Raw genomic sequence first — 129,400 nt, 5'->3', positions numbered from 1 at the left:
ATGAAATGTATCTGAATCTCTTAATTAGTTTATAATCTGGAATAAAATTCCACACGAGTAAAGTAATTATGTGTAGGAATAGGCCATTGAGCACTTGAAAATTGTCTACTAATCAATAGAATCAAAGCTGACCTGCTCATAACCTCAGTCTGGTCCTGATGAAAGATCTCGACTCAAAATGTTCACCTAGAGATGCAGCCTGACCTGGGAGTTCCTCCAGCGCTTTGTCTGTTAGTTCAGATTCCAGTGTCTGTAGTCTCTTGTGACTCAACTCGACATTGCTCCCTACCCCTTGCTTAGTGAGAACTTATCAAGAATCTATATACCATTGTCTTAATGTTCAAAAATTCTGCTTTACTGCTTTTGAAAAGATTCAAGATCGTTTATTATTCTTCAGTACACAAGTGTAAAGGAGAACAAAATGATTGTATCTCTGAATCTGATGCAGCACTTAAAAGGCACAATAAGCATGAAGAACACAATTAAAAAAAAATAAAATCTCAATAAATATAAATATAAAAGCAGTCCTATAAAACAATGCATAAGTAACCGAGTGTGGCCGTATATACATAAGATTAGCTTAGCCTCACAGACTTAATTATATGTACATGAAGTGATACAAGGTGCAGGAGTATCTGAACATAAGGTGACTGACAGGAAATGACAAAGTGACTTGGCAAGAGAAACTTCTAGGTAGCAGCAGGGCATGTGAAGACACAGTAGGACAGTGACTGTCAATGTAGGTATGAGGTGTGGAGTGTATGTGTAAAATGGCTGTGCATGGAAGGATGAAGTGTGCTGAAAGACTTACAACCTCTGAAAGAAAAATATTTCAACTGTCTTTCATGGATGAACACTAATTTTAAACATTAGCCTCCAGTTCTAGATTCTCCCACAAGAGGAAATACAGTATATACATTTTTTTAATTGTTCCTGTCTGAAAGCACAATTTCACATTTTTCCAAACACTAGGGATGCTGGGAACCTTGACAAACACACACAACATGCTGGAGGAACTCAGTAAATCAGGCAGCATCATTGGAGGGGCAGCCTGACTTACTGAGTTCGTCCAGCGTTTTCTATCTGTGGCATCACATTTTCCCATTGGCCAGATCTCTGTTCACATACTTAATCTATTTATAATCACTCTTTATATGTGTCTGTATGTAGAACAAGTCTATGTTCTCTTTTCATGTATGTTCTGTGTCTTTTGTGGCCTTGTTATGTCCTCTTCATGGCTTGCTTTCCTTCCTATCTTCCTACCTCAGTAAATTTAACACCACTCCTTTGACACATTCATGTCATGTATTGAAATTATAAGAAAATGAGATCCCACCACCAATATTTATGACAGACTACACGCTGGAGGAACTCAGCAGGTTGGGCAGCATCCGTGGAAACGATGATTCGGGCCAGAACCCTTCGTCAGGACTTCGCCTGGCCTGCTGAGTTCCTTCAGCATTTTGTGTCTGTTGCTCAGATTTCCAGTATCTGCATATTTTCTCTCGTTTATGCTCTGTATTTTCTGCTTTCTGTCTCCCTCCCTTTATAAGACCATAAGACATAGGAGCAGGATTAGGCCATTCAGCCCATCAAGTCTGCTCCACCATTCCATCACGGCTGATCCCAGATCCCACTGAACCCCATACACCTGCCTTCTTGCCATACCCCTTGATGCCCTGACTGATCAGGAAATGATCAACTTTTGCCTTAAATATACCCAAGGACTTGGCTTCCACTGCAGTCTGTGGCAGAGCATTCCACAGATTCACTACTCTCTGGCTAAAAAAAAAACTCCCCCTTACCTCAGTTTTGAGGCTGTGCCCTCTAATTCTGCATACCCCCACCATAGGAAACATCCTCTCCACACCTACTCTATCTAGTTCTTTCAACATTTGGTAGGTTTCAATGAGATCCCCCTGCATTCTTCTAAATTCCAGTGAATACAGGCCCAAAGCTGCCAAACACTTTTCATATGTTAACCCCTTCATTGCTGGAATCATCCTCGTGAACCTCCTCTGGACTCTGTCCAATGAGAACACATCCTTTCTGAAATGAGGGGCCCAAAACTGCTGACAATATTCCAAGTGCGGCCTGACTAGTGTCATATAAAGGCTCAGCATTATCTCCTTGCTTTTATATTCTATTCCCCTTGAAATAAATGCCAACATTGCATTGCTTTCTTTACCACAGACTCAATCTGTAAATTAATCTTCTGGGAGTCTTGCATGAGGAGTCCCAAGTCCCTCTGCATTCTTGATGTTTGAACCTTCTCCCCATTTAGATAATAATCCGCACTATTGTCCCTTTTACCAAAATGCATTATCATACACTTCCCAACACTGTATTCCATCTGCCACTCTTTTGCCCTTTTTTCCTGCTGCAATCACATTGCTTCCTCAGCACTACCACCGCTCCATCTATCTTCGTATCATCCGCAAACTTTGCCACAAAGCTATCAATTCCATTATCTAAATCAATTGACAAACAATGTGAAAAGCAGCAGTCCCAAAATACTGACCCCTGAGGAACACCACTAGTCACCGGCAGCCAACCAGAAAAGGTCCCTTTTATTCCCACACACTGCCTCATGCTTGTCAGCCATTCTGCTATGCATACCAGTATCTTTTCTGTAATGTCCTAGGATTTTATCTTGTTAAGCAGCCTCGTGCAGTACCTCATCAAATGCCTTCTGAAAATCCAAGTAAATAACATCCACTGCCTCTCCTTTGTCCATCCTGCTTGTTACTTCCTCGATGAACTCTAACAGATTTGTCAGGCAAGGCCTCTTTTACAGAAACTATGCTGACTTTGACTTATTTTATCATTAGTCCCCAAGTACCTGAAACCTCATCCTTAATAATAGACTCCAACACTTTCCCAACCACTGAGGTTAGGCTAACTGGCCTATAATTACCTTTCTTTTGCCTTCCTCCCTTCTTAAAGAGTAGAGAGACATTTGCAATCTTCCCGTCCTCCAGGACCATGCCAAAATCAAGTGATTCTACAAAGACCACGAAGCAATGAGTTACATTTGCCTTTTTTCAATGTAAAAGAACCTGCCCTAAATGTAGAATTGTGGAAAATTAAAACCAACCCTTCACATATTTCTTTTAAGAGCTGAGGATGAAGTCAATCAGGAACCAGAATCAACAATGTGCAGCTCTAACAGTTTGCTGGTATAACTTCTCTGGCGATCGTAATTTTTCTGAGTCCTCTCTCTCTCTGTCAATTTCTGATTTACACTATTTCCAGGATATTTCTAGATATCCTACTACAGCAGGTGCCCCCAATTTTTTTTTATGCCGCAGACCCCAATCATTAGCCGAAAGGTCCATGGATCCCAAGTTGAGAGCCCCTGCAGGAGAGTGAAAACTCACCCTTGTTATCCATTATTAATTCCCGTTAACACTTTCTAAAGGACCATCGCTCACTTAGATCATTCTTCTTATCTTTAAATATCTACAGACTCGTAGCATCTCTTTTCAGATTCTCAGCCAAATCTGTCTCACTCTAATTCATTTTAGTCATTCTTTGCTGTTTTCATATTCCAATTTTCTGATTCATTACTCACTCTCCATTATTCCTTACACAAATCACCACCATCTGTCAATAAGAATCCAGCTTATCGCAAGGAAACATTATACTCTATAGAACTTATCTAATATCTTTGATTGAGTTCCAGCCAGTAAGTCTCTATGGGCCATTTATAATGTATAAACCCAATCTGAACTGGATTAGATTGCTCTTCCTACCCATGCATGCATACACATCCGCCCATTATTCTGCAAGCATAGATCATCCAAGCCCCTAGATTATACACCAATTTGCACACTGATAGCTTGCAATCTCAGTGTCACAATGGTGGGGGCTTTGGGAGCAATGGTGGACCCAAATGCAAGACACATCTTGTGAGGTTACTTAGACTTAGTTTATTGCTTGATACCAGGAGAGCAAGGCAGGAGCAGGAGATAGCGAACTGGACAAGAACTAAGGACCACAACTAGGCTGGGACCAAGGTTCTGGGCTAGGACTCGGAATCGGCTCCCAGAACTAGAGGAGACATGAAGATGCTAGGGTATGGACTCTGAGCCCGAGACCGGGCAAGGACCCAGTACCTGGATCTTGCCTCGGGCTCAGACCCCAGAATCAGGCATGGATGTGACATGGGCTAGGGAGAGGAGGAACATGGAAAACAGAGCCTCAGTCTCGGGAAAGCGGGTACATGGAACCATGGACACATACTCCGAACACGGAGTCAGGAGCACTCCTTGGGTACAGGACATAGGGCCGAGACTCACACACAGAACAGAGAGCCGGGACCCCTCCTTGGGTACAGGACATAGGGCCGGGACTCATGACTCCCCGCGGGGCAATGGCAAGACGGCCAGACTTACCCCACGGAGGCGAGGACAGGACAAGACAAGACATGATTCCCCGCAGGGCAATGGCAAGACGGCCTGACCTACCCCACGGAGGCGAGAACAAGACAAGACAAGACCAACACGAATGAACACCAGACAGCACCTATCTAGCTCCGGCGATGGAACTAGACCGAAGTGCAGGCTGGGGCTGCATACGAGGGCTAGAGGCGAGAGGGGCAGAGAAGGGATTCAGACAAGGGAGTAGGACAGGAGTCACTGACTACCAGGGCCAGGACTAGACTCAGAACTGGAAGCCGCCAGGGCCAGGACTTGACATGGTACTTGAACGCCGCCAGGGCCAGGACGTGGACGTGGTACTTGGATGCTGCCGGGTAGTGGCGAGCTCTCGACTCGGCCCGGGAACAGTAGACAGTGGTTCTTGATTCCCTCCGGCGGGTTAACTGACGGACCCACCTTGATGAGGAAACTTTGCAGGCTCGCTTTGGCGAGGTAACTGGACAGGGTAGCTCCAGTGAGGAAAGGCGAATTACCGGCACTCACTTTGGGCGGAGACTAGGCTTGCTCCAGCCAGATGACATTGGCATGCCGTACCTTGGTGACTTTAAAAACGCTCTCGCGCCGAACGGCTGAAAGCCGGAGTCTATAAACTACCAGTTCAGCCGAGTGTTAATTGCCTCTAATCACCAAAGTCGAGGGACACGGGAAAACAGGGAATCAACAGTCCGGAACGTAACATAAACAAGCTAAATTTAAAGGGACCCCGATCTGGACGATGACACTCAGATATGACAGCATTATATAATTAGTATTAAAAGGGGAGTTTTATAGCATTTTATGCAAAAAAAGGTTTATTACTGACAATGCTGATGTGTTGGTAGCCTGGTGTGCACCTGTTAGTACACAGTGTTGTGCCTGGAACTTTGTCTTCTCCCATCACTGAGTCACCCCACTGCGCAGAGTGAACGTACCTACTGACCCCAGTTATTGAGTTACACAGCACAGAAAGTTCAGTCCAACTTGTCCATACCGACCTGAGGTTGTCCAATTTCTTTGCATTTGGCCCATATCCCTCTGAACCTTTCCTATCGACATGCCTGCCTGTCCAAATGGCTTTTAAACTGTGTAATTGTACCCACCTCTACCTCTTCTTCTGGCAACTCATTCCGTATACCCGCTACCCTCTATGTGCAAAAAAACTGCCCCTGAGCTCTCCATTAACCTTTTCCTCTCTCATTCTAAACCTATGCCTCCTAGTTTTAAACTCCCTTATGGAGTTCCCAACCTGGAGCCCGGCCATTACTCCAGGGTGCATGGACCTCAGGTTGGGAACTGCCATGCCCCTCGTGATCTTATAAACTTCTATAAGATCACCCTTACCCTCCAGGAAAGAAAGCTCTAACCCATCCAGTTTCGAACTCAAGCCTTCTAGTCCCAGCAATATCCATATGAATCTTTCCTGCACTCTTTACAGCTTAATGACATCCTTTCCACAGCCAGGCAATCTAAACTACGCTCAATACTCCAAGTGTGGTCTCACCAATGTCTTGTACTTTGGTAACATGATATCCTAGCTCTCAACCGGGCAACCTGAAATCCACTCGATATTCCACGTGCGGTCTCACCAATATCTTGTAACATGGTATCCCAGCTCTCGTTCTAAATGCACAGTCTGATAAAGGCAAACGTGCTAACTGGTTCACTCCAAATTATCTACTGGTGTCGCTGCTTTCAGGGAACTACAGTATTGTGCAAAAGTCTCAAGGCACTCTAGATTTTTGTATATGGTTTCAGAAAGTATGACCCTGAGGTATACAAGATGTTAGGAGTGGATAGCCAGTGACCTTTTCTGGAGTGGTGGAAGGGTGGGACACCCTGCTGGGGTGGTGGGAGGGGCAGGTACATTAGGGACATTGAAGAGCCTCTTTGATAGGCATCTAGATGATAGAAAAATGGAAGGCTATGCAGGGGGGAATGGTTATGTTTACTGTAGTGTAAATTAAAAGGTTGGTATGACATCCTGGGCTGAAGGGCCTGTGCTGTGCTGTTATGTTCTAAAGAGTAAATAGTTAAAGTTTTTTAGTTTTAAAGTTTTATATTTAAGTTTTTTAACTATTTAAGTTTTCTTATTGGTACATGAACTGAAGTACATTCATGTGTAAAGCATACAGACCAATGCATTACAACAGCACATTGAGGGAGTACGAGGCCCAATGCAGGCAATGGGACCGGCATTGTTGGGAATAATCCTCGGCATGGAGCAGAGAGTCGTTCCCCGCTGTTTAGGCTCTCTGGTGGCCCCTGGCTATTGACCTGCAGCTTGCATCCCGTCCAGTCAGAGGTGAAGGCCCTCAGCCCCACACCACAGGGCAAAGTGGTCACGCTGCTGCCCTTCTCGGGCAGTCTCAGAACGTCCAGGTGGCAGCAGAGGGCAGGGAGGTTTTAAAAAATTATTTATTTAGAGATACAGGACGGTAACAGGCCTTTCTGACCCAGGTTTGTGTGCTGCCCAAATACGCCCCGTGTGACTAAATCACCAACTAACCCCTATGTCTTTGGCATGTGGGAGGAAACCGGAGCACCCGGAGGAAACCCTCATGGTCATGGGGAGGACGTACAAACTCCTTGCAGACAGCGGAGGATTTGAACGCGGGTTGCGGGTGCTGTAATGGCGTTACACCAACTGCTACGCTACCATTTGTACCATGTTCCTGGCACAGCAGCACACAACCCGTTTAGTGCAAGGGAGAATACCTAAAGAGTTCATGACCCAGAACCAAGGACAAATCAACACTGGGTGCAGTACTAAGCAGGTACCGTACTATGTAAATACCCTCTGGGACTTCCTCAGTAGGTCACTCAGCTTGACCCCTTTGATCAGACTGTAGCCCTCTCCAAGGTGATTACTGTTCCACGTCTAATCCTCACTTGATAGCCTGGTTTGAATAGGAGTGATGATGGTGTTACCAGGGCTGATAACCAGAGAGCTGCACTAAACAAACACCAGAACTCAGTTCCTATCCTATAATGATCGCTGTTGAAATCAAATTCATTTTAATAAATGAGGTTAACAAATACATTTCCTTCCCTGCCCCTGCTCCCGCTCCCCCCACAGATACTGCTGGAGTCGCCCAGTTCCTCCAGCAGATTGTCTGATGGTCTGGATTCTGGCGTCTCCTCTTGTTTGTAGTGGCAGTGACCAGGAGGGCTGGGGCTCCATTAAATGCTCATCTGGGGCCCTCAGAAAAAAAAGTCAATCTGCCGTCCTGACCCGGTTGGGCATACACGTTGACTCCGGACCCCGCCGACTCTGATAACCCCAGTTGCCATGGGCGAAAAATGCAGGGTTGGATAGTGGTGATCACATGCTGCAGAAGCATATTAATTATATCCGAGCTTGCAGTGCATTAAAGGATATCTATTATTCAATATATAATCAATTTTGAACCATTTTAATAAGATTCCAGTCTATTACTCACGCTAGCTGTCCATTATTCTATAAATAAACCGTCTGAATCCTTCGATGAGATGCCAGCCCTTAACTCACTCCCATTATAACATTTGGACCTTTGATCTGGATCCAGTCTGTAATAAGGTCCTAGGTACGCTTCAGTCACGTTCTCTAGAGGCAATCAGCGTGCACCCTGGGCCCCTCCTTGACTGAGGTGAATCCCCGTGCCCGCCTGAGTTGGCTCTCTGAAGATTGTGGCTGCAGCGAAGGAGGATCCTGCAGCCCCGAGTCTGAGGAGCTTCAGGCTTTAACATGGATTGACTTCTTCCTACAGGGCGAGACTCCTCCTCGCTTCCTGGCCCGGGATCCATAGAGAAAGGCAATGGGAGGTCCCTCTTTCTCCTCCTCCTCCTCCTTCTCCTCCTCCTCCTCCTCCTGCCCAGTGTTAGGTCGCTGGCAACGCAGATGTGCCGGGTAGACGAGCTGCCGAAAGGAGTGATGAAGGTTTTTTCCGCTCCGGGCTAGGAGTCACGCCGCGGTCGGAGAACAGAACGGCTTCGGACTCACATCCAGCCAACCGGCTTTCCCCGTCCCCGACCGAAGCCGGGCTGAAGTAGCTGGATGATTGTGGTATCGTGCCTGATCATCGCCTCCCTGCTCCGCCTCACCTGGGGTAAGCCCGGCAGAATGGAGGGGAGTGCAAGGGGGGGGGGAGGTGCGGTTGTATGGGGGAGAAAGTTCGGAGCGAGAGGTGCGAAGTTTTCCAAACTCTTAACTTGGGACGGTGACTGGTCAGTGTTTTAATGTCTGTACTTCCCTGTTTCCAACGTAATTTCGTGCTTGTGCGTTTGCTGGTATCTTGTTGGCTAGAAGTTCCTGAGCACCCCCACCTCACCCCTCCCCGCAGTCACTGCCGCTCAGGACAGAGGGAAACCGGCAGAGCTGCGGGCAAGAAGGAACGGTCCCGGGTATTGGCGTTAGGCAACGGAGAGACGGAGGTCAAAGCCAGTCGTAGAGAGAGGTGGAATTTACAAAGTGCCTTCGAAAGACGTTTAAGAATTTTTTGCATGAAATTGTGTGTAAGTAATCTTGCCATCTTGCTAAGGTACAGTGACATCACACCCAGAATGTCACATTTCAATGGGATTACATTTAAAGTGACATCACGGTGCAGTGAATTCACAGTGATATGCCACCACACTATTATGTCACAGTGACATCACATTGTGCAATATCAGGCCACAGTGACAAGTGACCACACCACCACAGGCGTTGTGTAACATGACGTCACTGCACAGCAACTTAACACCACAGTGACATCATGTCACTGCACTGTGACATCACGCCTACTGACAATGCATTATGACAGACCTTGTGCCCCAGTGCCATCACACATTGTGTGAAATTGTGCCACAGTTACAACACTCAGCAATGACATCACAACACAGTGATGTCATGTTGCTATCACATCACAGTGATGTTACAGTCACACATGGGGACCCTTTGCTAGCTCTTTGCATCACACCGCATCCTACATCACACTCCATGGGTCTTGGGAACAGGTGACCGGGCAAACTGCCTGGGGGTAGTTTAGGGGGTATGCTTGTGCCTGGGTAAATATTGAGAAGGAACACGCGCCGCCCACAGCGACCATAGAGGCGTTCCGGGAACGATGGGCTCTGTGGGTGGTTAGTGCCATCATTGACAGAGATGGAAACATTTTAGTTTAATGTCGTTTGTCTATTAGTAGACTGGTTTGTATATATTGTAGCACTGAATTTGTAATATTTTGTAAAAAAAAGTGACATCACATTGCACAGATGACACTATAATGCATCACGGAAGAACGACCACAGACCTCGTGGGAATAAGGTGAAGTTTTTTTTGTGATTCTAAAGAGGAGAAAAACACTTCTCCTCACTTCAGCACAATTCTTGTCTCTGAGGCACTATGTACCTGCCTCAGGGTCTTGTGAAAATGTATGAAGTTGACTTTTGGACATAGAGCAGCACAGCATGAGAGTAGACTCTTCCGCCGAAGCTGTCTGTGCCATCATGATGCCTGCACACTGTCCACACGTGCGTGGATATATGTTAAACGTGTAAACGTAGGAACCCTGTGCCTCCCCTCCCCCCGCCATACTAGCAACGTTCCCCAGATGTGCACATTCTACTGTCCCTCGTCAGGTTTGCAAAGGTTCTCAACCCTGCCTCAGTAACAGAGCTTCTTCGAGCACCTCTGCTACTTCCGCTGACTCGTGCAGACGTTGCCTCGGGAAGAAGAATCCGTCACGTAGAATCCACACCGTGTCCTCGTCCTGCTGCTGCCGCCCGGCAGGAGGGACAGAAACCTCAGCCTAACACCAGCAGGTTGAGTCACACCCACTCTCCTGCCAGCAGCAGGTTCTGGAAGTGATCTGCACCACCCTAACCCTGCCTCAGCAATGCAACGTTCTAGCTGCCTCTTGCACCACCACGCACTTGCCTTTGAGTGTGCCTTTGCACCAAGATCTTGTTCAGTCACTATGGTACTGTATGTATAGTTTATATATAATTCATGTTCTGTGTGTTCCGGTAGAGCTGCTGAAAGCGTGTTTCAATGTACCACATCACTGTGCACTTGACAACAAAGTCGACTCTGACCCACTTCTCCCTCCATCTTGAAACCAGTTCTCCCCCCCCCCCCCACTTCACTTTGATGGATTTCTGCCCTGGTACACTTGCTATCCAACCCCATTCTGATCCCCAGTCATAGCCCCCTCCTTCCCCACAGCAACACCCTGGCTCTGCACTTAATCCATTCTCTGGCTCTGATCCACTCCCCATCCTTTTCATACTCTGTCTTAATTTGCTCCGTTTCCCTTCCTGCCTGTCCCACGTCCGGCCCACTGCCTCCCAGTTTATCAAGCTGCCCTCTGCAGACTACGCTCTGTAACGTGCAGCTGATTGTTAATGCAGTGTCGATGCGCCTTTCTGGTGACGATAGTGCTTGCTGCAGGTTGCACTCTGACAAGCTGCTGTCGGAACGTTAAACAAGCTAGTTCTCAGCCAGTGTCTCTCGCAACTACACGGCAAGGTGTGCAGACTCTTATTTTAAGTTCAGATTCAGATTTATTTATCAGATTTACGTGTTAACGTATTGTGAAATGTGCCGTTTGTGTTAACAACCAGCACACCCGAGGATGTGCTGGGGGCAGCCGGTAAGTGTCGCCACGCATTCCAGTGCCAACATAGCTTGCTCACAATGCTTGGCAAAACAACAGAGAACGCAACAAGCAACAGCAGGACAAGTCCCTTTCCTCCCTCCCACCCACTCCCATACACAGTTCGACCTCCCACTCCCAGACAGACCTCCAGAGCTCTAGTCTCCAGGCTTCACACATCAGGCTCTGACTTCCGATCAGCCTGGCAACCCAGATCTCCTGACGTCTGCTCATCGAATCAGTCTTACAACATAGAAACAGGTCATTCAGCCCACTGGGTCCATCCTGACCATCAAACACTAATCCTACATGAACTCTATTTTGTTCATCTTATCATCTTGCCCAAGCTTCTACTGCTCACCTACGTACGGGAGCTAGTTTACAGTGGCTGACTAATCAGCTGACCTATGCCTCTTTGGCATGTGGGAGGACAATGGAGCACCAAGAGGAAGCCCGTGTGGTTGAGGGAACGTGCAACCTCCAGGTTTTAAATAAAGTGCCAAACCTGATGCAGATCAATGGAGTTGTAGACAATTTAATTACTGCAAAATCACTTTCACCTTTAGCCAGCAACTGAGTGCTTGTGCATCATGTTAGCTAATCAGGTCCAGAGAGTTTTTCAGCTCTTAATTTTAAGTAGGACCTCAATTTGGAAATCATACAGTGATCTGCCGTTAGTCTTTCTCTGGATTAAGAAATTGACCCGTAGACACTTATTTCAGAATGCTGCTTCTGGATCTCATTTTGGCATTTGGCACTATTGTCCCACAGACCTTGGTGAACGAACTCCTGCTCCTCGGTCTAAACACACCATTGTGCAACTGGGTGTTGAACTTCCTAACGAACAGATCTCAGATTGTCAGGATGCAAAACTGCACTTCCCTCCCCATCATCCTCAACACAGGTGTCTCCCATTGCTGTGTACACTCTACTCGCACACGCCTGCACGGCCAACACCTGGGCAACCACACCGTCAACTTCTCCGATGACACGACTGTGACGGGGCTCGTCATCGGCTATGATGAGACAGCCTACAGAGCGGAGGTGGAAGAGCTCAAGGCCTGGTGCAGGCAAACAACCGCTTCCTTAATGTCAACATGACAAATGAGATGGTAATCAAGATCAGGAGAACTCGCACCACTCACATCCCCCTTTACATTGGTGGCACTGCTTGCAGTTTCAGACTCCTGGGAGTGCACATCTCACACAACCTCTCATGGTCCCAGAACACATCCTCCACAGTTACGGAAGCTCGCCAGTGCCTCTACTTTCTGAGGAGGCTGAAGAGAGCTGGACTTTGCACATCCACCTCACGTCATTTTACAGCTGCACCACTGTTTGGTGCAGAAACTGTACTGTGGCGGACAGGAAGCTACAACAGGTAGTCAAATCTACCCAATGAATCATTGATGCCAGTCTACCCACCATCAACAACATATGTACAGAAAGGTGCCTGAAAAGGGCCAGTAACATCATGAAGGATCCCACACACCCTGCTCATGGACTGTCTGTCCCACTCCCATCAGGGAGGAGGCTACGTAGCATCCACCCCAGGAACACCAGGCTCAAAAACAGTTACTCTTCTCAAGCAGTAAGGCTGATCTACATCTCCACCACTACTTTATTATTTCCTGACAGACACCTAACGTCACTTTATGGACATACAATCAATCGATGTACATCAGCTATCTTATGCATGTGTATTTTCTAATATTATTACTGTGCTTTTTTTTTAATCTTCTGTGGTGTTTTTTGTGCTGCATTGGATCCAGAGTAACAATTAGTTTGTTCTTCTTTACACTTGTGTACTGGAAATGAGGTTAAACAATCTTGAATCTTTCTGACTTTTCCATTCCTTCATCCAAACAGGAAGAGCGAGTTATGGGATGGGTGTGTTGCAAACAATTATGTTGCTGGAAGCAGCAGGCGGTTCCCTGTTGCACCCAATCAGTATTTTCTATCTGGTGAATCATGGAACTAGGTGCCGGGGCAGACCCAGCACTTCCTTAACCCAGGGGAAGACTGGACTGGCAAGCGCTGTTTCATTTCCAAACTAAGCTCGTGCTTGAAGTTAGAAGTGTCCTATGTGCTGCGTTGCATAGGATAACATTCAGGTTTGATTGCCAAGTCTGCTTGGTGCTGTCCAGGAGGTTTTATCGCGTGGGTTTGCTTGCCAGCCTGTTCCATCTCCACTCTCCCACACTAGTTGCCCAAGACATCAAACTCATTGCGAAGTATCGTTCTTCACCAGATGGGAAGCAGGCCGATTTCCCTTAGTTCACTGGAGTACGCTCCACAAGTTCCAATGTCACGGTGTTTGTTTCTTTGACACCATGGGTTGAATTGCAGTGTGAAATCAATTGTGACTTCCACTGGTAGCTCTTATGTTACCTTTCACCCCCGAAAAGGATTCCACAGCTGGAGAACCGGTGTTAACATTTTAAATCAAGTCGGGTTTGTTATGTGCACAGGTACTATGAAGGACAAGGTAGAATGAACAACTTGCTCGCAGCAGCATCACAGACACTGAAGGCCAGGCAACAACAGAATATAAATTACATATAAATTATGCACTAATTATACAAGGTGGTGAAGAGGGGAAAAAGAAGATTGCGCAAGGCAAGATATTAGTGCAAAAGTAAAACCAGAATGTGAGACAAACATTTTTTAGTGCAAGAGGTGGTCGGTAGTGTTCCATTGCTGAGGTGGATTAGGGTTGTTCGGGTCAGTTCAGGAACTTGATGGCTGGAGGAAGGCAGCTGTTTGTGTGGGACCTCAGGTTTCTGTAAATCCTACCCAATGGCAGCAGCAAAAATAAGGCATGACCCGGATGGTGGGGTTCTTTCAATCATCTCTCATCCGCATCATCAACCTGAACTGTTATCTCTTTCTCTATCCACTGATGCTGTTTGACTTGCTGGGTATCTTAGCGCTTTCCATTTTTGCTCCAGATAGCCAGGATTTGTAGCATTTTGCTCCTCAAAGGCTAGCTTGCATTATCCTGTGTGCATTATACCCACACATGCTCAAAGCAAGTGAGGCTGATGCCAGCCCACATTTGACAACTCTTCCATCTGGTTGATTCACCTAAGTGCCATTAACAGGCAGCGTGGGCCAGACACAGGAGATCAGGTCTGAGCACCGGGATCTCGCCAGCATCTGCACTGCATAGAGTGATCATCAATTATGGTATATGCAGACCTCCATCGACATTAAAATTAGAAACTGAATTGATTCCAATACCAATCCCTGGTGCACCCCACTCAGTACTTTCCCCTCCTACTCTGATGGAATTCCACAAATAAATAGCAATCATTGCCTGCTCTTTGTAGAATAAAACAACGGAGAAGGAGGCACTGGCCCATCGTTCTTATGCCCACTCTATCAAAGATGTCAATTACTTTGCAAATTACCTTAAATCACTTGGTTACAACCCTTCTTGGAAATAGTTTCTCCTTACTTGATATTAAAACTTTTCAGGACTTTGAATAGATCCCTTCATATCTCCCCTTTACCTTCTCTGTTCTAAAGGAAACAATCCTAGATTCTTCTACAATAACACATGCAAAATGTTGGAGGAACTCAGCAGATCAGGCAGCATTTATGGAAATGGATAAACAGTCAAAATTTCAGGCCGAGACCCTTCTTCATGACTGAAGAGGAAGGGGTGGGGGAGATGTCAGATAAACAAGGAAGAGGGAGAAGGGGGATTGCTAGAAAGTGATAGGTGAAGCAAGGTGAGTGGGAAAGATAGAGGGCTGGAGAAGAAGGAATGTGATAGGAAAGGAGAGTGGACCATGGGAGAAAGGGAAGGAGGAAGGAACCCAGGGGTAGGTGATATGCAGCTGAGAAGACATAAGGGGCCAGAGTGGGGAATACAAGAAGAGGGGAGGGGGGGATTTTTTTTAACAGGAAGGAAAAATCAATATTCATGCCATCAGACTGGAAGCTACCCAGATGGAATATAAGGTGTTGTTCCTCCACCCTGAGTGTGGCCTCATCGTGGCACAAGAGGAGGCCACCTTATCTCTCTTCCATTACTGGTGGCACTATAGTTAAGTGAGGTGGCCGGAAATGGATGGAATATCCAGGTGTAATTGCTTTTGAACTGACCATCCTGGTTGCTTTTTGCTGGCCTTAAGAATCTGGATTACGTACATAAATCCATGAATCTCTGTAAATGCACCCTATCGTAAACCAGATCATTTGTCATTTTTTTTTTCTCTTCTTATTCCACTGTTTCACAGGTTTTGTGTTAGATTTCATCCATCGTGTGTATTTCCAATGTATGCTCTGTGGGCACTTTATTAAATACTTCTTGTCTCCTTCCTGTTAGTTTCGACCAATCTGGCCGTTCTCCTTTGACCTCTCGAATTAGCAACGTCCACAGACCTGCTGCTCACTAGATTTTTTTTTGTTTTTTAGACCATTCTCGATAAACTCTAGAGAGTCGTGTGCGTGAAAATCCCAGGAGGTCAGCCGTTTCTGAGATACTCAAATCACCCCGTCTGTCACCAACAATCATTCCACCGTCAAAATCACTTCGATCACATTTCTTCCCCACTCTGATGTTTTGTCTGAACAACAACAGAACTTCTTGACCATGTCTGCATGCTTTAATGCATTGTGTTGCTGTCACATGATTGGCTGATTAGATATTTGTATTAATGAGCAGGTGTACGGGTGTAGCTAATAAAGTGGCCACTGAATATATGGTCACAGAAGTATATTATTCTGAAGTTATGATTGGTGTACCTTTTCCAAGTTTCATTATATGTGTTAACCTCAAAGATGGAAACTATATCCCCAAATCCAGATTATGAATATATATCGAAAGATGCAATAATCTCAAAATTAGTCCCTAGGAAATGCCACTATTAATTGTCCTCTTGTCTGAAAAACATTCATACACTGCTATTCTCTGCTTTCCACATTTCTGTCCAGATGGTCACCACACACCTTTACTTTCATGGGCTTCAGTTTTGCTAAGGTGTCTGCGATGGATAGTTTTCCCAAACATCTTTTGAAAATTCGTATACATAACATCAACCACACCATCCTCATCCATCCCCCTCTGCTATTAACAATTTCATGACCTTTCCTTGACTAGCCTACGTATCTCTGGTTTCCTCATCACTGCTAACAGATAGTTTTCACACTAGAGGAATGATCACAATTGAACACTTGGGGACCAAACGTAGAATCTGCTTTATCGAGTTGTTTAAGAGGTTCTTTGATAGGCACAGAATGGGGGAGGTATGGACCAAGTGCAGACAGAAGAGATTAGTTTAATTAGCCGTCATAAACTTAATTAGTTCAGCACGACATCGTGTTCCCCATACTGTAATTTGTTTTAATGTGCTATATTCCATGCTGTAAATATTTAGCAGTTCAGGCCTCGTGAGCTTCTCCACAGACACCATTTGACCTGCTGACCACTTCCCATTTTTAATTCAGGTTTTCAGTAGCTTTTTGCTATTGTGATTATTCTGGATTTGCTAATCTGTTTGATATATATTGTTGGGCTTATCCCTCTTCCCATTTTAAACAGTATTTTAGTTTCAGTGAAGGCTCTGAAATATGCGGCCATGACATCTGCTTTGTTCATCCTAGTTTCTGAAAGAATCACCCTCTGTGTGGCTGATTGTTGTCTGGCAGAATCAACATCACTTGATAGATATTGTTTTGGAACTACTAGTTATCCCTATGGAGGTGGAGTTCTCTACTCTTAACTGTTTGAAATGTGTTGATATGCTCTAATCTTAATGGAATATACTTTGTGAGCCCATTCTTATTCCTCCTTTTTACTTTCAGGCTTGGACTTTGTGGTTGACCCTGCCAACCTCACCATCTCAGTGGGTCTGAATGCCCAGATGCGATGTCAGTTGAAGGGCGTCTCCAGATGGCCCAGCATCCATTGGCTAAAAGATGGCGAGGAGCTGTACAACGCTGATTTCACCAGCGTGCCGCTCGGTGAGGATGAGGTGCTGAGTGTCATCAGGTAATCCTGTGGACTGGGAATCCCGTAGCTGTTTGAATCTCACTCCAGAGATGTGAGCCTAAATCTCAGGCTAATGCTCCAATAAAGTGCCCTGACAAGAGGCATGACTTTGAGATAAAATGCTTAAACTCGGGTGGTTTCTGCCCTCTCGCATGAACATGAAAGGTCCCATGGTATTATTGTGAAAAGAGATCATGTAATTCTCACTAGCTTTCTGGTTATCCTTCCATGAATAGCACTGAAATAGTTGTTACTTGCATTGCTGTTGGTTGGATTTTGTTGTTTGGGGTGTTTCCTCTCTAGAAACACTGATGACGCTCTTCTGATAATGCTGAGGCTGTGAAACATTATGTAAATCTTATTACATTGCAAGTCAGATTGAGGTTGCTTGTCTTGTAACCACAGTGAGGGATATTATAGTGGGAAGACATTGTACACAGCTGAGCTGAGTGCTCCTGAGCTTATTATGATATTGCTACCTCTGAGTGCACGGATGAAATGACTGAAGCCGTACTACAGTGTCAGATGATTGAAATGATGTGCGAACTTTCGACTTTAATCCATAGTGAATTCTCAATCAGTTAGGCTGTTGAGATGTGTGCTAAATAGAGGTGTCATGCTGATTCCAGGGGAAATAATGTTTCCTGAGTTGTTTCCAGCATCTGATGAAGGAGGATAACTTGTTTCCGCCTTTTTCCCTTACTCGACTGAAGGCAGTAAATGATGGTGCTACTCAGTAGAAGTAATCCTCGATCTTACTGTTGTGTCAAAGACCAGTTAATAGCTGTACCTGAATCTCAACATTCTGGATTGAGTCCCACCTCAGGGGTTAAAGTATGGGCCCTGTAAGCCCCACAAAATTGGAATATGTAGTCTGGTCCCTCTAACCAAGGGTCAGAACAGCAGTCAGCATTAAGGAGTCCGCCACGTGGCTGAGAGGAAGAGGTTTGAAAATCACTGAAATTCTCCATCTCATGAAGTTCCAGAGTTTATTGAAGGCTGGAAGTGATGGACTTGGCTCCCTAAGAGAACAGGGCACCTGCAGTGGCCTGGAATGTGATTGGGTTCCCAAGCCCAGCCCCCTCCCCAGGAGTAGGTCTCAGCGGAAGAGGCTATGGGACAAAGTGGTGAAAATGATTAGATTATGAGAACACTCAGTCCTCTTTTATTGTCATTTAGAAATGCATACATGCATTAAGAAATGATACAATGTTTCTCCATAGTGATATCACAGAAAACAGGACAAACCAAAGACTAACACTGACAGAACCACATAATTATAACATATAGTTACAGCAGTGCAAAGCAACACCATAATTTGATAAAGAACAGACCATGGGCACAGTAAAAAAAAGTCTCAAGTCCCGATTGACTCCCAAGTCCCCGGTAGCAGGCAGCAAAATGGAGAAACTCCCTGCCATAAACTTCCAAGGCACTGACAACTGCTGATGCCTTGGAAGCAGCCGACCACAGCCGACACCGAGTCCATCCATCCGAAAACTTTGAGCCTCCGACCAGCCCCTGCGATACAGCCTCCCGAGCGCCATCCTCTGCCAAGCGCCTTCAACCTCGCCCCGGCCGCCGAAACAATCAAAGCCGAGGATTCGGGGCTTTCTGCTCCAGAGATTCAGGTTACCACACAGTAGCAGTGGCAGCAAAGAGAGCATTTCAGAAGTTTCTCCAGATGTTCCTCCGTACTCTCACGTCTGTCTCCATCAAATCAGAATTGTGCACGGTCCCCTACTTGACAGATTACAGATATCATTCACTGGAGAGGACACACATGCTGCGTCGCGCCTCCATCTTCTCCTCCTCCTCCTCCTGTATAGTAAAAATAGTAAAAGCTCTGATAGTAAGAATAATGGGAAGAGAGAGCAAGGTAACAGACGGACACTATCAACCCCTCTTTGTCGAAGGACAAAGCCAATACAGGAGACAGATGGCACAGGCAGACGGTGCATCAAAATGGATGTGACAGGAGGAGGGGAGTATACAGAGATAGACTGACAAGGAAAGAAACGAGTTCCTGGAGATTGGAAGCAGTCCAACATGCTCCAGCTCTAGGAGCTAGAGGGTACAAAACAGTTAGACTTAGGGTTCCAGGGTCAAGTGAAGCCAAAGGAGCAGGTGGTGGATGGTTGTATGAGCAGTTGGTGCATATCACAAGTCCTGGTTATGTGACCATTGATACCAGGCAGTCTCTAAAGAGTATTGATAATTGTCGCAGGGGATGGGAACCAGGGTGTCAGAACAGATAGTGGAGAGGTTGTAGAGACAGATGTTGTTAAGACCTTAGACAAAGTCAGGAATTAAAAGTTGAGCATGGTATAACTAGTGTCCAGCGCTGCGAATATTTCAAAGCATTGTAAGAATCATAAGAAAGTATCGTAAGAAAGATGGGTGAGCTCAGGCCATGGATCAACACATGGAATTATGATGTTGTAGCTTCATTTGTGAGACTTAGTTGCAAGAGGGCAGGACTGGCAGTTCGATATTCTGGGGTTCCACTGTTTTAGATGCAGTAGAGTGGTAGATATTAAAGGGAGAGGGGGTGGTGTTACTAGTCAGGGAAAATCTCACAGCATTGCTCAGTCAGGATGGACTGGAGAACTTGTCCAGTGAGGCATTACAGGTAGATCTGAGGAATATGAAATATATGCCCACGTTAACAGGGCTATATTACAGACCACCCAACAGTCCGATGGAGTTAGAGGAATAAATTTGTAGAGGGATCACAAACTGTTGCAAGAAACATGATGTTGTTATAGTAGGTGCTTTTAACTTTCCACATATTGACTGGAAATCCCATACCATAAAAGGACTAGGTTGGATGAGTTTGTCAAATGTGTTCCGGAAAGTTTCGTTAATCGGTACGTAGAAGTCCCAATGACAGATTGTGCAATACTGGATCTGCTATCAACGAATGAGACAGGGCAGGTGACAGAAGTTTGTGCAGGGGAACACTTTGCATCTGGTGATCACAATGCCATTAGTTTCAAGGTAAATATGGAAAATGATGGGTCTGGTCCATGGGTTGAAATTCTAAATTGGAGAAAGGTAATTTTGATGGTATCAGAAAGAATCTGGCAAGTGTCGACTGAGGCAGGCTGTTTTCTGGCAAAGGTGTACTTGGTAAGTCGGAGGCCTTCAAAAGTAAAATTTTGAGATGTACAAAGCTTGTATGTACCTTTCAGAATAAAAGGTAAAGATAAGAGATTTAGGGAACCTTGCTTTTCAAGAGATATTGAGGCCCTGGTTAAGAAAAAAAAGGAGGTAGCAGGGATATGTAGGTAGGAACAAATGAGGTGCTTGAGGAGTGTAAGAAATGCAGGAGAACACCAAACAAAGAAATCAGGAGGGCGAAAAGAAGGCATGAAGTTGCTCTAGCAAGCAAGGTGAAGGAGAATCCCAAGGGATTCCACAACTACGTTAAGAACAAAAGGATTACAAGAGACAAAATTGGTCCTCTGAAAGACCGGAATGGTAATCCTTGCATGGAGCCAAGAGAGTTGGGGGAGATCTTAAATGAATTTTTGCATCTGTATTAACATAGGAGACAGACACGTAGTCTATAGAAGTGAGGCAAAGCTGCAGCAAGATCATGGGCCCTATACAGATTACAGAGGAGGAGGAGTAGGTGATTTGTCTGAGGCAAATCTGGGTGGACAAATCCTCAGGGCCTGACGATGTGGTCCCTCAAACCCTGTGTGGGAGGAAAATGCAGAGATATTTAAATCATCCTTTCCCATGTGTGAGGTGCCAGAGGATTGTACGATGGCTAATATTGTTCCGCTGTTTAAGAAAAGCTCTAAAAATAAACCAGGAAATTATAGGCCAATGACCCTGACATCAGTAGTGGGAAAGTTATTGGAAGGTGTTCTAAGGGACCGGATATATGAGGATTTAGATAGACATGACTAATTAGGGATAGTCAGCATGGCTTCATGTGTGATAGGTCATGTTCAACCAATCTATTCCCATTTTTCAAGGAGTTCACCAGGGATGACACAAAGGTTGAGGGTGTTGTGGATAGTGTGGAGGGCTGTCAGAGGTTACAGTGCGACATCGATAGGATGCAAGACTGGGCTGAGAAGTGGCAGATGGAGTTCAACCCGGATAAGTGTGAAGTGGTTCATTTTGTTAGGTCAAATATGATGGCAGAATATCGTATTAATGATAAGACTCTTGGCAGTGTAGAGGATTAGAGGGTTCTTGGGGTCCGAGTCCATAGGACAGTAAAAGCTGCTGTGCAGGTTGACTCTGTGGTTAAGAAGGCATACGGTGCATTGGCCTTCATCAATCGTGGGATTGAGTTTAAGAGCCGAGAGGTAATGTTGCAGCTATATAGGACCCTGGTCAGACCCCACTTGGAGTACTGTGCTCAGTTCTGGTCGCCTCACTACAGGAAGGATGTGAAAACCATAGAAAGGGTGCAGAGGAGATTTATAAGGATGTTACCTGGATTGGAGACCGTGCCTTATGAGAATAGGTTGAGTGAACTCGGCCTTTTCTCCTTGGAGCGGCGGAGGATGAGGGGTGACCTGATAGAGGTGTATAAGATGATGAGAGGCATTGATCATGTGGATAGTCAGAGGCTTTTTCCCAGGGCTGAAATGGCTAACATGAGAGGGCACAGTTTTAAGGGGCTTATAAGCAGGTACAGAGGAGATATCAGGGGTAAGTTTTTCACGCAGAGAGTGGTGAGTGTGTGGAATGAGCTGCCGGCGACGGTGGTGGAGGTGGATATGATAGGGTCTTTTAGGAGATTCCTGAATAGGTACGTGGAGCTTAGAAAAATAGAGGGCTATGGGTAACCCTAGGTAATTTCTAATGTTTGGCACAGCTTTGTGGGCTGAAGGGCCTGTATAGTGCTGTAGGTTTTCTATGTTTCTATGGAAGTTGATGAAGGCAAGGCAGTGGAATTTGTCTATATGGATTTTAGCAAGGCATTTGACAAGGTCTCGCATGGGAGGTAGGTGCAGAAGGCTCAGTCACCCGGCATTCAACATGATGTAATAATTTGGATAAGACGTTTGCGGGAGAAGCCAGGGAGTGGTAGTAGGAGCTGCCTCTCTGACTGTAGGTCTGTGACTAGTGGAGCGTCACAGGGATAGGTGCTGTGTCCGCTGTGTTCGTCATCTACACCAATGATTTGGATGATAATGTGGTTAACTGGATCAGCAAATTTGCAGATGACACCAAGATGGGGGGTACAGTGGACCATGAGGAAAACTATCAGAGCTTGCAGTGGGATCTGGACCAGCTGAAAAAATGGGCTGATAAATGGCAGATGAAATTTAATGTAGACAATACCAGGTGCTGCACTTTGGTAGGACCAACCAGGGTAGATCTTACGCAGTGCACTGTAGGGCCCTGAGGAGTTTCATAGAACAAAGGGATCTGGGAAAACATGTCCATAATACTTTGAAAGTGGTATCACAGGTCATAAAGAAAGCTGTTGGCCAACTAGCCTTCGTAAATCAACGTTTTGAGAACAGGAGATGGGATGTTATGTTGATGTTGTATAAGATATTGGTGAAACCCAATTGCAGTCGTGGTCACTTACCTACAGGAATGATGTAAGTAAAGTTGAAAGACTCCAGAAAAAATTTACAAGGATGTTGCTGGGACTGGAGGACCAGTGTTATAAGGAAAGATTGAATATGTTAGGAGCTTATTCCTTAGAACATAGAAGATTGAGAGGAGATTTGATAGAGATATTTAAAATTATGAGGGGTATAGAAAAAGTAAATGCAAGCAGGCTTTTGCTTCTAAGGTTGGGTGAGACTACAACTAGAGGTTGTGGGTCAAGGGTCAAAGGTGAAAAGTTTAAGGGGATATGAGGGGATCTTCTTCACTCAGATGACAGGGAGAGTGTGGAATGAGCTGCCAGTGCAAGGGGTGCATGCAAGCTCGATTTCACTGTTTAAGAGAAGTTTGGATAGGTCCATGGATGGCATGGGTATGGAAGGCTATGGTCCCAGTGCACATCGATGGGAGTAGGCTGTTTTAAATGGTTCAGCACAAACTAGATGGACTGATGGGCCTGATTCTGTGCTGTATTTTTCTATGACTGTATGACTGTAGTGGCTGGGGATCTCCCCCCCTTGAAAAGACACTGGACAGAAGAAGACAATGGTAGCCACTTCTGTAGAATTTGCCAAGGACAGTCATGGTCAGAAGACCACAATTAGCATGTCATATAACACAGCACATAACGATGATGATGACTCTAGTATGTATTTTGTTTTATTATGAATAAAGTCTATATTTGAAATATAAAAATAATATGAAGCCTCAGAAGGGGTTTTGCATAAACGTTCTTCCTTGATACAGCAATCATGAAATTCCATGTGATTCCTGGTTCTAAAGCAGACCATAAGGGAGGGAGGGAACATCGACTCAGACCATGAGAGGCCATAAGACCATAAGAGAACTTGCTAACACCCTCCCAACAACCTCGCTCCTCACTTTTGTCCTTGCCCTGTTTCAAGGGAGTTCACCTTGCAAGCTGCTTATTTTGCTAACATTGTAGAACTTTACTTTCAGTATTATTTTTCTTATCCTTGGACTTTATTGCCCTTTTTCCAAAGGCAGGTTGAGAAGCCTCTCCACCTTCATGTAAAGTGTAGATGCTTCTCACAGCATGTTAGCAATCTCTGTCAAGCAGAAAGATCCCACAATTTGCCGGTGCCACTTTGTGACGAAAACAGAAAATGCTGGACACACTCAGCAGGTCAAGCAGTATCGATGGAAAGAAGCTCGAAATGTTAACTCTGTTTCCTGCATTTTATTTCCGATTTCACTTTTGTTTTTGATTTTCACTTTGAGGCCAACCGTATTGCCCTCAGTGCCCTGGCTGAGATTCACTTAGAAGGATCTCTGTAATACGTTAACCCTTGTTCTGTCCTCCTATGACCTGCAGTCCCAATATGCTGCTTTTACATCATCTTACACCAGATTAAACTTTGACCTGTGCATGTGGCCCAGGCCTAGATCACATGATCCATTCGACTGCAGCCTCATTGGGATAACTGAAAATTTCAGGTATTGGCTGCCTGCACTCTCTCTCTGAGTTAAATGAGTGGCTTTACTTTAACACCAGTGCAAAGGTCACTCGGTTACCTCGAGTTCCCTGTGTTTTACCGGAGCCTCTGTGTTGCTACTTCTGTTGCAGGCTGAGTGGAGTACAGCAGACGGACATGGGCTGGTACTGGTGCACGGTCAACGTGAAAGGAGCTAACGTCAATTCAAAGAAGGCCTTTTTAACAGTGGAAGGTAGGAGGGCCAACCTTCAGGTTACCCTGAGCAAGGAAGGCTTGGTGTTTAGGCCTTACTGAAGTGAACGAAGTGAGAAGACAAGACAACATCAGTGGTTTAATGTCATAGATGCTGAGCTGTTGTTCAGGATAATAGGGATTAAACCATGTTCCTGGCACAAGGTTAACGTTCACTGAAAATGCAGGATCCTTAAATGGGAAGATTGATACTACTTCGGATAACAATTATGGTAGTGTCTTTATCAGAGATATTAAGCTATTGGGTAGCAGCTGTACCTGTATTAAGGGCTATTGTATAGAGCAAAATTGGAGATTATTTTGAGAACTTTTCATGGGATTTAAGATAATAGTGCGAAAATGGGACTCACTCGGGAGGGAATCTTGTTCGGATGGGACCAGTTGGGTCGAAGGGCATGCTTCTATGCTTTACGACCCTGTCACTCAAACAGAAGATGCAGGGTTTTTATATTTGGGATTTAGGATATCATGCGTTTCATAGATTATGAAGGAATTCTAATTGTGTGGGTTTAGGGTGAGTTTTAGTTTGTAGGTTGCAGGGTCAGTGTTGATCAATGATAAAAGTTTGGTAGAACTAACCTGCTAACATCATTTGACTGGTAACTACTCTGGGTGACAAGCTAACTCAACGTAGAGGCAAATGATGGGACTTACACAGGTGGGGGAAGAGGATATGTTTGGGATTTGAGTATACGACATGGCTTTGTAACAACATGTATATTTTCTTGACTAGGCTTGCCATATTTCACAATCCAGCCACAGGATATATACGTACTTAAAGATGCACCCTTTAATTTAACGTGTGCTGCGAATGGTCGGCCAGAGCCAATGGGGATTTTATGGAAGAACGTTGGGGTCTTAGTTGAAGAAAGATGGAACGCATCCTTTTCAATACTCACTGTTAAAGGTAAAGCCTATGTAAAATCGAGTTGGATTATTTCTTAATACTTAATCATCTTGGTATCATCAATGGGTGTTAAAAGGTCAGGCAAATCATCTGCTGATATTGGGCAATGAGTTCAAACACTAATCATCTTATAGCATCTAACCTTGGACCCTGATTACACTGGAGTGAGTGCAGACGAGATTCACCACCTTGGTGTCTGAGGTTGAATGTTGAGGTGAGATGTATTTGCTCTTCTTGGAGGGGAGGAAGCTGAAGAGGTGGTCAGTACATAAATTTTTGAAGGGCTTACACAGAGTGGACGATAGTATATACAATTATGAAGGGTTTATATAGAGTGTACAATATTATATACAATTATGAAGGGTTTTCACCGAGTGGACAATAGTATATACAATTATGAAGGGTTTATATAGAGTGTACAATACTATATACAATTATGAAGGGTTTTCACCGAGTGGACAATAGTATATACAATTATGAAGGGTTTATATAGAGTGTACAATACTATATACAATTATGAAGGGTTTTCACCGAATGGACAATAGTATATACAATTATGAAGGATTCACATAGAGTGGACAATAGTATATACAATTATGGAGGCTTTACACGGAGTGAGTGGACAATGGTATATACAATTATGAAGGGTTTACACAGAGTGGACAATGGTATATACAATTATGGAGGGTTTACACAGAGTGGACGATGGTATATACAATTATGAAGGGTTCATATAGAGTGGACAATAGTATATAAAATTATGAAGGGTTCATATAGAGTGTACAATACTATATACAATTATGAAGGGTTTATATAGAGTGTACAATACTATATACAATTATGGAGGCTTTACACAGAGTGAGTGGACAATGGTATATATAATTATGAAGGGTTTACACAGAGTGGACAATGGTATATACAATTATGGAGGGCTTACACAGAGTGGACAATGGTATATACAATTATGAAGAAATACAATTATTAAGAAATGCGGTTGACTCGTAACTGCTCTCTGAGGTGGCCTAGCAAGGCATTCCGTTGTAATAAACCACTATGTGCTGGTAAATGGGAATGCCATGGTCAGCATGGACATGATGGGCTGAAGGGCCTGTTTCTATGCTGTGTGACTCTACAATTAATAGTAATGGCTCTTATGGGAAAGCCATGTTCTCTTGCTCCAGTTATTCAGCCATCTGAATCAGTTTCATTATAGTGCTGAAGGTACCTGTGAAATCCATCTGTGAAGCATTCTGTAGTACTGCATGGCCAGGTTGGCTGTCATGTTCCTGAAATGGGATCCATTCCTAAGAGGCTGGAGGTCTCATTTGTTCGCATTCATTAATCTGTTACTTCCTGAAAGCACATCAGTGCCTCATCTTGTTATCCTGGACAAGCATAGCGTTAGGTCTCTGGTCTATTCTGGGGTTGGCCAGCAGGGGCAGACATTGCTCCTGAAGGGTTTTATCCCAGAACTGCTTGGAGTCTTGTCACTGGTCATTGACTGCACATATTCCCAATTAACATCTGTGTATTTAAACCCTGCTTCCTATACCTTAATTTGCTCAGTCTTAAAGTGTGATCTTGTAAGTGGTGTCTCAGGTATTTTTGTTCTGGATTTTTTGGTGTGTTTTTGACGTCTGTTTACTGCCTGCCATTTCTGGAGCTGATTTATGCATGAAGATCTTGGATGACTGTACTTTTGTTTGGATTACAACATTTTTGAGTTGGACTGGTTGCCTGTTTCTTGCCCATCTTGGGCAAAAGAAAGTAAAACTTGCTTTTGAATCTGCACATCAACTCCTGTCTGCATTGTGCTTTCTGCAGTTGGGTTCACTCTCAGTGCAGTGCTCAGCAGTACGGTGCCGGACTTCCACCCTGAGTTCATTTCCCGATCGGGCCATTTCCCTTGCGTGTAGAGTGTAAAGAAGGTGTAAAGCACGCTTGTCATTGGCTGAGGCAATGAGAATTAGAGTGAAGAAGTTATGTCGCAGCTTAGGACTCATGGGGAATATTGTGTACAATTCTGGTCACCCCATTGCAGGAGGATGTGGAGGCTTTGGAGAGGGTGCAGAAGAGGTTTATCAGGATGCTGCCTAGATTAGAGTGTGTGAGCTACATTTATGGAGAGGATGGGCAGACCTGGGTTGTTTTCTCTGGAGCGTTGGAGGCCGAGGGGAGACCTTTAGCAGTATAATTGTTATGAGATGTTTAGTTTGGGTAGACGGTCAGAATCTTTTTCCCTGCAAAGAAATGCTAAATAGTAGAGGACGAGCATTTAACGTAAGAAAGGGTAAGTTTAAAGAAGATGTGCATGCAAGTTTCTTTACACAGTGGTGGGTGTCTGGAACTGACTGTCAGGGTGGAAGCAGCTATGATAGAGACATTTAAGAAGCTTTTAGATAAATACATGAATATGTGGGGAATAGTGGGATATGGGAACATGCAGGCAGGAGAGATTTCATTTAATTTGGCATCCAGTACAGCACAGGCACTCCGGGCCAAAGTGCCTGTTCCAGTCTGATATTAATCTGTGCTTTGTCGTACTCCTTTTGACTTGCAGCTGCCTTGCTGGTTGTGTTGTCACTGAGTAATGCCCAGTGTTATTGCCAGTGCCCAGTCAGAGTGACAACAGGCCGTGGCAGCACCAGCTTGCTTGGAGAGGCACTGCTGTGTCTCAGGGCACCAGCCTCTTCTGAACCGTCAGTTCCACCCAGGTGACACATTTTACATTCTGTTGCTGTTTCCGATGGTAACAGGGAGTCTTGTTCTTGTAACTGCTTCAGTCGGAACATATCAGCGAAACATCCTCACTCAGCTCTCTGTAGAAGACTTCCACGCTAGTGGGATGAGGTATGCCTCGCTGATGGAACACAAATGGGTTTCTGAATCAATTTGTCCATCAGCTTTTCATTGGGAGAGCAATGACTGTCAATTTCCTTGTTCTCTCCCCCTCCCTGGTGTCGAGGCAGATGGATGAGTGTGCTTTGAGCTTCTCTGCAATCTGACAGCACACCCACCACCCTGCGCCCCCCCAGGTTTGTTGGGGATTTTGGTAGTGACCTGCTCTCCATCCATCAGTCGCGTAAGCCCACGTGCCAGGACACCCGTTCCTGCACTGAGCTGAGCTTGTCAGCAGCATGCTGCATGGACAGACAGGCACTACACACCACCGTGGTGCATCCCTGTTGAGTCGTACAGCACAGAAACGGGGCCTTTGGCCCAACTCCTCCATGCCAGCCAGAGCACCCACCTAAGCTGGTTCCATTGGTCTGTGTTTGACCCAGATTCCTCTAAATCTTTCCTATTCATATACCTATCCGAATGTCCGTAATGTTCCTGTCTCATCTGCTTCCCCAGCAGCTCATTCCACATACTGTATGTACCACCCTCAGTATGAAGGAGTTGCTCCTCAGGTCCATTGAAAATCTTTCCTCTTTCACCTTTAACCTATGCCTTCCAGTTTGCTTCACCTTCCCTAAGGGGAAAAAAGGCAGGGTACATTCACTCTATCTCTGTCCCTCGTGATTTTATGCACCCCTGTGTTTAATTAAAGCATTTCACCCATTGAAATAGAGAGTTGGACACAGGCTGACATCTCATCTAAGGCAGTGGACAATTTAAACTTAGAAAGATGGGTATCTGGGAATGATCTGCAACATAAAAGTAACTGAGAAGTAGGTATGGTTTCATAGAAGAGATTTCTAACTACTTTTGTACTGCTTTACATCAGGACTTCCAGTTTATCTGTCCCAACCCCATTCTCCACTTTTATTTGTAAACTTTGAATAAAATCCTTGTAATATAGCTTTCCCTTCTAGCTCAAAAGGGGAAGCTGGTGGGGAGATTGATTGGAGACAGCTCCACTGCTAGGGACCCCAGGCTTCACAAACTTCTCGGTTCTAGGAGTTACAGACTGACACCAAGCTGGTGTGTCCCTGTTGAATCATAGAATAATACAGTGTTGAAACAGGCCCTTTGGCCCATCTTGTCTGAGGTGCCCTCTTAAACCTGTCCCATTTGGCTGTGTTTGGCAAGTATTCCTCTAAATCTTGTATACTGTACTTATTTATAAACTTATCCAAATGCCTTTTAAATGTCATCAGTGTACCTGCCTCATCTACTTTCTCTGTGATCTAACTGAGGGGTTCAGATGGTAAGAACAGAATAATGATTTTCCATGAATAGATTACAGGCTGAAATCTAATTGAGGGATTTGTAAGAGTCACAAGGAAAATGTGTAGGAGCTAGAGGAGACCACCATTCCAAGCCTTCCCTGGCTATGCTCCCCAACTCTTCCTGCACTACGTTGGTGCTGAGCTCATCTATTTCACCAACTTCGTCCCCAACTTCCACCCTGACCTTAAATTCACTTGATCCATCTCTGAACCTCCCTCCCGTTTCTAAATCTCTCTGTCTTCATCCCTGAAGACAAACTGTCTACTGACATCTTTTATTAACCTACTGATTCCTATGGCTATCTTGACTATACCTCTTCCTGCCCTGTCTCCTGTTAAAATGCCATTTACCTCTTCTCAGTTCCTTTATCTCTGCTGCATCTGTATCAGGATGAAGCTTTCCCTTCCAGGACATCAGAGGTGTCCTCCTTCAAAGAAAGGGATTTCCTTTCCTTCCCTATTGATGCTGCCCTCTCTTGCATCTCCTCCATTTCCTGGACATCTGCACTCACCCCCTCTTCCCATCGCCTTCACAAGGATAGAGCTCCTCTTCTCACCTACCACCCCATGAGCCTCCATGTTCAACACATCATTCACCACAATGTCCACCATCTTCAACAGGACCCTACCGCCAACCATATCTTTACTCCCCCCCCAATTCCCTTTGTGATTCCCTTGTCCATTTGACTCTCTCCACTAATCTCCCTCCTAACACATATCCCTCCAAACGACAGAAATGCTACACTTGCCCGTTCATGTCCTCCTTCGCCTCTGTTCAGGGCCCCAAGCAGTCCTTCCAGGTGAGGCAACACATCACCTTCAAATCCACTGGGGTCATCCCTTGTATCCAGTGCTCCTAATGTGGCCTCCTCTACATTGGTAAGACCTGACACGAATTGCGGAACTGCTTTGTTGAGCATTTCTGCTCTATCCACCAAAAGCGGAATTTCCCAGTGGCTATCGATATTAATTCCTATCGCCATTCCTGTTAAAACATGTCGTTCTTTGGCTTCCTCTTCTGCCACAATGAGGCCAATCTCAGGGTGGAAGAGCAACACCTCATATTCTGTTTGGGTAGCCTCTGACCTGATGGCATGAATATCGATTACTCCTTCTGGTAATTAAAAATTTCCCTCCCCCTCCCCTCTTGTTCTATTCCCCACTCTGACCTCTAACCTCTTCTTATCTGCCTATCACCTTCCCCGGTGCCTCCCCTTCACATTCTACCATGGCCCACTCTCCTCTCCTATCAGATTCCTTCTCCTCCAGCACTTTACCTTTCCTTGCTTGTCGTCCTCCTCCTCCCCTCCACCTTTTTATTCTGGCGTTTTCCCCCTCCCTTTCCAGTCCTGATGAAGGGCCTCAGCCTGAAAAGTCGACTGTTTATTCATTTCCATAGTTGCTGCTGAGTTCCTTGAGGAATAACAAAGTAGTGTTTGTGGACTGTTCAGAAATCTAATGGTGGAGAGGAAGAAGCTATTCCTAGAATGTTGAGAGTAGATGTTCATCCTTGATGCTGGTGGTGAGGGTCTGAGTGATGGACGCCGCTGCCTTGAGCCTCAGCCTTTTGAAGATGTCCTCGATTGTGGAGACAGTTGTTCCCGTGAAGGGACTGGCTGAGTCTGCAGCCTCTTGTTATTCTGTACGTTCATCATCATCGTTATGTGCTGCTTCATATAACGTGGCCGATAATAATCTTTCCACGACCATGACTGTTCGTGCCAAATTTTCCGACAGAAGTGATTTGCCATTGTCTTCTTCTGGGCGGTGTCTTTACCAGGCAGGTGACCCAGACATTATCAAATTTTCTAGTCTTTGATGAGACATCTATTTCTTTAATTCTTAAGAAAGATAAAGACCCTATGGATTGCGCTTCATATCGACCTATATTAAATGTAGATGCTAAAATTCTTTCAAAAATAATGACTTATCGGTTGGAGAATACATCAGCTAAAATTATTTCTCAGGACCAAACAGGTTTTATAAAAGGCTGTTATTCTTTTTCTAATACTCGGAGACTGTTAAATGTTAAATACTCACCCCTCTCGAAAACTCCCCAATGTGTTGTTCTCTTGATGCCAAAAAGGTATTCGATAGAGTTGAATGGAAATATTTATTTAACGTTTTAGAGAAATTTAGCTTTGGTACTAATTTTAATAAGTGGATTAGAATAATATATAAAAGCCCTATTGCCACTGTGATTACTAATAACTGTAGATCCCCCTTTTTCAACTTTTGCAGGGTACGAGACAAGGATGTCCACTAAGTCCTTTGTTATTTAATTTGTTGCTGGAACTTTTGGCTATTGCACTTCGTGAAGCTAAGGATATTCAAGGAATTTCTATAAATGGGACTATTCATAAGATTTCTCTTTATGCTGATGATCTCTTAGTTTATGTTTCGAATCCGGAAGAATTTATTCCTAGTTTATTGAAATTATTATATGAATTTGGAAAGTTGTCAGGATATAAATTAAACCTGCATAAGAATGAATTAATTTCCTTTAAATGATTCTGCTTTTATATATGATGATATTCCTTTTAAAGTTACAGATTCTTTTAAATATTTAGGTATTATCATCACTAAAAAATATGGAGACCTTTATAGAGCTAATTTAGTTCCCTTAGTGGATTTTATGAAGCAATTATTTTCTAGATGGAATCCTCTTACACTTTCGTTAGTTGGTCGAATTCATGCAGTTAAAATGATGATTTTACCAACATTTTTATATATATTTCAAAATATTCCTATTATTTTTAACCAAGAAGTTTTTTGATCAGGTTGACTCTGTTATTTCATCTTTTGTTTGGAATAATAAAAGACCAAGAATTGGAAAATGTCATTTACAAAAATTAAAAAAGGATGGATGTCTTGCTTTGCCTAATTTAAGAATGTATTATTGGGTGGTTAATATATGCTATGTGTGTTCTTGGTTATATTGGACTGATAAAAATGAACGACCACCTTGGGTTGATTTGGAATTGAAAGCTGTGAAGCAATTTTACTTAAGTTCGCTATTAGGAGCTTCTTTACCGGTACAACTAGCCAAAATTTCTATTTTAAATATAAATCCTATGATTAAGCAGTCATTACGAATTTGGTATCGGTTCCATAAGTTTTTTAATCTTAAAAAATTTAACCTTCTTAGTTTAATTTATCAAAACTATTCATTTAAACCTTCACTTGGTGATCCTACCTTTTCTCTTTGGAGGAATAAAGGAATTTATTCCTTTATGGATCTGTTTCAAGAAGGCTGATTGATGTCCTTTGAGAAATTAGCAACTAAATACTCTCTTTCACACTCACACATTTTGAAATATCTTCAGGTCAGACACTTTTTACAAGAATATTTAAGTAATTTTCCATATATACAAGATTCTGACCTGTTAGATATTATTTTAAAAATGAACCCTTTAGTGAAAGGTTTTATTGGGAATATAATTTACTATTACAACAGGATAATTATCCTCTATTTAAAATTAAGCAAGATTGGGAAAGAGAACTTAACATGACTCTGATAACAGAAGATTGGTCACGAATTTTGAAGTTGGTTAACTCTTCTTCGATTTGCGCCAGTCATTCCATAATTGAATTTAAAATTGTACATTGTTATTATTTGACAAAGGAGAGACTGTTGGAAATATTTCCTAATGTTGATAGTCAGTGTGATAGATGTAAAACTGAGATAGCTGCATTGACACATATGTTTTGGTCATGTTCTGTATTGAAACAGTTTTGGAAATCTATTTTTTCCACAATTTTCAAAGCTCTAAAAATTAATTTACAACCTAATAAACTGACAGTTTTGTTCGGTATTATTCCTCAATATATTCATGGTATTTCTATATCAGACCAACATGTAATTGTGTTTGTTACATTGTTGGCTAGAAGGGCTATTTTATTAAAATGGAAAGAGTGGTTCTCTCAGGTGATTCTATGTCTTAGTTTGGAAAAAATCAGAAGTCAAACTTTTGATCCTCGATTTCACTTTGAGAAAAGGTGGGGCTCTTTTGCCCGCTACTATCATTTGATTTGAGTTCATTAAGATGGTTCCCTTCTGATTCTTGGGTAAATGGATTTGGTTGGTGGATTGATGTCTTTTTTTAAATGGAAGCTTGTATAGTGTATAGCTCCGGGTTTGTGCTCCAAATGTTTTTTTTTGTTAGCAGGGTTTTTTTTTGTTTTAATTAGTAGGGGTTCTTTTTTCCTTCTTTCTTTTTTCGAAAAAAAAATAGCTTTAACATTTTGTCTTTCTTCTTCTTCTTCTTCTTATTATTGATATACTGTTTAGCTTGGTTAATAGTTTGACTCTTATTCTACATATTGATATACTGAGTTGATTATTTTAATGTATTTTTTGTTGTCGATTTTCAATAATAACTAATAAAAAGATTTAAAAATGAAATGAAAGGTCTGATGACATTTCACATCTCAAATTCCCGACCTCGGGTGCTGTTCTGTGTGGAGTTTGCCCATTGTCTATGTGACATGTGGGTTTTCCACGTGTGCTCCAGTTTCCTCCCATGTCCCAAAGACATTGATTTGTAAGTTAATTGGTTCCTGTAAATTGCCCTGATTTGGGTGTTTATATACTGGGGACCCAATCCAGGCCCCTTATTCACATTTGCACTGGGGTGGGAGGGACCCTTAATCATGCTGGCTTCTTTCCTAGGACAGCAAGAAGTGAAGAGTCCATGTAGGCTGGTTTTCATGCTGGGCTAAGCTGTGTCCACAACCCTACTGTTTCTTGCAGTCTTTGTCACTATGTGCGCTGGCAATATTGGAACCCATGTGCAGAGGAAGGACAGACTGCATGTACAGATGGCGATGAGAGTTTATTCACAATAATTCCAAAAAGAAACATCAATGGCTCGGCTGAGCAACACAGCGAAAAGTAGCATCCTCAAAACTAAGACCCCACAATCAGAACTAATCAGGCTTCCACTTAAATAATACAGGTAACACAGAATCCCTGAGCCTATCAAAATAAACTTAACAAACTTAAACAGAGGACACCAGGAGATCGAATTACAAACAGTGAGTTGCTCGAGAAAAACACAAGAAACTCTGAATGATTAACCAGTTCAGCACATCTAGAAAGCTTGGAGCCTGACACTGTCCAGCACCCAGCACAGGTCCGAAGAACTCATTGCAATTTTGGGCAGAGCAATTGCGATACCAAGCTGTGAGGCATCCAGATAGGGTGCTTTCTGTATGGCATCTATAAAAGCTAGTGAGAGTCAACAGAGATATGTCAAATTTCCTTGGCCTTCTGAGGAAGTAGAAGTGCTGATGTGCTCTCTTGGCCATGGCTTGTACATGTTTAGACCAGGACAAACTACTGGTGCTACTTACTTGATAAGCAAGCAGACGAAAGGTAACTCTCGTAGATGGGAATGACGGGCAAGGAAGGTTTGATTGTCTGCTCCTAACTTTGATGTGCTACTCTCAGGTTTCATAAGCCTCTCTGCTTCTTTACTTTCAGCTGTGTGAATGGGATGGGGAGCTGGCTACTTTGAGATGGTGGAGGGTAACACATTGTCTCTCTGTGTTCACTGTTGTCAGGAATTAAAAGCCAGACCACTTTCACTTGTGAAGCGCATAATGCAAAGGGAGTTGCCGTCTCCAGGACAGCAAGCGCCTATGTCAAAGGTAAGTTTAGAGTCACACTTAATCCACTGCAGTTCAGCCCCACTACTCAACCCATAATTCTGTTCTTCACTTGACCACTCCAATGTTCTCCTAGTCTGACTTCCGTAAACCAGCCTTCCCTCCATGGACTGTCCACACTTCTCACTGCCAACAACTGACATGATGTGCAGTGACAGATGACTGCAACAACATCCAGAGGAACGACAGACTCCCATGTTGAGATAGAAGCAAGAGTTTATTCATAGGAATTCCAACACTACATCGGTGGCTTGACCGAGTGACATAGCCAGCCAGATCATTCTCAAACACACAGGCAATCTGCACCAACTGGGAGTCCACTGGGAATAAGTGCAGTACACTGAAAACCCGTGCCAGTCAAAATAAACTTGACAAGATTAAACAAAAGGCAGAAGTACTTAACGACTCCAGATAAGACAACAATGAACAAATGCAGATGCAAAGTGGGGCTCATGACAGTACCTCCTTCTCTAAAGCCAGCACCTGGGGAACACGAGACAGGGCTGGGAAATTCTGGGGATGCCTACTGTGTTCATGGTGCTGAATGAATGAAAGATGTTCCTCATATTTTGATCCTCTGGGTGATTTCCAACATTCTCTTTAATTTTACATTTAAGCGCTTCCTCTGCTAGATCACCTTTCAATACTCGATCTCCTGTTAGGGAATGAGACAGAGCGGTTGACAGATGTTGGTGTAACGAACACTTTGCACCTCGTGATCATAATGCCATTAACTTCAAGATAATTGTGGAGAAGGATAGGTCTGGTCCTTGGGTTGAGATTCAAAATTGGAGAAAGGCCAATTTTGATGGTAACGGAAAGGATCTGGCAAGTGTGGATTGGGACAGCTGTTTTCTGGCAAAGGTGTTCTTGGTAAGTGGGAGGCCTTCAAAAGTGAAATTTTGAGAGTACAGAGTTTGTATGTTCCGGTCAGAATAAAGGGCAAGCATAACAGGTTTAGGGCACCTTGGTTTTTGAGAAGTATTGAGGCCCTGGTTAAGAAAAAGGAGGTGCATTGCAGCAAGGAGCAAATGAGGTTCTTGAGGAGTATAGGAAATGCAAGAGGACACTTAAGAAGGAAATTGCGAGGGTTAAAACAAGGCATGAGGTTGCTCTAGCAGACAAGTTGACAGAGGGCAATTAAGAACAAGAGACAAAATTAATCTTGAATATCAGAGTGATCACCTGTGCATGGAGCCGAAAGAAATAGGAGAGATCTTGAATGGATTTTTTGTATCTGTTTACTCGTGAGATGGACACAGAAATAAAGTGAGGCAAAATAGCAGGGAGGTCTTGGACCGTACAGGTATTACAGAGGAGGAGGTGTTTACTGTCTTGAGAAAAAATTAGGGTGGGTAAATCCCCAGGGTCTGACAATGCGCTCCAATATGGGAGGCAAGTGTAGAAATTGCAGAGGCCCTAGCAGAGTCCTTAGCCACAGGTAATGTGCTGGATGATTGGAGGATAGATAGTGTTGTTCCATTGTTTAAGAAGGGATCTAAGAATAAGCCATGAAATTATAGACCAGTGAGTCTGACATCAGTAGTGTGTAAGTTATTGGAAGGTATTCTAAGGGACTGGATATGCAAGTGTTTTAATAGAATGGGACTGATTAGGGATAGTTAACATAGTTTTGTCTATGGTAGGTCGTGTTGAACCAGTCTTAGTGTTTTTCAAGTAAGTTACCAGGAAAAGTTGATGAAGGCAAAGTTCAAAATAATTTTATTGTCTGAGTAAATATATGTCATCGTATACAACCTCGAGACCCATCTTCTTGCAGGCATTCACAGTAAGTACAAAGAGAAAAAGAAAATAAATAAGCAATGTAGATCAAGAACATGAGATGAAGACTTCTTGAAAGTGATTCCATAGGTTATGGGAGTAGTTCAATGAGTGAAGTTATCCCCTCTGCTTCAAGAGCCTAATAGTTTAGGGGTAATAACTGTCCCTGTATCTGGTGATGTGAGTCCTCAGGCTCCTGTACCTTCTTCCTGATGTTAGTAGTGAGAAGAGAGCATGGCCTAGATGGTGTGTGTCCTTGATGATGGATGCTGCTTTCCTGTGACAGCACTCAATGTAGATGTGCTCAGTGGTGTAGTGGGCTTTACCCGGGGTGGACTAGGCTGTGTCCATTTTTTATTTAAGGGCATTGGTGTTTCCCTACTAGGCATTGATGCATCCAGTCAATATACTCTCCATCGCACAGCTATAGAAATTTGTCAAAGTTTGAGATGGGCATGCTGAGTCTTTGCAAATTTCTAAGAAAGTAAAGGCACTTCCATGGTTTCTTTGTAGTGTTTCTTGTGCACTGGACCCAGGCAATGGGTGTTGTCTACATGGACTTTAGCAAGGCCTTTGACAAGTTACCACATGGGAGGTTGGTCAAGGAGAGTCAAACATTCAAGATGAGGTAGTAAATTGGAATAGACATTGGCTTTGTGGGGGAAGCAAGAGAGTGGTAGAAGATGGCTGCCTCTCTGACTGGAGGCCTGTGATTAGCGGTGCACAGCAGGAATTAATACTGGGTCCATTGTTTGTCATCTATGATCCAGGTCAATGATCTGGATGTTAATGTAGTAAATTGGATCAGCAAATTTGCGGATGACACCAAGACTGGGGGCATAGTTGACAGCGAGGAAGGTTGTCAAAGCTTGCAGTGGGATCTGGACCAGCTGGGAAAACAGGTTAAAAAACGGCACATGGCATTAAATGCATGTAAGTGTGTGGGGCTGCACATTGGGAGGACAAACCAGGAAAGTATTTACATGGTGAGTGGTATGGTACTGAGGAGTGCAGTAGAATGGAGGGATCTGGAAATGCAGATCCATAATTCCTTGAAAGTGGTGTCACAGGTTGAAAAAGTTTGTCACATTGGCCTTCATAAATCAAACTATTGAGTACAGGATTTGGGATGTTATGCTGAAGTTGTATAGTATGGGGTATTGTGTACATTATTGGTCACTTACCTATAGGAAGGCTGTCAATAAGATTGAACGAGTACAGAGAAAGTTTGCAAGGATGTTGCCAGGACCTGAGAGCCTGAGGAAGCTTGAATAGGTTAGGACTTTATTCTTTAGAGCGTAGAAGGATGAAGGGGGATTTGATAGAGGTGTACAAGATTATGGGGGTATGGATAGGGTAAGCAGGGTTTTTATACTGAGGTTGGGTGAGGCTAGAACCAGAGGTCATGTGTAAAGGGTGAAAGGTGAAATGTTTAAAAGGATCCTGAGGTGGAATACCTTCACTCAGAGGCTGGTGAGAGTGTAGAACGAGCTGTCAGTGGAACTGCTGGATGCCGGATTGATTTCAACATTGAAGAGGAATTTGTAAACATTTTAGAGAAACCTGGGTGGAAGGTGTATTGAGGGCTATGGTCTGAGTGTGAGTTGATGGGACTAAGCAAATAAATAGTTTCACATGGACTAGATGGGCTGAAGGGCCTGTTTCTCTGCTGTTGTGTTCTATGACTCTAAACCCCCTTCATTTCCCTTTATTCTCCTCCATTTTCCTCTTTCCCGTCTCTGTATAAATTACCCCGTTCTTCATCCTCTCCTTTTCTTCATCTTCCTGATTTTGTTCCAGACCCTGGTTCCACACCCTTCTTCGATGGGACTTGCCAAAGTTCAAAGTATCTCAAAATTCAGGTGCCTCAGGGTCAGCTTTCAAGTCCTGTCACTTATTTGGGTTCCAATAGGGTTTTAATTTTATACCCGTGAATATCTACTTTCTTCTTCCTTTCCTCCTTTTTCCATGTAATCTCATTCCTCTTATTCCTTCCTCTGTTCCTTACTTTATCCTCCTTCCTTCTTCCTTTCTCCTCACTTTCTTAATTCATTCTTTGTTCTAGTACTTCCATCCATGTTTCTTTCCCCTTTCTATTCTCAACTCTTCCTTTACTTTGTCATTCATTCACTCCTTTTGCTCCTCTTTCCTCTATTCCTCCCTCCTTTTCTCCTCCTCATCTACCTTTCTAATTCTTCCACTCATCACTCCCCACGTCTCCACTTTAGTGCTGTTTTGCACTTTATGGTAATTGGTGTTGGACCCCAGAATCCGATTTATAACATGAAATTTCGCAGCAGCAGTACAATGCGGACACAAGAAAGCTATACATCACAAAACTTAATACAGGGGTCATAAGAAGAAAGTTGAGGGAGTGTCCACGGGCCATTCAGAAATGTGATGGTGAAGGGGGCCTGTGTGGAGGAAGAGGAGGAGGAGGTGCATCTCTTTAATGGAGGACAATCGGTAATTGGTTTATTATTGTCATAAGTACCGAGATACAGTAGAAAACTTAGTTTCACCATTCCATCCACACAGATCATTCGATACATGAGTGTATCAAGATAGTACAAATGGAAAGTCATCAGCACAATGCTGAAGAAAGTGTTACAGTTACAGAGAAAGTGCAGTTCAGGGGGACAATAAGGTGCAGGGCCCCTGACAAGGTAAGGTGAGAGATTGGGTGTTTGACTTTACTATGCAAGAGGACTGTTGAGAATCATATAACTGTGGAATGAGCCTGGTTGTGTGAATTCTCAAACTTTTATATATTCAGCCTTGTGACAGGGGAGAAGAAGAATAACCAGAGTGAGGGAAGGTCCTGGATTATGTTGGCTGCTTTGCTGAAGCAGCAGGAAGTGTAGACTGAGGCTGCTTTTTGTAATGGGCTGAGCTGTGTTCATTGCTCTTTTCAGTTTCTTTTGGCTGACTCAGCCTGGGAAAGCTGAGATCACATGATTTTTGAGTGTTGACTGTTTGGGTCCCAGGACAGTTATGTTTACAAGATCCGACAGCGCACACAATGGACACTGTTGTGTTCTTGTCTTCAAGTTGTAAGCTGACTGTGGCCTGGATGTCGAATGTTGTTCAAAGCCTTTGTCCGAGAGACATTTTGAACATTGCGAACAAAAGCTATATATGTGGTGAGATTCTGCACGGGGCGGGAGCGGGTGTGCAATGGATTCACTGTCAGCGAGCCAACTGTTGACCCACTTGTTCTTCAGTTTCTCCAGACAAGCCCAGCAAGCTGAGGATTGATAACCAGACATCCAACAGCGTCAGCGTCTCCTGGGCTGTCACCTTCAACGGCTTCTCATCACTACACAACTGTACGGCTCAGGTAGGCAGATTGATCATTTCGGGCAGGCAGAGTCATGTTGCAGTGCAAAGCTGCATCATCCCTTGCTGCTCTTTGCAGAGGCACGCATGGAAGTTGTGGTTAGGCTTGGTGAAAGTGGAGCAAGATTCAGAAGGAAGAAAGCAGAAGCGAAATGGAAGATGAAAAATTAGTGAGTATTTCAAAGTCGGCTTTAAAATCTTTAGCATGAAAAACTTGCTTGCAGAAGCATCCCAGGCACAGAGCATCAGATAAGCAGACTTCACAAGAAAAGCAACACACATAAAAGTTGCTGGTGAATGCAGCAGGCCAGGCAGCATCTCTGGGAAGAGATGCAGTCGACGTTTCAGGCCGAGACCCTTCGTCAGGACTAAGAAAAGCATACATTGAACCTGGTGGTGTGGTGCTTCTGAACGTTCAGCTCAGTGATAGCTCTGAGAAGATGGCATGGTCTGTATAGTGAAGATCTTTGATGATAGATGATCCCTTCTGAGGTCTCTCCTCGTGTAGATACTCTTGATGGTGGGGAGGGAGGTCCCAGTGATATATTGGGCTTAACCCACTACACTCTGCAGCTTGTTACCTTCCTACACATTTGAATTTCCATACCAGACCATGATGCAACCAGTCAGGATACTTTCAACAGTACATTTACAGAAGTCTGTTAGTGTTTGGGGAACACATTTAACAAAGAGGAATCAAAGGTAGAAAAAAGGAAGGAGCCTATGTATAACAGCATATGCCCAAATGCAAGGAGCACAGTGAGTGTGGCTTGTCAGCCAAAGGTGCTGATAGCTACATGGAAGTGTGTATGGGACTGTAGCTATTAACTGAAACACATCTAGAGGGGCAGAGGTGACTGAAGCACTGTAGAGCCCTTCAAATTTGAGAAAGGCATAAGCAAGGAGAGGAGATGGCAATATTTGTTAAAGCGGTAATCAAAGTTGTGAGAATGGATGGGATAAGAAAGGAGAGGAGAGGGCAATATTTGTTAAGCCATAATCAAAGCCTCTTGGGAGTTTCTTTAATTTGAAGTGCCAGTGTTATCCTATAGTCCCACACAACCTGCTGGAGGAACACAGAAGGTCAGGCAGCATCTAAGGAAGGAAATGGGTGGTCAATGTTTTGGGTCACAATCCTTCATCAGGACTGAGTTATTTCACAGCCTCTATTTTCCAATGTTCCTCGAAATAGGATCCTTAAACTACCTATACCTTAGGTGTTAAAACTTCCTATACTTGAGACAAATCATCAGGTGAGGCATTGTGGATTGAATTAAAAATGGGGGTGAGCACGCAGCAGGGAGTCCACGACAGATCTGCATGGTTCCAAGGGGAATGGAAGCTTTTATATATTCAGCCTTGTGACAGGCGAGAAGAGAGAATAACCAGAGTGAGGGAAGGTCCTGGATTATGTTGGCTGCTTTGCTGAAGCAGCAGGAAGTGTTTCTGCCAATGCAATATCAGCTGGTGGTCATAGTAGGAGATTTCAATTATCCTAATAACCGGGATAGTCAGGGTAAAGGAGAGGGAAGGTACAGAATTCTATTTCAGGAGAACTCTTATTTGCCAGTTCAAAAAGGTGGGATGAGAATGAATGGGTATGGGGACCAATTCTGGATTTAGTGTTAGGGAATTAAGTAGGAGAATCTTCTTTAGTGATTATAACTGAGTTATATTTAGCATAATTACAGAAAGAGCCAGGTGAAATATTTAAGGGGAACGTCTTCACTCAGTGCATGGTACAAGTGTGGAACGAGCTGCCGGTGGCAGTGGTGGATACGGATTTGATTGCAACATTTAAGAGAAGCCTGGACAATTACATGGAATGGGGAGTGTAAAATTATCAGTTGGGGTTAGGCCAATTTCATTAGGCTGTGAAGTGATTTAGCAGAATTGGACAGGAAACAGTTGCTTGAAGGTTTTGGGAATTGAGAAGGAGATTCCAAAGGTTCTGGATAAACATGTTCCTGCAAAAAGTAAGAGTTAAACTGCAAAATGTAGGATAAAATGAATCTTGCGCCAGAAAACAAGAGTTTGCCACCTAAGGTATAGGAAGTTTAAGGATCTTATTTTGAGGAACATTGGAAAATAGAGACTGGGAAATAACTCAGTTCTGATGAAGGACGTTGACCAAAAACATTGACTATCCAATTCCTTCCTTAGATTCTGCCTGACCTGCTGTGTTCCTCCAGTAGGTTGTGTGGGGCTGTGAAATAATACTGGCACTTCAAATCAAAGAAACTCCTAAGAAGCTTTTTTGGTTGTTTAATTCAAAATTTGAGAGAGTTCCAGGACACGCGTGTAAAGTAGAACAATATAATTGCAATTCTGGTTCTGATTCATCACAGACAAAACCACAATTAGATAAAGAACCACAATAAACCAATAATAAAAACCACAATAAACATAAATACGTAACAGAGCTTGCACAGCATACATAGATTGGTGGTACGCCCATAAAGCAGAGCTAAGCACAGCAGGTGACTGACAGGAAATGATAAAGTAGTGGAGTGATGGGCTCGTGGGTGGAGGTGTTGATCAGCCTTACTGCTTGAATTTTAAATTGAACAATATTGATGAGCCAGGGAAGAGTGAGGTTTATTAGGGATCAATAAGATCCAATCTGCATGGAGCGAGGATGCAATAAGGTTCCCAATGGTGACTTTGCACCTGCTGATGTGTTTATCATGAAGGAACGTGAAGTGTTGGATGGGTTACACAGAGTGAAAAAGCGAGTATTGAGTTAGCCCTGTTGGATGTGAACACATTGGTAGGCACGGATGGACTGTATCCCAGGCTGACAAATGAAGCCAGGAGGAAACGTGGAGATTCTAACCATTATTTTTGAATCCTCTATGGGTATAGGAGTGGTTCAAAGTTCAAAGTGTGTATACTATATACAACTTTGAGATCCGTCTCCTTACAGGCAGTCACTAAACAAAGAAACCCAATAGAGCTCGTTTTCTTTTTAAAAAGACTGTCAAACACCCAAAGTGCAGAGAGAAAACAAAAAACAATTGAGCAAAGAATAAAAGTAAGCAACTAACATTCAGGACTGAAGTTCACAAAAGTGAGTCCTCAGCCACGAAACCAGTCATCGCTGCCACTGAGCCACAGCCTCAACAATGAACGGAATCGGCCTGTCCCTCACATCCAGCCCCGATACCCTGACCTTTTCAATCTGCCCTGGTGCTTAAATCATCCAAACCTCATGTTGTTGCTTGATCTCAGACCCGGGCCCTGCTGTTCCGATATACCCTCAGGCCTGGGCCCCTCTGCCTCGATTTGGCTTGTACCCAAAGGGATTGGGGGCCTGCCAATGTTGTACCTTTGTTTAAAAGAGAAGACAGGATAAATCAAATAATTGAAACCTAGTTTGTTCAGTGGTGGCAAACTATGGAATCAATTTGGTGTATTGATTTTATTAAGTCCATTGATAATTTCCCCTAGCAGAAAGATGGCAGGCATGGGATTTAGGGCAGCTTGGTTGTGTGGATGCAGAATTGACTTGCCTGCAGTAGAAGGCAGAGGGTGGTATTAGATGGAGTGTATTCTGCTTGTTGGTCGGTGACCAGTGATGTTCCACAGGGATCTGTTCTGGGACCGCCTGCTCCTGGTGGTTACTTAGATGAGGGACTGAAAGGGTAAGTTAGTACGTTTGAAGATGAGACCAAGGTTGGTGGAGTTGTGGATACTGTGGAGGGTTGTTGTAGGTTGCTGTAGGACATTGTTGGAATGCAGAGCTGGGCTGAGAGCTGGCTGATTGAGTTAACCCAGAAAAGTGAGATAGTTTATTTTGGAAGGTCCAATCTGAAGGCACAATACAGGGTTAATGGCAGGATTCTTGGCAGTATGGAGGGATGTCCATGTGCATAGATCCCACAACTTTGCCGTGAAAGTTGATGGGGTGGTTAAGAAGACTTGTGCGTTGGCCTTCATTAGTCAGGGGATTGAGTTCAGGAGCTGTGAGATAATGTTGCAGCTCTATAAAACTCTGGTTTGAAGTATTGTTTTCAGTTCTGGTCACCTCGTTATAGGAAGGATGTGGATGCTTTGGAGAGGGCACAGAGGAGATTTACCAGCATAGTGCCTGGATTAGAGAGCGCGTCTTGAGTGAGCTAGGGTTTTTGAGTGAAGGAGGATGAGAGGTGACTTGACAGAGGTGATACGAGGAATAGATTAAGTGGACCGCCAGAGCCTTTTTCCCAAGGCAGAAATGGCTAATACAAGGGGGCTTAATTTTAAGGTGATTGGAGGAAAGTATAGGAGGAATATCAGAGATAAGATCTTTACACAGAGTGCTGGATGCATGGAACACCCAGCCAGGGGTAGTGATAGAGGCAGATATATTAGGGGCAATTAGGAATCTGTTAGATAGGCACATAGATGAAAAAAGGAGAGAAGAGTTGGATTGATTTTAGAATAGGTTAAAAGGTTAGCAGAACATCGTGGGCTGAAGGGCCTGTGCTGTGCCGTAATGTTCTGTGTTCTTTGTTCGAATAAGGAACAGCATAGGTTAATTGGACTAAGATGCTGACAATTATAGAAGTGAGCCAGTAGCTTGCAGTGTATGTGCACAGATGTCGCAGTTCTGCTCAGTAAGGAAATCGATAAGGAATACTTCTTTTTATTATCAGTGATTGCAAGAACTAGGACTGCTTACAGCACTATTTACACCATGGCTTTAATACTGCAAGATGTGCTGGTACTGGCAAGCGTGCAGAGAGGATTTATGAGGATGTTCTCAGGACCTGAAGGCTATAGTAATGGGAAGAGCTTGGACAGGCTGTGATTATTTCTTTAAAATGGATGAGGCTGAGGGGAGACTTTACTGAAGAATATATCACTGAGGGGCCCAGGTAGGTTAAATCTATTTCCCGTAGCACATGGATCATGTCCCAGAGGATTTAAAGTAGTTGCTGGAGTGCTTTGAAAGGGAACAGAGAGAAATACTATTTACCCATGGTGATGGGGAGGGTCTGAATTTCACTGCCTGAAGGGGCAAGGGTCCCCTGTATTAGCCATTTCTGCCTTGTGAAAAAGGCTCTGGCTGTCCACTCAATCTATGCCTGAAGGATTGAAACCCCCATTATATTTTAACACAACCTGGGTTGTGAATAGGTTCCATATTTGCAGAAGTTAATTCAAGCAATTTTGTTCACAATGTGGACGGTGCATGGAATCGGCCGATCTGGTAACCATGCCACCTCAGTGTTGTAAGGAATGGTGTCAGAAGTACTGATGAGAACAATTACCAAAAGTGGGGAGAGTGGAAACTACTGCTGTTTGTAGGAACGAACATGTGTATATACATTAGACTTCTGAATTTAACAATATAATGGGAGCTCCTTCTTATCTGGGGATGTCCATAAATCATAAGTTTATGACTTAAGAACAGCCTTGAAATTCGGAACGTTACCTTGAAGTTTATTCATGAAGTTTACCTTGTTACTCCTTTTTTTTTGTTGCATTATTTATTTTTGTAATTTTATGCCTTTGCACAGTACTGCTGCCGTAAAACAACAAACTTCCCGTCCTGTTAGTCAGCAATAATAAAATCTGACTATGAAGTGTCATGGACCCAGTGCTGGAAGGATAGTTTGTTTTTGACCAGTCCAGAGATGATGGGTGAATGGCCTTTTTCTGGACCATGACTTTTCTTTGATTCTGCATTCAGGCTGAGAGTTGACAGTGAATGGGGGAGGAGGTCAGGGGGGTCAGCAACAAAATTCAGGCCTAGAATTGCTGGTAGATCTAGTTAAGGAAGAAAATATTTTATATTTGTATGTAGGTTTTCACAACCTCATTCCCAAGTCTCCACTCAACTCATTAAATGTCTTTGGAATATAATTACAATGGAAATATGGCCGATTGCACAAAGAGCAATGCATTGACGGTCAGATTTTTAGTGAAGTTATTTGAAGGATAATTACTGGCCAAGTTAATGTGGTGAACACCATCGCCAGCTCCTATTTTAAAAAAAAAAGTGAAATGAGATTGTTTGCATCCAATGCAAGGGAAGTTTGTGCCTCAGTTTAACAAACTGGAGAGGTTTCTGAAGGAGATGATGGCTGAAGAGATTCCAGAGCAACAACCAATGAAGTCTGAAGATAGCCAGCTTGTAACAACAGAACAGCAGGACTGTCAACCTAAGGAGTCAAAGTGCCTTCAGACCCTAGGATGCCATCCTTTTATGCCACGGACCCTTACCATTAACTGAGGGGTCCACGGACTCCAGGTTGGGAGACCCTGCTTTAAATGAAACTCTGAAGAGGAAGAGGTTTCTCAAGTTACACAAAACATTCAGTCTGGGACAATACTTTATGCAAACCTTTGTGTATTGTAAGGGTGATGCCGAAGGTATTCTGCGTATTTTGGAGGAGTGTACTCCTGTGGGTAGGAGTGGTGGGTTCCTGGTGGTAATGAAAAGACGGCTGGGGGTAGTGACCCCAGAGACTAACATGCCTTGGCAAAGGTTTTGGAGACGGGACGCAGTTAATGGTAGAACGGAGAGAGAAAACAGAAGGAAGAGGCTGGGGGAAATTTGATCTTCATCCTCCCGTAAACCACAACCATGGTTCATTCCAACAGTGGGCACTTTGCGTTGGTGATGGCAGGGCTGCAGCTGTGGACGAATCTCCCCTGGCCAGATGTGGGCACTCCTGCTGCGGCCCCAAGGAAAGCGAACACAAAGAGGTTTAGCTTGGATGAATGAACGACCACCTCGCTGTGGTGCTCGCCCTTGACCACCTCACTGAAATGCCAGCAGAGGTGTTATTGCTGATCGGTCTTGATTAATTTTGTACTCCTCATTTACCAGCACAAGCACATGCATCAGTCTTTGTTGCTTAGCAACTGCTGTAGCCATGATTTTACAGACAGGACCGTTCTGATGTGTCTAACACTCGAAGGGAGGTCTATGACTTAACATCAAGTCAGCACTTGTACTTTAACCCTAGTTTATGGCCAGGTATTTCGTGGTCAGCGGACATGACCAAGGCATTTGATGATACCTAATGAGCTCTTTCTAATGCGACCCTACTGGCGCACCTGCTCCCGGACACACCCAAGCTACTGATGCTTCGGACTACGCGGTGGATGCTGTGCACGAACAGTTGGTCAGAGGCGTGTGGCAGCCGCTCGCTTTCCTCAGCCGGCAACTCCGTGCCCCCAAAAGGAAGCACAGCACCTTCGACCGTGAGCTTTGAGGTCTCTATCTGGCTGTCCGCCATTTTCATTTTCTTCTAGAGGGTCGCCATTTCACAGCATTCATTGACCACAAGCCCTTCATGCATGCAATGGCCGAAGTATCAGACCCTTGGAGTGCACAGCAGCAACACCACCTGGCCTACACATCTGCAAACTGGAGACAGACTGTTTTCGACTCCATATGCAGCCTCTTGCATCCAGGCCGGAAGACTTCACAGAAACTGGCTGCACTGGTTTGTGTGGCATGACATCAGAAAGGATGTGTGTGATTGGACTGTATCCTGTGTGGAGTGCCAGCGGGCAAAAATTAACCGTCATGTTCAGGCACCATTGGCACCTTTTGAGATCCCTAAGGAACGGTTTAACCATGTAAATGTGGACCTTGTTGGTCCTCTTTTTCCACCCCTCAACCCCCCATCCCCTGTGGTTTCACACACCTTACCCTGGTAGACTGCCACCAGGTGGTGAGAAGTTGTTCCCCGATCATCGACAGCCACAGACGTGGCTCGGAAATTCACCAGCTCCTGAGTTGCTCAGTTTGGTACCCCATCCGATATTTCCTCAGATCACTGTCCCCAATTCATATCAGACCTCTGGGTTGTAATGTCCCAGAACCTCGTGGTGTATCATCTGCAGTCCGATGTCCCATGCGAGCATTTTCACTGCTCCTTAAAAGGCTGTTCCGAGGGCTTCCCTGACCGATGAGTGCTGGCATAATCATCTCCTGTGGGTCCTGCTGGGGCTCAACGGTCCCAAAAGAGGATGCAGTCATCTGTGGCTGAGTTGGTATATGGGCAGCCGTTACGAGTGCCAGGTGATTTCTGATTCCTGATTCTACGACTGCCTGGTCAGCCTCACAACAACATTCCACCCTCTCAGTAAATTCAATTCCTTTTCACCTATTCCTACATCCCATCTTAGTGTACAGCGCTCTTGGGTTCCTGTTGACCGACATTCCACCTCGTTTGTTTTCATCCGCCATGATGCATACCAATATCCACTTAGGCCCCCTTACCCCTGGCCATGAGAGTGTCAATGCACCCCTGACCAAGCCAGAGGCACCAGTGATTGCTCCACCGATGGGACACAGGACTCGAGCTGTGTAGGGTAATGTATTAGGGAGAAATGTACATAATTCACGGCCACCGACATTGAGTTGGGGTGTCACTTTAAGAGGCTGGTCTGACATGATGACGTTGTTACGTAGCGTGTTTTTGTGTTTAGGTTTTGGAGTTCAATAAAATGTGTTATGGGCTTCATTAGACATAAAATGACCTCACTCTCTTTTATTTGCAAAAACCTACGACGACTCTTTACAGAGGATGCCGGAATTGAACTCTGAACTCCAGCACCCTGAGCTGTAGTATTGTCATGCTAACCACTACGCTACTGTGGCTCTGTCCCTGCGACACCAGAGACGTGAGGTGCACGTGGCAGGGCATTCAGACCATAATGGATTACAAGTCCGCCCTGCACTTCAAAGACAGTGATGCTTCTCTCCCCGATAGGCTGAATATCTTTTGTGCTCAGTTTGATGCACAGAACGATGTACTGGCGAGAAAGGCCCCCTTGCCCCAAGGAGCAGTCACTCTGTTTGGCCGCAGCTGATGTGAGGAAGACTCCATCCAGGGTCAGCCTAAGTAAAGCGATGGGGCCTGATAACATACCTGGTCGGGTGCTGAGGGACTGCACAGCTCAGGTATCGTCAACATCTCTCTAAAACAATCCGCTGTCCCCACAGACCTCACGGCACCCAGCATCATCCTGGGGGCGAAAATAACCTGTCTTAATGACTTCTGTCCGGTGGCACTGATCCCAATGATAAAGTACTTTGGATGTCTGGTTATGGATCACATTAACTCCCATCTTCCTGCTACAGTGGACCCTTTCCAGTTTGCTCATTGCTCAGACTGGCCCACCAATGGTACCACTCCACTCTGTCCTGTTCCACCTGGAAGATAGTGCCTCGTCCACTGGGATGCTGTTTATCAATTCTGCATGGTGATTAATACCATCATCCCTCAGAAGCTGGTGGGCAATCTGTTCTCGCTGGCCCTCAACCTCCCTCTGTAACAGAAAGTCGGTCCGTGTTGGCAGCAATGTCTCTAGCTCCATCGTGCTAAGCACTGGCGAACGCCAGAGCTGCATGCTCAGCCAGCTGCTCTTCGTGCTGCTGATCATGACTGCGCTGCTAGATCCAGTTCAAACCAAGTCATCAAGCTCACCGATGACGCGGCAGCGGTGACGAGACAACATCCAGAGCGGCTGTCAGAATGGTGCGAGCACAACAATTTGAGTCTCGGCCTGAACAAGACCAAAGAGATGATTGTGGACTTCAGGAAGGTACAGGCTGACCACTGCTCACTGCACGTACACGGCTCCTCCGTGGAGAGAGTTAGGAGTGTCAAGTTCCTGGGAGTGCACATTACGGATGATTTCACCTGAACCTTAAGCACCATCTCTTTGGCTAAAAAAGCACAGCAGTGTCTCCATTCCTGAGGAGACTGAGGCAAGTGAGGCTCTTCCCCCCTCCCCCATCTTAACCAATTTTTACAGGATCACCATTGAGAGTTTCATGACCATCTGAAATGGGAATTGCAAGACTTCTGATCGCAAGTCCTTGCAAAGAGTTTTGAGGAGTGCTGAGAGGATTACCAGAGTCTCTTTCTCACCCATTAGAGATATTTATCAGGAGTGCTGCATACGCAGAGCCCTTAGCATTGTCAGCGAGCCCTCCCATCCGTCCAACGATCTCTTTCACCCCCATCCCACCCCACCATCAAGTAGGAGGTACCATCCTATTAGGACAAGAACTGTTAGGATGGGAAACTGCTTCTTCCCCAGGCAGTAAAACTACTGAACTCCCTGGCACCACCCTGGTCTCATCACGTGTGGAGTGGCAGTAGTGTTATACTGTTAATTTTTAAAATTTGTAATATATATATATATACATTATTATTTGTCAATTTGTTTGCAGTAATATTACTTTTTGTGTGAGTTATATGTCTTGTGTTGTGCACCCCGGTCTGGAGGAATGTAGTCTCGTTTGGTGGTCTACACGTGTATGGATGACTGTCAAAAAAACTGAAATTGAACTTAAACCAGTGCGTTTTCACTTTCCCTGTGCTTGACCCAGGTGTTGGTGTGCTAATTTTGTTACTTACGGCTGCTTGACTCAATTCCCAGTGCCGCTCATTCTCCAATAAGTTCACTGACAGACAGAGGGACTTTACTGAAAAGCTGGGAGGGGAACCTTGTCTATACTCTTTGTATCATGAAGCGTGGGTAGATAACCAAGCAACATCTGACATGTTGGAAGATTACTGTTGGAAGTAATCATCCTGTTCCCTAATAAAAGATGGAATTAAACCTCTTTTGATCAAGTTCTCTTTGAAAGTTTAACAATGGATGAGTTGATGACAAAACTTGGGGAGGTTATAAGGGGCATAAAGATTGAGGCAGACATCTAACTGGAAGAGAAGTCAAGTGAGCCCAGTAACCTGTGACAAACCGAGGGTTTTCTCTTTTGTGGCTGTTTCGGAGTGTAGAAGGCATAAATCTGGACCTTCTGAAGAGTCTGGAAACTTACCTTAGTGTCTCCTTATGTCACATTCTGCTAGCCCCACAGTGCACGAAGGGTTAAGGAACTGGACAGAAAGACCTCTCCCTCACACTTGCTCAATTATTCCCACTCTCATTCCACACAAAGTAGCAACCACACAGGTTAGTGGCTCAATGGACTTCTTTTCATCTAAGTGTCTGCTTCAATCATTATTCCTCTAATAACCTCTTCAAATGCTGCTGTTGACTGATTCCCATTCCCACTCTCAGTCATTCACTTCTGCTCCTCGTTTACTGCCACTCTTTCTGCGCCCTCTCCCACACCCACGCGCGCTCAAGTCTCTTGCCCTCCCTCGCACATCCGTGTGCTCTCCTTTTCTCTTGCTTCTTCACTCTCACTTTTCCCACGCACGCCACACACAATCGTGCTGTCACGTGCCCTCTCATCCACTTGTCTGTCCTCCCTGCCTGCAGGTGAAGCTCCTGTACTGCCTGGTGCTGCTGGACTTATTTCCTGGCATAATTTACATATTGCTATTTAATCATTTATGGTACAACTGTAATGAAAACCAATTTCCCCCGGGATCAATAAAGTATGGCTATGACTATGACTATGCAGGTTGCAGGTGGGTGTCTGCCTGGTACAAGGTGATCATCAATTCAACATTCCAACTTGTGGAGTCTGAGGCTTAGTCTGTAGCTTATCCAGCCATGTTTCTGTTCCAGAACCTCTGGACCTAACTTATTAGCAACTCATAAAGGATCTGCACCACATTAATAATCCTTGGGGCACCAAATGGGTGCTATTGGCTATCTGATTGATGTCACTTCAGTAAAGGGTAATGTCACTTCCTCTGTGGTTTGAGGGTGACTTGCTCCACTCTGGTTTTGCAGGTTCTGAGGTAGCTAATGAAGCCGAAGAAGGGATGAGGGACTTGTATCAAGCTGCAGAAAGTTTCAGACTCAGTCAGCTCCATTGCACGCACTAGCCTTCCAACAGCAGGGTGACCACAACTATGAATGCAGTCTCACTCCCACCTTGTACAACCACACCGACCCCCCAGCTTCAAACTCAACACTGCGAGTGCTGTCTCACTCCCACCTTGTACAACCACACCGAGCCCCCAGCTTCAAACTCAACACTGCGAGTGCTGTCTCACTCCCACCTTGTACGACCACACCGACCCCCCAGCTTCAAACTCAACACTGCGAGTGCACTCACTCCCATCTTGTACAACCACACCGACCCCCCCAGCTTCAAACTCAACACTGCAAGTGCTGTCTCACTCCCACCTTGTACAACCACACCGACCCCCCAGCTTCAAATTCAACATTGCGAGTGCAGTCTCACTCCCACCTTGTACGACCACACCGACCCCCCAGCTTCAAACTCAACACTGCGAGTGCACTCACTCCCATCTTGTACGACCACACTGACCCCCCAGCTTCAAACTCAACACTGCGAGTGCAGTCTCACTCCCATCTTGTACGACCACACCGACCCCCCAGCTTCAAACTCAACACTGCTAGTGCAGTCTCACTCCCATCTTGTACGACCACACCGACCCCCCAGCTTCAAACTCAACACTGCGAGTGCACTCACTCCCACCTTGTACACCGACCCCACAGCTTCAAACTCAACACTGCGAGTGCTGTCTCACTCCCACCTTGTACGACCACACCGACCCCCCCAGCTTCAAACTCAGTGCCCTGAGTGAAGAAGCCCAGCGTGCGAAAAACCTTCTTCTTTACCTGTCTACCAATGACTCAACTTTCAGGGAACCGTATATCAGTTAGATATCAGGCTATGTGAAGTCTCCTGGATACATGTTAAAGGGATAGTTCATGGTTTTGGAATGTAAAGTAGGAGTGAAAGGAATTTTGCTCTCAATACCTTTCTGTGTGGGTGTGAACCTAAATGTATAATGTTGCTTGTGAGCGCAGGTTGATTGTGAATAATTTGTTGTTTTTGTGTCTTTCTCGTTCCCTCTCTGTCTGTTCCTCCAGGTTTTTGATCCCAACAAGGTCAATGCTAGTTCAAACACTAACATATCCTTTGAGGTGACTTTTTCTGTGCCGCCATACAGCCACACAATCGGAGAACTGAGTCCATTTGCGACCTGTGGCGTTCGGATCAGCTGTAGCAACGAGGTTGGGCCTTCAGAGTTCAGCGAGTGGATGCACTTTCAGACGTCTGAAGGAGGTGACGTGATCATCTGTAGCAGGAGAAAATTAGAGTTTATCAGGGCACTAATTCTCTCCACTCGGTGCCTGCTAAAGTTGCTTCATTCCCCTGGTAATCAGAGGTCTGAGTTTGAATCCAATTACTTGTTGGGAAGTATGGTCATACACTTTGGTTGAAGAAATGAAAGGGCAGACTATTTTCAAAATGGAGAGAAATACAAAAACTCATGTGCGAGGGGACCTGGAGGTTTTTGTGCAGGATTCCCTGAAGGTTAATTTGCAGGTTGAGTCGGTGGAGAGGAAGGTATTCATTTTAAGAGGACTAGAATATAAAAGTAATAATGTAATGCTGAAACTTTATAAAGCACTGGTAAAGGCCTCACTTGGACTATTGTGAGCAGTTTTGGGCCCCTTATCTTAGAAAGGATGTTCTGAAACTGGAGAGGGTTCAAACGAGTTTCATGAAAATGATTCCAGGATTGAATGGCTTGTCATATGAGCAGCATTTGATGGCTCTGGGCCTGCACTCATTGGAATTCAGAAGAATGAAGGGTAACCTAATCGAAACCTATTAAATGGTGAAAAGCCTTGATAGAGTGGCTGTGAAAAGGATGTTTCCTATGGTGGGAGAGTCTAAGACCGGAGTGCACAGCCTCAGTTTAGAGGGGCTTCCTTTTAAAAAGGAGATGAAAGGGGACTTCTTTAGCCAGAGAGTGGTGAATCTGTGGAATTTGTCGCCACAGGCAGCTGTGGAGACCGATCTTTATGTATATTTAAGGCAAATGTTGATAGATTCCAGGGCATGGAGAAGGTAGGGGATTGGGACTGAGAGGAAAATTGGATCAGCCATGATGAAATGGTGCAGTAGACTTGATGGGCCAAGTGGCCTAATCCTGTTGCTATATCATATGATCTTATGGTACTTAATTTCAGGAATGAAACCATCTGGGATGAAAAGCTGCTCAGTGATAGAAACTCGTTCAGAATGGAAGCAGGCTCTTCGACCCATTGCAACAACCATAAGACATAGGAGCAGAATTAGACCACCTGCCCATAAAGTCTGCTCCGTCATTCAATCATGGCTGATCCTTTTTTCTCCCTCCTCCTCAACCCCAGTTCCTGGCCTTTTCCCCATAACCTTTGATGCCGTGTCCAATCATGAACCTATCAATCTCTGCCTTAAATACACCCAAAGACCTGGCCTCCACAGCTGCCTGTGGTAACAAATTCCACAAATTCACCACCCTCTGGCTAAAGAAATTTCTCCGCATCTCTGTTTGGAAAGGGCGCCCCTCTATCCTGAGGCTGTGCCCTCTTGTCCTAGACTCTCCCACCATGGGAAACGTCCTTTCCACACCTACTCTGCCTGGGCCTTTCAACATTCGAAAGATTTCAATGAGATCCTCCCTCATCCTCCTGAATTCCAGCGAGTACAGACCAAGAGCCATCAAACATTCCTCAGATGATAACCCCTTCATTCCTGGAATCATCTTTCTGAACCTCCTCTGAACCCTCTCCAATGCCAGCACATCTTTTCTAAGATGAGGGGCCCAAAGCTGTTCACAATACTCAAGGTGAGGCCTCACCAGTGCCTTAAAACCAGCAAGTTTCCAAAACTCTAATCCCATTCTTTTCTTCCTTAACTTCCCGTAGATTCTACCCCTTCTCCTACACCCCAGAGACAATTACCCTGCTAACCCACGTGCCTTTGGTGTGTCAGAGGTCACTGGAGCACCCAGGGGAAACCCACATAGTCACAGGCAGAACAGTGATTCTACTAGTTGTGCCAGTGTGCCGGGCCGGACGATGATGGTCATTACAAGATGACTGTGACGTAAGAACCTGTACAGTTCACTGGTGCCTCCTAGGGAATTAAAACTGATCTCCATTCCCTACCCGAGGAGTCACCAGCAGCTGCAGGTGCTGGAACCCGGAGCGACAAGCAGTCTGCTAGAGGAATCAGACACTCGAGCGACATCTGTGCGAGGAAAGGAACGCAGATGCAGGCTGTTGACCGGAAAGACTGACATCTCCTTTCCTCCCACAGGTGCCGCTCGACCCGCTGGGCTCCTCCAGCAGGCTGTTTGTTGCTCTATACTGTGTCTCATGTGACTCCAGATCCACCAGTGGTCATCTGGTCATTGTCACGTGTACTCAGATACGGTAACAGATCATTCCGTAGTACAAGTGGAAAAAAGTGACCGCAGAATGCCTTTGATTCCCGACATCACCCAGGTGAACGACTCGTCAATGGGGCACTTGAGGATAGGCAATAAATGCCAGCCTCACAACTCCTAATTTAACACAAGTTGCGTCAAACTTGTGAGATTGTCTCCCAAATCTGGGAACGGGATCCAGGCAGTCAATAATCTAGGAGCAGCCAGCGATGGAGCATATTTCTCAGGTATGTTCCCAGTGAGGTCAAAGATACTGAATAGAACATTGTTTTTCTGTGTAGTTTCAGCACCACAGGAGGGTAACTATGGGAAAGGCAAATAGTGTGAAGAAATAGTTAACACAAACTAATATTTTGTAATTTCACTCTGCAGGAGTGAGATTGCTGAGAAGGCAGGAGAATGGAGTTGAGAGGATTAATAAATTAGCCATGATTGAATGGCAGAGCAGACCTGTTGAGCTGATTGATCTAATTCTGCTCCTATGTCTTGTGGCCTTGTGGTCTTACAGTATCTGGTATCATTCGTGGGGCTTGTAATGGCTGCTGCACTCTGGAGCTGAATTCAGGCCCCTCACTGACATTGCGTTAGCTGCAGCTTGTAGGAATGCTCCCACCGTTACCGGGATTTTCTGTGCTTGCGTCTGTGTGTGTTGGAGGTGACACGTGATCTGTTTTCCCACAGCTCCGAGTGCCTCACCAGGGAATGTGACGTACTCCTACAATGGCTCGTCGTTTGTGATACAGTGGGACGAGATAGCAGCAGGCGATGTACATGGCGTTCTTCTTGGATATGTGGTGGAATGGAACAGGAAGGAGGGAAAAAAGGTGGCTGCTTACAGAGACACTCCTTCATCATAATATATGAAATGTGCTGTGCCTGTATAGTAATTCCTACTGTTATTTAAATAGTGTCCTATCACAGGGCAACAAACTTAGAAATCTGTAGCTTTCAGTAATCCTGTTAGAGATAGTATTGAGAAACCATCTGCAGATCATGGTGTCGTACTCGATCAGACCCGATGCAGTAGCAATTGTACCAGAAATACACTAACACATGTAATTCTTTTCAACCCTTTATTCTCTACTCATAGCATGCTATGGGGGAAGTTACAGACTGATCTCCCAAAAGAGCCAGTCCAGACACTGCCCCCGAATTACACAGTTCTCCACAATTTATAACATTGATCAGGTAGCAGGAAATCTTACGATTACAAGTTTAGACAATATTAGAATCATTTTAATCACATGCTAAGATACAATTAGATGTAAGATAATCATTGGTCAGTTAGATATAATTATCTTAAGCCAAAGCTAGCCCATCAGCTCCTCATTCGGACCCTTCCCCTTTTCTCCAGAACATTCTAGCCATTACCTCATCCATCCCATATTTAGTTACACCTTGAGCTGCTTCTGCAAGATCAGATAGTTCCTTATTTGAGGCCTTGCCTATCTTTAGACAATAATGACTAGTACGTCACCCATTGCAGAGTGAAGCTTCTTTCTGACTTGTCAAAACTTGTCCAAAGCAGTATGCTAAGGCGCTTACAAGGTGATTGATTATAAGTTAATCATTGTCCTCTGTTTTTCCCCCTATTTACCTATCCCTTCATTCCGTCAATGGGACCACCCACCACACCCTCACCCCACACCCATCCTCCTGTCTTTGAATCAGTTCTCAGTGCTAAAGCCATCAGCAGTTATCTCCAGGAGCCAAATTTGGGTGTACCTTTCAGCTTTTTTATCTTTAACTGACTTGTATCTATGTATCTGTCTCTCCTGTTAACAGTTGGCCATTGTTACCATCCTTTTCAAAGTCAGTTTTGCCTTTACTTTAGTTCTCCATCTTTGGTTTTTGGAGGATTCTTAACTAACATTCCTTTCTGAAAGCATTCCGGGAAATCACTCCCAAATAGCCCCACATCACACACCTGTTCTCCTAATTCTGCGCACCTTTGAATTCTCAGTACTATTTCCTTTGTCCAGTCATTGTCCACACCTCATCCTTCCTGAGACTCGCATGCGCAGGGACCAACCACCTCCAAGCTTGTGCTAAACTTCCCTGATCAATACACCCAACTCTTCTGTTCTCCAACTTGCTAATATTCCCGTAAATCTACTCATTAAATTCTCAATGCTTTAAGGAGATTCACAAGAAATCCACTTCGTTAGAAACAACACACTCCTTGATTTACCAAGTAATCTAGTGAAAGTCTTGCAGATAGACCTATTGCTTCCTGTCCCCAGTTTCTTGGTTTCTTATTGCAATATGTACCAAGTTATTGGATGGCGGGGTGGAGGTACGTCTCTACCAGAGGAGGTGTAAGGCACTCCTTCCCTCCGCTAGCCTCAGGTCACCCTTGGGCAAGGTGTAGCACCTGCTTAGCCCCACCACCTGGTCCCATGGTGGTGGATGGTCGTACGAGCAGCTGGTGCACATCACAAGTCCTGGTTATGTGACCACTGATGCCAGGCAGACAGCCTCTGGACAGTATTGATCATGGCTGGCGTCACCCGTCTTGTAAAGACAGTGCCCAGAAGAAGGCAAGGCAGACCACTTCTGTAGAAAAATTTGCCAAGGACAATCATGGTCAAGACCATAACTGCGCACATCAGATGACACGGCACATAATGAATGAATGAATGCTAATATATAGTAAAAAAAATCTCTTATTTGTGTGCCATTCAGGCGGATCATTAGTACATCCAGACAGGTAAAAGGAAACAGAGTGGGCAAGGATCTGGCAGATGGAATATAATATTGATAAATATGAGGTCATCCACTTTAGAAAGGAAATAGGAGGTCGGATTATTATTTAAATGGTGGAAGATTACAACATTCTGTTGTGCCTTAGGACTGGGAAGTATCTGTGCATGAAATGCAAAATGTTTGTTTGCAGTTGCAACAAGTTGTCGAGAAGGCAAATGGAATGCTGGCCTTAATCGCTAAAGGGATTGAATTGACGTGCAAGGAGGTTAGGTACAGGGTACTGGTGAGGCTGCATCTAGGCTATCGTGTGCAGTTCTGGTCTGCTTGCTCGAGAAGATATATACTTGCTGAGGTGGTTCACCAGGTTGATGCTGGAGATGACGGATTTAGTGTATGAGGAGAGATTGGGTCGCCTGGGATTTTATTGGAATTCAGAAGAATAAGAGGGGATATTATGAAAGGAGGTAAAATACATGCAGTGAAGTGTTTTTTACACTGGTAGGTGAGACCAGAACTAGGGAATGTAGTTTCCTTCTCTGGAGAGTAGATTAGGATGGAGATTGAGGAGGAACTGCCTTTCCCAGAGAGTTATGTATCTGTGGAATTTTCTGCCTAAGGAAGCAGTATAGGCTATCTCACTAAATATATTTAAGACGCAGTTAGACAGATTTTTTCATAGCTGGGAAATAAGTGTTATGGGGAATAGTCAAGTAGATGGAGCTGAGTCTGCTGTCAGATCAGCCATGATCTTATTGAATGGTGGAACAGGCTCGATGGGCCAGATGGCCAACTCCTGCCCCTATTTCTTATGTTCTAATGAGTGCACAATACAGTGCAGAGCAGCGCCAGAAGGAAGATCAAAGAATCTTAAAAGAAAACCCAGAGCGCTGGAAGCACTCAGGCCCAGCAGCACCTGTCAAGGCAACAGGTCTATGTCAACATTTCACGTTGAGAGCCTGCATCAGTACTCAACTCGTTGAGTTGCACCAGTGATCTGTCTTCGGTCCCAGCTCCCAGAATATTCAGTCTCGTGTCATCAAAAAACCTTGGGCTTTTTGATGTTGAAGTGAGGTACCTGACAGATGTGGAGAAATAAAACACAGCATCGTTGCACAGTCCCGCACTCTAACATGAAGGATATAGGGGCGTCAGCAGTGAAGACTCACCAGAAAGGTTCCTGGGATGAGGGAGTTTATCAGTACAAGGAGAGCTTATGTAAACTAGGGTTGTAATGACTTGGGTTTAGAAGAAAGAGATGTGGATTTCATTGGTTACTACACACTAGGAATTATCCAAGTTTCAGAGTTCTGGCTGCCATTCCTAGACCCAGGGTTCAGGCTGCCGTTCCTAGACCTGGGGTTCAGGCTGACTGTTATGATACTGGGCACAAGGTTCAATGTGGAGTCGATGTGTCTCCAGGTTGGAGTGTCTAGAACTGAGGTTACGGTCTTGCAGTAAGGGAAAGAGCTATTCAGGATGGAGGTCAAAGGAAATTTCTTCAGTTGGAGGTGATGAATGTTTTGCATTTGCTGCCTTAGAGAGTGGTGGGGTGGAGATATGTCTCTACCAAAGGAGGTGTATGGCACTCCTTCCCTCCTAGCCTGAAGGTCATGCTTGGGAAAGGTGTAGCACCTGCTTAGCCCCTGATCAGGGACACATGAAGCCATGGGAGTAGGTGGTGGATGATCGTATGAGCAGCTGGTGTGTATCACAAGTCCTGGCTATGCGACTACTGACACCGGGGAGACAATCTCTGAAGAGTGTTAATAATGCTGGGGTCACCTGTCTTGTAAAGATACTGCCCAGAAGAACACAATGGCAAACCACTTCCGTAGAAAAAAATTGCCAATAATAATCATGGTCATGAAACCATGATCGTCCATTCATACAACACAGAACATAATGATGATAATGACGATGATTATGATGGTGATGATGATGATAATGAAGATAGTGATGGTGACGATAATGATAATAATGTTGATGATGAAGATGATGATGACCCTAGAGGACTGTGAATACTTAGTTGCTGAGTAAATTGAAAGATGGGCATTGAAAATTTTTAAGATACTGCAGGATTCAAGGTTTAAGTTTGTGCAGGGATGTGGTGCTGAAGTAAATAGTCCACATGAGCTTATTAAAAGTTGGAGCTGGTGTGAGGGGCCAGATGACTTTCTCCTGCTTTTGTTGCTTTTGTCAAAGCTCTGTCTCATACAGACCAATCAATGACTTATACAGAGAGGAGTCCCAGTCCATTAACCATTTCAAAGTGTAGGCACATAGTGTGATGAAAGGTCATGCTTTAGATCTGCTCGGTGTGAGCAGATGAAAGTTTCTCTCTGCTGTGCTGCTGAAAGTAGACAGTGTTTCTGTGTGGGGACTGTCTACCCAACGTCGCCTGTAATGCCCTTTCCGTTGCTGCTCACTACACGTAGGGGGTAGGAAGGGCATTTTGTCGTTGAAGTCTCTCATCATTTGGACGTGGAAAGAGTGGGGCTGCGTCGATGGGGTGAATTACAGGAACTGCAGCCTGTAATAAACATGATCTGGGAGGGATTTGAGAGACTGGAACATTCATGCTCCATTCTGCATATATTCCAAGTATATTGTGAATGCTATGGGGGGGGAGGGGGGGGGCGGGTGCACAGTTTTAAAAGATGTCTTTCAGTGCCCTGTGAGTAGTTGCTGGACATACAGCGTTCGAACCAGAGGGAAGTAAGAGCCAGAGTAGGCCATTCAGCCCATCAAGCTTGTTCTGTCATTTAATGTGAACTCCAAAGTCGATAGCCTGATCCAGTTTCCTTACCACATCCCTTGCTTGCTCAAGGCCTTAGAAAAATATCTAAATCCTCCTTGGTTACAGAGTCATCGAGCAATGCAGCATGGGGCAGTCCCTTTGGCTGGACGAGTACCTGGTGCCTCTCTTCTAAACTGTTACCGTTTGCCCGTGAGTTGTCATATCCCTTTAACTCTTTCCTACCCACATACCTGTCCAACGGTTTTTTAAATGCTGTTAGTGTACCTGTCTCAACCACTTCCGCTGGCAGCTTGTTCCATGTGCACACCACCCTCTGGGGAAAAGAGTTAACCCTCAGGTTCCTAATAAATTTTTTCCCTCTCACCTAAAAACCTAAATCCTCCAGCTTTTGGTTTCCCAAACCCAGGAAAGAGATTGCACATATTCATCCTTTCTATACCCTTCATGATTTTAAATGCCTCTATCATATCATCCCTCATGAATAAAGTCCTGATTTGCACAACCACCCTCTGTAGTTCAGTTCCTTAAGTCCCATCAACATCCTCTGAAATCTCTTCTGCACTCTTTCCAGCTCAGTTGCATTTTTCCTGTAGCAGGATGATCAAAACCTGATTTGCCTGGAATTGCTTTCTGTGGTAAAGAACTTCAGAGATTTAATATTGTCCGGGAGAGGAAATTTGTTTCAATCTCATATCTAAATGATAACCCTGCAATCCCTGGTCTTGAATGTCCCAACCACTGGAAGCCTCTAGGCTGTCCGGTCCTGTGGGAATTTTGAGGGTTCCTATGAGATCCCTTCTCACTCTTTTAAATTTTAGTGCATTCATTCATTCCTTATGTACTGCATTGTATGATGTAGACAATCGTGCTCTTATCCACGACCGTGATTGTTCTTGGCAATTTTTTCTACAGAAATAAGACCATAAGATACAGAAGCAGAATTAGGCCATTTGGCCCATCAAGTCTGCTCTGCCATTTCATCATGGCTGATCCATTCTTCCTCTCAGTCGCAATCTCTTGCTCCCCACCACCCCCCAGTCTCCCTTCATGTCTTGACCTATTAAAAATTTATCAACCTCTGCCTTAAATATACATAAAGACTTGGCAACGAATTCCACAAATTCACCACTTTCTGGCCAAAGACATTCCTCCTCATCTCCACTCTAAAAGAACCCCCTTCCCATTCTGAGGCTGTGTCCTCTGGTCTTAGACTCCCCCACCGTAGGAAACATCCTCCACACCTACTCTATCAAGGCTTTTTATCATTCAATAGGTTTCAATTAGGTCACTTCTCATTCTTAATTCTAGTGAATACAGGCCCAGAGCCATCAAACACTCTTTATATGATAAGCCATTCAATCCTAGAATAACTTTTGTGAATCTCCTTTGAACTCTCTCCAGTTTCTAAGATAAGGGACCCAAAACTGCTCACAATACTCCAAATGAGGTCTCACCAGTGCTTTATAGAAGCTCAACATTACCGACTTGCTTTTATATTCTAGTCGTTTTGAAATTAATACTAACATCGCATTTGCCTTTGTCACCACAGACTCAACCTGCAAATTAACCTGTAGGGAATCCTGCCCAAGGACTCCCAAATCCCTTTGCACCTCAGTTTTCTTTTGTATTTTCTCTCCATTTAGAAAATAGTCAACCCTTTCATTTCTTTTACCATACACTTCCCAACACTGTATTCCATCTGCCACTTTTTTGCCCATTCTCTAATCTGTTTATGTCCTTCTGTAGCCTCTGTACTTCCTCAAAACTACCTGCCCGTCCACCTATCTTCATACCGTCTGCAAACTTTGCAATAAAGCCATCAATTCCATCATCAATAGCATTAAGATATAATGTAAAAAGAATCAGTCCCAACACTGACCCCTGTGGAATGCTACTAGTCACCGGCAGCCAACCAGAAAGGGCTCCCTTTATTCCAACTCATTTTGTCATTGCCTTCTTCTGGGCAGTGTCTTTACAAGGTTGGGTGACCCCAGCCATTATCAATACTCTTCAGAGATTGTCTACCTGGCATCTGTGGTTGCATGACCAGAACTTCTGATGTGCACCAATTGCTCATATCACCAGCTATCACCTGTGTCTTTGAATTCATGTGACCCTGATCAGGGGGCTAAGCAAGTGCTACACCTTGCCCAAGGGTGACCTACAGGCTAGTGGAGGGAAGGAGCACCTTACACCTCCTTTGATAGAGACGTATCTCCATCCTGACATCCAGAGCATATAACCCTAATTAATAGAGTCCATGCTGACCAAGAACCACCCATTTTTACACTAATCCTCTTCCAATGCATTTATTTACCCCATATTCTCATCAGCTTTCCTCTTCCCTGAGGTATACCACTCCCCTACACACTACGGTCCACTTACAGTTCAGTGGCCGGTTAACCTAATAAACCCAGAATTTCTAGGATGTGGGACGAAACTGGAGCATCTGGAAGAGATACGCGCTGTCGCAGGACGAACGTGCAAACTCCGCACAGACATCACCCGAGGTCAGGATTGAACCTGGGTAACCGGAGCGTGTGGCAGTGGCTCTACTGACTCCGCCACTCTACTGCCGAGGTCTTCAGGGTGTTATGAAGACCTCACTTATGTACATCCAAGTGTTTGAAAGGCGGCCAGAATGGATTTGTCAGCTGCTGCAGGGTTGTAGGCATCTTCTGCTGTGTGCAAACAGGGCATTTCAATTGTGCCTTCTCCCCACCCCACCTTCCCCAACACAGAAAGATGCTGCCCCCAAGCCTAGGGAGCACTGGGTGCACTGAATACACTCACTTGCTCACTCCTTGAGGCAGTGAAAGCAGCTGACAGTCTCTCATCCCTCTCCTGTATCTACTGTACTCCTGTATATCTGTTCATTTCTGACTTACACAATTATTCAAGTTATCAACAGTCCTCAGAAACAGACTCTGTCAGAGTTTCTGTACCTCTCATAGAGTGTCGGGCTCTGTCAGACTCTGTCGGAGTTTCTGTATCTCTCATAGAGCGTCAGACTCTGTCGGAGTTTCTGTACCCTCTCATAGAGTGTCAGACTCTGTCAGAGTTTCTGTACCCTCTCATAGAGTGTCGGACTCTGTCGGAGTTTCTGTATCCTCTCATAGAGTGTCAGACTCTGTTGGACTTTGTCAGAGTTTCTGTACCTCTCATAGAGTGCCAGACTCTGTCAGACTCTGTCGGAATTTCTGTACCTCTCGTAGAGTGTCAGACTCTGTCGGAGTTTCTGTACCCTCTCATAGAGTGTCAGACTCTGTCAGAGTTTGTGTACCTCTCATAGAGTGTCTGACTCTGTCGGAGTTTCTGTACCTCTCATAGAGCGTCAGACTCTGTCGGAGTTTCTGTACCTCTCATAGAGTGTCAGACTCTGTCAGAGTTTCTGTACCCTCTCATAGAGTGTCGGACTCTGTCAGAGTTTCTGTACTCTCTCATAGAGTCTCAAGCTCTGTCAGACTCTGTCTGAGTTTCTGTACCTCTCATAGAGTGTTGGACTCTGTCGGAGTTTCTGTACTCTCTCATAGAGTGTCAGACTCTGTCGGAGTTTCCGTACCCTCTCATAGGGTGTCGGACTCTGTCAGAGTTTCTGTACCCTCTCATAGAGTCTCAAACTCTGTCAGACTCTGTCTGAGTTTCTGTACCTCTCATAGAGTGTCGGACTCTGTCGGAGTTTCTGTACCCTCTCATAGAGTTTCAGACTCTGTCGGACTCTCAGAGTTTCTGTACCTCTCATAGAGTGTCTGACTCTGTCGGACTCTCGGAGTTTCTGTACCCTCTCATAGAGTGTCAGGCTCTGTCGGACTTTGTCGGAGTTTCTGTACTCTCTCATAGAGTGTCAGGCTCTGTCGGACTTTGTCGGAGTTTCTGTACCCTCTCATAGAGTGGCAAAGTATGGAAACAGGCTGTTCGGCCCTGCTCATCCCTGCTGACCAGGACGGCTATCCAAGCGAGATTTGTTTGCCTGCACTTGGCCCACATCCCTGCTTTTACTATTCATGTTTTTGCTAAAACGTCTTTCAGATATTCTCATTGTGCCTAACACAGTTCATTCCATTTACCCACCACTCCCTGTGTGAAAACTTTTCCCCCTGGTCCCCATTAAATCTCTCCCCTCTCACCTTAAATCTTTGTCATCTGGTTTTAGGCTCCGCTACCCTGAGAAAAAGACTGACTATCCGAGTTATCTCTGCCCCTCATGATTTTATAAACCTCGATAAAGTCATCCCTCAATTCCATATATTCCAGAGAAAATAAGCCCGACGCCATCTGGCAGCTGCTTTTGCCTCAAGCCTTGCACTTGCATGAATCTTCTCTGCGCCCGTTACAGCTCTACCTAAGCATTACAAAGCCAAGCCTTGGATCATGTGGCTGAACAGGAAACTGTCCTTTTTCTTCTATTTTAAATGAATGTGCAATCTGCACCATTTCCAAGCCAGTCCTCCAGGTCTCCCAGCAACCTCCCTTTGCATCCCATCCTTGTTTCCTGTCCAATAAGTCCTTTTTTGCTTATTTCCTGTGTAAGTAACATCCATTCTGATCTGGTTTGTATTTATGTAACTTGGCATCCAACAATAATTGGGATTAAAAGATCAGAATTCACAGCTAGTGTTGCTAACTAAAACTGCAGCAGTTTTGAAGATGGTGATACAATCTCCTGGTTTAGCCTGTAAATCCATTTGGTGGCTAACTTCCTTCTGATGTGTGTTCAACAGAAATGCCATTTCCCTCTATCACTCACTAACAGTTCTCTACTGCCAAGCCTGGTTTAAACAGTTTGCCCATGGCAGGAGAACACAGAAAAGTGGTTGCATTGTTTGCAACATCAATCAAGAATAAGAGACCCTTTGAGAACTAAAATGTTTTTGCAAGGTTTTGTGAATCATACCAATAACAGTTTCCAGGGAGACTGTAAAATGCAGTGAGCTGGCCAGTCATGTGAGGCACTGTGGTGAAGAGATGAGGTCTGTATGTGATAATTAAAGGCTGTGTCAGGGCACTCTGCTCCATGTGGAGGCTTTTCAGACTAGCATTGTCAAGGAGCTTTCTGAATCCGCTGCTGTGGTTAGAAATTGTGTGCTTGCACCTTTTGCGTTGGTATAATGAGAAGTTGTGTATTTCTTTGCAGGAGATCCCAGTCAATGTGGGAACCCAAGCTATCCTACGCCGCTTTGATCCGTCTGGGAAGCATTCATTTCGGGTGTGTGCACGGACTGCAGGCGGCTGGGGCCCGTGGAGTGAACCAGCGCTTTTCTTAGGCCAGGAGCAAGGTAAAGAAAACCCCCCCTCTCCTGTTTGGATAAGGCTGCTGGACTGTAATAAGTACAGAGAAGTTAGGACCAGTCACTATGAGGGGTGATTGATAAGTTCGTGGCCTAAGGTAGAGGAGTCAGTTTTAGAAAACCTAGCACATTTATTTTTCAACATAGTCCCCTCCTACATTTACACACTTAGTCCAGCGGTCGTGGAGCATACGGATCTTGGACCTCCAGAAAGTGTCCACAGCAGGGGTGATTGATAAGTTTGTGGCCTAAGGTAGAAGGAGATGAGTTATACAGCTCTCGTTACGTGCACGCACAGTTCAACTCTTTGAGTGATTATGCAGAAAGTTTGAAGTTAGTAACTCATCAGGGGTGATTGATAAGTTCGTGGCCTAAGGTAGAAATCGATGAGTTACTAACTTCAAGCTTTCTGCATAATCACTCAAAGAGTTGAACTGCACGTGCATGTAACGAGAGCTGTATAACTCATCTCCTTCTACCTTAGGCCACGAACTTATCAATCACCCCTGCTGTGGACCACTTTCTGGAGTTCCAAGATCCGTACGCTCCACGACCGCTGGACTAAGCGTGTAAATGTAGGAGGGGACATTTGTGCTAGGTTTTCTAAAATTGACTCCTTCTACCTTAGGCCACAAACTTATCAATCACCCCTCGTAAAATGTTTATGTTAAACATCTCAACCCTCCTTCACATTTATTGTGCAGCAAAGTAGGGTCTTTCAAATCTGTACGGGTTTGTTGAAGGAATATTCTGATTGGCCCCATCCCCTGCCAACTTGGTGGCATCTGCACAGCTGGAGTTGTACACTGTGGACCTAAGTCCAAGCCATTGATGTAAATTAGGCAGAGCAGCTACCCTGGCATTCCCTGAGGAACTCCATCATAAACAATGGTATTCATTCCAAAAATATCCCTCTCGTTGCTACTACTTCCTGTAACTTAGCACATTTCCAGTGCAAGCTACTACTTCCCCTTGCACTACCTGACCTTTATTCTTGATGTTAAGCCTACCTTCTGGCACCTTTTTAATGTCACTTGGACCTCATTAACTATATTTCCCACTTCAACATTATTTTAGCCAAAGCACTATTGTTAATTAACAGGACCTTGACAAATCCATGCTAGCTTTTTCTAATTTATCTACATTGTCCAGGTGACTTCATCCAAATTACACTGACCAGTCTGTAATCGCTAGGTATATCTTTAAACCCTCTTTTTTGAATGACGGTAACTTTTGCAACTTTCCAATTCTTAAACACCGCCCCAGATTGAGACATGGTGGGTCCCAGAAAAAGGGTTAAGGCACTGATGGAGGTGAAAGTGGGGAATATGTGGAATTTGGTACCACAGAGGGCTTGGAGGCCAAGATTAAGAAGGAAGTGGCTAAATCTCCAGTCAGAAAAGACATTGAGAGCTGGAGAGAGCAAATATATGATGTTGGGACGGAGGATAATGCCCCGATTGGATCTCTGACAGCCAGTCCCTTCTCCCCAGCCACCCTCCTAGGCCCAGCTTCAGTTCCAAGTGGGTAATGACACTACAGTTATATTGGAGGCGACTGAAGTTTGTGACTGTAACGGGGCCGTTGGAGTGCTGTGTAGCAACCTGGCAGACCACTGGTAATGGTTCATGTCAACTGTGAGCCATTGTGTTAATGTTGAAGGTTTGCTGACGTCATTATTCTTATCATTATAAACCAGACCATTGGCAACATAGAGCACAGGAAATGCCTCTTCAGTCCACAGTGTTGTACCAAACTAATTAAACTGTAATTAAATGCCAAAGTAAGCCATTCCCTTCTGTCTGCACAATATCCATATCCCTCCATTCTCTGCTCATCCATGTGCCTAACAGACTTAGTGCCATGTTTGCATTTGCATCTGCTTTCACCCTTAGCAGTAAAAATCCTGTCCTGCACGTCTCCTTTGAAGTTACCCCCCTCTTACCTGAAATGCGTGCCCTCTAGGGTTAGGCATCTCAACCCTGGGGAGAAAAAGATACTGAGTGTCTACTCTATCTCTGCCTGTCATAACCTTATGAACTTCTGTCAGGTTTTCCTTCAGCACTCCAGAGAAAACCTGGGGTGGTGGTTAAGAACTGGAAAGTTGCAAAATTTACATTGTCATTCAAAACAGAGGGTTTAAAGATATACCTAGCGATTACAGACTGGTCAGTGTACATAAATTAGAAAAAGCCAGCATGGATTTGTTAAGGTCCTGTCTAATTAACAATAGTAAACACAAAATACTCTGCAGATGCTGGGGTCAAAGCAACACTCACAACACGCTGGAGGAACTCAGCAGGTCAAGGCAGCATCCGTGGAAACGATCAGCCGACGTTTCGGGCCGGAACCCTTCATCAGGACTGAAGAGGGAAGGGGCAGAGGCCCTATAAAGAAGGTGGGGGGAGGGTGGGAAGGAGAAGGCTGGTAGGTTCCAGGTGAAAAACCAGTAAGGGGAAAGATAAAGGGGTGGGGTAGGAGAAGCAGGGAGGTGATAGGCAGGAAAGGTGAAGAAGGAATAGGGGAAAACACAATGGGTAGTAGAAGGAGGCGGAACCATGAGGGAGGTGATAGGCAGCTGGGGGAGGAGGCAGAGTGACATAGGGATAGGGGAAGGGAGGGGGAGGGAATTACCAGTTGGAGAATTCTATGTTCATACCAAGGGGCTGGAGACTACCCAGACGGTATATGAGGTGTTACTCCTCCAATTTGAGTTCCCCTCCCCCACCCCTTGATCTTTCCCCTTACTGGTTTTTCACCTGGAACCTACCAGCCTTCTCCTTCCCACCCTCCCCCCACCTTCTTTAGAGGGCCCCTGTCCCCTTCCCTCTTCTGTCCTGACGAAGGGTTCCGGCCCGAAACATTGACTGATCATTTCCACAGATGCTGCCAGACCTGCTGAGTTCCTCCAGCGTGTTGTGAGTGTTTAATTAGCAATAGTGCTTTGGCTAAAATAATGTTGAAGTGGGAAATATAGTTAATGAGGTCCAAATGACACTAAAAAGGTGCCAGGAGGTAGGCTTAACATCAAGAATAGAACATCTCTAGTTTATCCAACCTCTCCCTATGGCACCTGCCCTCTAACCCAGGCAGCATCCTGGTAAATGTCTTCTGCCACCTCTCCGAACCCCGACGTCCTTCCTATAACGGGGTGATCAGAACTGAATGCAATACTCCAGCAGCGGACTAACTAATGTTTTATAAAGCTGCGGCTTAACTCCCTGACTCTTGAAGGCAACGCCTTGACTAATAAAGACAAGCATGCTGTCTGCCTTCTTTAGCAACCCATCAACCTGTGTAGTCGACACTTCTAGGGAGCTATGGGCTTGGATCCCAAGGTGTGCATCAACATCTCTCCGTCAGTCACCACTGACCCTCCGACGAGCATCTCCCACTTGTTACCTCCATTGCAATGTGTGCTGCAAGCTGCTGAGCCCAATGCCTCGGGGGCTTAACCCTGTTATTCATGACTTGTACCTTTTAGAGTCCAGGAATCAAAGGACACGGATCTCATGGGCACCTTTGATCATTGGCATCCTGTGCGCAGTCATAACTTTAATCAGTGTGCTCCTTGTTGTCTACCACATCCGGAAAAAGGAGCTGCAGTTTGGGTGAGTGGGTCATTGTGACTGGATCTTAATCCTTCTGATGATGGTGATCAGGAATAAACTCTGGCTCTGGGCCTGTATCCACTGGAATTCAGAAGAATGAGGGGTGACTTCACTGAAAGCTATCGAATGGTGAAAGGCTTTGATACACTGGATGTGGAGAGGATGCTTCCTGTGGTGGGAAAGCCTAAGATCAGAGGACACAGACTCTGAATATAGGGGCTTCCTTTCTCTCTTTGCCCATCTACCTTCTTTGAAAATATTCTTTAGAACACACCTTGTTGACTCAGCTCTGAATCAGCTGATTTGCAGTCTTAGATTCATAGAAGCATACAGTATAGAAACCGAGCTTTTGACTCAGCTGGGCCACGCTGACCAATATTCCCAGCTAAGCTGCTCCCATTTGTCTAAGTTTGGCCCATATCCCCTTCCTATCCAGGTATCTGCCCAAATGCTTTTTAAATGTACTTCTATTTTCTCCTCCAACCTCCTTTGGCAGTTCGTTGCATACACCCACCACCACCCTTGCAATTATTCTCATGTCACTCAGCTTCTTCCCCTCGGCTGTCAGATTTCTGAACCATCCATGGACCCATGAACACTACCCTGACAGTCCTTCTGTTTTACTGTTTATTTATTTTTGTAACTTATAGTATTTTTATGTCTTTGTACTACTCTGTAGTTGCAACACAGTGATTTTCACATCATTTTAATCAGTGATAATAAATCCAGTCCTGATTCTCATTCTTAACCTCGATCTCTTCAATGACTGGCCCTGATCATCTTCATTTCACTATGGACGTCCAGTCCCCATACACCTCCTTCCCCCACCAGGACGGCCTCGAAGCTCTCCGTTTTTTTCTGGACTCCACACCCAACAAGTTCCCCTCCAGAAGCACCACCATTACCACCACTCCCCCCCATCTGGTGGAACTGGTCCTCGCCCTCAACAATTTCTCCTTCAGCTTCAGCTTCTCTCACTTCCTTCAAACCAAAGGTGCAGCCATGGGCACTCGTACAGGTCCCAGCTATGCCTGCCTTTTCATTGGTTATGTGGAGCAGTCTATGTTCCAAGCCTACACCAGCATTGCTCCCCAACTCTTCCTATGCTACATCGATGACTGCATTGGTGCTGCTTCCTGCACCCATGCTGAGCTCATCAATTTCATCAACTTTGCCTCCAACTTTCACCCTGCCCTCAAATTCACTTGGTCCATTTCTAACACCTCTCTCCCTTTTGTGTGTCTCCATCTCTGGAGACCGTCTATCTATTGATATATTTTATAAACCCACTGACTCTCCCAGCTATCTTGACTATACCTTTTCCGTCCCTGTCACTTGTAAAAATGCAATTTCCTTTTCTCAGTTGCTCCACCTCCACTGTATCTGCTCTCAGGATGAGACTTTTCATTCCCGAGCAATTGAAATGTCCTCCTTTTTCAAAGAAAGGGGCTTCCCTTCCTTCACCATCAATGCTGCCCTCACCTGTTTCTCTTCCATTGCGTGCACATCTGCCTTCACCCCATCCTCCTGCCACCCTACCAGGGATAGGGTTCCTTGTCCTCACCTACCACCCCACCAGCCCATAATTCTCTGCAACTGGCACTATCTCCAACTGGATCTTAACACCAAGCACATCTTTCCTTCCTCTACACTTCCTGTTTTCTGTACGAATTGCTCCCTACACAACTTCCTTGACTATTTGTCCTTCCCCACTGATCTCCCTCCTGGCACTTATCCTTGCAAACTACACTGTCCTTACACCTCCTCCCCCACCACCACTCAAATCCTCAAACAGTCCCTCCAGGTGAGGTGACACTTCACCTGTGAGTCTGTGGGGTCACCTACTGTGCCTGGTGCTCCTGGGGTGGCCTCCTGTATATCGGTGAGACCCGATGGAGATTGGGAGACTGCTTCGCCGAGCACCTTTGCTTCATCCACCACAAAAAGTGGGATTGCCTGTGGCCACCCATTTCAATTCTACATCCCATTCCTATTCCAACATGTCAGTCCGTGGTTTCCTCTACTGTCGCGATGAGGCCACACTCAGGTTGGAGGAAGAACACCTTATATTCCACCTGGGTAGCCTCCAACCTGATGGCATGAACATCAATTTCTCAAACTTCTGGTAACTGCCCCCTCCTCCTTTCACCATGCCCCATTCCTGTTTCCCTCTTACACCTTCTCTTCTTATCTGCCCATCACCTCCCTCTGGTGCTCCTCCCCCTTCCCTTTCTTCCATGGTCTTCTGTCCCCTCCTATCAGATTCCCCCTTCTCCAGTTCACTAATCAACTTCCCAGCTCTTTACCTCACCCCTCTCCCTGCTGGTTTCACCTATCACCTGCCACCTTGTACTTCATCCTCCCCTCCCCACACCTTTTTCATCTGACTTCTTCCCACGACCTTTTCCTGTCCCGATGAAGGGTCTCGGCCCAATACGCTGACTGTTTATTCCCATCCACAGGTGCTGCCTGAGCTGCTGAGCTCCCCCTGAACATGGTGTGTACGGCTCTGAATACATAGCACACCTTGATCCCAATAATCTCAACAGTAAGCACAAAGTAACTCCAGAAGCGTGACCTCAGCTATGGGGGATTACAGGCAGTGAATGGTTATTATTGACGTGACTTTATGATTCTGAGATGCTTGCTTGTTGGGGGAGCTGTATTGTACAGTGAGCCCAATTCTAATTTCTCAAGTCATTTCTCCACACAGAGCTGCCTTTGCTCCTGTCCCTGCGTCCAATGGAGTGGGCCAGGTGGTGCAGTACCGAGCAGGAAGAAGCTACAATCGCAGGGGAGCAATGCGCATCGAGGCCACATGTGCGTGAGTCTGGTGGCTATTTGGTTCCTTTTTGGTGTAGTTATGTTGCAGTGGACAAACTAACTCGGAGGTATCATGCCCGATAGATGCTCAGAGTCATTTCAACCAAATTACAGCACAAGAGCCAAAGTAGGCCATCCAGCCCATCCAGTTAGGGTGTCACAGTAGTGCAGTGGTTAGTGCAATTGGTTTAGAGCCCCAGTGATCAGCATTCGGGAATCCAATTCCCGCCACTGCCTGTAAGTGGACTAATCAAAATAGGACATACATGGTAAATGGTAGGGCATTGAAGAATGCAGTAGAACAGAGGGATCTAGGAATAATAGTGCATAGTTCCCTGAAGGTGGAATCTCATGTGGATATGGTGGTGAAGAAAGCTTTTGGTATGCTGGCCTTTATAAATCAGAGCATTGAGTATAGGAGTTGGGATGTAATGTTAAAATTGTACAAGGAATTGGTAAGGCCAAATTTGGAGTATTGTGTACAGTTCTGGTCACTGAATTATAGGAAAGATGTCAACAAAATAGAGAGAGTACAGAGGAGATTTACTAGAATGTTACCTGGGTTTCATCTCCTAAGTTACAGAGAAAGGTTGAACAAGTTAGGTCTTTATTCTTTAGAGCGTAGAAGGTTGAGAGGGGACTCGATAGAGGTATTTAAAATTATGAGGGGGATAGATAGAGTTGACGTGGATAGGCTTTTTCCATTGAGAGTGGGGAAGATTCAAACAAGAGGACATGAGTTGAGAGTTAGGGGGAAAAAGTTTAGGGGTAACACGAGGGGGAACTTCTTTCCTCAGAGAGTGGTGGCTGTGTGGAACGAGCTTCCAGTAGAAGTGGTAGAGGCAGGTTCGATATTGTCATTTAAAGAAAAATTGGATAGGTATATGGACAGGAAAGGAATGGAGGGTTATGGGCCAAGTGCAGGTCGGTGGGACTAGGTGAGAGTAAGAGTTCGGCACGGACTAGAAGGGCTGAGATGGCCTGTTTCCGTGCTGTAATTGTTATATGGTTATAAAGATTGTACGTTCTGCTTGTGACTGTGTGGGTTTCCTCTGGGTGCTCCAGTTTCCTGCCACACTCCAAAGGCATACGGTCAGGGTCAGGGTTCATGAGTTGTGGACGTGCTGTACTGGGGCAAGAAGCGTGGTGACCCTTGCAGGCTGCCACCCAGCTCAATCTTCACTGATTTGATTTGATGCAAACAATGCAACTCACTGTGTGTTTCAATATACATTGACCAATAAAGCTCATTTTTAAAAAGATCTCATTCTGATCTGGCATTCTGACCATTTATCTATCTTGCCTCCATATCCTGAAGCTCCTTATGTAATGTAAATCAATGGATTTCGATCTTAGGACCTCAAATTACTGCCTAGCATTTAAAACCCTTGGAGAAGAGGTTCATCTTTCAATAGACCAGGTGAAGGTGCTTTCTGATTGCTTGCCAATGTTTTAAGATTATTCACCATGCCTCTGAATTCTCCACCAGATGAAAGTCCTCCTTAATTTCTGCCCCACTGAGTAATGTAATACTTTTAGCTCTCCAGCATGTTCAATCAGAACATAGAACACAGATGGTACAGCACAGGATCAGGCCCTATGGCTCATTATGCTGTGCCAAACTAGTTGAGCTTGTGACCCCTCACCCCTTCTGCTGGCACATGATCCATCTCCCTCCATTCTCTGCATATTCATGTGGCAAAGAGCCTCTTAAATGCCTCTGTCGTGCCTGCCACCTTCTTTACTCTCGATGGAGCATTCCAGAAACCCACCCGTCTCTGTGTTTTAAAAAAAAACTTACTTTGCCTGTGAACTTTCTCCTTCTCACCTTAAATGCATTCTTTCTAATACTAGATACTTCAATCAGTAGAAAACAAATGTTGTCTGTCTACTTTATCTATGTCTCTCATGATTTTATAAAATTCTAGGTTTCCCCTGGGCCTCTGTTGCCGCTGAGAAAACAACCCAAGTTTGTCCAATCTCTCCTTATACCACATGCCCTCTATTCCAGACAGCATCCTGGTAAACCTCTTCAAATCCTCCACATCCTTTCTGTAATGCCGTGACTAGAAATGTATGTAATACTTCAGATGCAGCCTAACCGGAGTTTTATAAAGCTGCAACTTAACTTTCTGACTCAATGAGAGTTGAATGTCTACAAGGTGGCTTTTTAGAGCAGCTTGTGCTTGAGCCTACTTGGGGAAGGGCTCTCTTAGATTGGGTATTGTGTAATAACCCAGATTTTATTAGGGAGCTTAATGTAAAGGAACCCTTAGGATTCAATGATCATAAAATGATTGAATTCTTACTGCAATTTAAAATGGAGAAGCATAACTCAATGGAATAAAGGGAATTACAGAGGCATGAGAGAGGAGCTTGCCTAGGTGAATTGGAGGAGAATACTGGCAGGGATGACGGCAGAGCAGAGATGGCTCAAGTTGCTGGGAATAATTAACAAGGCGCAGGATAGATATGTCCCACAGAGGAAGAAGTTCTCAAATGGCAGGGGTAGGCAACCATGGCTGACAAGGGAAGTTAAAGACTGCATAAAAGCCAGGGAAAAGGCATATAAGGGGGTAGCAAAAGTGAGTGGTTGATTGTGAAGCTTTTAAAATCCAATAAAAGGCAACTAAAAAAGTTATAAGAAGGAAAAAGATGAAATATGGGGGCAGACTTACCAATAATATAAAGCAGGGTACCAAAAGATACTAGACCACTGGAAAATGATGCTGGTGAGGTAGTCATGGGGGACAAAGAAATGGCAGATGTACTTAATGGGTACTCTACATCAGTCTTCACTGTGGAAGACACTAGCAGTGTGCCAGAGGTCCGTGAGTGTCAGGGAGCAGGAGTGACTGCCATTGCTATTACAAAGGGAAAAGTGCTCAGCAAACTCAAAGGTCTTAAGGTGGGCAAGTCACCTCGGCCAGATGGACTACATCCCAGAGTCCTGAGAGAGATAACGGATGCATTGGTCATGATCTTTCAAGAATTACTTGATTCTGGCATAGTTCTGGAGGACTGGAAGATTGCAAATGTCACTCCACTCTTTAAGAAGGAAGGAAGGCAAAATAAAGGAAATTATAGGCCATTTAGCCTAGCGTAAGTGGCTGGGAAAGTGTTGGAGTCTATTATTAAGGATGAGGTTATGAGGTACTTGGAGACTAATGACAAAATAAAGTCAAAGTCAGCATGGCTTCCGTAAAAGGAAATATTGCCTGACAAATCTGTTAGAGTTCTTCAAGGAAGTAACAAACAGAGTGGACAAAAGAGAGGCAGTGGATGTCATTTACTTGGATTTTCAGAAGATTTTGATAAGGTGCCAAACATGAGGATGCTTGATGAAATCCTATGGCATTACAGGAAGGACACTGGCATGGATAGAGGAATGGCTGACAGGCAGGAGGCAGTGAGTGGGAATAAAGGGGGCCTTTTCTGGTTGGCTGCCAGTGACTAATGGTGTTCTCAGGGGTCAGTGTTGGAACCACTACTTTTCCCATCGTTTGTCAATAATTTGGATAATGGAATTGGTGGCTTTGTGGCAAAGTTTGTGGATGATATGAAGGTAGGTGGGGGAGTACTGAGGAAGCAATACAATTGCAGCAGGTCTTAGACAAATTGGAAGAATGGGCAAAAAGATGGCAGATGGAATACAAACACAAGGAATTCTGCAGATGCTGGAAATTCAAGCAACACACATCAAAGTTGCTGGTGAACGCAGCAGGCCAGGCAGCATCTGTAGGAAGAGGTACAGTCAACGTTTCGGGCTGAGACCCTTCATCAGGGCTAACTGAAGGAAGAGCTCTTTGATGTGTGTTGTTAGATGGAATACAATGTTGGAAAATGTATGATAATGCACTTTGGTAAAAGGGACAATAGTGCCGACTATTATCTAAATGGGGAGAAAGTTCACACGTTAAAGGTGCAGAGGGACTTAGGAGTCCTCGTGCAAGACTCCCAGAAGGTTAATTTACAAGTTGAGTCTTTGGTAAAGAAGGCAAATGCAATGTTGGCATTATTTTAAGAGAAATAGAATATAAAAGCAAGGATGTAATGCTGAGCCATTGAGACATTAGTCAGGTCACACTTGGAGTATTGTTTCCCCCCCGCTTTGTCTTTCTCCCTGGGCCTCCTGTCCCATGATCCTCTCATATCCCCTTTGCCAATCACCTGTCCGGCTCTTGGCTCCATCCCTCCCCCTACTGTCTTCTCCTATCATTTTGGATCTCCCCCTCCCCCCTCCCACTTCCAAATCTCTTACTATCTCTTCCTTCAGTTAGTCCTGACAAAGGGTCTCGGCCTGAAATGTCGACTGCACCTCTTCCTAGAGATGCTGCCTGGCCTGCTGTGTTCACCAGCAACTTTGATGTGTGTTGCTTGAATTTCCAGCATCTGCAGAATTCCTGTTGTTTGGAGTATTGTCAACAGTTTTGGGCCCCATTTCTCAGAAAGGATGTGTTGTCATTGGAGAGAGTCCAGAGGAGCTTTATGAGGATGATTCCGGGAATGAAGGGGTTAACGTATGAGGAACATTTGGCAGCTTTGGGCCTGTACTCACTGGAATTTAGAAGAATGGGGGGGGGGGTTGTTTTGCAAAGACTGGATTAGGTGGATGTGGAGAGGATGTGTCCTATGGTGGGGGTATTGGGAACTGGAGGTTCCAACCTCAAAATTGAGGGGTGACCCTTTAGAACAGAGATAAAGAGGAATTCTTTTTAGCCGGATAGTGGTGAATCTGGAATGCTCTGCCACAGACTGCGGTGGAGGCCAAGTCAGTGGGTATGTTTAAGAGGGGAGTTGATAGTTTCTTGATCGGTCACATCAAAGGATATGGCGAGAAGGCAGGTATATGGGGCTGAGTGGGATCCATGGAATGGCGGAGCAGACTCGATGGGCTGAATGGCCTAATTGTGATCCTATGTCTTACAGTCTTGTGGCCTTATGGAGACTGCAAGGCATAGGAACAGAATTAGGCCGTTCAGCTCATCAAGTCTGCTCTGCCATTTGATCATGTCTAATTTATTTTCTCTCTCAACCCCATTCTTCTACCTTCTGCCTGTAACCTTTGATGCCATTACTAATCGAGAGCCTATCAACCTCTGCTTTATTTCTTCTCCCAAAGTGGAAGACCATACACTTCAAGACACTGTATTCCCTCTGTCACTTCTTCGCCTATTCTCCTAATCTATCCAAGCACTTCTGCAGACTCCCTGTTTCCTTAGTGGTACCTACCTCTCCACCTATCGCTGTATCATCCACAAACTTGGCCACAAAACCATCATTCTGTCATCCAGATCACTCACGTATAACATGAAAGGTAGGGGACCCAACACTGAACCCTGAGGAACATCACTAGTCACTGGCAGCTAATCAGAAAATGCCCCCTTTATTCCCACTCTTGGCCTTCTGCCGGTCAGCCAATCTCCTGCCTGTGATAGTTTTATTCCTGTAGTACCATGGGCTCATACTTTGTGCAGCATCCTAAACCACCCTATTGACTTGTGGAGCCATAAACACTTCACTTCCATTGTTCTAAATCACAGTCCTGAGAGGTCTTGAATCAGTGAATGTGGGTAGAATGTTTTCATGAGTGAGTGAATCTACAAACGTAGAAGCAGTGGTCACTGTTTGGAATCTTTGAATATGTTCCCTGGAAAGCAAGGAAAGTGAAGGACCAGGCAGTAACACGGGATTGAGGTTACAATCAGATTAGCAAGCCCTTCTTAAATAGTAGAGCAGGTTCAAGGGGGAGCTTATGCCAAATATTTCATGTTACTGAGTGCTCTTGAGATTAATTCCAATATAGAAAATAAAACATAAAATTGAATAACACAGGAAGATGCCCTTTGGCCAATAATGTCTGTGCAAACCCTATTACCAATTTCACCTACTCCCATCTTCCTGCACATGGTCCATATCCTTCTTCTCCCTACTTGTTCATGTTCCTGTCCAAATATTGCCATCATTTCAGCTTCCACCGCCACCCCCAGCAGCACATTCCAGGCACCCTTCACTCTCTGTGTAAAATATTTACTTCATAAATTACCACTTTGATTACACTTTGGACCTATAGGTTAGGATTTAACGACACCTAAGCCTCTTTGCTCCACAGTTCTTTGTTCCTCACTTCTAAAGAATTTTTGATTCACGTTGCTTGGATTTATCACAGATGAACTCGAGAACCAAAATTAATTTTTTTTGGAGGCATCAAACTAGCATTTATTTCTTAAGGAAGTGTGCATGTAAATCAGGCCCTAAAGATTATTTTGGTGCCTGGGTGAAAAGAACACGCACAGTGGAGTGGGTGTATTAAACACACATATACATGCTTTCTGACTGCAATTTTTATCCATCCTTTGTACCTCTTCCATTTTGTGAGATGTAAATCCATCCCCTATCTCAAAACTGGTGACGTGATCCACCTCCGCTGACTATGTCACAGCCTGTTCCACACTTTTGCTTCCCTCTGTGTGAAATACAAAAAGCTGAACCCATCTGTTCGCCTTGTTAATCATATTGTTAAAGAGCACAAGCTGGAATAGCCAATAGCTATTGTGTTAAAGCAGTGTGCTGCGGAATTTTAATCTGTTTGAGAGCCATTGACCCTGGTGTTGTTGGAGCCAATGTGATTGGTCAAGGTGCAGTAAGATTACACAGCATTCAAGGCCATAATAACCCATTGACATATAGTGACCAGTTTCATTGAGGTTATTGTAACTTCGATTTATTGAAGAGTCTAACTATAGAATGTAGTGAATTGGATTTTTAAAACTTGTTCCTGAGTTAATCAGCTTGTGAAAACTACTCATAGTTCACAAGACAAAAATAATGCTTCCTTTCGCACTTCCTCATTCATCCCAGTTAGGTACAATGCTAGGTTGCCTTCTTCAGCCCTGCACCCAGTAATTCTCTGTTCTCTGAATGCAGTTGACACTTTGGAAATTAGTGATGCTTTGAAGCAGAAGCTGGAAGACATCTTCATCCACGAGAAGCGCCTTGAACTGGGTCGGACGCTGGGAAGAGGTCAGTCAATCAGCAGGTCTGATAGTCATTTACCCTCCTGAGTGTACGTGGCTGTTCTTGCTTTACTGCTATCCATTGGTCGGTGGGAGAGGAGACCCAGGTCTCTGGCTGATGCTTCCTTTAATTTCTCCTTGAAGACATTGACTGACACAGAATATACAACAGGACAATGTGAAACAATGTGGATGACTGCTAGTTGCTAAGCCAGAAAGTGGACTGATCTGAGACCCACTGTAAAATCACTAGGAATTGCTGGTACACCATCATGGTGGTACTGAAGTCAGTCTTGACTATACATCCAGTGCCCACAGAAGCTAGTTGGTTAGCAAGTAATTGGAAGAAAATATTAATCACATGAGCAGTCCCTCACTTGCAGTGGAGTATAACGTGAAACCAAAACAAAATATCCTAAAAATGCTCAGCAGGTCAGGAAGCGTCTGTGGAAGGAGAAACAGAGTATTTACATCAGACTGAAAACCCTTCTTTTGAAACAATAAACCAGTTTATCTCTCCACAAAACCCTTCTTTTGAAATGATAAACCAGTTTCTCTCTCCATTGGTGATACTTGACTGCTGAGTGCTTCCATGACTTTTTGTTTTTCTTTCAGACTTCCATAATCTGTTTTTATTAAATCTAAATTTAATATTGTTCAGCTGCTTTCTTTGGTCTTTGCCTTCTTTGCATGATGCACTGTGCTTGGTAAATCTATGCTTTACCTTAATGCAGTTGGCACTGGGAAAGAGCGAAGCTTTGCAATAGATGCTGGTCTTTCTGAGTCAGACAGTTGTGTGTGCAGGTCCCACTGCAGAGGCTCGAGCAGATAATGTAGCACTGGTGGGATGGCACTGCAGACAAACAGCGTTGGCTAAATTGTCTCCTCTTTTGCCAGAGTAATCCTGCCTCACTACAGCACAGTCAGCTAGTGCTCTGCTGTTTTTGACGTACTGTTTGGGCTCTCCTGTAAATAAAATAAATATTTCTCATTCATAGTGGCACAGCAATTTCCTCAGCCCTTGCCAATATTTATCCCAAGAACCTGAATATAATCTTACTGCTGCTTATGGTCGAAACTGCCTACAAGTAATGTGACCACATTGCACTGGGTGCAGAATGCATTGACTTGGCCCGGAGCCACAAGAGGCACTCTAACCCCGGTGAATCTCCACTGCACCCTCTCCAGCGCTGTGGCAAACTGAAGTGCACACAGTCGCCCAGCTGTGGCCTAACCAACGTTTGGTACAATTGTAGCATAACTTCCTGCTCCTTGGGCCTGTAGGTCGTCCAGTACAGGTCACTGTGCCAACTTCAGTGTGCCTAGACCCCCTGAAAAATCAGCTAAGGCTCCCATCGGTGGGAATATCAATGACACCATTCTCTGCTTTGCCAACAATTGGTTCCATTTTAATTTCCAGGGGAGTTTGGCTCGGTGAAGGAGGCGTACTTGAAGATGGAAGATGGGTCCACTCAAAAGTTGGCCGTGAAAATGCTGAAAAGTGAGTGGGGCGATGGGATCAGGCTTATGTGGGAGCGTGACCTCAGGGATTCTCCTCACAACGCAATTGCTCGAGCTGTATGGATGTGAGTGAGCTCCAACTGAGAGACCTCACCTCATGTCACTTTACTTCAAAGGTGAGATGGGAGGAGGCCATTTGGCCCCTTTGAGGCTGCTTTCTCTGTTTCACATCCCATTCGCCCTGCCAGTAGGATTTTCACCTCCAACTCTCTCTCCCAGGAATCTCAACTCCATTTCTCTCCTAGTAGGATTCTCACTTCCCGTTCCCCCTTTCAGCAGGATTCTCACCTTGGATTCTCTCTCCCAGGTGGATTCTCCCCTTTCATTCTCACTTCCAGCAGGATTCTCACATCCCATTCTCCTCCAGCAGGATTCTCTCATCCCATTCCCCCTCCAGCAGGATTCTCACATCCCATTCCCCTCCAGCAGGATTCTCACATCCCATTCTCCTCCAGCAGAATTCTCACATCCCATTCCCCTCCAGCAGGATTCTCACATCCCATTCCCCCTCCAGCAGGATTCTCACATCCCATTCCCCCTCCAGTAGGACTCTCACATCCCATTCCCCCTCCAGCAGGATTCTCACATCCCATTCCCTTCTAGTAGCATTCTCACATCCCATTCCCCGCTAGCAAAATTCTCACATTCCATTCCCTCTAGAGGAACTCACATGTCATTCCCTCTAGCAGAATTCTCACATCCCATTCCCTCTAGCAGGATTCTCACATCCCATTCCCCTCCAGCAGGATTGTCACATCACATTCCCCTCCAGCAGGATTCAGAGAGCTGAAATTTTCTGTCAAATGTCCCCACCATTTCTTCTCTTGCCTCCCAGAGCAGTTTAAAATATGTCTCCAGCTACAATGACATCCTTCATAGTGAAGGCAGCTGGGAAGTATTCATTTGAGATCTCATCTAAGGCTTCTGGCTCCATGCACTGATTGTCACTTTGATCCCTAATGGGTCTACTCTTTTACTTATAAAACACTTTGGGATTTCCTTTAATCTTTCCCACTCATGTAAATTCACACCCCCTTTGCTATTTCCTATTAAATTCACCCCCTTTCACTTTGCATCCTCCAGTACAGCCCCTCCTGTTCGCAGATCCCTACTACTGTCCTATGCAAGCTTCCCTTACCTTTAACCTGACATGAATATTCCTTGGCATTGTTGGCCTTTCCTTTCATCTTTAAGGTCCTGAACTTTCAGCATTTCATTTTTGAGTGCTTCTCGCTGATTGCTTGTAGACTTGCCTGGAAGTAACTGCCCCAGTTCACCTTTTCTAGCTGCTGTATCATCATATTAAATTTGGTCTTTCCCCAATTTTGGACCTTAGTGTTCTGGGCCATCCTTGGCTTTCTCCATAATTGCCGTGAAACTTTGAGTTATGGTCACTATCTCCAAAATGTCTCCCACTGATATTGTCCAGTCCTCCCCCATATCAGCTCAGGAAGCTCTACTGGACACACTTTAGGAACTGCCCACTCCATATAATCCCTGTTAATATGGGGAAGCTGAAATCCCCCACTACAATTATCCTATTATTTTTATATCATTCTGTGGTTTGCCTACATATCTTCCTTTTTTCTTCGGCCTACTGCCACGATTCCTATGGTATATCCCCAACAAAATGATTGCCCAACAAGCTCCACCAATATGAAGAACTTCTTGCAGTAATGGACTCTTTAATATTGCAATTCCACCTCCTCGTTTACATCCCCTCCCCTCTGCTAAGCCTGAAAGCTCCATTCCCTGTAATATTGAGTTAATAGTCATGACCAAATTTCAAACATCTCTCCATGATAGAAGCAACATTATAGTCCCACGTGCTAATCTATGCTAATCTCAGATCCTCGGCCTTATTTGTCAGACTCCTTGTTTTAAAATAGATGCAGTCCAGCCTTGCATTCCTGTCATATTCTTATCATCTAGGTACCCACTGGATTGAGTTAGTTTTACATCTAATTTTGTCTGTATTCTAACTCTGTGTCTCTTCTCCTTTCAAACTAACTTAAACCTTCCCAAACACTGGCAAAACCCTCTTCCTGAACAAACATGTTGGACTGTTTGTGGTTCACGTGAAGGACCCATTGTGATTACAGCCTTTGAGATTATTCTTTTTTAATCTGTGATCTAGTTACCTGTGTTATCCTTTCAGAGGACGTGACCCGGGCCCAGCACATAAAGTGCAATTACGAAGTAAGCACAGCAGTGCTTCTACTTCCTTCAGACTGCAAATATTCAGCATGACGTCTAAAACTTCTATATATGCCAAACTTTTATAAATACCTGCTTGAGAATGTTATGTTTTGTAACTCCAAAACATTAGACTAATTAAAAGGAAAACAAGAGAGCTGGAAATGCAAATCCAACTTCAGTTTTTACTTTAATCGAGGCATTCACGTATGATGTGGTAGCACCATGACGCGTGCAATTCACTTATTTTTACATATAAACCAGAATGAGTTATTGAAATGAACAAGAATACTTAATCAAACAATATGTTTACAAGATTACTCAAATATTACTGAAGTATTAAATACACAACACTCCTCTCTGCTTTGCTATAAACTCCAACTCAATATAGAATGCATCTCAACTATATACACAGCATACTATATAATATAATTACTATATAGACATCCACAGCATAGTAAGTTTTAAATTGTCCCATTCAGACCTAAAGATTTAATTGCTGTGGAGGATTTCTTATTCCTGTGGGATATTCTTATTCCTTCCTGACAAGGAAAGGTCACTCTGCTTGGCAGGAGAGACTTGGGACTATGAAACAATCGGAGGCACTGGGGTTGTAGGAGTTGACTCTGAGACTGCAGAAAGTGATCCTGACAGCTCAGGACACCTTTCTTCTCCTTCCTTTTTCTTCTAGTTTGTTCATCTTGATCTTGAGAAGGTGCATTTAGTTCACTAGAACATTCTCTTACTAATCCTTCTCCTTTTACAATCTGATCTCTCCTCTTGGTTTTCTCATGCACAACATCATCTGACGAATCCTCTGTTTTTGTATCTCTGTTGACTCCTTTCATTTTGGTCTTCCATTTATCCAGCTGGGCTTTGGTCTTTGCATCTACTTTTACAAGCAGCTTTTTGTCTCTCACTTGAAGTTCATGCAATAACCTTAATGCACACAGAGTAGATTGTGGTTCTTTGTATTCACAAAAGCTGAATGCTTGCAACTTTCCTGAAGGTCCTTGACCTCTCTTCCAGTTTAAAACCAAGCCACATATTGCAAGTAACTGCCTGATTAACATATTAAAAGCTTTCTCAGATATGTTGCCTACAAAACATTTGCAGTTGGACCACTGCTTTCGTTGCTTTCCCGCTTCCTCTGAGTAGCATGGTCCTTCCTTGCCAACCAGAGGCACAGAGGTTGGCACCAACACCTGTTTGCCCTCTGTTGGGTAAATAGTTTATGCATACAGCATGGAGACAGTTGTGGTATCACTCAGTACCTCTCTTCATTTGCTTTCAGATGGCTTCATTGCCGGGGATGTGGCATGCAATTGGTGAATGGATCTTCCAATCACTTTGTAGTTGTCTCAGCCAATCACAACCCATAATGCTGGTCCTTCTGTTTTTGCCACATACAAGCCCAAATTGGCTTGTTGATTGTTGTGTTTCACTGTTATGAATGTCATTCCCTCAGGAGTTAGGTTTTCTCCAGTTTGTTCTTCAGGCTTCAGGCTTCAGTTCACTATCTTTGAAATGCCAATCAAACTCATTTTTTGGAATGACTGAAGCAGCCAAGCCAGTGTCCAATTCCATTTTAATCAATTTGCCATTCACTACTGCTGTAAGCCATATTGGTTGTCTAATGTTAGTTTCCACATTGTAAATCTCGAAGCTACCCAGCCCAGTGTCACTCTCATCGCTGTTAGAGTTTTCATCAACAGCATGCAGATTACTGCAACCTGACTTTTTAGATTTTTCTCTTCCCTGTGCAGTCCATTTAATTTTGTCTGCCTGACATGCTCTTTGTATCCTAGTTTGTTGCATTTTCTGCAAGTTTAGCCTTTAAACCTGCATTGGTCTGGTGTATATGAGCCTGAGCTACAACAATAACACAATTTGTTCAGTCAGGTAAGCCTCCATCTAGATGTATGAGTTTTGTTCACTCTGACTTTCATTCCTGACTGCAACTCAATTGCATCTCTGTCAGCTGTTTTTAAATGCTTTCTTGTAAGATTCCACAAACTGAATGATCTCTCAGTGGATCATTAAGCCCATCATTGAACTGGTAATGCTCAGACAGCTTCTTCAATTCATCCATGTATGCTGAAATGGACTCCCCTTCTTTTCGATTCCACTTATGAAACCTAAAGCGTTCCGCAATCAGTAATAGTTTTGATTCTAAATGTTCCTGCATTACTTTCACAATATCAGCAAAGCTCATTTCAGCTGGTTTGGTTGGTTGGAGCTGTCAAACTCCTAAGCAAATTATATGCATTTAAACCCAATGCACTCAGCAAAATTGGTACTTGGTTCTTATTGGCTATTTCATTTGCTTTAAAACACTACACAGTCCATTCAATATATAAAATCCAGTTATCTGTTGTGGAATCAAACACATCAATCTCTTGCTGCACTTCAACAGGTTGAGAGCCGTCTTGGATTCGTTTTAAAAATACCTTGTTACCGCTGTTAGGTTTTGTAACTCCAAAACATTAAACTAATTAAATAGAAGACAAGAGAGCTGAGAAAGCAAATCTAACTTCAGTTTTTACTTTAATGGAGGTGTGGTAGCATTGTGACATATGCAATTCACTTATTTTTACACATAATCATAGAACATAGAGCATAGAGCATAGCACTACAGCACATTACAGGCTCGTCAGCCCACAGTGTTGTGTCGACCATACAACCTACTCTAGAAACTGCCCAGAATTTCCCTACTGCCTAGCCCTCTATTTTTCTAAGCTCCACGTACCTACCTAAGTGTCTCATAAAAGACCCTACTGTATCCATCTTCAGCACCATCACCAGCAGTGCATTCCATGCACCCACCACTCTCCATGTGAAGAACTTACCCCTGACACCCCTCTGGACCTACTTGCAAGCACCTTGAAACTGTGCCCTCTCATGTTAGCCATTTCAGCCCTGGAAGAAAAGCCTCTGGCTATCCACACGATCAATGCCTCTCACTATCTTATACACCTCTATCGGGTCACCTCTCATCTTCCACCGCTCCAAGGAGAAAAGGCCAAGTTCACTCAACCTATTTTCATAAGGCACACTCTCCAATCCAGGTGACATCTTTGTAAATCTCCTCTGCACCCTCCCTATAGTTTCCACATCCTTCCTATAGTGAGGTGACCAGAAGTGAACACAGTACTCCAAGTGGGGTCTGACCAGGGTCTTATATAGCTGTAACATTACCTCCTGGCACTTGAACTCAATCCCACGGTTGATGAAGGCCATCACACCATACACCCTCTTAACAACATTGTCAATCTGCACAGCAGCCTTGAGTGTGTCCTATGGACACGAACCCCAAGATTTCTCTGATCCTCCACACTGACAAGAGTCTTACCAATAATATTATATTCTGCCTTCAAATTTGACCTTCCAAAATGAACCACTTCACGCTTATCTGCGTTGAACTCCATCTGCCACTTCTCAACCCAGTTTTGCTTTAACCTTTGACCCTCCAGACTATCTACAACGCCCTCAACCTTTGTGTCATCCGCAAACTTACTAACCCACCCTTCTACTTCCTCATCCAGGTCATCTATAAGAATCACAAAGGGGAGGGGTCCTAGGATAGATCTCTGTGGAACACCACTGGTCCATAATGAATCATTTAAACAAACAAGAATGCTTAATCAAACAATATACTTACAATGTTACTTAAATATTAAACACACAACAGAGAGTATATTGACTGGTTGCATCACAGATATTGGTTGTATGGAAACACCAATGCCATTGACTGGAAAACACTACAAAAAGTAGTGGATATGGCCCAGTCCATCATGAGTAAAGCCCCTCCTCCCTCTCCCCCACATCTACACGTAGCTTTGTCGCAGGAAAGAAGAAACCCCAACACCCAGGACATGCTCTCTTGTCGCTGCTGCCATCAGGAAGAAGGTACAAGAGCCTCAAAACTCACACCACCAGGTTCAGGAAAGGTTACTGCCCCCAACCATCAGACTCGTGAACCAAAGTGGATAACTTCACCCAACTTCACTTGCAACTTCACTTCACCTGCAACCTATGGACTCAATTTCAAGGACTCTTCATTTCTTATTCTTTATATTCATTGTTTATTTATTATTATTGTTTCTTTTTTTTCTTATTGTATTTGTACAGTTTGCTGTCTTTTGCACACTGGTTGTTCGCCCTGTTGGGTGCGGTCTTTCATTAATTTTATTATGGTTATTGGATTTATTGTCATCAGGAAGAAGGTACAGGAGTCCACAAGAAACTCAGGGTTTAATATGGTGACATATATGTACTTTGATAATAAATTTCCTCTGAATTTTAGCTCCCTACATTCACATGACAGCACCTCGTCCCTCATTTCACCTAATACGAACCACCCCTCTGGCTGTTTGTGTAACCCCACTGAGAATGCTCTGCACCTCATTCTGTGACATCCAGTGAGACAACCCACCACCTGCGACTCACATTGACGGCGAGTGAATCATCGGTTTAGTCAGCTCACTACTGAGCTACTTATCACTATTGCCTTTGGACTTGTGCTCCCTTTTGCTACACACCTGAGCCACTCACCATATCATGATCTTGACTTTGGCTCCACACCTCAGAAGAACATTGACCTGCACCATTTTCAAATTAAGTCAAGCTTATTGTTATGTGCACATGTACACTGAAGTACAAGGACAATGGAAAATCTCGCTTTAAGCAACATGCACAATGTTTTTAAGCAAAAAATTTTAAGCATTTTTAAGCAAAAAAAAAAATTTTAAGCATTTTTAAGCAAAAAATGCACAATCAGAGAGAAGTGTAGGGTAGTGCAAAAGCTGGTCCATAGTGCTCTGAAGATTCCAAAATGGGAAATCAGCTTTAGACTGAGATGTCCTCTGAGGCCTCCCTGACTACCTCCCTCCCCCTCTCTCTTACCCTTGCTGATGGTCACTAATTCCTCCACTGACTGCATTTCCTTCAGCAGTGTGATTCAGATCGTGCAGGCTGGTTTGAAAAATGAGTGGTTGAAAGGAAGTAGCTGTTCTTGGTGTGGAAAATCAGTTTTCTGTACCTCCTGTCTAATGGTAGATCTCAGAAGATGGCATGGTCTGGATGGTTGCGATTTTTGATGATGGTTATTGATGAGAAGATGGCATGGTCTGGATGGTTGCGATTTTTGATGATGGTTATTGATGAGAAGATGGCATGGTCTGGATGGTTGCGATTTTTGATGATGGTTATTGATGAGAAGATGGCATGGTCTGGATGGTTGCGATTTTTGATGATGGTTATTGATGAGAAGATGGCATGGTCTGGATGGTTGCGATTTTTGATGATGGTTATTGATGAGAAGATGGCATGGTCTGGATGGTTGCAATTTTTGATGATGAATATTTCCTCCTTGAGGCAACATCTTATGTAGGTTCTACTGATGTTGGGGAGTCATCATGCCCATGATGTATCGGACTGAGTCCACTATTCTCTGCAGCTTCCTTTGTTCCTGCATGTTCTTACTGCCATACCAAGCTAAGATGCAACCAGCCACAGTACTTCCAGCAACAAATCTGTGGAGGTTTTCTAGAGCATTTTCTAGACATGCCAAACCTCCTGAATTTCCCAAGAAAATAAAGATGCTTGTGTACCTTCCTTGTGATTGCATCTATGTGCCGTGCAAAATACAAGTCATCCAATATGTTGAACAAAGGAACTAAAAGCTCTGACCCTTTCCACTGCATTCCTCAGTGTTGACTGGTGCATATTCACTCTCCTTCTCTCATTTAAGTCAACAATCACCTCTTTAGTTTTACTGACAACAAGGATATGGAGGGATGGTAAACCAAGGTGGCAGAGGACATTGAATGGGAGCCAACCATAACCTAGCTGAAGGGTGGAGCAGGCTGGAAAAGATGGATGATTCATATCTACTCCTTTCTCCCTCTCCCATGCAGCTGAAATCTGTGTACCTGGAGACAACGAGGAGTTCTTGCGAGAGGCAGCCTGCATGAAGGAATTCGACCACCCGAACATCATTAAGATTATTGGTGAGTAAGCCAGGGGTAAGGGTGCAGAGGGAAAATGGTAAAGGTGAGCAGATAGAAAACAGTGCCATCTGGTATTTAGGTGCTAAACCCACTTAAAGGGGCATGCTGTACCACCGACTCTGGGTGGGCAGGGCTATGTCACATGACATTCGGCAACCAATCATGTTGCTCTCACGTCCCCCTCATTGATTTTCTGAGATGTCTGCCTCCTGATGCCCACGCTGGGTTGAAGTGAGTCATTCAAACAATGCCTATCAAAAGAGCTTCTCCACTCTACAAAACCAAGTGATCAAACAAGGGCTTTTGTCCTGGGTGTGTGCTCATAGCAGGGGCCCTATTCCTGGAGCACTCCCATGTCAGTCCAGGAGAGTTTGCATGGGCAGGGAAATCCAAGGGCTTTATACTGCCTTAGGCTGGATTTCAGTGCTCAGCAGCCCCGTAGTGAGCAGATACCCCAGATGACATGAAAAATGAGTTTTGGACAACAACACTCAGTGGCCACTTTATTAGGTGCACCTGTACACCCACTTGTTAATGCAAATATCGAATCAGCCAATCAAGTGGCAGCAACTCAATGCATAAAAACATGCAGACATGGTCTAGAGTTTTAGTTGTTGTTCAGACCAAACATCAGAATGGGGAAGAAATGTGATCTAAGTGACTTTAACTATGGAATGATTGTTGGTGCCAGACAGGGTGGTTTGCGTATCTCAGAATCTGCTGACCTGGGATTTGCATGCACAACAGTCTCTAGAGTTTACAGAGAATGGTGCGCAAAACAAAAAAAAATCCTGTGAGTGGGAATTCTGTGGGCAAAAACACCTAGTTAATGAGAGCGGTCAGAAGAGAGTGGCCCAACTGGTTCATGCTGACAGGAAGGTGACAGTAACTCAAACAACCATGCGTTACAACAATGGTGTGCAGACGAGTATCTCTGAACACACACACGTTGAACCTTGAAGTGGACGGGCTGCAGCATCGGAAGACCACAAACAAACTGTTATGTTTTGTAACTCCAGAAATGAATTGGAACACGCAAGGCTGAGAAATCATGTCTGCTTCACTTCACTTTAGTGAGGCACTCACTTATGACGCGGTGGAGTAGTGACGTATGCCATTCACGTACTTCGTACATATAACCCATAATGCCAAGAAAGAATGTTTAATCAAATAATATATTTACAATATCACTGAAATATTAAATACACTACACATACACTCAGTGGCCACTTTATTGGGTAGAGGAGTTATATTGTGTTATTTCTTTTGGATATTTAAATTAACGTGCACCTTAAGAATCTGTCCTAGCTTATGTATTTTTAGGTGATTGCAGCTCTACTCTGTCTGCATGTAGTTTGTTCAGGCGAGGTGGAGATATGGAGTTGTACAGCATGGGAAAAAGCCATTCTGCCCACTGAGCCTATGCTGGACCTTAAGCACCCAACTGTACGAATCCCAGTTTACTCTTCACACGTTCTCATCGACTCTCCCACGTTCTCCCGCTGGCCTTCTCACCAGGGAAGATTAACCTGCCAACCCACGTAACTTTGGTGTGTGGGTGGAAACCAGAGCACCGGCTTCTCCCACTCACTTTCTCACAAGGGAAAAATAGTGGGGGGGGGCGGTAATGAATCTACAACCCACATATTCTAGTGTGTGTGAGGAAATCAGAGCACCGAATTCTCCCACTTGCCTTCTCACAAGGGAAAATTAACAAGGGGGTAATTAATCTTCCAACCCGCGTATCTTTGGTGTGTGGGTGGAAACGAGAGCCCCTGGCAGGAAGCCAGCGGGGTCACCGGGAGAAGATGCGGGTTCCACGCGGGCAGCACCTGAACCTGGGCTACTGTGGCTGCACCACACCGCGGGGGTAGGATGTAAGGGGCAAGTGGTTGCCCCTGGCAGTTGTGGCTCAGGGGGCAGAACATCTGAGTTAGAAATAGTGACTGCAGGCCTCATCCTGCGGCAGAAAATTCTAGAGCAGTGCTTCCAGTCCCAATCAGAGAAGAGCAGTGATATCTTCTTCCTGTTGTCTATCTTTCAAAAGCCCCATATTGGCTGTGATCTGAAAGAGGATTTGAGGGATAATTACTTTTTTTTTTACAGACAGGGTGTTTGACAGCTGGAAAGTGCTGCCCGAGGAGGTGGTGGTATTGGATACAATCATTTGGAGAGACATTTCAGTGGGCAAGACTTAAAAGGATATGGTCCTAATGGAGGCAAATGGACAAAATGTTGGCCTGGGTGTGTCTGACTACAGGGCTTTTTCAATGCTGTACGACTTTCAGGCTCTAAGACTGTAGGAAGCACATGGAGGTAATCTGGTGCAGAGCAATCCCACCCATGCGGATAGGGCATTAATCATTGTACACTCGTTAAAAATAGCTTCAGAAATCAAAGGCATAAAGACTCAAAGACTTTAAAGTAGGCAATTGTCAATCAGATAGACTTAAATTGAGGGACACATGCACTATTGATTTTAAAGTTAAAATTTTAAAAATAAAAGTGCGACCGAGGACTTCCGGGTCATCAAGGGAATGGCGGCGTAAGGAAAAGGTCTCTCGGCCAAAAAGAAGGTAAACTGCCCCAAAATCGAATTTAGACGAATACTTAATATTGTGTAACTATATTAATAAAAGGGGCAAGGATGATGTCTAAGAACAAGATTAAAAAATCCGCTCCGAAGGCTGATAAGCACAAAGAGACGCAGCAAGGCGACGGGCCTAGCTCCCCCACGGCAAGCCAGGACAGAGAGAATGAGGAGGAATCGGTGAATCTGTCTTTGATTCTCAGAGAGATTCATGAGTTCCGACAAGATAACAGCAAACAGCTGGAAGATATTAAAGGAGAAATAGTAAAAACTAACTCGAGGATAGATGAAGCCGAAGTGAGGATTGTTGGAATTGAAGAGAAGCTACAAAACGCCGAGGAAGTAATAGCAGAAATGCTAAAGCTGCAAGAGCAGCTCCAGTGGAAACTAATAGATCAAGAAGGCCGCTCAGGAAGGGAAAATGTGAGGATTTACGGAGTTCCCGAAGGAACTGAAGGTAAACCCGGATTGATGATTCCCTTCGTGGAGAAGCTGCTTAGAGAGAACCTTGATATACCGGCCGCAAAAGACCTACAGATAGAAGGGACTCACCTTGCGTTGGCACCACAGCCTCCAGCAGGCGTCCAGCCCAGATTGATTCTGGTCAGATTTCTCAGTTACAGAACGAAGGAAGAGGTCCTTAAACAGGCATGGCAAAAGAAAGGTTTCATGTGGAGCAACTGTAAAATCAGTTTAGACCACGATTACGCACCGGGGATCCTTGCCAGACGGAAGGAATATGCGGAAACACGGAGGGTCCTGAAGGAAAACAACATCAGATTTCAGACCCCGTATCCAGCTCGGCTGAAAGTCTTTTACGACGAAGGGACAAAAACTTACGCTACAGCGGAGGAGGCAACGTCGGACCTGGCGGACCGGGGACTACCTATTAAAGTTATCACCCAACCGGAGTCGTTACTGGAGAGGATTCGGCAGAAGTCGTGGCAGTTAGCGCGGCGAGGACGCTCCACACGAACCAGAGTGTCAAACTACAAGGAAAAGCTGCAAATATTCAGACGCGAATGTACAGAGAACACAGATTAATTAAGAGAAATGACTGAAAAGAGCAATTCGGACTTAAAGGTAAAATGAAAGCTGGTATCTGAAAATAAACTAGACGGAATAACTTGAATGATAGCAATATGGTCGAGACATAAATAGGAGAAAATTCTCTATGATTATTCAAACTGAGGGCCCTCTAACACAGGGTGAAGATAGAGGTTATCCCTCTGAACTGAGGCGGGTCGGTGCTCAGGCCTCACTGTGGGACGTCGGGAAAATTTTTCAAATGTTGTACGTTCAAAAATGTCTAGGGTGTGGTTATATGTTTTGGTTTACTGTTGAGAAGGGATTGCTTACTGTTTGGTTAGAAAAGGAGAGTTTTTTTTCTACTAGAGAAAAATGCAAATTGAATTGGTAAAAATAATTTCCTATAATGTTAATGGGGTTTTGAATCCAATTAAAAGAAATAATATTATGTCTAAATTGAAAAAAGAGAGGGCACAAATAGCTTTCCTCCAGGAAACACATGTGAGCCAATCTGAACATGGAAAATTAAAAAGAATGGGCTTTAAGCATGTATTTTATTCATCATATAAATTGAGCCACAAAAGAGGGGTAGCTACTTTAATATCAAGCACTCTTAATTATGAACATATTTCAGAGACTAAAGACAAAGATGGACGATTTGTAAAAATCACAGGAAGAATAGAAGGTACAGAAATAACATTGCTGAATGTTTATGCTCCTCCAGGTTGTGAATGGTCATTTTATAGACACATTTTTGACCTAATGGTCAGTTCTCAAGGGGTAGTAATTTGTGGAGGGGATTTTAATATTAGATTAAATCCTATATTAGATTCTTCAAGAATAGTTACTCAGAATAAACCTCTGACTCGGAAAATGAATTTATTGATGGAGGTGTTGGGAATTATAGATGTGTAGAGGGAATTACACCCCACTAGTAAAGATTATACACATTACTCTTTCCCTCATTCAGCCTATTCAAGGATAGACTATTTCTTTATCTTTAATACAGATAGACTCAGGATAAAAAACTGTAATATTGCAACCACTGATCTGTCGGATCATAGCCCAGTCTCTATGTCTCTAATCCTGGAAAGGAAAATGAGGAAAACACTATGGAGGTTAAATTCACATATACTCAATAACCCGAAAGTAATGGAGAGATTAAGGGGAGAAATCAAAGAATACCTAGACCTTAATGACATGGGAGAAACATCACAGTGATCTTATGGGATACATTGAAAGCTGTACTGAGAGGGAAAATTATTTCCATTACCAATCACATGAAAAAAATCAATACACAAAAATTAGCAGACCTTCAAGGAAAATTAAAACAACAAGTTGTAGATAGCAACAAAAGTAATTCAAATCTAAAACAGGAAATTAGGAAATTGCAAAGTGAAATTGATGATATTTATACGTTGGAAACTCAAAGAAATTTTCTTTACCTGAGACAAAAGAATTATGAAGTAGGAGGTAAATCAGTTAGTTTACTAGCATATAAGTTACGAAAACAACAAGCAGACAATACAATTCATAAAATAAAGAATCCAAAGACAAAGCTTGTGGAGAGTACAATGGGGAAAATTCAAGAGAGTTTTGAAACATATTATCGAGAGCTGTACTCCCAACCCGGGGCCCCCAATGAGCCCTATATAGACAGTTTATTGAATTCTTTAGATCTACCTCAACCTACAGATTTACAAAATGAAAGTTTATTAGAACCAGTAACTGCCAAAGAACTGAACGTGGCCATCTCTAGGTCAAAGGCTGGAAAGTCCCCGGGTTCTGATGGGTTTACCTCAGAGTGGTACAAGTCCCTGAAGTCACAGTTGGCCCCATTACTACTTAACACCTTTAATTGGATCTTACAGAGAAGAGAAACTCCACCTTCATGGAGAGAAGCGATTATTTCAGTCATTCCTAAAGAGGGTAAAGATAAACTAGAATGTGGCAATTATCGGCCAATTAGTGTTCTTAATTTAGATTACAAACTATTTACATCTATATTAGCGCGCAGATTGGAAAAGCTTTTACCTGGCCTAATCCATTTAGACCAGACTGGATTTATTCAACAAAGACAAACACAGGACAACATAAGGAGAACTCTGCACATACTAGAACAGGTTAATAAGAACGAGACAGAGACAGTGGTGGTAGGATTAGACGCTGAGAAAGCTTTTGATTCAGTTAGTTGGGTATTCCTATACAGAGTGTTAGGAAGATTTGGCTTTCAAGAAAAGTATATTAAAGTAATTCAGACTCTATATGACAGCCCTACAGCTCGAATTAAGATAAATGGGGACCTCTCTGACTCCTTTATTTTAGAGAGAGGCAATAGACAAGGATGCCCAATTTCTCCTCTTTTTTTTGCACTATATATTGAACCGCTTGCCCAACTAATAAGACAGAGCAAAATCGTAAGAGGTATCAAGGTGGCAGGGATTGAACAGAAAATGGCGTTATTCGCAGATGATGTTTTAGTCTATCTGAGTGAACCAGAAAAATCATTTATAGGATTGTTTACATTGTTGGATGACTTTGGGAAAATATCAGGTTATAAAATAAATGTAAAGAAAACGTAGGTTATGTCCCTAAATTATACACCATCCAAAAAATTGCAGAATACATATGATCTTAAGTGGGAAGCTAAATCATTAAAATATTTAGGAATAACCCTGCCGAAGGATCTTTCAACACTGTCACAGGTAAATGATGGGCCATTAATCTCAGAGATAAAAGCAGATATGCATAAATGGAATCTTATCCCCTTTTTAAGTTTAACTTCAAGGATAAATACTATAAAAATGAATATCCTTCCTCGGTTACTGTATCTTTTCCGTACTTTACCTGTGGAGGTGGATGATAATCAATTCAGGGAATGGGATAAATGGATTTCTCGCTTCATTTGGCAAGGAAAAAAACCTAGAATTCGATATAACACTTTACAATTAGGGAAGGAAGGAGGAGGTATGTTTCTTCCTTGCCTGAGAAATTATTTTTATGCCTTACAGATAACCCCTCTGTTATATTGGTGTAATAGGGAATACAAGGCTAGATGGAAGGAAATAGAATTTGGATTGGTAGACAGTTTTCCTCTACAGGCCTCAATAGCTGACAAAGGATTGATGGCCCAATTGGAAAAATTTAAAAACAGTTGGATAAATCTTACATTAAAAGTATGGCAGAAGGTGGTTAATCCATGTGGAATTAATAACATGCTAAAACTTTTCAGATGGTGTGCATATGATACCGAATTCCTTCCCAACAGAGGAGATAAAAGATTTGAATTATGGATAAAGAAAGGTCTTACAACCTACCTCTCATTTATACATAAAAGAGTATTACAAAGTTTCCAAATCCTGCAGGACAAACATGGCCTAGAACACAATGACTTTTTTGGGTACCTTCAAGTACGAAATTATGTTAACCAGAGTTGTAGACATACAGACCTATCAACAGTGGAATTAGAATTTTTCAAGATTCTTAATTTGGCTTGCGGTTCAATACCTAGTAAATCAGTTTCTCGATTATATAATGCACTCTCCCATGCTAAAAATGTAAACACGTTGTATATTAAACAGAAGTGGGAGAAAGAAGCGGGGTTGGTACTTTCAGAGGAGGCTTGGGGGAAAATCTGCAGCTTTCAATGGTCTTTGACTAATTCTTTGACTTGGAGAGAACATTGTTGGAAAAATATTATAAGATACTTTAAGACCCCATATCAGGAAAAATATAAAGATACAAACGTGACATGTTGGAGAAAGTGCGGCTCCAAGGAGGCAAATCGTTTCCATATTTTCTGGAATCGTCCTAAATTAAGTCTATATAGGGAAGGTATTCATAGAACATTAGTTAAGGTATTTAGGACCCAGATACCTCTGAACTTTGAGACGCTCTATTTGGGGCATGTATTGTTTCTTGAACAGAAGAAAGATATAAAGTTGCTGCAGGCCCTTTTAGCGGCAAGTAAGAAATCAATCACTAGAAAGTGGCTAAATCCAATACCACCTACATTAGAAGATTGGCACGAAATTATCTTGGAAATATTTAAAATAGAAAAGTTGACTTACTCCCTGAGAATTCAAAAAGAAAAAATTTATCAAATCTGGAATAAATGGATTGAATATATAACCCCAATGCGAGCAGACTTTAGATGAATCTCCTAATGATTTATACTGCTTTTCTCATCAACACAGTAATATTGCTAACGTAAGCACCTCTAGTCTAAATGTTTACTGTTTTTGTCCTTTTTTTGTTTGGAAAATAGAGAATTAATACAAGTAAAGGAAAAGATTTGGGTAAGGGATAAAAAATGATAAAATTAAGTAAATAAGTACATAGGGACTGGATAATTATGTTTGGGGGCAGGAGCAAGCATGAACAAGTTAGGATATAAACACCTATAATGGTTGTTACGTAGGCTTACACACAACATTTTGGACCAGAAGAAGTGATCCAGAAGAGATATATGGAAACTATTACTAATCCACTATTATTACTACTTTCCTTAACAGTTAACACCATTACTTAGCCTAATAGATTAGAATTTCTACTGTACATATTTATCTATTTAAGTGTCTAATTTCCTTTTATATCATCTCAATGTGTACTTAATGTATAAATAATTATAGTTTTATACATAAAAAATGGAAAAGATTATACATGTGAAAAAAGTACATGATGCTTGTGAATTCCTTATCCAAATAAAAATAAAATTAAAAAAAAAAATAAAAATAAAAGTGCTTAAGTGTGGCACAGTGGTGCATTTAGTAGAGAACCTGCCTCACAGCTGTAGAGGTCCGGGTTCAATCCTGACCTCTGTGTGGAGTTTGCACATTCTTCCTGTGAATCCCCAGATGCCCCTGTTTCCTGTCACGTTCCAAAAGTGTTGATAGGCTGGCCGGCCACTGTCCGTGGTTTCCAGTGGGCAGGTGGAGTGGTAGAAGCTGGGGAGGAGTTGATGGGAGTGTGCAGAGAGTAAAGTGCAATTGATGCGAGTGGGTGGTTGAGGGGAAATGTGGAGTCAGTGTGCTACAGGGTCAGTTCCCATGTGGAATGTCTCTATCACCCTGTGACTGTGATTTTAACACAAAAAAAGAAAAATTAGAACAAGGAGGATAAATCAAACATCTCAGCTATCTGTGAGGCCCTGCTCTTGCCCTATGTTGCTCTCCCTGCGCGCGTTCACCCCAGCACTTCTCCACGTGGGAGCCACTGGGGAATTGTCGGCAGGTGCTGTGCTTGTGCAGAAGTCCTGATTCTCTTGAGGTAAGCATTTCTCAGGAAAAATCAAGGTCACTCTTTCATATGGTTCCATCTGGGTGTCTGTAAAACCAAGGGTCTAATGTTGTTACTGCCCTACTCAATCCAGACACATTGGGAGGTGAGCAGTCAACACCTCCGTGGCCTGAAGTCAAGTTATCATTCCTTTTTTTCCCACCTTCTGCACCTCTGTGCTTCCTAATGGTAGTGCTCTTAATTAAGGATGAGATCAGGGCGATTGTGAGAGACGATATAAGATCTATGGAGCAGAGTGTTGAGTCCATCTGGGTAGAGATTAAGAACAGTAAAGGAAAAAAATCACTGGTGGGAGTTGTCTATCGGCCACCTAATAAAAATATTGCAGTGGCAGAGGCGACTAACCAAGAAATAACCGAGGCTTGTAAGAACGGAATGGGAGTTGTCATGGGGGATTTTAACTTCCACATAGATTGGGTGGATCAGGTTGGTCAAGGCAGTCTTGAGGAGGACTTCATAGAATGCATCCGTGATGGCTTTCTTGAGCAGCATGTTAGTGAACCTACAAGGGAAAATGCTATCTTAGATGTAGTCCTGTGCAATGAGACAGGTAAGATTAACGATCTTGTAGTCAGGGATACTCCTGGAAAGAGTGATCATAGTATGATTGAATTTTACATTCAGATGGAGGATGAAATAGTTAGATCTAAAACTAGTGTATTATGCTTGAACAAGGGAGACTACAACAGGATGAGGCTAATGTGGATTGGGAGCACAAGCTATTTGGTAGGACAGTTGAGGAACAGTGGAAGACTTTCAAAGAGATTTTTCACAGTGCTCAACAAAAGTATATTCCAGTTAAAAGTAAGGACAGTAAGTGTGAGGAGAGCCAGCCTTGGATAACTAAGGAAATAAAAGATAGTATCAAATTAAAAGCTCATGTGTCGCAAAGAGTAGTGGGAGGCTGGAGGATTGGGAAAACTTGAAAAAGCAACAAAGAACAACTAAACAAGAAATAAGGAAAGGGAAGACAGAGTGAAAGTAAATTAGCACAAAATATAAAAACAGATAGCAAAAGTTTTTATAAATATATAAAGCGGAAGAGGGTGGCTAAAGTGAACATAGGTCCCTTGGAAGATGAGAAGGGGAAATCGATATTGGGTGATAAGGAAATGGCTGAGGCATTGAACGACTATTTTGTGTTGGTCTTCACGGTTATGGACGAAATGGGAGATGAGGACCTCAGTAAAATCACTGTCACTAAAGAGATAGTGATGAGCAAACTAGAGGGCCTGAAGGTAGGTAAGTCCCCTGGTCCTGATGGAATGCATCCCAGGGTGCTGAAGGAATTGGCGGTGGTTATAATAGACGCCTTGGTAATCATTTATCAAAACTCTCTAGACTCTGGGCAGGTCCCGGCGGATTGGAAGACAGCAAGTGTCACACCACTTTTTAAAAAAGGATGTAGGCAGAAGACAGGCAACGATAGGCCAGTTAGCTTAACATCTGTAGTTGGGAAAATGTTTGAAGCTGTCATTAAGGAAGAAATAGCGAAACATTTAGAAAGGAGTGGTTCCATTAGACAGATGCAGCATGGATTCAGAAAGGGCAGGTCCTGTTTGACAAACCTACTGGAGTTCTTTGAGGACATAATGAGTGCAGTGGATAGTGGGGAACAGGTGGATGTCATATACTTGGATTTCCAGAAGGCATTTGATAAGGTGCCGCACAAGAGACATAAATAAGATACGGATGCATGGAGTTGGAGGAAGTGTACTGGCATGGATAGTGGATTGGTTAACCGATAGAAGGCAGAGAGGTGGTATAAATGGGTGTTTTTCCGGTTGGTAGTCAGTGGTGAGTGGGGTGCCGCAGGGGTCGGTGCTGGGCCTGCAGCTGTTTACCATTTACATTGATGATTTGGAAGAGGGGACTGAGTGCATCGTAGCAAAATTTGCTGATGACACTAACCTGAGTGGAAAAGCAAATTGTACAGAGGATGTGAAGAGTCTGCAGAGGGATATAGATAGGCTAAGTGAGTGGGCCAAGGTCTGGCAGATGAAATACTACATTGGTAAATGCAAGATCATCCACTTTGGAAGGAATAATAGAAGAGCAGATTATTATTTAAATGGTGAAAGATTGCAGCATGCTGTTGTGCAGAGGGACTTGGGAGTGCTTGTTCATGAATCGTAAAAGGTTGGCTTGCAGGTACCATAAGTTATTAAGAAGGCAAACGGAATAGCCTTCATTCCTAGAGGGATTGAATTCAAGAGCAGGGAGGTCATGCTGCAACTATACAGAATACTGGTGAGGCTGCACCTGGAGTACTGTGTGCCATTCTGCTCTCCATACTTGAGGAAGGACATACTGCCTTTGGAGGCAGTGCAGGGGAGGTTCACCAGGTTGATTCCAGGGATGAAGGGGTTAATCTGTGAGGAGACATTGAGTCGCCTGGGACTATACTCTCTGGAGTTCAGAAGAATGAGAGGGGATCTTACAGAAACATTCAAAATTTTGAAAGGGATGGATAAGATAGAAGTAGGAAAGTTGTTTCCATTGGTAGGTGAGACTAGAACTAGGGGACATTGCCTCAAGATTCAGGGGAGAAGATTTAGGATGGAGATGAGGAGAAACTGTTTTTCCCAGAGAGTGGTGAATCTGTGGAATTCTCTGCCCAGGGAAGCAGCTGAGGCTTCTTCACTAAATACATTGAAGATACAGTTGGATAGATTTTTACATAGTAGGGGAATTAAGGGTTATGGGGAAAAGGCAGGTAGATGGAGCTGAGTTTACGGACAGATCAGCCATGATCTTACTGAATGGTGGGGCTGGTTCGATGGGCCGGATGGCCTACTCCTGCTCCTATTTCTTATGTTCTGATGTGCTTATGTTCTGATGTTCTCATGTTCTAGGAGTGAGTCTCCAGAGTCGACCTCACCGGCGACTTCCTGTTCCCATGGTCCTGCTGCCATTCATGAAGCATGGAGACCTTCACACCTACCTTGTCCTGTCCAGGCTGGGAGACCAACCCGTTGTAAGTCAGCTTTGCTCATTTGAAGGCTGGCACTCTTGTCTCTTGGCCTGGGGTATAGCTTAGTGTTAATTGTGATTTGACCTGCTTGTTAAGTGTACTGTATGTTGTGGTACTGCACACTTCAGGGGGAGGTTCTGGCCCAGTGACCTGTTGGGGATTCTCAGTTGGCAATTGCAGAGTGCTTCCCTCCCCAGTGAAAAAACAAGGCCAGAACAGATGCAGGCTGAGGTATTTGTCCTGCCCGGAAATGGAGCTGAATGCCAGTGGTCTGGTCTGTCACACTGAATGGCAATCTGTGTCTACAAAACCAGGAATCAACACTCTAGTTGAGAAAAGAAAATGAGCTGAGGAGTTGTAGTTGTTTTCCCTGTTTGATTACATTCTACACAAACAATCTGCTCACTTGATGTTGTAACCCACATTCTGTGGGTGAGTCCTTTCTATAGACTGAGTTCATCCTGGCATGACCATGCTGCATATGATGTCACCCACCTCTCACTCATAAAACAAACCTGCTGAACATTGTTCTTATGAAATTTGTGTGGGCAATATTGGTTGAAATGTTAAATGGGCTCATATTGAAACTAGCAGTCTACAGAAGAGAGAGCTGGGTGAAACAGATGGTTGGATGCCTTATTCTGTTGCTTTCAAAGATTACTTCTCTCTCCAACTACATGATTAGACTGAGTAACATACGGAAGTCAGTATGTGGCACAGAGTGCTGTTACAATCCAGCTGCAATCAATAAATCCAGATTAAATGAAACTTTGATTCCTGATATTCTGACCATCCCATTACTCAGGAACATCCTAATAAGTTCTCCCTCTCTCTCCTCCCTCTCCCTCCCCCCTCCCCATTTCCCCTCCCTCTTTCCCCTCCCCTCTTTCCCCTCCCCTCTTCCCCCTCCCCTCTTCCCCCTCCCCTCTTCCCCCTCCCCTCTTCCCCTCCCCTCTTCCCCCTCCCCTCTTCCCCTCCCCTCTTCCCCCTCCCCTCTCCTCTTTCCTTTCCCCTCCCCCTTGCCCCATCACTCTCCACCTTTCACCCTCCCCTCCCTACACTCTTCTCTCTCAACCCCTCTCTTCCCCATCCCTCTCTCCCCCCTTCTCCCCCCTTCTCTCCCCTTCTCTCCCCTTCTCTCCCCTTCTCTCCCCTTCTCCCCCCTTCTCCCCCCTTCTCCCCCCTTCTCCCCCCTTCTCCCCCCTTCTCCCCCCTTCTCCCCCCTTCTCCCCCTTCTCTCCCCTTCTCCCCCTTCTCTCCCCTTCTCCCCCTCTTTCTCCCCCTCTTTCTCTCCCCCTCGCTCTCCCCCTCTCTATTCCCCATCCCCCTCTCTCCCCCCTTTCCCCCTCTCTTCACCCTTCCCCCTCCGCACCCCTTCTCTCTCAACCCCCTCTCTCACCCCCATCCCTCTCTCTCCCTCATCTCTCTCTCCCCATCTACCCCCTCTCCCCCTCCTCTGTCCCCCTCCTCTCTCCCCCACTCTCTCCCCTTCCTCTCTCTTTGGAACATTTTTCCCTCCTCTCTCCATTAGGCAATTTCTCTACCTTTCCCCTTGCGTCCCGATCCTCTGCCATTCCCGACTGAAGTGTGCTTCATTCATTCCTTCTCCTTCCTGTGCCCTGGTGTGCTGGCTCTTGTATCCTAGGCATTGGACCTCTGTTCAGCACAGTCCCTCTGCAGCTGTCCACATGCTCAACCATTCCTCCTTTTTCAACCATTCCCCAATTGTAGGCAACTAACCAGCACAAATTCAAAGTTCTTTTCCTGGTGCTTAACTTACAGTCCTCTTCCTTTAACAGTACCATTTCCAGCCATCTTTCAACACCCCCCCCCCCCCAAGCTCTTGGACACATTGAACCACCTTCACCAACAGACTGGCAGGTTCCATTCTCCGCAACTGACTCGTTTCCATTTCAGGCTTACAGTCTGAGACAAGGTTACAGTCTGACTACAGGGTTACAGTCTGACTACAGGGTTACAGTCTGACTACAGGGTTACAGTCTGAGACAGGGTTACAGTCTGACTACAGGGTTACAGTCTGAGGCAGGGTTACAGTCTGACTACAGGGTTACAGTCTGACTACAGGGTTACAGTCTGAGACAGGGTTACAGTCTGACTACAGGGTTACAGTCTGACTACAGGGTTACAGTCTGAGACAGGGTTCCAGTCTGACTACAGGGTTACAGTGTGAGTACAGGGTTACAGTCTGAGACAGGGTTACAGTCTGACTACAGGGTTGCAGTGTGAGTACAGAGTTACAGTCTGACTACAGGGTTGCAGTGTGAGGACAGAGTTGCAGTGTGAGGACAGGGTTACAGTGTGAGTACAGGATCACAGTCTGAGACAGGGTTGCAGTCTGAGTAGAGGGTTACAGTCTGAGACGAGGTTGCAGTCTGAGTACAGGGTTGCAGTCTGAGTAGAGGGTTACAGTCTGAGACAGGGTTACAGTCTGACGTGTCAACAATTCCTTTCTTTCCACAGATGCTGTCCACCCGCTGAGCTCTTCCAGCAGATTGTTTTTTTGCTCCAGCTTCCGGCATCTGCAGTCTCACATGTTTCCTTTTTTCATTTAGCACTCCAATTAAAACAAAACACAAAATGAACCAACAAAACTGCAGATGCTGGAATTAAAATGTTTTGTCTTTGCTTACCCTTGTTGCCCAGTGAGACGTTCAGACCTCTTTTTCTCCAATTACATCTACTGGAAGTTTGGCACTCTTTCTTCTGTGTCATGCCCATGTTGGACAACATAACTTTGTCCTCTCCCTCTCAGTCTTGTGCAGGTTTTATATATTCTGTTGTTTATTTTGCACACTTATAGGCAATATATAAAATCTGTTAATTTAAGTATGTCCTCGTCCTGTACTGCCCTTCTGCTGTAAAAAAGCTAATGTTCATGACCCTGTGTATGCATGTCTAGGACAATGAGTTTGAACTTGGAGGCCCATCCTATCATCCCTTACCCCAAAGCATGTCATCATCCTCACCCTACCTCCCTCTTGTCTCATATTCACGAGGTAGGGTCAGTGTCTCTATTTGCCAGTTGACCATGTCTCCTTTGTCCTCTTCCAGGAGATTCCTTTTCAAAAACTGTTGAATTTTATGATTGACATTGCCAAGGGAATGGAGTACCTGAGCAGCAAGAATTTCATCCACAGGGATTTGGCTGCTCGCAACTGCATGTGAGTGGGATGGGGTAGACTAACCGAAACCGAACTCGCTGATTGCTGGGATGATGGTCTTGAGGCTAAGGCTGAGTACTGAGACACTAGCTTCCCAATTCACTGCAATGATTTCTCTTTGGCTGCTCCTGAGAGAAGTAGGCTGAGGTGTGCCTTGTGGGAGAAGAGGAGTTAACAGAGATAATGTGCCTGGGTGGTGGGATATGCAGGTGACACAGCAGTGAAGCGCCTATAGGTGGAACTGCGGGGAGCGGGGAAGCTCACTGATGCATTCATAGTGTGCAGAGGTGAGGTACAGGTAAGTGTTTAACTGCTTATTGTATATTACTGCTCAGTAATTTACTAGTTGGTGGAAATTATTTGATTAGCACTGTGGTTTTGGTGGCTAGTGATTTTATTTACATATTAGCTTAATAGTTACAATCTCCAAAGTCAAAATGAACTTATACAATGTATTAAAGTTCAAGGTAAATTTATTATCGAAGTATATATATGTCGTCACATATAACCTTGAGATTCATTTTCTTGTGGGCATATGCAGTACATAACAGAATCAATGCAAGACGGCACCGACAGGGTGGAGAAACAAGAAGTGTGCAAAAGACAACAAAATGCAAATACAAAAGGGAAAAATAATAATAGATAAATAAGAAATAAATATTGAGAACATGAGGTGAAGAGTCCTTGAAAGTGAATCCATAAGTTGTGGGAACATTTCAGTGAAGTTATCCCCCCGGTTCAGGAATCTGATGGCTGAGGGGTAGTAACTGTTCCTGAACCTGGTGGTGTGAGTCCTGAGGCTCCTGTACCTTCTTCCTGACAGCAGAGAGAAGAGAGCATGACCTGGGTGGTGGAGGTCCCTGGTGATGGATGCTGCTTTCCTGCAACAGCACTTTCCCACATTATGGCAGTTCGGGGAGCAGAAATTCAGGCTCCAGAATTCACATATCACTACCAAAAAAAACTGAGATATGGAATAAAAAATTGCTCTTGTGGGATTTATGTGAAAGAATAAGCACAAAATGTATGCAACGAGTTGAACTAATTGACCGACAACAGCAAATGCTGGTTGCCATTCACCACGGGAGGCCACTTTCAACATTTGCTTTGGAAACTGACAAGGCAATCACTTCTATTGAAACTTATTCAGTCATGCTTCATCACACTATGTAACAATTGAAACAAAAATCCTTTCCCTTCTCCCTGTACAACATTCAGAGTTCCCTCACCTATTGATCAGGCACCTGTGAGGACAAGACCAATTGGAGAAAACTTTGCTGTAGGAATGCATCCCCATATATAACATAGATTGAATGGGAGAAAAACAGTTCACATTACCGAAAGTCATGCTTTCTAGGAATGCAATCCTTCTTTCATATATTGGTACACTGTAGGAATTTTCCGCAAACAATAGGACATCTTGCCAAACCACATGCAATATCTGAACTGTACTCTGTGGGAGTTTGGCTCAACTTCATAGTGTCATACAACACGAAACAGACTTTTGGCCCAACCACCTCATTCTGATCAAGATGTCCAATCTAAGCTAGTCCTATTTGCCCGTACCTGCCCCACTGTCTCTTAAAATTTGTTATTGTACCTGTTTCAGCCACTTCCGCTGGCAACTCATTCCTCATTCCTCTGTGTGAAGAAGTTGCCCTCATGATTTTATACAGGATAAGATTGCCTCTCGGTCTCCTACACTCGAAGGAATACAGTCCCAGCCTGTCCAACCTCCACCTAGAACTCAGTTCCTCAAATCCTGGCAACATGCTTATAAATCTTCCCTGCACCCTTTCTGGTTTAATAACATCTTTCCCACAAAAAGAAGGCCAAAGCTGAACGTCATCCTCGGAGTGCAGCTTCAGGTGTGTCCTGTACATTGCTCCACGACGGCCCTTCTCATGAGATTCTCCTGTGTGGAGCCTGAGCTGCAGCGGAAACAGCAGACACCAATCATGAACGAGAGGGATAACCAGTTGTTTCAGACCTTTGCCACATGCTTCACAGAGCATTTGTGTTCTGGGACTACGATGTCTTTACTGTCTCTGGGGATAGTATTAAAGCCTCTTGGTAAGGTGTCAGAATAGCACCTTCAAGTGTTCACGGAGACAGACAGTGTCCTTTGGAAACCAAGAGGAACACAACCTTGTCCTAGGGTTTGGAGGTTTGCGTGCCTCAGTGACCCAGAGAGCGATGTTGGCTGGAGTCAGGGCTTTATGCTTTGACTCTTGGTAGGGTCATCCATGCCAAACAGGTCAAAGGGTAGAGGCCAGACTAAGAGTGGTTACCAGATCTCCAGGTTGAGGGGTTCAGTTCAGGGCTAACAACCCTGACCGGTAAAACAAAACTATTATGAAAACAGCAATGAAGAATCTTCTACATCTCGGTGTGATGGTATTCCTGAGTCTCCACCCGGGACTTGCGTGACTGACAGTAGTGAAAACCGAGATGAAGCTACTGAGATTAGAGATGGAGGATCTACATTGCTGCACTAAATGCCAGTGGCGTAATGGGCATAAGTAAGAAATGCCAGTAGCAAAATAGGCAGTAAGTAAGAAACGCCAGTGGCGAAATGGGCATAAGTAAGTAAGAAGAGAGCCTCTGTGGTGTATTTCTCACCCGCTGCCACAGTGAGAGAGTCGTTATCTCAACTTGAAAGAATTTTGGAGGAGTAGGAAGGGGAAATGCCATGAGAAAGGGGGTAAGTGAGAGAACAAGGTTTCGTATATTGAGATGGGGATGAGATGAGGTTAGTGATAGGGTGTTGGGACCAGGGCCAAGCAGACTGGTAATAGTGTCCTAGTGAGAAGGATAAACTGGGTAACTGCAGCATGGCTGAGTGAGAAATCGTGAATGCATTTTTTCCCAGTCCTGATGAAGGGTCTCAGCCCAAAACATCAACTGTTTACTCTGTTCCATAGATGCTGCCTGGCCTGCTGAGTTCCTCCAGCATCTTGTGTGTGTTGAATGCAAAACAGAGTTATGTTTAGAATGTTGTTATTAATATGAACTAGGTATCCTGGAATGAATAAGAGGTAAATTGTATTAGAATTACTAATTATGAGTGAACCTAATTTAGTTAACAGCCTGACGATGTTTGAATATCTATGTAACATAAGTCAAAATAGGATTTGGGTTCACCGTTGTGTGTTAAAGGGAGAGCCTCAGAACAGTGTTTAAGGTAATGCTCATCTCAACAGGATGCGGCGAAAATTGACCACAGATGCCGATAAAGCCACAGGTTTAGAAAGTAACTCAATGCAATGCAGAATCCAGTTATTTCTCTAAAGAGCTCTCTGCCCCAGTAGGGCCACAGGTACTCTCAGGTTAAGATTAAAGACTGTCACGAGCCTTGTGGCCCATCAGGCTGGTTTTATGCCGGTTTCCATGGCGTGAAGCAACTGAGAGTACAAGACTCCCCCCCCGGATAGGACGCCAGTCTATCGCGAGGTTAACCCCTAGCATTTTGCTGGTACCCATTTTCAGCTGTGTAGACTGGAGCATTGTGTGGTTAAGTCCCTTGCTCGAGGACACATACACTGCCCTGGCCAAGGCTCGAACCCAAGACCTTCAGATCGCTAGTCCAACGCCCTAACCACTCGGCCACGTGCCACACACTCTCAGGTTAAAGGGGAGAGTAAATGATGTGCTTACTTAGCACAGGTCCTGCAGAACAGGGTGAGATAAATAGAACTGCTGACAGTGGATGCCAGAACGTGTACTAAGAGCAACTAAAAGAGAAAAGAAGTTTGCAAGTTATCGAAATCAACACAAAATACTAAGTCTCATAGTCAGAGAAAGAGAGTGATCAGATCAAAAGATGTAGGGGCAAATTTAGGCCATTAGAATCCCATTCTCCTGCCTTCTCCTTATACCCTTTACCAGTCAAGAACTTATCTGCCCTAAATACGCTCGTTGATTTGGCTTCTACACCCTTTGAATTTCACAGATTCATCTCCCTTGGCTGAAGAAATCCCTCCTCATCCTCAGTTCTGTAGGGATGTCCCTTTATTCTGAGGCTGTGCCCCCTGACCCTAGACTTTCCTACTGATGGCAGTATCCTTCTCTATGTTCACTCTAACCAGGCCAGTCAGCATCCGGTAGGGTGCAGTGAGATTCTCCCTTCATCCTTCGGAACTCCATTGAGTGCAGGCCCTGTGCCATCAAACATTAAGCCTTTGTTGAGCTGTGGCCATTCTTGTGAACCTCGTCTGGAACTGGTCCATGGCTAGCACAATTATCCTTAGAGATGGGGCCAAAGTTGCTTACAATGTTGCAAATGGGGTCTGACCAATGCCTAATTAGCAGTCAGCAGGACGTCCTTGCCTTTATAATCTATTCTCATCACAAAAAAAGGAATCCTTGAAAATAAAACATGGGAAATAGCAGACACGTTAAATGATTTACAGTATCTTCTCCAGAAGTCAGCCCCTTCTTGATAGTGTTCCAAAGTGTCAGCCTAAGCATTTGTTTTTCGTTCCTTCAGACTGGGACTTAATGCCTGAAGTTACTGCTCTGTAAGTAGGACTGAATTATATCTGATGACTAAGTGGTAACTCTGTCTATGTGCGTTGTGAAACTAGAGCATAATAAAGTCAGCCAGGTAGTTACTGAGTACTTATTAATGTTTCCTTTAGGTTGGACGAAGACATGCATGTGTGTGTGGCCGACTTTGGCTTATCTCGGAAGCTGTACAGTGGAGATTACTATAGACAAGGGAGCATGAGCAAGCTGCCCGTCAAATGGATTGCACTGGAGAGTTTGGCAGATAATGTTTACACAGTTTACAGTGACGTGGTAATGTACAAAGTCTGTGTGTATATGTATTGACCACACCTGTCACATTGCTCAAGTACAGTCTGACACCTAATCCTTGGCTGTGTCCTCTAAGGTCATAAACAGGAGGAGGCTTTGACCATATGCCCTCCTCTGCAGGCCTACATGATTGTGGCTGATCTGACCTCAGCCTCAGCTTCACTTTTCTGCTTACTTCCTCTGATCTTCAGCTCTCCTTCTGGATCAAAAAATCTCTGTTTTTGCCTGTGAACACTTTGTGACCTGTTCCCTGATTTTGAAATGTTTCAAGGGCGTTTCTCAAATTGTGAAACAAAGTAAGAAGAGGGGATCTGTAAGGCCACTCTCGTCCCTCTTGCAGTAGGGCGAGGGAATAGGCAAGGTTAAGCTGCTGAGTCAAATGGGCAGAGAAAACTTGCATTTGTGCCTCTTACTCATGCCCCAAAGGAACTGCCAGCCTGTGAGATGCAGTTAGCAGCCAACATCCCACAAGCAGTAGCGTGACACAAACAGATTACAGTGTAGAAATTTATCCTCTTCTTATGCTAAAAGTGCAATGCAGAGGTGGGCGCATTGCAATCCTCCTCCAATGGTTACAATGACTAGCTAAGTATCTCATCTAACAAGCTGGCCTTTAAAAAAATCAGGTACCCAGAAATAAACTACTCTCAGTAAAACTGAAGAGAAAATGGCTGAAAACTGCATTTAGTTCTCAAGGCCTTTTAGACTAATTCAAAATTGAGTTTATTGTCATCTGCACAAGTAATTTTCTACACTAGTGCAATGAAAAACTTATTTGCAGCAGCGTCACAGGCACAGAGAAGAGAAAATCTGCAGATACTGGTAATCTGAGCAATACACACAAAATGCTGGAGGAACTCAGCAGGCCAGGCAGCATCTAGGAAAAGAGTACAGTCGACGTTTCAGGCCAAAGTCCTGCCGAAGGGTCTCAGCCGGAAATGTTGACTGTACTCTTTTCCTAGATGGTGCCTGGCCTGCCGAGTTCTGCCAGCATTTTGTGTGTGTCACAGGCGCAGAGCGTCAGATAAGCAGCGTTCACAAGAGAAAAAATAAACCCGAGGTATACAGGAAAGAGCACATTTAGAACAAAAAAAGAGCAAGTCCATTGTAGTGCAAGGTGATGAGTGGTCAAAGTGTCCTATACTGAGGGAATGGTTAGGGTTGATTGAAGAATAGAGAGGTTAAAGAGAAATAGCTTTTCCTGAACTTGGTAGTGTGGGACTTCAGACAACTGGACGTCCTGTCCAGTGGAAGCTGTGACAAAGTGTCATGGCATGGGAGGTGGGGATCCTTGATGATGGATGTTGCCTTCCTGAAAGGACGTCTCATGTAGATAGTACACGTGGTGAGGAGGGGGTGCCCCAGTGTATTGCACTGACTCCATTACTCTCTGCAGCCTCCTGCGTTCCTGTGAATTTCAATTGCCGTATCAGACCATGACACAACCAGTCAGGATGCTTTCAGCAGGACACCTGTAGAAGCCGGTTGGCGTGTTTGGTGACATACTGAACCTCTTTAACCCTCTAAGCAAGTCAGGACACTGGCGTGCCTTCCTTGGGATTGCATCTAAGTTGCTTGGCACAGGACAGCCCCTGCATCTGAGGTATAAAAAATGATGAGGGGTAAATGCAAGCAAGCTTTTCCCACCGAGTTTGGATGAGACTAGAACTAGAGGTTACAGGTTAAGGGTGAGAGTTGAAATGTTTAAGGGGAACCTGAGGGGGAAGCTCTTTAGTAAGGAGGTGGTGAGAGCGTGGAACGAGCTGTGAAGTGTTGGGTGTGGGGTTGACTGCAGCATTTAAATGAAGTTTGGGTAAGTACATGGATTGGAGGGGTATTCAGGGGGCTGTGCTCCAGGTACAGCTGTAGGTCGATAGGACTAAGCAGAATGACGGTTCAGCATGGACGAGATGGGCAGAAGGGCCTGTTTCTGGGCTGTAGTGCTCTCTAATTCTATGACTATGCTAATAACCGGGAATTTAAAGCTGCTGACCCTCTCCAGCATCGGTCCACAGTTCTTACCGACGAATTTACGGGAGGTTGTTGTTGCGGCAGCACTCATCCAAGTGTCCGTGCTCACTCTGGTACCGATTCCCTGCTGAGCCAGCTAACTTCCACCAAATCTCTGAACATGTTGAGATGGGGAAGAACCTCACCACCATATTCAGCAATCAAGTATGGACTATGAGTGGTCTGATTAGAGAAGTCCTCATGCTGGGAATTGTTTATCTTGCTGTCAATGATCTTGTGGTTAAGAAACACTCCTGTCTTCGCAACCTTGTAATAATGTTAACTATTCACTGGATAAGTGAGAGGAAGTACTAAGGAAGTGGGCTTGTCAGCTCCAAAGACCATCCCAGGTGGTGTAACCTGACAAAGGTGTCAGTCACCAAGCTCCCTGTTTTAAATGCCTTCGAGTGGTGCATTTGGAGACAGTTAAAACCAGAACATATACACCCTTCTCACTGCATCACGATTTAAAACAAAAATAGAAAGTGTTGGAAAAACCCGGGAGGTAAGGTGACATCTGTAGAGAGAAAAGCAGTTAACAATTCAGTTCTGGAAACACTTGTTAGAACAGGTGAAAGATTTGCAGCTATGTTTTAATTTCAGGTCCTGACTTTAAACTGCTACGAATGCCCTTCCTGCTGTTGAGCCTCCTCCAGCTCTCAGTCCTGTTCACTCGCACTGGCCCTGCATCCCATCCCATCTCATCCCCTCGTGCCACTACATTCCCCTGAGCCTCCGGGCTGCCAATCTCCCTGGATGGCTGTACGGGCCTGGGTGATTATTTATTCAGATGATCTGTGGGACCGCCCCTTCTCTGACACATCACGGGCCTGCCCTCTCTGCCTTCTCATTGGTGAAATAAACCAGACAGTCAACATTTCAGGTTGAGAACCTTCCTTAGTGCAGACGAAGGGTCTCGACCTGAAATATCGGCTGTCCACTTCCCTCTATACAAGTTGCCTGACCTGCTGAGTTCCTCCAGCATTTCGTGTGTTGCTCCAGCTCCCAGCATCTGCAGTCTCTCTTGAGCCTTCTCAGGGGAATGTTTGATGAAGCTGGTGTGGTCTGAGCATGCGCCTTCTGCAGTTAACTGTCCGTTCTTTATTTTTATTGCAGTGGTCATTCGGGGTGACCATGTGGGAAATAGCATCAAGAGGTCAGACTCCGTACCCAGGGGTTGAGAATGCTGAGCTCTATGACTACCTCATATCTGGGCAGAGATTGAAGCAACCCCCAAACTGCAGCGATAAGTTGTAAGTACATTTCTTGGCAGAAACCTATACACACTGCCAGCTCACATCGTCCTGTATTTGCCGACCTACACGAGCTCCTGATCAAACAATATGGTGATGGAGGCTTGCTCCTTCCCCAACCTTGTAACCTCCTGAGAGCTCCCCCTGAGAAACATAAAATACAGTAGCTGAATTAGGCCATTTGGCCCATCGAATCTGCTTCACCAATCAACTTTGTTTTGCTGAAACACCATTTTATCCCCAACCCCATTCTCCTACCTTTAGCTTCCTTCGATATCAAGAACTATCAATATCTGCCTCAAATAGCTTGGTCTCCTCAGCCCTCTGTAATAAATTCCACAGATTCACCTCTCCCTGGCTGGAGAAATCTCTCCTCATTTCAACTTTAAAGGGATTTCCCTTTATTCCGAGGCTGTGCCCTCAGTTCCTCATTCTCTCCATGATCACCCTATCCAACTCTTTCAGCTTTTGGTAGGTCTCACTATTCTCCCTTTGATTTAATTACACTTCCATTGACGACCAGGACCCTAAGCTTCAAATTTTCCTCTAATCCTCTTGGCCTCATTTTCTTTCGAGAGGCTCCTTTAACCTTATCTTCTTAGATCTCACCTACTTTGTCACACGGCATAACACGGTGTAATGTAATTGTACTAAGAAGCCCGTTGGGATATTTCACTCTTTTCAAAGCCTTGTTGAGATGTAAGTAGTTGTTGGGTTAGAGAGGTTAGCAGTGCTATGAACAAAGTTTGGGGTTGGGTTTACTTATTATTATCATTATTATTATGATTATTATTATTATTATTACTACTACTACTATTAGCCAATAATAGGATCAACAAGAATTTATTTTGTAAAGTGGGGCAGTATAATTGATGGACCTCCCATAAATGGGCCAAATCTTTCCGTGTGATACCAAACTATGATAAAGTGTTAGAATGGGTCATTTTTGCAGGAAACCAATTAATATTGTGAAGTCAACCCTGGTGCATTAAAAATAGGAAACAATGACGGTAGCTTCTAAAAGGAGAGAAAATAAGGACATGGAGGATTGATTTCTTTGTTGTATCATTCCATAACTATAATCAAATGGCTTCCCATTATGTAGTGATTTTAAATAAAGACAGGAATTTCAGTGGGCCAGGCAGCATCTGTGGAAAGAGAAATAGTTAATGTTTTGGGTCTGCAGCATTTAGGGAAATGGGAAAGAGGAAAACAAGCTTGTTTTCAATTGCGGAGAAGATGGGGAGGGATGGTGATAGTTAATTGATTTAATATTGTCACATACAGCAATGTACAGTAGAAAGTTTTTGTGTAAAAACTGTTCAGACAGATCATTCCCAACACGAGTACATCAAGGTAGTGTGTTTGTTCGTTAACTGCCTTACTGTACGATATGGATGGTCAGGGTCTTTCCATGACCATGATTGTTCTTGGCAAATTTTTCTTCAGAAGTGGTTTGCCATTGGCTTCTTCTGGGCAGTGCCTTTATAAGACAGGTAACCCCAGCCATTATCGATACTCTTCAGAGATTGTCTGCCTGGCATCAGTGGTCACATAACCAGGACTTGTGATATGCACCAGCTGCTCAAAAGACCATCCATCACCTGCTCCCACGGCTTCACTCGACCCTGATCGGGGTGGGGGAGTGGGGGGGATGTGGCTAAGTAGGTGCTACACCTTGCCCAAAGGTGATGTGCAAGTTAGTGGAGGGAAGGAGTGTCTTACACCTCCTTTGGTAGGGATGTATCTCCGTCTTGCCACCCTCACATTGTACAAAAGGAAAAATAAAGAATACAGAACGCAGTATTAATGTTTCAGAGCAATGGTACTTCATACAGGTTTATATGCGTGACTTGCTTTTTGATTCATGCCAACCTGATACACGTAGACAGAAAAAGCACAAGGACCTTGTGGAGGTAGATTGAACAGGTCCGTTCAAAAGTCTTAGACGGATAGAAGCTGTTTTTGAAGTGAACAGAACAAAGGGAATACCTTGGAGAGAGTGAGACCAAATGGTTTAACGGTGCCACATAGTACTTTTTCTGTCTGTGTAGTGTTGTTAAATGGAGTGTCTGTGGGACATGCCCTGCAGAGCAGACCATACAAAAAGACACAGATAGCCAGCTCCGGAGGAGTTTGTAGAAATACGTAAGGGTAAGGGTAGACCATGGATTGTTCACAAAAGGAGGATCATTTTAAAACTGAGGTACAACTAGGAGACAAGGTTGATGGGTGAACCAGACAATTGGAGTTAGGGTGGAGGCAACAGTGCTGTAGATTTCTAGCAGTCTATGGAGGGGGCAATGAGAAAACCTGGTCAGGAGTACACTGGCATAGTCACGTTGAAGTGGAACTGTAATGGGGAGAAGAAGCCATCTTTCATCAGAATGCCATGGATCAAAAAGCAAGTATTAAACCGTTATAAAGTACCATTGCTCGGTTTAATACTTGAAACTGATTGCACAGTGGCGACCTGGGTGAAGATTAGCAGGTGACTCATCGGCAGAGCTTGATATGATTACAGGACCTAAAGGGATAGAAAGGCACAGGGCAGTTGTTTCCTCTGGTGAGAGCACAGAGCAAGTGAAACTTAAAATTAATGCCAAATATTTCAAAGATGATCTTTGGGGTGATTGCTCATAGGAAAGGTTGCAAAAATGCAGAATACTCTGCTCAATGTCTAAGGTTGGGATCCTACAGAAACTTTCAAAATTAAGCTCCTTTTTTATTGGCTAAAGAATATTGAACTGTTAAAGGAGGTGCAGGTTCGACTGGATCTGATGGAATGACGGAGTGCGGAAAGACACTGACTGGTACATAGTTTGCTGAAAACCAGGTAGACTAGGTGCTGAAGGAGGCATCTGGGCACACCTGGTGTTCAACAGTCAAGGCACCAACTATAGGAACTGGAACATATGTCGCAGTTGTACAAAGCATTTGTGAGAACACACCATGTATACTTAATAGTTTTAGTCGCACTGTTACAGGAAAGATGTCATTAGACTGGAGAGAGTGCCGAGAAGATTTACAAGGATCCTGCTCGGACTCAAAGGCCAGAGTTACAAGGAGTGATCGGGCAGGCTGGACACGGCAGGAAAGCACAGGGAATGGGACTAAGATCTCAAGGGCTTTGGTTTAACGTGAGAGGGGAAGGAATTGAAAGGGGCCTGAGGGGCAACTTCATTCAGAGAGTGGAGGGTACAAGGAATGAACTGGCAGAGAAAGTGGTTGAGGCTGGTACCATAACAACAGGTAAGTAAATAGGGGGGAGGGATTAAGAGGGAAATGGGACTCCTTTGGAGGGCACCGTGGATGAATGGGTATTCTCATGCAACCGTGGAGATATTTCATGGGATTGTGAAAGGAGGCATCTCTGATTAATGAGGACCTTTTACCTTTCTGTTGAGACAGGTACCACCTGATGTGCAGCTGCTGGCATGTTGAACCCAAGCACAGGCCTACTTTTGAGTCTTTGAAAGAGTCACTGGAAAGCATCTTCCAGGGCCTTTCCCCAGTCGCAGAGCAGCACCAGCATTTCTACATGAACCTACCGAATGGGGCAGGCGCCTCCGAGTGCAATCCTGATTGCAGTATTGCCTGCTGGCAAGAGAACCAACCAAGTTCGGACAATATGGAAGCCCCAGCTGTTTCAGACACTGCCAACTACCGTTATGTCACAGCTCCAATGAGTTTGGTGGAAGACACAGAGGACAATACAGCAAGTGAAGCAGAGGACTATTTACAGGATGGACAAGTGGAAGGGGAAGTCATTATCTGTCTCTGACAGCTGGAATTCTGGGCAGTGGAATAATAAATAAACTGAGATCAAACCCATCAGCTGTGCCTTGATACGACACATGGACTGAACTCCTGGAGCAATGATTCAAATCCAAAATGACTCTCATGATTCCGTTGTCAATTGAAATGATCAGTTTATTGAACATGGAATATTGCTTACTGCATAGTTTTCATTGCAAAGTTTTTTTTAATTTGAATTAAAAGTGTTTTTTTTAATGTCTGTTCTCTTTGGGTGGTTGATTGAAGCTGTAATGATTTTAGCTGTTGAGTTAATCCCTCATATTAAGTAATGACCTCGTATCTATTCTCTCTCTCTCTCTCTCACTCTCTCTGCTGCCCGCCACGCTGCTAGCGTTTAGGGCAGCAAAGAATGTCTTCCATCTTTGGTGGTGTTCAGGGCTTCTTTCATCATGTCAGTGGCTCAGTTTCCACTACTGTCAGTCATGCAAGCCCCAGGTGGAGACTCTGGAATATCCTCACTCTCAGATGTAGAAGGATTCTTCATTGCTGTTCCTGTAATAGTTCTGTTTGGCCAATCAGGGTTGTTGGCCCTGAGTTGAACCCCTCGAAACCTGGAGGAATGATGGTCTCTACCCTTTGACCTGTTTGGCATGGGTGACTCTACCAAGAGCCAAAGCATAAAGCCCTGACTCCAGCCAACATTGAGGCAGGCAAGCCGCCAAACCCTATGACAAGGTTGTGGTCCTCTTGGAGGGGCTTTGTATCTGGCTCACTCATTACACCAGTATGTCAGCCAAGGGATCCAGAGTGGGGGACCAAACGGTGAGCTACGTGTGTGGCCAGAGTCATGTTTTAGTTGGATAAAGCTTGGGCTCGACCGCACTTGCAGTTCTGGTCACCCTGTTACAGGAAGGATGTGGAGGCTTCGGAGAGGCTACAGAACAGGTTCACTTGGATATTGCATGGATTAAAAGGTATGAGCTATACCAAAGAGGTCGGGCAGACTTGCTTGGATTATTTTCTCTGGAGCATCAGGAAAACTGATAGAAGTTTATTAAATTAATGAGAAGCGGAGACAGGGTAGAAAGAGTCTTTTTCCCCCCCGGAGAAGAAATGTCAAATACCAGCGAGCAGAACTTTAAATGCAGGGCTTTCCGCAGACCCCTTTCTTAATGGTTTTGGGAACCCCTGCTTTAGGGTGAGAGAGATGAAGTTTAAAGAGGGTGTTTAGGGGAAATTTATTTGAACACAGAGAGTGTCAGGTGCCTGGGATGAGTTGTGGTGGCGGCAGATATGATAGTGGTCTTCAGGAGGTTTTTGGATAGACAGAGAATGGAGGGATATGGATGTTATTTGCCATCATACTCCACCCAGGCATTGTAGACTGCACGGTCTCTTCCCACTCTGCATTCTTCTATGTTCTGGAGAATTTATTGTACTGTCATGTAATGTACCGTAAATGAAATAAAAGTATGCTTTGGTTAGGGTTAGTGTATAACAACTAACAGTCCACAATACCTGCTGATCCAGAACTATACTCAACGGGTTGAGACATTTGGCAGCTGATCAGAAGGAGCGTTGAGGAAAGGATTGCAGGAGGGAGAGGAGCAGCTACAGATTGCTTCGATCCGGTGCATTGGTCCACGTTCAAGGGCTCATCAGAGGATCTGAGTACATCACAGTTGTCACAGACTTTATAAAGTCAGTCGTAGACAAGTGTGCCCCCACAAAATCATTTTGAGTCTTTCCCCAACCAAAACCCCTAGATGAACCAAGAGATCCGCAATATGCTGGGGGCTAGGTCACTGGCATTCATGTCCAGTGACCAACTAAAATACAAGTGGTCCAGGTACCAGCTTCGGAAAGCCATCTCACTTGTGAGGTGGTAATTCTGGACCAAACTGTAATCATGAAGGATGCTCGACAGCTGTGGCAGGGTGTGAATGGCATCACCTCCTACAAAGTGAAACCAAGTGATACTCTCTATGTGACTACAAGGTTTCTCTCCCAGATCAGCTCAATGCTCGCTTTGACCGATAAAACATGGAGGCACCTTCACGAATTCCCAAGGCCCCAACAACCCTGTGATTCTGTAGGGTTTTGGGTGACAGATGACACATATTGTTCAGAATAGAAACTGCTCTACATAATTCACAAACACCACCATTGAGTTGTTGTGATGAAGGCCCGTCACTGATTATGGACTGCACATGGCACACCCAGTAAGACACTCAAAGAGCCATCCACACACATTATTCCCCTCTGTTATTGTGGTGAGTGCACACATCACAATAAATCAACAGTCACAATTTTACACTCATCCCCAGCAGTAATAGCTATGAAAAAAAGAAACACACTATGTCACAGTTTAATTTTCTCAGGTCAATTTATTCATATTCATCTTTCCAATAAGTGTTTTGCCAAAGTGTCGTGATAATCTGACGTTTCTCTCCTCCACAGTGACTGGGTCTGATCCAGAGCTGCTGCATGGAGCTGTCTCATATCGAGGCAGCAGCAACCTGCACAGGTGTGCTGATGGTGGAGGATACCGTCTTTAACTGGGTCAAGGGTGATGTTACCTAATTATTCATCTTCTGGTAAAGTTTTGGGGTTTATTTAAGTTATTTAATTGGGAAATGGTGAATCCTCTAATGAGGTATAAGTGTTTATTGTGAGAACTGGCAGAGTTTCAGATTGTGTGAAATGGAAGATAATTGGATTAATTAGCTTTTGGTTGGTCTAGGGGGAGGGGTTTAGCAGGTATAAGCCTGGGGTTACCAAGGCGTTGGGTTTTTTTTGTGTTTAGTCTGAGGGTGGCTGTTAACCAGACAGGTGACAATTGTAAGCTGTACATATATCGTTTTTTTTTCTTTTTTTTCTTGTTTTGATGTGGACGTCCAAGTTTTTGTTTTTCCACTATTTTTGTAAATAAAAGCACCTCAATCTATTTTTGCAACTCAAGCCATCTGTTATTTTTCTTAGACAGTTGACCCACAGTTTTTGTGACAGTTGTTGTGTTCACTCTGAGAGACAATGTCTGACGTAATGACGTCAGTGTAAGGTGGCTGTTTTTGGTTTGTTCGTAATGGAAGTAAAGGGCTGTGGCTTTTGTTACGCACAGAAAAATGACTCGCGTGTTTTATTCACAAAATCCTACATTGGTGACCCTGACGCTGTCAGACGATTCCAGAGATTCGCAACGTCACATCAACCAAGACAGTCTCTTTGAGGATGTCGGAATTTTGGGAGCAGCACATTACTACATGGTTTGCACAGGCGGAAGCCCTGTCTGCGCTGAGAGAAATTAACACGGACAAGGCCAAATTTTACTACGTCGTAGCATCGCTGAATAGTTCCACTGCAGCCAGAGTGGTGAGTCTACTAGAAAGCCTGCCTGCACGCGATAGATATATCACCCTGAAAACTCACCTATTGCGGACTTTTGGACTGTTTAAGTCTGTATGTGACACTAGGCCTTCAGTACTATTGACCACATGCTATCTTTTCTGGGCAATCATCATCCTTGTTTTATTTTTAAAGAACTCTATGCAACAAATGCCTGATCATATTTGCATAGCCCTCGCTAGTAACCCGTGAAGGACTATAGGGAGCTTGCTAAAATGACTGGCAGTCTACAGTCAGCTAGGCAGAGATGAATCATCCCTCCTCTTTTCCCTGTCTCAATAGTCCCTGGCAGCAGAGCCTCCAGCAGACTCGTGCCAGTGGCTCCGGAACAGACAGAGCCAGGTCTATGTTTTTACCATGCACACTTCGGCATAAACAGCAAGAAGTGGTGACTGCCTTGCAGCTTCGACAGCGCCAATGCATCGGGACCTCAGAGGTCTGTGAACACCGTGGGTTCCAGCTGCCAGGGATGTCTACTGTTCATCACAGACACCCTTTCAGAGTGACATTTCCTGTGCTCAAGTGAGTGTGCTGCCAGCATCGCCCATTGATTATAAGGCAGAGAGTGAGGGGCCCTTCTGGAGGTTGACAACAGCAGCAGGATCCGGACTTTTGGACACAACTTGTGACGGTCTGCTTCAGTGAACAATGCTACACATGGGACTTTGTCTTTGCTGAAGTTGCTAGAACTCTGTTCAGCGCAGATTTCCTGTGCACCAAAGGACTGTAAGTCGATTTTAAGAATGGCTAGCTTGTGGACACAAAGGATTTTGGGTTGTTATCGTTTTCCTCCAGTAAGTTTCCCAAAACTCTGTCTAGGGCATGCACCACCACATGTGAATTCACTCGCCTTCTGGGCGAATTCCAAAACCTTACCAAACCCACACTTTCCACTTCAGTCACAAAGCATGGGGGTCAAGAATCACACTTCCACAAGTGGGTCACATTTCAGAATTCATGACTGACACAGCACATCGAAGGGGAAAATGATGCAGTGGCTGATTGCCTCTCACGGCCATACACATCTTGACCATGGCAGCTGACCAAGCTACCAACTCAGAGGTCCAAGCTGACAGGACAGCAGTCACTGACCTGTGGTTGGCTGACATCGTTCAGGGATACAGAAGTTTCCCTCCTATGCAATATCTTAACTGTTTGCCCTTGCCACATAGTGCCTGAAAACTGGAGGTAAACTGTTTTTAACTCCATTCATGGCCTCTTGTGAGAAGGCTTCACAGAAACTGGTTGCTTTAAAGTTTGTGTGAGAAGGCTTTGATGTGCAAGGTTGGAGTGCGGTCTGTTGTGTGTCAGTGGCCGAAAATTAACCAGTATGTCAGGCACCTCTTGAGGTCCATGGAGTGTGATTTGACCACATCAACGTGGACCTGGTTGGTCCAACCTCTGCCTCCCAGCATCTCACAAATTTCCTTACCATGGTAGACTGTACACCAGGTGGCCAGAAGTTGTCCCTTTAGCGTTGACAGTAGCTGCAGACATGGCCCAGACATTCATCAAAACCTGGTTCTCTCAGTTCAGCACCCTATCTAATATCTCTTCTGATTGTGGACCTCTGACCCAGAATTTCAGTGTTAAATTGCATCACACCACTGCACTTCACCCGCAGTCCAATGGACTGTGTGAGCAGTTTCACCGTTCCTTAAGGTTGCTCTGAGGACTTTCCTGATGGATGAGTGATCATCTCCTGTGGGTCCTGTTTGGGCTCATAACAGCTCCAAAAGAGGATCTGTAGTCCTCTGCAGCTGAGCTGATGTACGGGCAGTCACTACGGGTGCCGGCTGATTTTATTCCTAATGTCACAGCCGCCTGATTGGTGTTTCAGCAACATTCCACCCTCCTCAGTAAACGCAGTTCCCTTACACCCATTCCTACCTCCCATCACTCCAGTTGACCTACATTCTATGTCGATCGTTTTTGTCCGCCATGATGCACGTTCACACTCCCTTAAGCTCCCTACGATTTCCCATGTTTTGGAATAGAGCAAAAAGATTTTTATTGCAGATAGGAAGGGTAAACCTGAATGTATTTCTATAGATCTCCTTAAACTGGCCCACCAAGATCTGGATGGTCCCACCACCATACACCTGCATCACAACGTGACCATGTGTGTATCAGCACGTCCCTGAACGAGCCACGGGTATCCGCTGTTACTCCAACCAAGGCATGTAGGACCTGAGCTGGGTGGCTCGTATGAGCCACAGACAGACTCCCAGTGCTGGTTTTGGTGAATACTGGGGTAATGTAATGGGTGGCAGATGACACATATTGTTCATAGTCAACACTGTTCTACATAATTCACAAACAGCATCATTGAGCTGTGTTCACTTTAAGAGACGGTGTCTGATGTAAAGATGTTAGTGTAAGGCGACTGATTTTGGTTTTGTTCGTAATGGAAATAAAGGCTTGTTGCTCTAGCATGTTTTCTTCACAAATCGGTACAATATTAGTCTCTGCAGCTGATGTGAAAGCATCCTTCAGGAGGGTGAACAATCGAAAAGCATCTGGCCCAACAAGGTACCTGGCCAAGTACTTAAGACCCGTTCTGATCAACTGGTTGGAGTGTTCATAGAAACATAGAAAACCTACAGCACAATACAGGCCCTTTGACCCACAAAGCTGTGCCAAACATGTCCTTACCTTAGAAATTACTAGGTTTACCCATAGACCTCTAGTTTTCTAAGCTCCATGTACCTATCCAAAAGTCTCTTGAAAGACCCTGTCGTATCTGCCTCCACCACCGTTGCCGGCAGCCCATTCCACACATTCACCACTCCGTGTGTAAAAAACTTACCCCTGACATCTCCTCTGTACCTGCTTCCAAGCACCTTAAAACTGTGCCCTCTCGTGCTAGCCATTTCAGCCCTGGGAAAAAGCCTCTGACAATCCACACGATCAATGCCTCTCATCATTTTATATACCTCTATCAGGTCACTTCTCATCCTATGTCGCTGCAAGGGAAGAAGGTCGAGTTCAGTCAATCTATTCTCATAAGGCACGCTTCCCAATCTAGGCAACATCCTTGTAAATCTCTTCTGCACCCTTTCTATGGTTTCCATATCCTTCCTGTAGTGAGGCAACCAGAACTGAGCACAGTACTCCAAGCGGGGTCTGACCAGGGTCCTATATAGCTGCAACATTACCTCTTGGCTCATAAACTCAATCCCGCGATTGATGAGGGCTGATGCACTGTATGCCTTCATAACCACAGAGTCGATCTGTGCAGCAGCTTTGAGTGTCCTATGGACTCAGACCCCAAGATCCCTCTGATCCTCCACACTGCCAAGAGTCTTACCATTAATACTATATTCTGCCATCATATTTGACCCACCTCACACTTATCTGGGTTGAATTCCATTTGCCACTTCTCAGCCCAGTTTTGCATCCTATCAATGTCCTGTTGTAACCTCTGACAGCCTTCCACACTATCCACAACACCCTAAACCTTTGTGTCATCAGCAAATTTACTAACCCATCCCTCCACTTCCTCATTCAGGTCATTTATAAAAATAACAAAGAGTAGGGGTCCCAGAACAGATCCCTGAGACTCACCACTGATCACCGACCTCCATGCAGAATATGACCCATCCACAACCACTTTTTGCCTTCTTGGGCAAGCCAGTTCTGGATCCACAAAGCAACGTCCCCTTGGATCCCATGCCTCCTTAGTTTCTCAATGAGCCTCGCATGGGGTACCTTATCAAATGCCTTGCTGAAATCCATATACACTACATCTACTGCTCTACCTTCATCAATGGGTTTAGTCACATCCTCAAAAAATTCAATCAAGCTCGTAAGGCACAACCTGCCTTTCACAAAGCCATGCTGACTATTCCTAATCATATTACGCCTCTCCAAATGTTCATAAATCCTGCCTCTCAGGATCTTCTCCATCAACTTACTAACCACCGAAGTAAGACTCACTGGTCTATAATTTCCTGGGCTATCTCTACTCACTTTCTTAAATAAGGGAACAACATCTGCAACCAGGGCCGGATTTAGTGGGGCTGGGGCACCTGGGCTGGAGGCTCTGATGGGCCCCTGCCAACAGTGTAAAATGCTGCTGTACCAACCAAGCAAAAAAAGGCAAGAACAAGAGCAAAGGTCGTACTGGTCTAAATATCAAAGCTGTGAACCAAGACACTGGTTTAGTACAGTACGTAGGCTATAAACTTACAGGCCTTAAGAGGGAGGACAGAAAGTAATGCAGATTCTTAGTTTGAAGGACAGCATCTAAAGCACTCAAAAATTGACCAAGGCTTAGTTGGCTTAGTAAAGTTATGAGGGAGCCGAAGTATGATGTATCCAATCTTAAATATTTATTTAACTATTGCTGCACATACCATAGGCCTTATTTCTCAAAATTGCCAAAGCATTTTTATCTAGGTATTTTTCTCAACCGTGTGTTCTGAGAAAGTAAAATGGAAATGAGAGGCAAAAAGGCCAAGAGAGATGGTACTATGGCAAACTAGGAAACTTGACAATACTCCAATAATCTTTTTGAAAAATGAGATCTAGCACATACTAACCTATTGCTGTGCTGTGTGGCTTGTAGAGTAAAGACCATTTATTACTTACTAGGTTTGTAAACAGTCAAATATTAGCCTATTGCCACAAAAACAGGAAGAGCACTGACACACAAGCCTAGATATTTACAAAGTCAGGTGCTTGTTTTTCAAAATTAAAGCCTAGTTCTTCTGGATTTCTTTGCAGCAAAGTCCAGTTTCCAAACAAGGTCACTGTCAAGTGACATCAGAGTAAGATGATTCAGCCTGTCCTGTCCCATTGTGGATCTGAGCCTATTCTTCACTAGCTTGAGCTTGGAGAAAGATGGCTCACCAATTGCCTTTGTGACAGGGAGAGTCAGGTAAAGCCTCAAAGCAAAGCAAGTGAGCACAGTACTCCAAGTGGGGTCTGACCAGGGTCCTATATAGCTGAACATTATCTCGCTAGAATGCCCATGTAGTTGCCGTTATCAGGCCTGCCAAATATGTCACTGGAGCCTCGGATAGCCAGTCCCCTCTCGACCAAAAACTTCACAACCGCCACCACTCTTCTCAATACGTCAGTCCAGTAGACACACTCTGGCTCAAACTATTTTTGCAGTTCTGTATCTATTCTTCCGCTGTCAGACGCTAGTGTAACGTAGGTCAGTGTCGTTTTCCTGTGGTGTTCGCTATTTTCATGCTCTCCTATGCGCTCAGCAGCATGTTTCCAGTCAGTAAAGCCAGTTTCGAAGATAGACTGACAGTTACCATCACTGAAGATGCGGCATGCAAAACAAAACACACAGCCGGTGGGAGGGGAATATAAGAGCCATTGCCTTGATATGTACTCACCTTTTACAAGCTTGCGTTTGAAGTGAAATTTGGAGAAAAGACATCTCTGCTGTTTGTATACTTGTTCCGTAGCTTTGATATCCACATCCTTATTCTGGCAGGACTCTGGCCCTTTCTGAGCCCAGTACACTCGGACTAGATCATCTAACATTTCCTTTCCCCAGCGAGCAGGATCAGTGCTGTAAGGGTCCTCAGTAGCGCTAACATTAACATTAATGGCGACCCCACTTGGTTGTTCAGAGGCCTCTGTGGTTGGGAATCCCAAAGTCATGCTCTCTGCCTCTTCAACGTTAGCTGCTGACTGTGGCAAGGTCGGTGGTAACAGTGCTAACGATGGTGCTAGCGCTAGCTGTTGAACAAGTCTCCATTTGTCCACCGGTCTCAGACTGTGACAAGAGCGATGGTACTGCTGCATCATTGAGAACAGGTTTAAAAGATTCTGTCAATTTCCATGTCCTTTTTAATGCTTCTTTGTCACAGTCCTGTTTTTCTTGTTTCTGTGCTCCACTCTCATATTTATTTTTGTCCGCCATGATGATAGCTACCTACTTTGGGCCCTTCAGCCGCTCTGGCCCTGCCTAAAGTCCGGCCCTGTCCACAACCCTCCAATCCTCCAGAACCTCTCCCATCCCCACTGATGATGCAAAGATCATCACCAGAGGCTCAGCAATCTCCTCCCTCGCCTCCCACAGTAGCCTGGGGTACGTCTCATCCGGTCCTGGTGACTTATCTGACTTGATGCTTTCCAAAAGCTCCAGCACATCCTCTTTCTTAATATCTACATGCTCAAGTTTTTCAGTCCACTGTAGGTCATCCCTACAATTGCCAAAACCCTTTTCCGTAGTGAATACTGAAGCAAAGTATTCATTAAGTAACTCTGCTATCTCCTCCAGTTCCATACACACTTTTCCACTGTCACACTTGATTGGTCCTATTCTCTCACATCTTATCCTCTTGCTCTTCACATACTTGTAGAAGGCCTTGGGGTTTTCCTTAATCCTTGCCAAGGCCTCTCATGGCCCCTTCTAGCTCTCCTGTTTTCATTCTTAAGCCCCTTCCTGCTAGCCTTATAATCTTCTAGATCTCTATCATTACCTGTTTTTTGAAACTTTCATAAGCTCTTCTTTTCTTCTTGACTAGATTTACAACAGCCTTTGTACACCACAGTTCCTGTACCCTATCATCCTTTCCCTGTCTCATTGGAATGTACCTATGCAGAACTCCACACAAATATCCTCTGGACATTTGCCACATGTCTTCTGTACATTTCCCTGAGGACATCTGTTTCCAATTTATGCTTCAAGTTCCTATCTGATAGCCTGATATTTCCCCTTACTCCAATTAAATGTTGTTGTTCACTGAGACCTTTAACCTCTCGCTTCAGCAGTCTGAGGTACTCACCTGCTTTAAGCAGGTTTCAATCATGCCAGTGCCCAAGAAGAGCATGACTACTGTCCAGTAGCACTTCCGTGCACTGTGATTCAGGAACAGCTCCTCCCCCTCTGCCACTGGATTTCTGAATGGACTCTGAAACCATGAACACTACCTCACTGCTTTTTATTTTCATTTTAATATATTTCATGGTTGTTTCTATTATTTATGTATTGAATTGTTCTACTGCTGCAAAGTCAACAAATTTCACAACACACGCTGGTGATATTAAACCACATTCTGTTTCTGATTCTGAGAGGTTGGTGATGAAGCATAGCAACTCCTGCCTGAGAAGCGACTTGGATCCACTCCAATTTGCCTACCGTTACAATAGATCAACAGCAGATGATCTCATTGACTCTGCACACAGCCTTAGAACATCTGGACAGTGAAGGTGCAGACATCAGGAAGCTCATTATGACTACAACTCTATATTCAGCACTATCATCCCCTCAAAACTAATTAAGAAGCTCCTAGACCTTGGCCTCAATGCCTCCTTGTGCAACTGGATCCTCAATTTTCTTAATTGCAAACCCCAGTCTGTTCGGATTGGCAACAGCATCTCCTCCTCAATCACTATTTGCACATGTACACCATAAGGCTGTGTGCTTACCCCTTTATACTACTCTACTCACTTTGTTGTCATGGTCTGGATCGGGGTCCCGTTAAATTTACCTTGTTTATGTAACGATCTGGACCGTTGATTCCCTGTTTTCCCGAGTCCCTCGACTTTGGTGATTAGAGGCAATTAACACTCAGCTGAACCGGTAGTTTATAGTCTCTGGCTTTCAGCTGTTTGGCACGGGAGCGTCTGCAAAGTCACGGCGTGCCAATGTCATCTGGCTGGAGCAAGCCTAGTCTCTGCCGAAGTGTATGCCGGTAATTCGCCCTTCCTCACTGGAGCAACCCTGTCCGGTTACCTTGCCAAAGCGAGCCTACAAAGTTTCCTCACCGAGGTGGGTCCATCAGCTAACCCGCCGGAGGGAATCAAGAACAGCTGTCTACTGTTCCCGGGCTGAATCGAGAGCTCGCCACTACCTGGAGGCTCCAAGTCAAGTCCTGGCTCCAGGGGCATTCAGGTACTAAGTCAAGTTCTGTCCCTGATGGCATCCAAGCACCAAGTCAAGTCCTGGTCCTGGCAGCATTCTAACACCAAGTCAAGTCCTGGCCCTGGCGGCATTCAAGCACCAAGTCAAGTCCTGGCCCTGGCGGCTTCCCAGTTCTGAGTCAAGTCCTGGCCCTGGTGGTCTGTGATTCCTGTCCTACCCCCCGTCTGAATCCCTTCTCTGCCCCTCTCGCCTCTAGCCCTCATCTGCAGCCCCTGCCTGCACTTCAGTCTAGTTTCATCTCTGGAGCTAGATAGGTACTGTCTGGTGTTCATTCGTGTTGGTCTTGTCTTGTCTTGTCCTCGCCTCCGTGGGGTAAGTCAGGCCGTCTTGCCATTGCCCCGTGGGGGGTCGTGTCTTGTCCTCGCCTCCATGGGGTAGGTCCGGCCGTCTTGCCGTTGCCCCGTGGGGGGTCATGTTCTGTCTTGTCTTGTCCTCGCCTCCATGGGGTAAGTCAGGCCATCTTGCTGTTGCCCCACCGGGGGTCATGTCTTATCGTGCCTTGTCCTCGCCTCCGTGGGGTAAGTCAGGCCGTCTTGCTGTTGCCCTGTGGAGGGTCATGAGTCCCGGACCAAGGAGGGGTCTCGGCTCTCTGTTCTGTGTGCGAGTCCTGGCCCTATGTCCTGTACCCAAGGAGGGGTCCCAGCTCTCTGTTCCATGTGTGAGTCCCGGCCCTATGCCCTGTACCCAAGGAGGGGTTCCAGCTCTCTGTTCCATGTGTGAGTCCCGGCCCTATGTCCTGTACTCAAGGAGGGGTCCCAACTCTGTGTTCTGTGTATGTGTCCATGGTTCCGTGTACCTGCTCTCCCGAGATCGAGGCTCTGTTTTCCATGTTCCTCTTCTCCCTAGCCCATGTCATGTCCTTGCCTGGTTCTGGGGGCCGAGCCAGAGGCAAGACCCAGGTACCAGGTCCTCGCCCAGTCTCTGGCTCGGAGTCCATACCCTAGCCACTTCATGTCTCCTCTAGTTCTGGAATCCAATTCCGAGTCCTAGCCCAGACCCTTGGTCCCAGCCTAGTCGTAGTCCTGAGTCCTTGTCCAGTTCGCTACTCCTGCTCCTGCCTAGCTCTCCTGGTATCGAACAATAAACTAAATCTGAGTAACCTCACAAGATGTGTCTTGCATTTGGGTCCACCCTTGCTCCCAATGGCCCCGCCATTGTGACATTTATACCTATGACTGTGAGGCTAAGTACGGTGCTGATGATATATTTAATTCTGCTGATGACATTACTGACATTGGCCAAATCAAAGGTGAAGACAAATCAGCATATAGGAGGCAGACTGAAAATCTGGCTGAGCAGTGCCACAACAATAACCTCTCATTCAATGTCAGCAAAACCAAAGAGCTGATTATTGACTACTGGAGGTCCATGAGTGGATCAGAGGTAGAGAGGGTCAGCAACTTTTAATTTGTCAGTGTTCCCATTGAGGATCTGTCCTGGGACCAGCATGTAAGTGCCTTTACAAAGAAGGCGCGGCAGTGCCTCTACTTTCTTACAAGTTTCCAAAGTTCAGCATGTCATCTAAAACAACATGGCTTGGTCTGGAAACACCAATGCCCTTGAATGGGAAAGCCTACAAAAGTAGTGGATACAGCCCAGTACATCACGGGTAAAGCCCTCCCACCACTCAGCACATCTACATGGAGCGCTGTCTCAGGAAAGGTGCTTCTCCCCATCATCCAGGCCATGCTTCCTTCTCGCTGCTCCATTTCTCATACATCCCTGGGCATATCTAAGAGTCTGTTAGGTGTCCCTATTGAATAAGCCTCTACCTCCAACCCCAACACCCACCAACTCTGTGTATAAACAATCTGCACAGACATCGCCCCAAAACTTTCCTTCACTCAGATTAAAATGATGTCATCTGGTGTTGGCCATTGCTGCTCTGGGAAAAAGTAGCTATCCACCGTATCCATGCCT

General features: G+C 44.5%; 1 protein-coding gene across 2 annotated transcripts; it reads left to right on the top strand.

The window, feature by feature from the left end:
* Window positions 1–8,069: 8,069 nt before the first annotated feature.
* tyro3 (TYRO3 protein tyrosine kinase) lies at window positions 8,070–116,419 on the top strand. 2 transcript variants are annotated; one of them, XM_072265046.1, is made up of 19 exons: window positions 8,070–8,506; window positions 16,850–17,036; window positions 24,214–24,314; window positions 25,068–25,241; window positions 34,982–35,068; window positions 40,093–40,208; window positions 52,985–53,180; window positions 56,020–56,162; window positions 65,937–66,078; window positions 69,575–69,701; window positions 72,415–72,521; window positions 79,452–79,547; window positions 80,961–81,041; window positions 89,176–89,268; window positions 101,041–101,162; window positions 104,232–104,341; window positions 108,982–109,141; window positions 112,286–112,422; window positions 115,834–116,419. In XM_072265046.1, exons 1-19 carry the CDS (start codon window positions 8,455–8,457, stop codon window positions 116,204–116,206), a joined length of 2,604 nt encoding a protein of 867 aa, XP_072121147.1. In that variant the 5' UTR covers window positions 8,070–8,454; the 3' UTR covers window positions 116,207–116,419. The 2 variants fall into 2 exon arrangements, with proteins under 2 accessions (XP_072121147.1, XP_072121156.1); XM_072265055.1 differs by lacking the exon at window positions 80,961–81,041.
* Window positions 116,420–129,400: the final 12,981 nt, after the last annotated feature.

Source organism: Mobula birostris, chromosome 1 (assembly GCF_030028105.1).
Source record: "Mobula birostris isolate sMobBir1 chromosome 1, sMobBir1.hap1, whole genome shotgun sequence".
In the NCBI taxonomy this organism is placed as follows: domain Eukaryota; kingdom Metazoa; phylum Chordata; class Chondrichthyes; order Myliobatiformes; family Myliobatidae; genus Mobula; species Mobula birostris.
This window is presented reverse-complemented; position numbering and strand designations above follow the sequence as displayed.

Coding starts and splice junctions, on each gene's coding strand:
- tyro3 (XM_072265046.1), top strand. CDS start 8,455: ATGATTGTGGTATCGTGCCTGATCATCGCCTCCCTGCTCCGCCTCACC. Junction 53,181..56,019: donor CTTTCAGACGTCTGAAGGAG/GTGACGTGATCA, acceptor GTTTTCCCACAG/CTCCGAGTGCCTCACCAGGG. Junction 79,548..80,960: donor GGGTCGGACGCTGGGAAGAG/GTCAGTCAATCA, acceptor TTTAATTTCCAG/GGGAGTTTGGCTCGGTGAAG.